Source organism: Astyanax mexicanus, chromosome 15, assembly GCF_023375975.1.
Source record: "Astyanax mexicanus isolate ESR-SI-001 chromosome 15, AstMex3_surface, whole genome shotgun sequence".
In the NCBI taxonomy this organism is placed as follows: domain Eukaryota; kingdom Metazoa; phylum Chordata; class Actinopteri; order Characiformes; family Acestrorhamphidae; genus Astyanax; species Astyanax mexicanus.
The window spans coordinates 30641196-30785374 of record NC_064422.1 but is presented as its reverse complement, the minus strand read 5'-3'; the positions used below and the strand labels follow the sequence as shown (position 1 = coordinate 30785374).

The window sequence follows — 144179 nt, the reverse complement described above, 5'->3', positions numbered from 1 at the left end:
ACACCCCTAGCAATGATACAGCAATACTCTCCATTTACAGATCAGTAAAGGATCAACATGATTTTAAAGCTATTATTTTAAAAATAAAAAACAGACAAGCATTATAAGAGAATTGGCATTTTTTTGCTTTTGGTCTTCCCCTACAGTCAGAAAAGTGGAATTTGTGCATTGACCAAGCCATAAAGAACATGCTTTTCACATGCATTTTACAAACTGAAGGATACACAACCCTTACACAAATATTATTCACGTCTCTGCATTATAAAGTTACACAGCATTTGCAAGCTTTTATGCTACATAGTATAGTTTCTAACGAGTATTTGCTAGAGTGGTCCTATCTACTTCACCAGAGTTACATAATGCAAAGAGTAGCAGGTTGGGACTGAACTAGCAATGATGAAAGCAATATTCTCCATTTACAGGTCACTGAAGGATCAACCTTATGTTATTTGGTTGCATTAGGTCATATTATACAAATATGATTGGGGTTTATGCATCAATAATATTGTGCAGTATTTGCGAGGGTGGTCCTATCTGCTTCACCAAAGTTACATAGCGCAGATTGTAGCAAATCAAGGCTGGACTAGAAAGAATATCAGGGATATTCTCCATTTACAGGTAAGTGGATGATCAACATGATTGTTATCATCATGTTAAGCTGTTACTGTAAAGTAGAAAATAATGCAATATAAGAATTATGCTAGAATTGGCAATTCTTTCTTATAAACTGCCCATGCAATTGCGAGATAATAATAACCAATAATAACAGCAACATTCTTCCTATTACACATCAGTGGAGCATGAACATGGTTCAAAGCTGTTATTGTAATGCAAAATATGCTACATAAATGTTCAATATTGTTAACCATTATTGCATAACAGTTACTATTAATTCTCCACGCTATATTTTCTAACACAGTAAAGGGCTTTGAGTGTTGCAATGTTATGTAAAGGTAAACACAAGTGTATTTCCTAATATGTTATGGGATGTTTACCCCTCTGTATGTTTTACAGCATGTGTGCTAAGCTACAGCCTATAAACGGACATTAAGAGCTTGTTACTGGCATCCAGATTACATATTCTTTAATTGGAACGCTGTAATTTTACAGTGACTGGGAATATGGCTGGGAATGTGACTGGGAAATAATTAAGCAATAAAACAAGAGTGGAAGTGTAATACCGTGAACAGCATCATGATGTGCTTTGGCCTCTGCAAGTGCTGCAGTCCATCATGTAGAGCTAATAGATTGGAGAATAGTCCATTATGAGTGAAAATGGAGAAGCATGAAATAATACTGCAATAACCAAAATGATAAGTTGATGCTAATGAAAGGATTTACATAGAAAATATATTACGTATTTTATTATCCTGTACCACTCATTTTATTTATTGGATTTTTTTTTAATGACTATGTATGAGCTGTAAAGGCCCAACGGCCTATGGCTATAAAATACTTTTCATATCAAGATTCAAGATTCTATTTTACAGGTTTAGAATATTGGTGATAAAGGTGTCAAAAATAGAAAGGTGGCAGGCAGTGTTCTTATGAGCAGTGCAGCAGGAGAGCCACTCTCTTCATAAGCATTTTTGTGGTATGGGTGAGCATTTTTCAATAAAACTCTGTTATTTAGGTTATAGACCAATAAAAGTTTTTAATTACTGCAACTTTATGTATAGTGGTGCCAGAATAGTTGTTAATTCTTTAGAGGTTTCTCTATTTCAGTAAAAATATATATATACAAATATAAATGTTCACATATATTTTTTCTTTGTTTACAAAAAGAAAATCCAATTAAAGAAATCAGGCAAAAACATTTAACATCTAAATACTTCAGTGAAAAAACTACCAGGTGACTCTAAAGAAAGAGTCTTCTGGTACCTCAACCAAACTTCTGCTTACACCAGTCTTTAAAGAACTCTTAATCACAAGCCTACTTTGCTGCTTATAGACACATTTAATTTTTCCTCCCTGCCAAACCCAGTTTGGTCCCGACCGATTGTGCCACCCCTACCATCCATAGCGGCAGAATCTGCCATCCTAATGTCACGAGACCTGTTTTTTCACAATGGCTGTCCCCTGCCTACTTTACCAAAGTTAAATAGTGTGATTAGCAGTGAGCTAGCCCAGAGTAGCAATGACAGTGATGCTATTCTCCTTACTGCAGATCGAGGGTGCATCAATGTGATTCTGTAGTGGTTGTTTCGAAGAAGAACTCTGGTGTGAAATTGTCGAATAGCCCACCTTCGCTCACTCCCACCATTCAACATACAGCGCTTTTAGCCAATGCTCCTAACATGCTTACAGTGCTAGTGATATGGGGATAGTGTTGCTCATGCAAAAAAATGGATATTTTTATACCATTAACAAGCTCAAAACAGCTCCACATTCTAAACTCCATTGGTAGAATTCAGAGGACCCTGGTATTTAAAACAAGAAACTGAGAACTTTGAAAGTGCACAGGTAGAAAAACAGGTAAAAACAGTACCATGAGGGTAGTTCTACAGGTGCCGCCATCTTGAAATTAAGTCACAATAAGTTGACTGACAAGCACAAACAAATAGATGGTAAATAGATGGTACAGCAGAACAGACTGCAAAATAAATTGTGGAAATGAATGAATACTATAGAGCTATTTAAAGCAACAGCTAGAATTTATGCATTTACAAGGAATATTGTTGTAAATGTCACAGTCCTCAGAATTCAACCAATGAAGTGAGGAGGTCTACATAAAAACCTCATTAACACACAGTGACAATACAGCCAATCTGCAGGCAGTCTGAACATAGCCTTAGATAACCCAGAAGCCTATTGGAAATCAAATGAATGACAAAAGGAGAATATGGAAGGTAATATCTTGAGTTGGGTCTGCTTTGCTGCCTTGGGGCCAGGACAGCTTGCCCTTATATTAATGGAACTATGATTTCTCAGAGTTTTACAAGAGATTTCTTCAGAATGCCAGAGTATCTGTCCATGAACTAAAGTTTAACTGTGAGTCATGCAGCAAAACAACAAGCTATATAGGTCTACACGCAAATGGCTAAACTGAAGAAATGTAACATTTCGGAGTGGCCAATTAAACATCCCAACCAATAGAATGGAGCCCACTAACATTGCCAAGCTTAAGCAGTTTTAATCATGTGCAAAATTTGAGTTACTTTAAGCATCTGGTTTAGGTTTTTGCAAAATGTGATCACTCTTGTTCTTATAAACATGTATATGTAAAAATATGTAACATACAAACAAAATGTTTTCATGCAGGCTAGTTCCTTCTGCTGGTGATCCTCCCAATACACCACACAAATGAAAAGTACCATTTTTTTGTGTGCAACATGTACTTTTTAAATACTTGAATGCGTTTCATTATAAATATCAATATAGATTCTCAATTAAGTATTTTTAACAAGTAAATACAGCATATACAGTCATATGCAAATGTGTCCCCCCCTTTAATCAAATTACACATTTTTGACACATTTCCTCAGAACTGTCATTTTTAATAACAGCAAATGTAGAATACTAATACCAATGGTATTGAGTGCAAAGTAGGCAGAATGATTAAAGTGTAAAACGTAGGGTTTGCTCAAACATCCAAGATACATATTCAGAACAGGTTGGTGTTTGAGTTTGGTTATGATGGACACTGTTCTCACAAAGCAATACAACATGCAATGCAAGCAATAAATGGCACTTAACAGTGCAGCATTGTACAGTGGAGACAGTGTCAGGAAAATACCTTATCACTTGCTGTTAGTACAAAACAAGTTTGTACATTTTGTGCATTATCATAAAGCCCAGTTCAGCTTACACACTAATAATATAACTTCTTAAAGCCTTTATCAGCCTTGAGCACATAGATTACTTTTATTTTTCGATCTTTAGACAGTTACTTAAAAAAAACATGTTTGCTGAGTATTAGTCAAGGTTTAAAGAGTCAGAGAATGTATAAGGCTCAGAAATTTGCTTCAGCTGACAGTTTCTAATTATAACTTTTGACATGCCTTAGGCCTGACTTGCTAATTGAAATTCTTAGGGTGTACAAACTTCGCTGCACAGGCCACATTTTATGTTATGAATGAGTGAGTAACTGTTAATTAGGAGTTAAAAATATCATGTTTTATTGGTGCAGTAATAAAAGGGAAACTTTATGGTTAAATATTGAGTCTAATATTTAAATCAAGCTACTGCCATTTATACATATTAAAATGTTTTTAATTTGAAATGCTTTTCTGAGAATCTCGTAGTATTTAACACACTTTTAAGCATACTGCTATGCCAAGACATACCTTAAAACGACCCCCCCCCCCCCCCCCCCCCATCAACTCTCAAACATAAGACTGTCTGCAGGAATTGTACATAAATACCATGTGTTAAAAATATCCAATTTGTTTTCAGGTGTCATTTTGAAGCTTCTTGCACATCTAACAATGTGTTTGTTTATCTGAATTCTTTAGGTGTTTGCAGATTCCTTATTTTTATCAAATCTCTACAGGATGAGGATCAACTGAAAGCAGAACCAACTGAGACAGAGGAGCTTTAGACCGCCTTTCACATACATATAAGTTATTGTCCAGTGCATCTATTTTATCACTAAGGCAAGTTTATGGAAAAGGTACATTGGAATAAATAAAAAATGACAATTGGAAAACTATTTGGCAGGTCCTATGCCCTAAACTTTGTTCAATATCTGCTCACAAAATGTATTTAAAATGTATTTTTTAAGATTCCAGATCATCCCATATTATTATGGTCTTTGTTGCAAATGTAAACTGGAAAATGGTACATATTTACAGTGATTTTGGCTACCTGACATGATGTAGACTTTTTGGAAGGGGAATTAAAATGTCACTTTCTTTTGCAACAAAAAAAATCCAACATGCCAACAGGTCCTTGCCAATACACAGCTCTACTAGACAAGACAATACACATCACTATACAGGAGTTATGACTCAACATATCACAATATACAGCACTACTGTAAGCAAGGTGATATACTGCAATTAATTAATCAAATTTTATGAACACTAACTATACAATAATTAATATATAATTAATTAATAATTAATAATATAATACATATTTTTTGAAAAAAAAAAACGTTTAGAAAAAAGTTGTATAGAACAACGTGTTCTATCTAATTAGAAGAGTGAGATCTAACTACAGAGCACAACATTGCAATCTAGCAACATAGCCACTGACAAACATTTAACATGTAAACAAATAATAAAAAGTCAATAGGTGTTTTTGAACATTTAAACAGTATTGTGAAACAAAACATTGCAATACAGTTTGATAGATTGATTGATTTTCTTAGGTCCTAATGACTAGTATGATTTAATTTGCCTTACATGACATAGCACATCCTGCAATGTGACTATTGCACCTGCACACACTGTAGTGACTACTTGATATAACACAGTGGATCAACACCAGCAGATAACATGGCTCTCCAAACCATCATTGACCATCAGTAAATTTTACATTTCATTTGTAAATTAAGGGACCAGAGTCTGTAGGAAGAGTGGAGAGACACACAGTCCAAGCCGCTTGAGGTCTAGTGTGAAGTTTCCACTATCAGTGATGGTTTGGAGAGACAAGTCATCTGCTGGTGTTGATCCACTGTGTTATATCAAGTCCAAAATCAATGCAACGTTTTCCCGGAAAATCTACATGCTTCCCTCTGCTGACAACTATTATAGGAATGCGGATTTTATTTTCCAGCAGGACTTGGCACACTGCCCACACTGCCAAAAGTACCAATTTGCCCTATAAAATATTCTAATTATCTGAGACACTTATTTTTGGGTTTTTATTGGCTGTAATCCATAAATCAACAGCAATAAAAGAAATAAACGCTTAAATAGATCACTCTGTGTGCAATACATCTATATAATATATGAGTTTCACATTGTCAACTGAATTATTTTCTGAGATGCACTAGTAGAGCAGAATGATGTAGTTCTGTATGTCCAAAGAGTACAATACTTTAAGCCAAAAATAACTAAATAAAGAAATAATAATAAAATATATATATATATATATATATATATATATATATATATATATATATATATATATATATATATATATACACACCGCACGCAGGAGACTCTAAAGTGCAGTTAAAAAAAAAAGACTTCCTGTAGTGGCTAAAGGCAAGAAACTCCTTCAGAAGTGGCTCACTTTAGTGTTCTGTAGTCTGTAAAGAGTCTACTGAGAGAGAGGGGTCACAGGTCGTTTTTGATATCTCTGCTTTTTCATGGGTGAAAAATAATGTGTGGAGTATTTTTCACAGTTGGTTTTCTGGTGTGAGAAACATCACAAATTTCTAATTCAGCAAGCGCCGTCAGTCTGAGTGTCATGGCTTCTGACAGATGAGACAAAACGATTTTTGAAGGCTGTCCACTCCTTCTGTGAGGGACAAAAACAAGAAACAGAGTTTTATGTTTGTAACAGAGCCAGATGCCACACAGAGCTACATCAGTGGCACTGGGCTGCTTCACTCGCAGACTTTCTCACCCCTTCTATCTCTTTGGTCCCCCCCTGAATCTCTCTCTCTCTCTGTCTCATGGTCAAGAGATGTCTCCCGTCACATGTGACAGAACCTGTGACATGCTACACCTTTCTAGGTACCGACCTGCACTACGAATGTGTGTGTGGGTATGTTGGCTCTATGGAGGCACAGCTGGCCTGGCTGACAGCGAGAGGGGGAGGCTTCAGCAGCAGAGTGAGCTACAGCAAGCAGAGGAGAGGAGACGTCTTGTGACGTGCCGAGAGGAGGAACAGCAGGGCTCAGTGGAGACATAAATACGTTCAAAAGACAGTTCACACAGAGAAATGGCAGATGGTAAGTGGTTTGAATGCACGTTCAACAACAGGCTGACTGTTTGTGGATCTGAGCAATGTGAGACGAAAACAAGAATATAGAATCAGACAGAGGCTTCAGGCCAAATGGATGGGGCTCCTGGGTGCACACGTGTTTGTGCGATGTGATGTGCGCACATGTTTGTTTTAGTACATTGTCAGGACAAGTTGTCCTGCAGTGTTAGAAAAGCAGAGAACAGGGCAAACCTACTTTATGATCACTCAAAATGCTTTTTACTAGTTCTGACTAGAAACAAAATATTTATAAGGATTTTAGGAATAAATAACTAAATAAATAACTAAATGTATGCTTAATTTTTTTAAAACAATTAACATACATATTTTATCTTTACACTGATGTATATTTAAATGTTAAAAAGATTAATCATAACATTTTTAAACACATTTTGTGAAATATTCTTGTATTTAGGCCAGTTTGTGTGTGAATATGGTTTTATTTTAGTAAGGTGGTAATTAGGTCAGTCTACTGGAGAAAAACCCTCATGGCCAGTTTATGGTGTCAGTGACATTTGATGACGAGTTGCAATTGGTTTTGAACCAGTCAAAAACCGAACCCTAGACATAAAAAGCCTTAAATAGTAGAAAGGCTTTTCCATATATTGAACCAAATACAGAATCTGTTGTTTATATATATTGCTGTGTACCCTATGTAAAACACTGTGGATAAACAGGCAAATACAAAGGCTCTACAATTTGCTGAAATTAATAAATATTTTACACTGACTTTCATTCAAAGTCGCAATTTTGGAGATACACGTTTTCATTACTTACTTTTCTACAGGAACTAGACAAGCTGTCTGTGGGTGTGCCCATTTGCACTGGCTCCAGTAAACAGCAACTGGAGGTAAACATTTATTAGAAGGCGTGTCCAAAAACGTTTTGATATAGTGTATATATACAGTCACAGGTCATGCAAAAACATTTTATCCCTCTATATCTTTGAAAAGTCCATAATAAATTATATTATTCATAGTTATATGTACACATTTCTGCTTATCCATTCGTCATGAATGGCAATGTAAAACAAGGGCAAAAAATGTCAAAATTAAGAAACAAAGCTTTTTCGTCACAGGGATGACGTATGTATGTATGTATGTAAATTTTTATGTATGTATATATGTATTGGGATTTATATATGACTCCATATTCTGACAAAGTATTAAAACAAAGTGTGTGACTGTTCATATATGCTCACCTCCCACCCTTCTGTCCTCCATCTGTCTCATTACCAAGTCAAATGAACCCACCATACAGAGGTGTTTTTGTCACCTTTGCCTTTCATTCCCTTCCACGTCTTCTCCTTTTGCCTGATTTTCTCATTACTAGCAGCATGTGGGGCCCGGGCAGGGTGGGCTGATATCCTGTGTAGGCCGTGATTATGTGCTGAGAGGGAGACAAGGGCACGAGGCTTAAAGCAACCTATCCACTTCACCTGCACACGATAGGACTTTATCAACACGTCAACGGAAGGGAGAAAAAAAAAAAAAAAAAAAAAGAACGCCCTGAGAGTGAGCAGCCTCTAGTGATTGAAATGGGTCATGACGACCTCAGTCAAGATTAGCTGTGACTCAACAGCAGATCCTAGTGGCGGCAAGGGGCCAAGGAGCAGCCTGCCGACTGAGTACAGTCACGAAACCTTGTCTACTCCTCTGCACACCTCTCTCTTTTTACTAATACTCACTTCTTTCTTCTCATCCCTCTCTCTGCCGTGGGCCACGTTAAAGGGCCCTGTCAACTGCATGTGAATTAAGTGCAGTGCCTGACACTGCAACACTGAGTAAGAGCATTCAGGGGAGAAAAACGAAGAAGTGTGGAAAGCACAGGTCTGGCAACCATATGAGCGGAATATGCATTGGAATGAGGTGATGAAAATAATTATTACTAAATGGCTCCTCATTACAGAGCACTCCTCCCAATCATCCAGGATAAGCTGCAGGGCTGAGCCACACAACCCCATCCACTGGCTTTAATGGCCAATTTACCCTTACTACAGCTGTCTGCAGAGACCCTCGATCCAGTCTGGGACTCTGCCTTATTAAAATACGTCAGTATACAGTCCCTGGTTGATGCAGTATACTCTGTATACTCTGCTCATTGACTTGACAAAAAAATAGAAGAAGTCTAACTGTCATAAATCCAGTTTCCAAAATCTAGTTTCCATACTCTGCCTAAGAAATCAACAGTATAGAAGCAGATTCATCACTATAAAAAAAAATCTCATTTATCTCACTGGCCACTGAAAGCCTTCAAGTCGCACCCCTGAGAACAGGAGGCCACTTCCTCTTCACTGCTAAGGGAGCAGCACTGAGGCAATTAAGAGGACAGTGTGGCCAAACAACGCAGCATCTCATTTCCTTACTCAGGGAACTGAGTTTATATACATATTAGTCATTTTCTGTGGCAGCTCCAGCTCATTTGGTGTCCTAGGGGAGTTCATACAAAGACCAAAGACGCCCCCTGCCACTTATAGCATATGTTTTTTATGCTTCTGACAATATTTCAGAGGAAAAGTTCAGCAGGACTGTAGGCGCTAAGCTATGTAAGGCTTGCGACTGCTCTCTCGTTACTTCTAATCCCATTACAAATGTATATCCATGTGACAAATCAGAAGAGTATCTCTCCAATGTGCAGCCTACTATCAAGTATCGATTAGGACATGATGTATGCAACCAAAAATTATGCACCTGTGTATAGGGCTGGACGTAATGGTAAAAATTTTGTACTGTAATATTTAAAGCTGTTTTCAAACTACACAATATTTATTGTGATGTATGTGATTGTAGTCAAAATGCATCAGCAGGGACAGAGCCATTAAATAAACACTATTCAAATGGTATCCCATAATAAGTACAGTGATGTTTATTTAAAATATACACCAATTTATCCACTTAAACTAGGCTAATTATGCTCTCTTATTAAAAGTATAGCTGGGTCAGTGTTCTTTATGCACTGATGATCTCCTCAAATTAAAAGGCTATCTACCCATTCATTTGAACTCCCTCTCCCATTACTAGCAATGGCCCCAGCACTAGGAGTGTAAAGACTAGCACATCCCTATTCTACTAGTGCACCTAAATTCAGACCCTGCCTATTTTCTTACTGCCACAGCACACTAAAACAGCATCACTGGGTAGCCAGCACGCTCGCAGGAAAGCAGTTAAAAACCAACTAACAGATGCCTTTGCTGACTAACATCACCTTGGGAGTGATATCAAGTGATGGCGGAGCCCCATTTACCCACCCCTGAGAGCAAGACCATTTGTGCTCTCTTATACTCCGGCTGCTGATGGCAGCAGCATGATCCGGGATCTGAACCAGTGATCCTCAAATCATACAGACAGAGCCTTTATCCTTTGGACCACTCAGAAACTCTTTTAGTTTTTTTTATATTTGATGTGTCCGGCTACACTAATGACTCATCATATGAGATAAGGTTTCCTGCTATCATAATCCTGAAACTCTCATGATTCACACATACATCACGATACAGGAGGAAATTACACCTTTCAAAATGTGAACCCCTAATAACCATGTAATTCAGAGGAAGCAGTGACATTTGCGTCAAAAATGTGCACTGATCAAAACAAATTGATTTTTAAACATTTTGTTTACTACAGAGGAGGATAAGGAGTTATCTGAAAATGGTACTCATTTCCCAATAGAGAAGACGGGAATATACTTAGCGCAGATTTAACTTTTGCGACCAATCAATGCAAAGTCTACACTATACCCTGCGAAAGTGACCTATGCAATGCCAAAACACTAGAGATAGGGTTTTTATCCCACTGTGTTTAATTCCTTGGCGGATGGAACTGAGAAGATTATATTGGGTTACTTAAAAATTATTTTAACAAAATATGCAACGGAAAAAAGAAAAAAAAAAAGATTTAGGAGAAGATGGTCCTCACTGCCATTGAACCGACTAAGAACAAGAAGGATAATCCAGTGAAATCCATGATTCATGCTTGTCCAACTGAACTTAACAAATATGGTGAGGGAGGAAATACCCTGCTACCGAAGCAGACAATTTGTTGCAGTCTGCATAGTCACAAAGTGTAGTTACATTTCTAATGAGGACTATGCCAGGCTACAGTGTAGGATGTAGAGCAGATTGTAGGCCACAGTATAGACTGGATGCAGAAGAATATATTGGCCTTTGGGCTTTAACTGTGTATCCACAGCATACACTGCAGCTGTCAATTAAAGATTAAAAGAAAGCACAGAGTTGACTCATCAAGGAAATTAGAAAAAAACAAACATCTACAGACCTGTAAACTTCAGTCAACAGTCATGGTTCCAACATTATATATATATAAAAAAACATAGTTGGACATAATGTTAATCATGGGAGAAACACAGCCTTGCATACATTTGCAACAATGTCGTGAGGACTGCTGACTGGAAAGTGGAAATTACTGAGATGCTTTGGTGGGACCACAGATGGAGAGTTCTTTTTTTAAAAGCTTGGCTGAGTGTGGCTGAATTAAATTAATACTACAAAGAGTGGGCCAGATTCCACCACAGTAATGTCAAAGACCAGAGTCCAGATATAATAAGTGTTACATTTATGAAGCAATTACTTTTTAACGTGGGTGCCATAGATGGGCACACTGTTTCACATTTGAGAGCTTCTAAGTACTTATCGGGCAATTTCATGGCAAATTCCACCTCAGTTTTCTTATATAATTTATATATAAGCCCACCCACACAGAACTCTATTACGTAACTAAATACAAACTTAGTACACATTGTATGACTCTTGAGATGGCATTTTAATTACATACGCACAAATTCTTTTGTATACAAAACCACAAAGCAAACTGCAGCTATTACATATTAGTTGTTGTAGTGCTAATGTGTGTGTTTGCATACTGAAGCAGAACAGGGACGCATTCTACGAATATTATGTAGTTAGATGTCACTGCACTGATCTTCACAGTGACAGAGTCTGTGTGGAGCGCTTAGACAGCCACTCCTCCCCTTAGTTGCTTTCCTTGCTGGAGATACAGCAGCAGCAGCAGCAGGAGCAGGAGGAGGAGGAGGGTAAAAGTAAAACAGCAGAAGGGAAGCCTAAAGATATGAACACTGATTTAGTACATATATGCATGTGTTGAAGAGGTGTACACCCCACAAGCATTTCTCCACCCTGGGTTTTTTTCTATACCGCCTATTGCAAAACAAATATTAGTCACTTTGATGCAATGTCAGATGCTGATGTTATGGAAATCCTCTACTACTGTGCCTTACAGGCTACTCTTTACCTTCCCCATAGAAAGGATTTCATCACACCCAGTCTCACAAGAACAGCTGTAGAAAGTGTACAGATAGCTCCATATCCCCATATCTGGTACAAAACGCTTAAAGCCACAGTCTGTAATAGGAACGTTTTCACTATCTAAACCACATCCACTACCCTGCCAACACCTCAAGGCAGCAGGTGCTATACTGACATCCAAACTGTAGAACTGAACAAATATATATGGTATGATGGAGTCCACTGTCCAGGAAGTAGCCATTCACCACCTAGGATGAGCTTACACACCAGCAGAGGAAGATAAATGACAAGCTCCAGTCATATGACATATTCTGTTTGCACAATACACCTGCACCTGCACTCCCTTTATTGCACTGCCACACTTTAGTCGTTTGTCCTGTGTGTTCTTCTCTATTGCAGTAATACAGTAGTACTGTATGGACTGCTTGGCTTGGTAGGAATATATATTATTTAGGGACACTGTGCTCATTTCTGCTCAATAACAGATGTTGTCAATATCACTTTCTTATGAGGCACACCTGAGCATAACTGCAATAGTAAATTAAACTGAAGCAAATAAATTTGAATTGCATTCCAAGTGGCAACCACCCAGTGAGATGTTTTCACCTATAATTCCAAACAATATGGAAAAGCTTTATTTAAAAAATAAATAAATAAATAAAAAAGATAATACTTTTAACCAGTTTTGAAATAATGCAAAATTAAGCTTAGGACTAGACTAGAAAGAATGTTAAGTGATAAGTGTTGTTTCTTTCTTTAAGCTATACATTAGAGTCACTTCATCTTTAATAAAAAATTACACGATTACATAAATGTCACGACCAACAGAGGCATCTGCTTAGGGCCTCAAGCAAGTGAGAGGCCCCCGAGAGCTGGCAAACTTTAAACCAGTGCAGTGGCAATGCAAAATGTGTAATGAAAGTAGAAGAGAACTGACCTGTGTAAAGGAGCCCTGCCTGAGTTCACTGACTTTCCATTGCAAGGGGCATGCATGAACACTGAAGAGGTCCCACCAATCTAGAAAAAAAAAATGAAATTGATGAGTAAAGCAGATAATAACAACTATATATAATTCATCCAGTCTGGTCTTAATTCTGTGGGAGACTTAAATACTGGTAAAATAACTTCCACTAGCATCACTTTTGTTCACTATGACAAGGTTTACATAGTTATCCTAGCTAGTAGGACAGCCGAGCACGTCGAGTTACATAATGAATGCCAAATTAAAAAAAATAAATACGAAGAAATTTGGACTAAGGTGTATAAGTGCAAATCATTGTGCTATATATGCAGTTTGCTAAGTGTATTTTATTGCATTTTCTATATCTGTAGTTGGGGTGGGCAATATGGCACAAGAGTAATATCACAATATTTCAGGGTATTTTCATGATAATGATATTCTCCGCAATATGACAAATCAGTGAAAATCAGTGAAAATCTACGAGAAAAGAAACATGGAGCATATGTAGTGCATGCATGTTAACTGCAATCAAACAGTTAAAAGTAATTACTTTGAAAGCAAATGCTTTTTAAGAATATCTTTTTTTTATTATTTTGTAAACTTTTTTGACTATATTATTGTGTACAATATGATATGGCACACCGCTATTCTGTAGTGTAGGCTAATACTAAAAAAACGTATATATTTGTTATCATATAAAATGCTCCATAATATAATGTTCCGTATCTATCTATCTATCTATCTATCTATCTATCTATCTATCTATCTATCTATCTATCAATAACGAACACTGGAAAATGCAAAAGAAAAATAATGCTTACTGTACACCAAAAATGACAATATTTTACAAAATATTAATATCACTTTGTAATAAAGAGCATTTCTGAAGAACTGTGTGGTTATGGCTGGTCTGCAGTTAAAAAATGAGTCAATTATTACCTTTTTTTCCTTTTTCATTCACTTACATTTGGGTAGTAAAATGCAATAATATTGGATCTGTTTTTTTATCTTCTAAAGTAGCTAGCTAGCCAATGGGAACCGCACATCCAAGCATTGTTTTGGAATACACCCTTTAAACAGGTTAGTCTCTGGTCTTGTTAAAACTTCAAACAGCTATATAGACCTTTTCTGCTGTATTAGGAATATTTCAGGAGTTTTGTGATTATGGAATAGATAACATAGTTTTTTTTTTAACATTTCTGTTTTCTGTAACAGGACACTACTTATTACTCCACCATGAATGTTTTTTACTATAGTCAGAACAGTCTCAAATATAACAATTGAAAGAATAGGTTTAAAATTAAAATGATACATTTGTAACAAGTTCATAATTGTAAAATACTGGTTTAATGGGAGTAACATTAATTAAAAGTGTGCTCTGCAGTGCTTGATAATAGTGTGCTTACCTTTGCTGTGTTGAGGTGGTCTTCAGATGAAATGGAGAAAGTGCTGAACCAATGAAACACCTGTTGGTTTTAAAATCTAGTTTAAAAAGAGTTCATAGTAAATAAAATTCATGCAAAACACTGTTGTTATGTAAACAAGACAGCCAGCTTGTAATACCCGGGTACGAGGCTGCAGTAGTCGGGTTGTTGTTAACAGGTGATAATTAATTAAAATAAACGTCCATTAGTCCTCCTTTCTTAGCTTCTCTCAGTTCGGTATCCACTCAGTTTGCTTTAGTTACTCTAGATTTACGGTTTTAGACGCTAATAAATATTATAAAAATGCGTTAGCTTTACTTACTCTAAAACGGCGTTTCTCATATTAAACACACGTGACTGACAGAGGCCGACTCAGGTGAAGCTAATCTGTGAAACAAATGAAAACTTCGTGATTGGCGGAAAGTGAGCTCGTGCTGTGACGAGAGCGACTGTTGGATCATGGGAGTTGGAGTTTAAAGGCTGGATGTATACATCGGCTAAATGCCATCCCTTTACTTTAAAATAAATAAATAAATAAATAAAAATACTGATGGTTTCACCCCCAAAAATACAAACAAAATACATTTTTTTAAATAACTTTTTAGCTGCATTTAGCTGATTTTTAAATACATTTTTTTATTGTTTATCATTACTGCAGCATCTGTTAACCTTGTTGATGAATTATATTAGCTACATTTTAATTATTTTCTTCTGTGCATAAAAATAAATTATGTGGTGTATTAAAACTGTAGTGTATTAAAGGTGTGGTGTATTATGGGACCTCATCAGCTATAACGGGAGTTGGAGTTTACAGGCTGGATGAATACATTGGGTGAATAAATAATAATAATAATAATAATAATAATAATAATAATAATAATAATAATAATAATAATAATAATAATAATAATAATAATGCTTTCACCACAAAATACATGAACATAAAATATTTTAGACTATTAAAATATTATGAACTGTATTTTGTTTTAATAAATATATATATATATATATATATATATATATATATATATATATATATATATATATATATATATATATATATATATATATATATATATATTGTTTATTGTCACCACAGTATCTGTTAACATTGTGGTTGCACTATTTTAGTTAAATATTAATTATTTGCCGTGCCTTTGTGCAAAAAAATTAAATTATGTGTTGTATTAAAAATGTGGTGTATTAGGGGACCCAACCAACTAAAATGTTATATAGAGCACTTTACAGTTCATGATCTTTAGACCTTTATAATAAGGTCTAATCCAAATCAAGGAAACCAACACTAAACCAGTTTTATTGTGGTATGTTTGACATCAGAAAAAGGACAGAACCTGATATAACAAAGCACTATAGATTCATTACTTAATACTATAAAAAACAATATCATAGACATACACCACCTGCTTTCTTGCTTTCCACACCTGATTAATCTCAGGATGGACCCTCACTAGTCATGCAGGTGCAGTGCAAGACATGACAAATCTCTGCTGTTAGTAAAAGTGAAAAACTGTTAGTTAGTGAAAACTGAAAGACTGTGCAGGGGAGGTAAGTACAAAACTGACACTGACTTGATGCTGCAGTAATATATTTTTCTGCTAACAAAAAAATGCAAGCTTTTCATGCTCGTCCAGTTTGCGGCAGGGAGCAATGACAGGAGCCATCTGTGTTTTTGTAACTGTGATTTATATATTCATATTTTATTTATTGATAGACCTCCACACAGGAGTAAAGTAAGTGGACTCGAGCCAGTGAATTCTGCAGCCTCAGAGAAGAAGTACGAACTCCCTCAGTCATCTTATGCTGTGCTCGTTTTAAAACAAACAGTTGATTCTGTTAAAATGAACCTAAAGGGGAACCAGCTGGTACTGACCTCATTGCTTTTTGTGTTTACAGTGTAAGTGAACTGTAAAAGGGTCCTCTTGGGCTTTGGCGCCTTTTTTGCTGAGGAGTTTGTTTTTACACACTAAGCGCTGGAAGATTGTGGCTGTGTTTGTTCAGTAAGCCTCAAGGTTTTTTAACCATTAAGTGAAATGTGAATCGACTAAGGGTCGTTTTTCCTTCTTTTTCCCCAATTCCCAAATCAACTGGACCACAGTACAAACCACAAATGAGCCGTACTGAGACCCACTCTGAGCTTGGTTTGTTTGTGGCTCTGAAATCATTTCATTTCATCACATATGAACATGAATGTTGTTAGACCTAATTAAATATTGCTCATTGAACATATCATTTTATGAAGTAAAAGTGTTTGTGTTTAACATACTGAAAAATGGGGCATAGAATTGGGGTAAAACAATGCACACAAGTTTAAACACTGTTTCAGACTTGCTATAGTTAGTGGTTAGTCACTGTTAGAGCAGCAGGGGTGGAGTTCCCATGTTTTCCTCCAAGGACTAATTTTTCTCTCACAGTTAAAAACATGGAGATTCATGTGTGTTTGTGTGTATGTTTGTATGTTTGTATGCCCAGATATGTATTGGTACTTTGTCCTCAGTGCCTGATGGAGTCCTCCAGGTGGACAGTCATTTCTGGTTGAGAGTATGCCGTGCGTGATTGGATGCTGCTTCACAGCCTGTGAGAGACTTTCCCTCAAACTTTCCCTCATAGTGCTTTTCAACCAAAATAACTATATGAAGGCTTTAAAGAACCTTGGTGCCTTTCAGCAAACTAACCAGAATTTACACACTTCACCACAAAATACATAATTAACAACAGGCATTGCACAACAGCTACTGGTTCGTGCTGAAGAGCCTTCCATTTTTCTTGATGAAAACTTCAAAATTAGGTGGGTGAACTCACTGAAAAGGAGAACATTCCATGTTGGTGGAAGAGTCCTGTCAGAGTACTCCCCCCACAGCTCCTGAGTTAGCTGGAGTTTACTCTCTTGAGAAATGGAACCAGCAGAACAAATGTGTTACCATTTCACATTCATCACCAAGGAGTACCCAGTCTGTGGTCTGAGCTACAGGGAATACTCAGATGTCTGGCAAATAATATTCTTGTTACTATAAAAAAGGAGAAAAACATCAATTATACTGACCTTGGTGTAGTGGAGTAAGATTTGTATGTGTGTATGTGTGAATATATGTCAAATAAAATAGCCAAAACCAAGTTCTGCTGTCAAATATCACACTCTCCTAAAAGTTTTTTAACAGGACAACTATAGGACATATTTGATTGGTAGCACCTATATTCTCATAAATATTCTTAAATATTCTCATATTTAAAACCTGCTACTACAAGAACCATTGCTTAATCAGATCAGCAATTTGTTAGTGGATAGATAGTATTTAAAGTCATATAATATATGTATTATAATAAAAGTTGCTTCTGCAACTAGTTGTGTTTTTATTTTAACAAACATAAGGTAGACATTCGTAATGTAAAAAAAAGACCCCTTGGTAAAACTTAGCCCCTCTATTCAGACACTCTAAGTCCTCTAAGTATGTCCCTGCATAAAGAAAACATGGGTTACACATGCAAACACAGTCTAAAGGTGAAAACACTCAACTCAAATATATTTTTATAGTACTTTTTACAACTGATGTCACAAAGCAGCTTTACACAAAACACTCTCAGTTTTAGAAAAACATCCTCCAGCAATGTAAAGTCGTCAGAGATCATCCCACATTCTCTACCACTTGTGGAAGGTAAGGCCAGACTATTTGCCCAGAAAAACCCCAGACAGAACTGTAAATCTGTTGATCGGCCAGATTTGACCACCATAGCTGACCAGCTCAGTGAGTGTTACCTCCTGCACTTTGTTCAAATTCACTTTTCCACAAACGGATTTATACTGAGACACGGCTCCTGTGAGAGGAAATAAAAACAGGGTGCAGTGTGTCATTCTAACCGAAGCAAACAAATCTACTTCAATCCTGCCAAACAGCAAATTTATTTCAGCACTTGATATGAAGGAAAAGCCTCCAGTCACCCAATAGCAGATTTGCACCAGGAGATGAACTGAGATAAACTGGAATAGACATGGCACACTGAGCCATCAAATTCTCTTGAGCCTGAAGGTGAACTCGGAGCTCCAAACTGAGAGCTAGGAATTCCCAAGAGTGCAGATAAAACTGACCAAATGTGAGGAATTGTACAGACAAGCTCTGAAAATACAATATTATTCGTAACAAGGAATCATTTTTTTTACTCCTTTTTAAATCAAATAAAATGTATTTATATAGCATATTTTTAACAAGAGAATCAGACAAAACCATGAACATACAGCACCCAAATCCCAGTAAGCAACAGAGAGAAGAATAAAGTAGCATATATGAGATAATATAAGATATACAGTTTAGGAAAAAGCACAAATTCGTTTGAGTTTCTTTGATTTTACCAAATTGAAAACCTCTGGAATATAATGAAGAGGATGATGGATGATCACAAGCCTTCAAATCAAGCTAAACTGCTTGAATATTCGCACCAGGAGTGGCATAAAGTTGTCCAAAAGCAGTGTGTAAGACTGGTGGAGGAGAACATACCAAGATGCTTGAAAACTGTGATTAAAAACAAGGGTTTTTCCACCAAATATTGATTTCTGAACTCTTAAAACTATAAAAATGAACTTGTTTTCTTTGCATTATTTGAGGTCTGAAAGCTCTGCATTTTTTTGTTATTTCAACCTTTTTTGGAGGGTGAGCAACTCGTCCGAGGCAGGTGGCATAAACTGGACGATGGGCAGCTGATCTGCGGTGGGGGATGGGGAAGGCTGCACTGAATGTAGATGTGATTGTTGCTTGTCTGTTAAAATGAACAGTTCTAACCAGGCTCTGAGGTCACAATCACTACCATGTTTTTTTGATACACACATATCACTGGGGATTGAGGAATGATTAATGCCCTTTTTAAATTAAAATGAATCACTCATTGCCAGTTATCAAAAACACTTAATTGCAGTTGTTGCTGCCAAGGGGGGCACAACCAAGTTATTAATTTAGAGGGAAATATTTGTTTAAAGTTTTGTAAAGCATTTCCAGTTGCTTTAAAATAACATACGGTCACTGCAGGCAGAGCATGAGACCTCTCAAATTATACACTCCACAATAGATTTATAATCTGCCTTGTGCAAAACATGGTGTTTCTGAAACGCTGATACACTCTTAGTCCACAGGCCTATGGCTCTTACATACCACCTTCCTGAAGAGAAAGTAGACGTTTATGGCGTTCCCTTTTCAATGAAATATCAGCTTCAACATCATTCTGACAGAGAGCAGAGAAGGCTGTCTCCATGGTGAACTGCAGACCAATTTGCAACTTTCAGCTTGTTTTTTTTTTAACCGAGTAACTTCCTTTGAATTCATCCAGCACTGGAGACGAAGCCTGTGTCAAGGCTACAAATATACTTATTTACTTTACTTGATTCAGTTATTTCAATAATTTCCATTTAATTGAGTTGTGTTAGATATAATCGCATCACATTATTAATATGAACATAACCAAGTTTTGTAAAACCAACATGACTACAGGGGGAGTCAAAAGTCGCAGAACATCCTTTTATTTCAAAAACAAAATATGGCAGCTTTCAAGATGGCGACCATGTTCCGGACATCGCCTAAAAGACAGGCACCCTCACACATTAATTGCTGGGGTATTCAGATATCTCTTTTTTTTATTTCACCTCAATTTCTGTAATAAATAGGGTGTCATGTGACTTTTGACTCAGAATGTATATTACCCTGGCCAAACCACACTGGGGCAGTCAACCATTAAATAAAGAAAAACTAGCAGTCTGGGGAAGAGACTACAAACTGATGGTGAGTTCTCATACATCCTCCTCATATGGGAAACATTTTTATAAGCCCAAAACTGACAGTAAACAATATTTAACAATATTTATTTGACTCTCAAAATATAACGTATAAAATCATAAAATTGGCTCTTTCCTAAACTTTTGGAAATCAATTCAAATCCTAAATACAAATGAAACCTTTAGTTTCATTATGGTTGTCTAGTTTTTACGTCTATTTTCAAAAATGCAGAATTTGAGTTGATTCCTGTTACTGATCTGAACATTTTAAGTGAGATAGAGAGAAAACAGGCAGCTTTTCCAAGTATCCTGTAGGAGATTTCAAATCTCTCATTTTTTTAGAGTGTAAATAAGTTACTTTACTGCAGAAAATAAGGGTTTTGTATCACCTACACTTGTATCCAGTATATAGGTGTCAAGGCATGTTAATAGGTTAACACAAATTCATTAAGTAACTTCAATGTAAAGAACTATTACTGCAGCCCCTGAGTTCTCCCCTGAGAAATCCCCAAATCCTAAATACTGAAGTGTAAGTAGCACGTGTTTGCCATTCTCTGAGACTGAGATGAGCTTCTGAAGTGCTTCTTATGCATGTTTGAGACAGGTGTGCAGGCATCAGTAGAGAATCCAATTCTTCTCAATTGTTCTGTAAAGAGGAGGAGCACCGTCTTGGAATACTGCACACATTTTTTAGTTTTTTCCTGATTGCAGAAGCCAGTCTCGTCTGCATAGACTTCTCTTTGGTAACTGCTGGCTTCATCTGTAGTGAATCTGGGTCATGCAGTTTGGGTCGGGATCTTGACTGTGGAGTGCTTGGAGCCTGACTGTGAAATGGGCAATCACAATGGTCTCTGAGCAGAGACCAAAAGTGATTCATCATCATCCTCTTTTGACTCGGAAATGAGGTTCGGCGCTGCCACTCCTGTGATTCTCCGGATGATACAGATCGTGGGCTTGAAGATGGCGCCTTTTTTCTCCAAGATCCCGGAAAATTCTTGCACAAGTTGGAGCATTTCTGTTTCACTTTTCTACAATAAGAAACTTCACATTCAGTAAACACCAGATCTGTTTCAAATGATGTACACTCAGCGTACAGATCGTGACTATTATAACCAAGTTCAGGGCAAACCGAATACACAGTGACGCACGCAACCACTGTATGAAATGATGAAAAGACATGCATAAAGGATAAAGCTTCCATAGCTACAACTAATTCAGTTGCTGTTCAATCACAAGAGACAGTGTGCTCGCTGGAGTCCTTGAAAAAAAATCTTGAAACAATAAATAATAGCAATGTTACTCATTAAAAATGGGAAAAGCCTGCTGTTGTAGAGTGAAGCAGTGAAGACGGTGAACATACAGGCTTTCAGACAGACCAGTGCATGCAGTTATCAAAGCCTGAGGACAGGGAGGAAGAAGAAGTGGGCTTCTGTGAACACTATTAAATAGCTTCATTATTGGAGCCAAGAGGGCCAGGCATTGGGAGTATCACTCAGTATTATTCAGACACAGCTTAAATGGCTGTTCTATTAAGGGTTGCCACCATTGCATTACATCTTCTAAAGCCACTAAAATCACTTGTGGCCTAAATCGAGGAAAAACAATGCTTTTAAGTAGTGTTAAATGAAGAGATTAGTGAATAAAAAACAAATATATTCAAATTTCTGTCACAAGATCATGTGGTCCATATCTGGCAACCTGTTTAAAGTTCACTATGTTGGTGATGCTCTAAATAAATGTCATATATATATATATATATATATATATATATATATATATATATATATATATATATATATACCTGAAGGCCAGAGTCCAGGAGGAGAGTTTGATCCACCCTCTACACCCACTTAAGCAGGAATAGCACAAACCTGTGAAGGAAATGCTCTCCTTTGGATATAAATTGACAAACTATCACAAATGAAAACAAGAACAAACAAAACAGACAGATGATTAAGCATAAGACCTTTTGAACTGTATGCTTCATTGCTTTTTCATTGCACAAAACTATACATAAACTGGGCCTTAATTTCAGGAAGCTTTCTTTTTTGTTTGAAACACAAGCATTCGTTTAGGTCATGGCTGTACGAGTGCGTTCAGAGTGTTAGGACGTGTCTGCATAAAATCTAAACCCACAATGTGGGCTGTGCTGTACAGTGGTAGGGGCCAAATGAGATAATTAGTCTTGATCTCTGTTCAAATTCGCCCACCATGAATTTGCAGTGTTATTGTAAACACTGTAGCCTTCGAAAGGCTTGACAGGCTTTTGTTTTTGATTAATTATGTTTGATAATGAGTCTCACTGTTAGACATGATTATTACATCAATGGTTTAATTAGTGTTTATTTTGGAGTCAGCTTTGTGAATTATGCAAAGTGGCAAACAAAAAAATAAGCCTGTTTGACACTGGTGTCAGCACATATAAAAATGTTGACGTATTAAAGGTCAGAGTATTAAACTTACATATGGGCTGTTTGAAATGCCAGTGCAACAAAGTAAAAGAAGCACATTCTTTTTCTGTCATGTTTCTGTTCTGTCTTACTTTCTTTTTTTCTTTCGTTCTTTCTCTCTACTCCCTCTAGCTAACAACAAGCATTAAAAAGTAGCACTGGAAGGAAGACAGGAGTAATTACCAGGTCAGGAGGTCACTCTGCATAGCAAGAAAGATAGGACAAGAAAATGAGGATAACAACACAGCATCCGCTGCCATCCGCCGCTGAGAAAAAGTGCAAACGAGAAAGGCGTGAACGATGTCCGCCACCAGAGTAAGCATGTTTTGGGTGAAGCAAGATTAATAAGCATGTTTAATACTGTAATTACATACCAATTAATACACAACAATAAAGACAACAATTAGACGGCAGTTAGGCGCGATTAGGGGTGTGCGGAGCATTAAGCTGTAATGAGACATGAGGGAGTGGAGCCCTCAAGGCTGAAGGGCTACCTGGAGACCAGAGGAAAGGGGCAGAAGAAGGGGGAGGGCAGTTAACACCAGCTGCTACAGCGCTAGAGCAACATGAGAAGCACAGATAATGTTCCACTATGGAAATTAGGAGAGAAAGGGGCAGGTCGGGTAACATACAGCGACACCTACACATACACAAACACATATACTCTCACTGGCTACAATTCCGTAGACTTTCAGCACAAATTGCTAAAAGTGCTAAAAGGAAAATGCATGAAAATGTGTTTTTGGCTGCCAAGCAGCATGTTTTCATCCAACTGACCTTTTCAGAGGGGCTGTAGTCTTTACTGGGCATCTCTCTCTCTCTCCCTCGCTCTCTCTTACCCTTTTTCCCTGTAGGAGCTGAAAAGTAGTATAAAAAAAAAAAACATCACCTACTGGTACTCTGGTCCAACAAACCACCTGTGTTTATTTTGCTTTAGCCCAAATCACACACGTACAACTGTATAATACACTGGCATGCCAAGAGTAATGTCAATTTAATCATAAGTTGTACATCAGAGGATGGAATGGGGATACCCACATCTGTATAATTTCTGAGGTATTATCTTGTGAGTGAGATTGAACACAGCTCGAGTTCGAATAAAACAGAAAGTAGATAGGACATCCTATTTTTGACATTGTATGGGCATTTAACTTTGCTTGATTCACAGGAATACTTAATAGATTACAGAAGGCATTACCACCCACAGTGGACAGTACAGTGAGTGGTATTGATTGTGATCGGCTGTGTCTGGCAAGAATTGTCCATGCGAACAGACAAGCAACCCTGGCAGAAATCAAATCCACAATCAATGCAGAAGACCACACATGCATATCCCATTTTTAAGTGCATGGTAAAAAGCAAAAATAATGGGACACAACACTAGTTCCTGTCTCATGATATTCCATTTACTGGCAAATGTTTTGAGAAGGACTCCAAATTTTCCATATAATTTGGCTACTGTCTCTCTCAAATTAATAAAATAAGACTTAGATATAGTGTAATACTATTAAAATCAAACTCAAAATCATGCTGCTTGTGTAGCATGGTATATTTCCAACACGGACTGAAGTAGCCGTTTTCAGTCGATAATGGGGTGGGTGGTGAAAATGGGAGTTGAAACATGATATTATTAGATAACAATGTTTTTCCCCCTATGGTGACATGGTGATGTATAGAGGCTGGCAAAAAGTCATTAGATTTTGATGGAAGGGTATGACAAAACAAGAATTTTGTCTTTTAAATGATATGATGAATGAATCTCTACAGTTTGGAGCTCACAGGTTTATCAAGTGAATTAAAATTATTATTTTATTATTTTCCCCTGTCATTTTAATTAATTAGATTTTTACAGATTAAAAGTCCCATGACAACTGCAACTTGCTCAAGAAAGTTAAGGAATTCTCAGCTGACCTGTGGGATGTGTGTGGAATTCTAGCCAGACATCGCTGTTTTATCAATCTGGCATCCACTATCAGGCCTTGCTATACTGCCAATTATTCAAGTCATCTTGCCGTGAGCTGCTGGCCAGTGTTCAACCTCATTCACATGAAAATACCTCACAACACCCACAAAGATGTGAGAGTTCTTAAGCTTTCCCTCGAGCTAACAATACATCATCACTGTAAATACTGCAACTGCTGGAAAATTAGTTTTGACCTTTTTTAATGTTAATGTTACATTTATACCTTTAAACGTTACTTAAAGGGTTTTAACCTTTTTACATTGTCTGATTTTAGCTGTGTGATAAAGTAAGGTTCAATTTGATTTCAAGGTATCTTGGTGATGTCATGAAAATGCACAGCATTTACATACAGTATAGTAGGGGTGGGCGATATGGCTCTAAAATAATAGCACGATATTTCAGGGTATTTTTGCGATAACGATATACTTGGCGATATAGGAAAACTAAAGTAATTCATTCATTTCAGGAATATAGTATAATAGTATAATCATAATGTGGCAAAATAAATAATATAGCATAAAATAATATAATGCAGCAAAAAATATTGCAGAATATTTAGTGCATGCATATAAACTGCAAACTAAAACAATTATACAATAAATAAACCTAAAGCTTCACAGTAAATAATAGACTACTTTTAAGACAGAACATCTCTATTATCACAATATGGATTTTTAATATCACGATATTTCTGTGTCACGATATATTGTATACGATATAATATTGCCAACCCATACAGTATAGCCACCCATTCAGTCTAAAGCACTTGAGCACCAGCTATTCATGTTTTAAAGAATGTTACAGTAAATGCAGTTTAGGATAATCACTTAAAATAATTATTATTTCAATCTCTTTTATTTTAATGGTTATAAAAGATTAGAAAATGGTCATGCAAAAATTAATGATTACTCCTAAAATGACCACATTTTAACTTCAGACAAAAATACTTCAGGCCTGTGGCAGCAAACACATACACTGACAGACAGACAGACAGACTCATACACACGCACACACACTTCAGAAAAGAGTTTTATTTAGGCCTGTCACATACACAGGCACTGGCATCAGACACATCTGTCTGCTGAGGCACTGCAGGAGACAGAAAGAGTGTGTTTGTGTGTGTGAGAGAGAGAGAGAAAGAGAGAGATAGAGTCGAGAGAGAGAGAGAGAGTAAAGAGAGAGAGAGAGAGAGAGAGAGAGGATGGCTGGAGGCGGAGTGAAATTAAAACCCATAGAGATGCTAAACAATGAAGTAACACCACCACCGCAGGAAGTGAGAGAGTGGCAAAGGAAAAACAAAAGACAAAAGAAAGAACAAGAGGAGCAAAGAGAATTCAGGAAAACAGAGAGAAGAAGAAGAAAGACAAAGCATCCACACAAGGGCACACTTGTGAAGAACAAAACAGAGCAAAAAAAAGAGAGAGAAAGGGAGAGAGAGAGAGAGAGAGACTGACAAAGATCCAGAAGTAAGGAGGGGCAAGACCGGCAGTAAGTATGCAGCATTTAAGATGCACATATTTACTCTGCATTAAACAGAGCACACGCTGGGCTTCCCTCACTTTCTGAAGACCACCAACAGGAGAAAGATCCACTGAGGAGGAAAAAAGAAAGTCGCCTGCAGGAGAACGAAACAGCCACCTGAGCTGAGAAGCACTTAGAGAAGCCTACCTGCTGCTCCGACCGATAACCAGCCATCAAGATGCTGCAGCAGATTCTCCAAGATATGTACATCGAGCCTGATCTGCTGGGAGAGCTGAACGAGGAGCAGAAGCAGATTCTGTTCTACAAGATCCGTGAGGAACAGGTGCGCCGCTGGAACGAGAGGGAGAGCAGAGATCCCATCCCAAACATTCGCAGGAGAAGTGAGTTCACAACCAGTCAGAGTCATTACACGTCTAAAAGTGCCAGAAGAGATCTGAGGAACAATGACATTAAAGAAAAAAAAAAACCTTTGGGTCAATAAAAGGCTGACACTTGTAGAAGGAGAAGTACAGAAGGGGGATCTAAAGCAGGGTTTCTTTTTTAGTGGAACCCTTGCTTTAAAACACAGCCTGCAACTCTGAAACGGCTTATTAATGAGCTGATTATTTAGATCAGGTGTGTCGAGAAAAGGGGAAGCACTAAAAAAGTACAGGGCAATACAGTTAAAGGACCAGGGCTAAAAAAGAACACTAGCCACTAGTTTGTATCAAAATGCTTCATACACAAGAAATGCACAATTACAAAATTGGCAGGAAAAAAATATAAAAAATGTGTTTATATTCACTAGAGTTATACACATTCCTTTTGAAACCCATAAGATACTGTGCTTATGAGAAGCATTAAAACAAGTAATATGGATATATAGAATTTAACTCTTTCTCCTTTTGGTAGAATCATCTTTACAGTCATCTACAGCCTTATCTTATGGATGTTGTCAGGCAGGATGAGTCTCTGTGCCACCTTGACAATGTCCACCAAACATCTGGGAGTGCAAACACACCAGACAGTTCTCAGAGAGCACAGTGCAAAAACATTTTTTAAACCAGTGCTTCAGAATGTTAAAATAAACGTTTGAAAGGCTGTGTGTCATGATCAGACCATTCATAAGAATAAGAATGTTGTTTCCAGAAACCAGTAACCCAAGCCAACTGATAAAAGAATTGCAATTGCTTTATACAATCTGCATACTTGTGCAGACTATAGGGGAGTTGGGGAACGTTTGGAGTAAACATGACAACAGACAATTGTTGTGTATATTTGAAACACCCTGTTTCATTAGGTTTTATGTTCATAATGCTTTAAGTTGGATTTAGTACAAAATCTTTTTCTGATATTTGGATATACTGATTTAGAATCAAATCAGAATACAGCAAAAAAAAAAGATGGAAATAGGTTACTTATTTAAAGTACTGTTTTCTGTAAGCTGTCATGTGTCAGAGATGAGCCAGACAAAAATTAGGTTGGAAAGCTTCTGTAGAGAGGTGGCATTGCTCCAAAAAACTGTTTTGGCACCTTTATGTGAAGGGTACACTGTCCATCCCAGCAGCGGGTTTAACAAAATAATGAAATAATGATCTATCATTTTGACATAGCTACAATTATGCAGTTCTGTGCAAAAGTCAAAATCCTCCACGTCCCTTGTTTTGAGAATAGCAGCTGTGGCTGTTTTTCCCAGAAAAGGTTCCAATGTCCTTTTAGGCTCACATGGTTGAGTCATATTTCCAGGTTGTAAGGATAGGCCACAACCCCTTTAAACTTTGCTAAACCACCAGTCGGTCCTGTCTTATTCCCCCACCGGTATAACTTAGGAACAACTCAGCTAGTTTTCTTTGCTTTGCATGTACCCTGACATGCCAAAAGTCATGGGACATTTGGCATCATGGTCTCATGGAAGCTAAAAAACACGGCACTGAACTGTGGTATACGCATGTGATTGTAGCATGTCTATTGACATGGAAAGTTTTAGCCAGATGCCACTAGCCATGAACACTACCACCTACTGCGCTGTCCACTGTATTACCTTTATACACGTGATACAGTAGATCAAGGAATCTATCAGGCCTATCAGACTAACTTCCATAATACATGTTGCCTTGCCATGAGCAAGTGTTTCTACTTGGCCAGCGTTTAACCTTCCTCACTAGATAACACCTCACAATTTACACAGGTGTGGGAGTTCACAAGCCGTTCCCTAAGTAAACACACTGTTACCTCATGACATTTCTCAAATGTCTCAAAATACCAAAGGGTAATCCTTAGGGTTTAATAAAAGTCACAGAGCTTTACCGGATGAATGAAAGGTGGTCTGGTCTTTGACTTCTGCACAGTAGTTTCAAATACTCATTAGACTGCTTGTGAAAAATGATTTTCACCACTGGGTTTATGATATTTTAAATGCCGGGCTTATTATTTTATTGATCTTCATGCCTATTAAACAGTAACTAGTATGGAACGTAAAATAATGACAGTTGACCCCTTTAAAGGCCAGAGCATATTACAATGTCTAGTATTATTAAAAATTAAATTATATTTGACTGTATTGCATTATTTAAGATAACAGACTTTGAGTAATAATGACAAGCAGGAGTAGCAGTTATGCCTCAGTTTACAGCACCAGTCCATTAATAACGTAATGTGTTTGCACCTTTTTTCTGAAAACAAACATCAGAATCATCAAACTGCATCAGCAGGTCACTCCATTTGCTCTGTGTGAAGTCTTCCTGATGAGAAAGCTCACAGTCGTGCATTGCTTGTGTTTTCTCTGGATGTTGTCACGTTCATACCGCTGCTTCCAGCAGAGCGTGAATAATCTTCTGTAACAGGGTGGTGTAATTTATTTGTTTTTGTTTTTTTCTTGGCTTTATCTTATCTGAGTTTCAGTCACGAAGGGAAGCCATGTTCTCAAGTGCCAGTTCTGTTCACTGTGTGTGTGCGTGTGTGTGCGTGTGTGCTGTGTGCGGCCAGGCGGTCGGCGAGGGATCCGTTGGCTCCTGGGCTCAGATGCTGAGGTGTGGGTGTGGGTGATGGGGGAGGCCCCCGGAGACAAGCCATATGAGGAGATTGTGGAGGAGCTGATGGAGGAGAGAGCCAGGAAGCAGGCCCAGAGAGAAGCTCAGGAGCTCCGGTGAGAAAGCCCAGAAAAACTGTAAGGCAGGGTCCTATGGTGCAACTATCAGCAGAGCATGGAGGGCAATCATACAGGGGGGCCCACAGCACTGGTGTTTCTCAACCACACAAGAACAAACTCACAGGAACACAAGAGATGTCTATTGCCAGTTTTTTAGGAGTATTTTCGATGCTAAAGAAATCTAGCATTGCGATATTTATATATTTATATAATATGAAAAACCTGATTCCTCTAGAAGTAAAAAAAAAAACTGTATTATAAAATAAAGTAGTATAAATGATAGTTGGTAGATATAATAAGAAGAGTGCAACATTTATTTTTCATCAAGCCAGTTGTGTTGCATGATATGTATTTAATTTACCTGGCATTGCATTTGTGCACATTGCAATGATGCTGCTGAACCATCCAGCTCTAGTTTGAACTGGTGGAAAACATTTACTAGATGGTTCTACTACATAACTATTTTGATACAGATTTGATAAGGAACAAACTTTCTTCTGGGTGGATATTGCTGTTGACACTGATGCAGTTGAGTAATTTGAGATATAATGTACAAATAATACAAAGAAAGATGAAGAAAAATACAATATATAGACAGTACACACCTCCTAATATTTCTATTTTGACAAAACAGATTCTTCCTAAATCAGCTGAAATTGGTTAACCTGGTGATTTCAGGTTTCCTTACAGTGTACTGAATTTTATGCAATTTTACTGCAGTGGATTTAGCATTACAACCCTAACCACAAGATTTAACCAACATATCATTAGTGCTATGTGGTATTCACTCACTGGCAAACACTCTTGAAAGCACTGGACCACTACTGTGTCTGGCATGTTTTGATTCAGTATGTTTCATTCATATGTACCACCATATAAAATTGAACACACCATTATGTTTTGAGTGTGCAGCAATAGCAAGTACACAAGCAAATTACATTGGATGTTTTTAATAATGCAAGGTGTATGTTTATTAAGAGTAGAACTCACCAGTGAAGGGAACAGAAGAAAAGGGAAGGTGTGAAGACTGATATGAGTCACCTAGTGAGAAGAAAGAAACAGTCAAAGAGAGAGAGAGAGAGAGAGAATGGAGAAAAGAGAGAAAATTGGATGATAAAGAGAGGTGGGAGTGAGAGATTGAGGTAGTGGGGAAAAACAGACATAGAGACACTGATTTAGAGAGGAGGAACATAAAGACACAATAAGAGAGAGGAAGTAAGATGAAGAGAAAGGTGACAAAAATGAGAGAGGGGTACAGACAAAGTTTGAAAGAGAAAAAGAGAGTGAAAGAGACTGAATGTAAAATACAGATAAAGTTTGATAGAGATATTGGTAGAGAGAGGGGGTGAGAGAGACATACATGAATGGAAAGTAAAGTTGAAGTTGAAAAGAGAGTAAGAGAGAATGGTGACAAGAGAGAGAATGAGATGAAAACCAGACAAGATGATGAACAGAGATGGGAATGAGCCTGTGAGAACAAAGAGAAAGAACTGTACTATAAAGAGAGAAAGAGAGAGTGAGACAAAGGCAGACAGAAAACAAGAGAAAAGAAGACAGAGAGTGAGAGAGACTGAATATAAGTTGATTAAGAGGAAGGAGGTGAAGGAGGTAAAGGAGGTAGTGAAGAAAGAAAAAAAGACCTAAAGTGATAAAAAACTTTAAGAAAAACAGGGTTTTTTGATGTGGTGGAACAAGCATAAAGAAAGTAAGAAAGATGTTCAAGAGAGAGATTGAGATAAACAGAGAGGCAAAAGATTAATATTACATCAGTTCGATAAGAGGTGGGCGTGAAAACACAAGAAAATAATAAGAAATAAGCAAAAGAGGTTGTTGATAAATAGAGAAGAGAGTAAAAATTAAGTAGAGAAAGAGTAGAGAGAGAAAGATATAGATGTTGAATGTGAGAAGAGGATTGTTGAGGAGGGAAAAGAGAGACTATAAGTGAGGAAGAGGGAGAGAGAGGGACATACTGAAAGTGAGATAATGAAGATAAGGAAGCTAGAGGAGTAGCGTGTGTATGTGTCACTCATCTCCTGCTGGATTTTCCGAGGCGTGTGAAGGAAGCAGAGATTGAAAAGAAGTTCCGAGATGCCATGGCGAAGGAGAAGGCTCGCTTTGTGGCAGAGAAATGGAGGGAGGAGACAGATGACAGAAAGGCAGCCAAGCAAGAGGAGGAAGAGGAGGATCGCATACGAGAGGAGCTGAAGGTGGGTCTGCGATAATGTCAAATCAAATATACTGTGCTCCTTTTAAAAAAGATTACACGTCAGTGACCAAAATAAAGTCAAGTGGAGCATGACTAGCCTCTCCAATCCTATTCGTTCGGTGCGACAGGGACACTGCCACCACCATCACGTTGTGTCAGAATCCTTAAATTCCTCCTTCGCTCAAGCCTTTAATTACAAACTCACAATGCTGATTGAGTTTAATTAGCCCTAATTACTGTGTTTCGTGTTCGTGGAGTTGAATTATTGAAGAGCTGGCAACCTTGAAGAATGTAGATAGCAATCTCGGAAAGACAAGGCCAGCTTTTGTAGAGCTGTTTCTCTGATGGCTGGGGTTAAAAGCCTGATGTCCAGGCTAATAAAGCAGTCCAGCACATTAATCATCATGATCCTGGCCTTAATGAAAATGAAAATTAGAAAATAAGATCTGCAATTATGTGATTTTTGATCCAGCTCTGGAATTAGCTAATCCACTCTGGCTGTCTACAGAGGGTGAAAATGAGAAAGATCATCGAATTAATTCTCGATCTTCATTTCTCTAGAAATGTGAGGAAGAAGAGCGGCAGAGAGGAGAGGAGGAAATCCGGCAAATGGAGGAGAGGCGAGCGAAGGAGCTGTACATCTCTCTGAAGCAGGAGGAGAAGAGGGGCGACCGGGATGACAAAGAGTGGCAGGAACAATGTGAGGGAACAGAGCAGAGCGGAACAAAGATCTGCCAGATGGGCCAGTATCAGTACCATTAAAGAGGCTGATTCACATTCCAATCTCTGTGTGCTTCACAGTGCAGCGCTCCAAAGCGGCCGACGAGGAGATGAAGTGCAAAGCTCGGCGTGCCAGAGATGAGTACAAACGCCAGTCCCTGAGAGCGATTGAGAAGGGCCTGGTGGCCGGCCTCAGCGGACTCTTCCAGAAGACCCATCTGAACGGCTCGAGTCAGAACCGGCGCCACAGCGGCGTCATCGAGCAGTCTGCCGCTCTGACTGAGGCCAGCCAATCGCCGGCCTCTACAGGAAGTGCAGCCGCTCCAGCCCATAACCGCCGCAGACAGAACCGCAGATACAGCAGCCCTGTTACACAGTCCATAACGGAGGGGTACAACTTTTTTACTAATACCCTGATCATTATCATTAACATTAGATAACCCCCTAACAAAATGTGATCTATAGGCCAGTTGTACCAAAGAAACATTCTGCACTTGCAATAGAAAAAAATGCAAGTATTTATACAAACAGATTTGGCTTAACTAATGAACCCCTGAAGAAACAAGTTTTCAATTTACAATGAGTAATCATGGTTCTAAACAGAACCACTGCTTTACTTAATTCAATACTTAATTATTGAACTAATTAGAATTATTGAAGAGCACAGTAAATTGCACACAATGCAAAAGTTCTGTGCAAAATTACAGCTTTTGGTCAATCACTATAAAAATAAATGTGCCCAAAATAATAAGAACCCAAGCATCACAGATCAAGGTTAAACACTGGTCAGCATATTAATGGCATGGTGATGTAAATTATTGGTTATTGCAGTTGGAGCTAGAGCTGATAGTCAGTGCCAGATGGATATGACATTCCTTTTTCAAAGTTGTGCAGGCATTTAACATTCCTTGAGCTACAGTATCACGCATGAACCTGGAATGTTATAAAAGGCATAACCGTCAACAGAGGTGTGTAACTTGCTGCTCTTGATTACATTTGTGTATGCAACCAGATACAAAGCAGCTCTGGAAGAATTGACCTCCACATTCAATTCAATAGACCCCCTATATACATCTTTGCAGGTCAGTGCTGTTCTTTAGCTTCCATGGGACATAGAAAATAATCATGGGACACAATAGTAGTTCCTTTCTAATGACTCAAAATGTCAAAGTATTTTAAAGACTAAAGCTAAGGCATTTTGGATTTTTATTGTTTTTATGAGTATAAGCATAATTAGACAAGCAATAAGGACTTAAAAACTTGAATTTTGGTTTGATAAAACTAAAAAAAAAAAAAAAAGTATAAACTAACTTTAAAGTATAAACTAAGCTGGGCTGCATGCATCATTTCTTTTTAAAACCTGGTTTCTCCTCACCTTTCCCTAATAACTGTCAGTCCAATTAGGCACAGATTACACACAAGGATTATACCTGTCCATTTTTAGCCTACTTTTACAAGAGTGCTTATTTTAGCATTTCAGCATTTTACCTGCTGTGAAATCAGGTCATGTAATTGTGTTGGTCAATCAGTTAAAGTGTCCTGATGTCTCTTTATAGATCGCTTTGGATTTTCTGGAACATCAGGTGTAATATAATGACTAATATCTTAAGCAACTTCTGTAATCCTTACCTGACACTGATGTTCAGATAAAGGGGCACGAAACCTGTGAAGACAATAAATTATCCATGTCATTCAGTCATTCATTTGTTTTATCCACCTAATATAATGCCACAAGGGACATCCACAATGCCTGTTGTTTAAATCATAATCTACCATGTTCTGCTCTCCAGTCCAGTGTGGATTCGTCCAGCCAGGCCAACCAGTCGTGAATCCATCCTCCGCTGGTTTAAGGAGGAGCAGAGGCCCAGAAGGGCTGGATACGAGCGGATTAGCAACACTATCGCTCCCTGGTTCCATGGTAAGAAATGCTATATTAGGATATTCTACAATAGGACTGGATGATATACCCTCTCAACAAACTTAGGAAGAACAACTTTGTAACATTATTGTTTTTAAAAGCTTTAAATTGTGATGCTTTCTATTTTTTTTTTGTTTTTCAGTCATATGTAATCTACTTTGGCCTTAACATCCCTTTAATTTTATGTAGTACTGTTAAAAATTTTCATAGAACACTGAGAAATGGAACAGTGCTTGGAGTCAAGAAGTACCAATCTGCGCAATGCCAGTATAAACAATGGTTTTGAATGTTACATATTTTAACCTACCTTTTTCCTTTCTTTCCTCTTCCTGTCTCCCTTATTTCTCCCCCTCTTTTGGGTGTGTAGAGACAGAACATCTGGGTTTGGTCTCATCATCACACATCTCCACTTCCTGCAGGTTGCAGCCCCACTACTGCAAAATATATATATAAATAGTGTAAACACTGCACTCAGACTGTGTGAGGTGAATTTGTTAGTGTGTGTTCCTCTCTGTGGTGTAGTCGAGCGTTTAAGTAGTCTGATGCTGATCTTAAGTGAAGTGCTTCAATAACAAAATTGAAGCTCCTTTTAAAGCTTAGTAGCATTTGAAGGAGCATTATTCAAGGTTCAAGAAACACAACCTGTAGCAGTTAAGAGGTGGAGAACACAACAAAACATCTATCTTTACTTCCCAGCCATGGACAAAAAGGCATGTCTCTGGAATCTCTTTTTTTGACAGAGAAAATAATCATCGGACCAATGCTACTCGTGTACTGTACAACCTTTGGATATAACAGTAGCTATCAAATTCTGTGTCTGAGGGACAAGCTGGCATTTTACGCCTATTGTAGTGCTAGCCTCTACAGTGTTTAGCCTAGATTCTTGATAGTGAAATCAGCAACATATAAACACTTCTCACTGTTGTGAGAATAGTGTTATGTTTTCACCATCATAGTCCTTTGTAATGAGCTCCTATGAGTTTGTCAGTCATTAGATGAATTAGATACCGCTGACCATTAAACTTCTTAGATTAGATAGTCTCCTCAAAGCTTTACTACATACTTATCTCTGTAAGTTAAAGGATTTATCTGCACTTAAATTTAATGAACTTTTTACAATAAGGATCACAAATAACAATACCGGTACTTATAAATATTGTTACATTGTTGAGTCATGTCTTAACTAATTATTAACTGACAAAAGTTTACATTAGTAGACATTAAACATTTAAAAACTGTAATGCTTAAGAATGTTGTAAATAATAGTGAATTGAGATATTAGTTTAAAATGTTATATCGCAAAATAATGTTTTAACTAGTCTCAATTAATAACATTCTGTCATAAGTACTGTTAAAAAAGGTACCCTTATTGTAAAGTGTTACCGAAATTTCTACTAAAAATCCTCCACAAGTAAGGTTAACTACGAGTAGGGGTGTCGTATCGAATCGTACGCAATAATATCGCCAACATTTTTGAAAATCGTGAACGATATTATACTCTGGAATAGCCTGGATAGATTGAGATATTTGAAGTGCATTATTAGTATCATGACATTCTGGATCATTGACTTCTGTTACAAATCTGATAAAAGTCTTGTATTTTTAATATCTCAGTTAGGGGTGTGCACTATGTATACAATAATAAAATTACATTTTCATTTTGTTGCAGTAGTGTATTCTTGATTTTTTTTTTTGCCATATCACCTAGAGTATTGTTATCGCAAAAATACCATGACATATGACATTTTTACTAATACCCTGATCATTATCATTAACATTAGATAACCCCCTAACAAAATGTAATATATCGTCTAGAGTATCGTTATCGCAAAAATACCATGACATATCGTGATATTATTTTGGGGCCATATCACGCACCCCTAACTACCAGCATCAAAAACCTATAAGGTATCTGTACCGCATATGTGCAGTTTTAAAAGCAGTATGTAGTATATGCTGCTAACCCATAGGTGGAAAAAAACTCCCGCAAAGCCTGAAAGGGTTAAGCTGTAGGGAGCTAAGCCGGGTAACAGGCGTTACAGTGGAGAGCAGGAGGACACCAGTGCTTCTGGTAAGAGAGAGGGAGCAGTATTGATTGAGCTGAAGGAGAGTGATAAAGAGTCAGAGGAAAGGGTGAGAGAAACAGACGGCGGTGTGCAGGCCCAGCGCAGAGGGAGAGAGACTCAATAATTCACAGCTTGGGCTGCGTTGATTGGGGTCACCGTGTTTCACTCCTGATTGGTGGGATGATAAGATCAACGAGTGCCTGAGTGATGCTGTTCTACTACGGCAAAACGAGAGTGACACAGGTGTCGCACCAAAACAGCTGTGCTCTCCAGCACGTACGACCCATTCTTGGATATCACTCTGTATCTCACTCCTGTCTGTCTTGCACTTTCTCCCATCTTCCCTGGGTGGCTCTTCTTCAATCTAAATGTGTCTTGTTCATCCCTGCTCTACTTCACACTTCCTCCATCACCAATCGTTCACTTAGAAAAAGAACTAAAAGGGCCGTTTGACTTACAAATTGAAAATATGTCGAGATTAACTGCAGCTGACCTCTCCATGCTTCTACCACTAATGTGTCTTTCATGGTAGGGATGATCGATAACAGTGATTTTCATTTCTTAATAGCATGGCTAATATTCTGATACAAGAACCGGCACAGAAATAGGTCATGTGCATGTGCATGTACAGTAATAACTCTACAGAGTTAGTATTAAATAAAGTGCCTCATAACTGCCCGAGCACCGATTGGAGTTGAAATAAGTACATATGATGTGATATTATAAAGCATTCATTCTGTCTGTGGCTGCATGTGTGTCTGTGTTTGTGTGTCTGAGAAAAAAAAAGTATTTTTTTTATTTGCTACGATTACTTTTTTCATTTTTTCAGCATCAAAGTTTACTGCTTAAAGAAAACACCTAGTATTGATATTTTCCTGGGAGGATCGATTCACAAAAAATAAATGCCAGGACTGAGAAATCGATACTTCAACACCTCAAAGCAACTCATAGCAACTGTTGCTAGGCATGCCCAATGTTACAGAACATAAAAATGAGAAATTGCAGTGCAAAACTTCTTTTCAAAAAGTTTTTTTTCATTTAGATTGTTTTTGGTTTTTCAAATTGTATGTGCCTGTGCCAGATCAAACTATTATTGTAGATCAAATTAAGATTTGTTGTTAGAGTTGCTAACCAAAGAAAAACGTGCTTGTCAAAAGTAGTACATTTACAGCAGAAGGAAAGACTTCTTAACTTTAAGTAAAAGTCAATATTAATTAAGGGTACATTAATTAATATTAATACACTGACCAAAAAAAGGTCACCACCTGAATTCAACTAAGCAAATAGGTAAGAGCGATCAATAGATAATCACTGCATGGATGTTTCAGCTGGCAAGAAGTGATTTACCACTAACTGATGCAGTGAGTAGCTGTATATGTAAACATCCTGTGGTCATAGAAAAGATGTTAAATTGTTTTAGAAGACTGAAATTAATGGCATTAATCAAGCAGACAAAACATTTAAAGAAACTGCTGAAAAAACTAAAACCATGTTAAGAACTGTCAAACGCATTATTAGAAAATAGTGGGGAACATCATCTTAGAGAAAGGAATGCAGTCTGAAAAAAATCTTAAAATGTTTCAAATCGTCACTAGAACTTGGGGATATGTTTAATAGTGAAAGCAGGAACATTTCCACATTTGCAGTGTGAAGAGAACTAAACAGCTATGTTGTCTGTACAGCAGCAAACATGGCTTCAATTTGCTAGAGATCATAAAGATTGGACTCCTGAACAATGGAAGAAGGTCATGTGGTCTGATGATTTCAGATTTCCATGATTCCTTGTATTATGATCTGAGGTTGCTGTAGTTTGTCAAGTCTGAGTTCTGCAACGTCATGTGCTCAAAGAATGAGGTCACAACAAGGTTATTCCATCATTAGATTTTTTGACAATGTCAGGATTCATGGGGCTGGAATAAGTGATTCAGGGAGCATGAGATCATAATTTTCACACATGGATTGTTCACCACAGAGTCCAGACCTTAACCTCATTGAGAATCTCTGTGATGTGACGGAGAAGACTTTGCACAAAGTTTCAAATCTCCCATCATCAATACAAGATCTTGGGTAACATTTTATGCAAAATTAGGCAAAATTATGCTAACTGAGTTAGCACTGAGTATCCTGTGGTCATTTTTATTTTTTAACCACAAGTGTGTGAATGAGCTTCTTTGGCCAAAGACAAAGACAGAGAAAAGAATGTGATATATGTCCAAATTTGGAAATACTGTCCTCTAATAATTTCATTATCATTTTTAATATATTGGTATAGTGCATTCTTTTTATAACACCTGGCTGCATTTTATCAATTGTATTTTCTATATTGCAAAAAATGCAGATGTAAAAATGTTAAAACCATATTCAACTTGCATAGTAAGTTGTAAATAGACTGTACAAAAACTAAATGCAAAAATAAGAAAATAAGAAAGAAAGAAAGAAAGAAAGAGTGAGCGTGACAGGGGGAGAAAATGAGAGAAAAAGAGTGTAAGAGATTGTGTGAGAGAGTGTGCGACACTGAGAGAGAGAGAGAGAGAGAGAGAGTGTTCTCCAAAGAGCCCCCCTCTGGCTACGCTCTGCCAGCCTTTCCCTTTCTATTCTCTGTCCCCCGGGGATTCTCTTTCTGAGTGAATCTCAGAGGTTCTGCAGTGCTGCCCTTTTATCTTACCAACCTGTTATCATGTGAGCATGAGCTGGTCTAACCCACCAATCCAGAGTAACCATGTGATAATATCCAGCCCCCCACCACCACCATCCCCCCGACCCTTCAGCCATGCTGTAAACCAAGTATCCATTAAAAGCGGAGGTCAAGGGCAGAGCTGGAATCTCATAATGGGAAGATTTACAGATTGTGCTACATGTGTAATAATTAAATTAAATCCATGTGATGAATTCTCACTGTCTGTCTCTCTCTTTCTCACTATCTATCTCTGTCTCTGATTCCCCTATAGGTATAATTTCACGGCAGGAATCAGAGGCTCTGCTGATGAACGCGTCAGAAGGCTCTTTCCTTGTAAGAGTGAGCGAGAGAATTTGGGGGTACACCCTGTCCTACCGCACAGCCTCCGGCTTCAAACATTTCCTCATCGACGCCTCAGGCGATTACTACAGCTTCCTGGGGGTGGACCAGAACCGCCATGCCACGCTAGCTGACCTCATCGACTTCCACAAGGTCAGTCGTGGTCAGCTCGCCCTCCGCCTCCAACTTTCTCTCTAAGTTTCAACTCAAAGGAACTCTGTCTTGGCACACACACACACACACACACACACACAACACACAGTTTGGAGAAAGTACACACACACAGCGGCAGGGAAACACACATGGGGTGATGATCACGAAGCTCTAGGGGAATGACTAACACAGACATGGTGAGCACAACTGTCCTTCCATCTGTGCTGCTGACAGAGAGAATTGATTTCGCTGCTAAACACAGAGCAAGGTTGCGTGTACCTGGGATGTGGCTGATTTGCTTGCCTGTGTGTTGTGTGTTTCTTCTCAGGAGGAAGTGATAACCACATCTGGAGGAGAGCTGCTGCAGGAATCGTGCAGGCTGAAGGGCTCCAGTCCAGATTATGGGGGGCTTTTTCAGTGAGGCCTCTCCTAATCTTCATTATCTCTCAAGACGTTGACCTTAGCCTTCTTTTAACAGTAGTTAAATTAATGATTTAGCAACAATACATTTCCACAATTTCCTTTAGAAATCCATTAGCATGTTTGAAAGCATATCTGAGAGCTTTGCTTCACAAGCTTAGCAGTAATGCCACACAGCTAATGTTCACTATATGTCCAAATGTTTGCATAGATTGTTAACACAGAGGTGCAAATACATGAACACAGCTTGTCTAATCCTAGTCTTTGTCTAGGGTAGAGGGGTATAAAACCTATAATATATATAAAGGCCCCCTGAAAATTAAGCTGTGGAGCAATGGATCTCTGAGTTGGGGAGAGGTGGGGTATGTGGTGATCATCATATATCCTTACCTTATTGACACTGCTGAATTTCTGACACTGCTAGTTGCTGAATGTGATCAAATCCTCAAATGTTTCCTGAGACAGTGGAATATCTTCAACAAAAGAAGGTAAACAGTATTTATTTATTACTTGATATTCATTATTTCAAAAGAAACAATGAATTATCAGGTTGCCCAATACGTTTGACCATATTGTTCGGTTAGCAAGTACTGTATGCTCATTTCCCCATGTCCCATAAAAGCTCAAGAAAACAGCAATGACCTGCAGGATATACAGCTCTGGAATAAAATTAGAGAGCCTTTCGGTTTCTGAATCAGTTTCTCTGATTTTGCTATTTATAGGTATATGTTTGAGTAAAATGAACATTGTTGTGTTATTCTATAAACTACGGACAACATTTCTCCCAAATTCCAAATAAAATTATAGTCATTTAGAACATTTATTTGCAGAAAATGAGAAATGTCTGAAATAACAAAAAAGATGCAGAGCTTTCAGATCTCAAATAATGCAAAGAAAACAAGTTAATATTCATAAAGTTTTAAGAATTCAGAAATCAGTATTTGATGGAATAATCACATTTTTCATGCATCTTGGCATGTTCTCCTCCACCAGTCTTGCACTCTGCTTTTGGATAACTTTATGCCTTTACGCCTGGTGCAAAAATCCAGCTTGATGGCATGTGATCATCCATCTTTCTCTTGAATATAGTCCAGAGGTTTTCAATTTGGTAAAATCAAAAAAACTTATCACTTTTAAGTGGTCTCTTATTTTTTTCCTGAGCTGTATATCTGTGAGGCCTTTTGCAATAAATGTGAATGTGATTTCTGCCAGAATCTCTTTTTTTTTACATGAATGGGCAGTTCTAGACAGATGCCTCTGGTCCTGATCTTTCCCACACACTGTGCTGTCCACTGTGAGTGATAATGCGTTATATGAAGTATTTCTGTTACATATGTAACACTGTAGACAGAGGAATGTTAAATGCCTGCACACGTTTAGAAAAAAAAAACAACCCTTCCTTCTGAAATCTAGTATCATTTTTTTGTTTTTTTGTTTGATGGGTTGATGGGGAAGGCCAAACTTGACCTTTCATAGACTAAATTACTCGTATAACTAGATATAACTAGACCTCTAGAAACCAAAACATCTGATACAGCATAAAATAAAACAATTGTGATATGTTTTCTGTTACTCCCCTGCCTATGTGGATTTTAACACTGTAAAATTAAATACTGCTTATTTTACGCGAGAACTAAAATGCGCTTTTGTCTGTGCTGTTCTCGTTTTTTTATAGATAACTATGCCATGCACTTTCTCTTATCTGCCCTGGGTGCCTCTTTCTTCAATCTAAATGCGTCTTGTTCTTTTGTTCTCTCCTTCACACTGTATCTGACACCAATGCTTCACTTCAAAAATAAATACATTTATAAATAACCCGTCACATGGCTTATTTACAGTTGTGTGTTTTGAGGATGTGGTGCTTTACCAAAGCCTAGTTTAGCTTGTGTTTTTTTTTGTTATCCTTAAGTAATACGCAGTGATGTCCTGAGTGTTCTTGAGATTTAAGTATTTAAGTGGGGGTTATCTTGAGATTGATTATAATAATAACTTTATAGCTCTCAGATTACCTGTAATAAAGCTCCTCCACTTTCATCCTGCCTCATCCTCGCTACTGACATTACAAAACCAAAGAGACAAAACCAAGGCCTGTCAAAATGAAAACATGTTGAACTTATTGACCTCTCTCTACTCATGAACATTAGTTTTTTTTTTTATCTCAAGTGCTAATGCTAATAGAGATTAGTATTTTCCTGGCACTGTTAAAAATGATCAGCTTTAAAGTTTTTTTAAGGCATGCACATGTTTGAGGCACATGAGAGGCAGAGGGAAGAAATTGGAAAATCATTTATCTTTTTAACCTCTGTGTATGTCTGTTTAAGTGAGCGGTTTGCATAGTATTACTAAATTAATCACCTGTTGGCTGGATTTGTTTTGTAGCTTTAGCGTAAAAGTAAAAAAAACAACTTTAGACACCAACGTTGTCTTGGCTGATCATCTACATTTACTGTAAATCCAAACTATTTAGGCCTATCACTGTAAAGGTGTCATAAAATGCATTTATTGAGTATTTAGTGTGTATTTATTTTGTTACATTTGCACATTGGAGTCTGAAGAAACACACTCTTGTTTAGCTATGCACTCTTTGCTTTATAGTCTTAATGACAATAAAGTTCACTTTGATAAGTTGTTCCTTAATGTAAGTTACCTATAGTAAATATGTGACCTAGGTTGGTGTAATTTATACATTATCTACAAGCCATTTTTACATCCATAAAAACCCTTTGCCTTGTTATTTGGCCTTAGAATAAAAATAATTTTCCTTTTACAGATAAATTGTCATGAAAAAAACAAGCTCTGCTTTTATTAGCTTTTTATATCTTAAATATGCATATTATATCACCGTTTCAAATCTGTAACAGAAACATTTTAATAACACAATTATTTGATAGTGTTTTGATACTTGTTGTGTGATTTGTGGTCATGAAGCTGAAGTGACAGTAGCTAGGTTAGCTTTTAGCTTTGTTCCAGTGCTTTAGCATCCCTAGGTGTTGTTTTTTCGAGTCTTACCAGTAAAAGCTGCTGATAATGTGTTGTCAGCTTCAATTTTCTAGATAGCGAGGGACTCCAGCTTGTTTTAAAGGAGATGAAGAGGTGGTAAAAGACTAGCGTCAGCAAGCGTTAGCATGTAGCAGCTTTTGCTTTGTTGTGTATTCTCTTTCTCTGAACACTAGCACAGGAAAAGCCAAGGTCACAAGATCTGGTTCACATAGCAACTCCAGGTTCAGAACTAGTAGAGTCTGCTGATGATGTGCTGCTGTTCTGCTAAACTCAACATTTGTTACTGTATCAGTTTGACTATGTCTATGTAGGGATATATTTGTTGATAATTTGGAAGTTGGTCATTATTAAAATACTATGCCTTTTACCCCTCAAAAAATACTTAAGATATCAATTTCTGTTGTCTGTTCATTATATTTATAACACTTCAGACTAAACAGAAATCATTATACCAGCTTACCAAAATTTTCACCTGCATTTTTTTTGTTTATGTATAGTAAAAATCCATGTAACACTGGTAAGAAGATTCTTAAAGTTAATTTTGTGCCCATAGTGTCAAACCTGCCATCAAAAAGAAGATATACACATATAAAAGCAAATAAATAAGCAATAGCAAATGAGAGATTCCAGAAGCAAAAGATTTAAAAAGATTATTAATTTATATATATATATATATATATATATATATATATATATATATATATATATATATTTTTTTTTTTTTTTTTTTTTTTCTGCAACATACACTTTCTTTTTGATTCTTATAAGATACATTTTATAAAATATTTTATATTTATATAAGTATTTTTTGTTTTAAACTTTTGGCATACAAATTAACTCCACATATTTTACTGTGTTTTTCTAATAACATTTAAGTATGAACAAGGTGAAACTACTAAAATAATACTTGGCCTTTCTATAAATATTGACTCCAAGATCCAAGATCTACCACTGGTTTTCAGACATGTTTAGATTGCTTCACAGCATTATGAGCTAAATAAATAGTTGAACTGTCTAATAACAGTAGCAAATTATTCATTTATTATTAATTATTACGAATAATATATGCTTAAAAAATTAATTGCTTAAAATAATAATTCAAATGAACTAAGCAGAACTGTAGATATAGCAAAAATTTACCCAAGTACTTAAAAGTGAAGGTTAATATTAGTCTATATTTGTAATAAGAAATTGTCCTTTATTCTAGCTCTGAATACCAATACCATGTTGGAAACAAATTATGTGTGTTATTATATTATCTATTTTAGTGTCCCTTTAAGCATAATATTTTAGGTAATTTGCTCACTTTACCATACTGGGATGGTATTGGTGCCTTGTGTGTTGTTTAAGCCTGGCAGGATTAGTGTAATGTGGTGTGTGCTAGTCTGTGGCTCGAATACTCTCACTTCACTGAATCCAATCCTGTAGCGCTACAAAAACCTCCCTCCTCCATTCAGCTTCCAGTTCCGTCTGCCTGGCCATTCACATCACAGTCCACCTGCTTCCTCCTGCCTGGGCGCACTCCGAACCCACCCACATACACACACACACAGAGGCGTAAATGGGGGCTCAGGTTTCTGTGAAGTGCATGGCTGACCTTGCTAAGCTGTGTATTGTTCAAGGGGAAGCAGCTATTTCGGCCAGTTACGCAGACAAAGCCTGGACAAACACGGCTCACTGGGGGGGTTGGAGAAAGCACAATGAAACAAGGGGGAAGGTGGAAGAGCGGTCTCAATTTACCTCCATATTTCCAGTGAAGATAGCAGGAATGTTTTCCGATGGCCATCAGTTATTGATAAGGCTGGTGTGTGCGCGAGTGGTTGGGGGGAGTGTGGGGGTGGTGGTGGTGGTGGAAGTGGAACGGAAAAGTAGATGCATATCAGCACACACTAAACACAATGAGGCAATCATTGACATTCAGCCTGTTTTCACAGAGCTATCATCCAGAGGGCAAAGCTTTCCTGCTACAAGGCAAAAAATACTGGCCAAGGTAACAAAACACTGCTCAAAATGGCCGTTACCCAGCACTCAGGCACTAAACGAAGCACATCCAATGACAAATTGCAACGCATTACCTTCTAAAAGCAATTCATCTCCAAAATAGCGCAAAGAACTTTGTCGTCTTGATATTACTAATCAACTTCCCATTCTGTTCCGACAAGGGAATTCTTTCATCCAAGGAAATTAATAGAGCTGAACTGTAACAGCAAGCACGGATGTTTGCAAAGACCCTGCTTTGCAATATTGCACTTAATTAGAAAATGGCTCGTCCTCAGAGTCCTGCTCTCAGTGCCAAGATGAAGTCGCATTCACAGAGCGCGCTGGGCCAAAGGACAGAGCGGATACTGAGACACTGCCACTGACCTGAGAGAAGAGTTTGGGCTAGAGGCCTGCAGGCATCAGTCTTCAGAGACACAACAGCTCCAGGTCAGACAGAACTCACTCCATGACCTAGACACCCATAACCTTGAAAGGGAAGACAAAGCGCTGCAGAAGCTTAATTACAGGCATTAATTACTCTCAATGCCTGTACTTAATAATTCACAATTTTGAACCAGATCAGAAATTAACAATACTTACAATACATACAATACATAACATGTCATCGAAGTCCAGTGAAAAAAAAAATTATATATATACTGCATAATTTAAACACATAAAAAGTCCCTTACACTGTCGATCTTGGTGAATGTACCAATAGAAATTCTTCTAAATTATCTAAAATAATCTGTTTTTAAATTGACTTCCACTAAAAGTCAAGAAGGTTTTCTCTCTTGCTTCTGTAAAGCTGAATAAATAAATGTTTTTTTATTGGACACCGACAATATATACTAATATGCTGGTACAGATTTTTTTTTATTTATTATTATTTTTTTTTACAGTACACACAATTGTTATGGGCAGACAAAATATATGGTATAAAAACTACAGCAAAATGTGATAATGTGCACTGTTCTGTGCTTAATAAAGGTACACACACAATTATTTTAGACAAGAAATATGTATGCTATGACAAACGCCATGCCTGTTGAGACCTCTGATTTACTGAACACTAAAAGGTTCTATTTTTGTGATGTTTAACAGGGATGACAATAATAAAGCCTGTAGTGTGTGAGTTTTAATTAAACACAATAGGAAACTAAATATGGCAAATTGGCTGACGGAAAAATTAAGGGGGGAAATAATTTTCACACAAAGAGTCATTAGGGGTGGAATAACACATGAAATGATTCATAATTCATGTATTTTTTGTAGCATTGTTGTCTTTGTCCTGTATTGTTTTGTATGAGGTTTTGAAGCCAATTATAGTGACAAATATGCAAAAATGGAGGAGATCAGGAGGGGGCAAATTGGTTTTCGTGACACAGTAAGCTCTATTTGCAGGCAATATTTGTAAAAATATGTTATATTTTTGACTAAAACCATTTCATTTCCCATGTTTAATTCCCACTGTGGGCATTATTAGGGGGTGGAACAGCTCTGGAAGTTTTAATAGCACCTCCAAATGGTTTACCCAGCCTAGAATTATTCAAACATTACACTTTTCTAAACCACCACTTCATAAACACCAAAGTACCCATCATGCCCCTCCATAGAGACACTTCTTACTGTACATCACACTGATATTAAAGCTCCTGTGGAGTAAAAGTAATAAGTGAGAGGCAAGTTAACTAGCATCATCATTATTATTATTTCCCCCCTAACAGGTTTAAACTGTTTAAAACTTGAATGTTGTGTTAATTATGTTATTTATGGGTGTTTTTACAATAATATAAGAATAAAGTTACATTAGGGGTGTGCGACATCATATTTTACATAATATACAGCAAATTATGCGTTTGAAAGATGGATGATCACAACCATTAAACCAAAATGAACTGCTTGAATTTTTGGATCAGGAGTGGCATCTAAAAGCAGCGAGTAAGACTGGTGGAGGAGAACATGCCAAGATGCATGAAAAATGTGATTAAAACCAGGGTTATTCCACCAAATATTGATGTTAGAACTCCTAAAACTTCATGAAAATGAATGTTTTCTTTGCATTATTTCAGCCATTTCTCTTTTTCTGCAAATAAGTGCTCTAAATTACTTTTTTTTTGGAATTTAGGAGAAATGTTGTCCATAGTTTATAGAATAAAACAACAATGTTCATTTTACTCATTTTACATATACCTATAAATAGCACAATCAGAGAAACTGATTTAGAAACTATAGTGGTCTCTTATTTTTTTCCAGAGCTGTATTGTGACACAGTACTATGGTGATTTAAGAACATATCATAATAACAGCAATCTGATTACTGATCTGATGTTGATTACTGTATATTGTGCATTCTCTTCAGTGTTTTTTCCTCATATTGCCAAGAATATAGTTATGGCAAAAGTAACCTGAAATATTGTGATATTATTTTAGGGGATTATTACTAACCCCCTTTCTCACAGGTTCTTATAATAATGGTATTCATAGAGTACATTACATAAAGCACTTTATAAAAGAAAATCAGAAAGCTAGACAGAGAAGATTAGATGCTCCTTCCTCATCTGCTCAAGGACTGATGTCTTCAACATTTTAGAGTGTTTGAATATTCTAACTCAAGTTAAACTGACATAACCTCAGGAAAAGCACTTGCTCCTGGAAGCCTCCAAGTTGACTTCAAGCGAACTACAGCTATCTCCTGCCACAATCAGCATCAGGAAACACGAGTCAGCTGTCAGAAAGAGTAAAACCTAGTTAGCGTAGGCCATCAAAGAAAGACGCTGCATTCTTAAAGAATAACATAAGTGCAAAGAACAGCCGAGAACACCGCAGGAACGCCCACCCGGTCATAGATCAATCTGTTGGAACAGCATGCTCTCGACAGATAAGCTAAATTGGAAGCACCTTGTCCTCAGAGTCCTGCTGCCAGCGCCAGCCTGAGGATGCATTTACAGAGTGCACTAGGCTTTTAACTGTAATGTACCACGCCATGTTTCCTGCAAAGAAAACCTCTGAACAGAATGAAATTCATCCATAAAACAATGGTGACAACGTCAAGGTTCTGCAAGATGGTTCTGCCACATCCTCGGCTTGGCAGTTTGTTATTACTGCCTCAAACTAACTCCACAGTGTAGCAGAAAATACTTCAGAAAACCGTCTGAACTTCAGAAGGAGGCAATCTGTCAAAATCTGATAACACTTAAACAAATCCACAACAGAATACCTCAAAAAGAAGAAATGAAGTTTTTGACAGGCCAAGGCAAAACTAGTGTAAAAAAAAAAAAAAAAAAAAAAAACCCACACAACTCAGATACTAAGTGAAGGACTTGCGGAAGAATGCAGGCTACTGTACATCAAGTGTTCAAACAGTTCTGTGTGGAGGAAGAAGCCTAAACAAAGTCAGAAAATTGGAGGAAATGCACGTGTCATTCATATGCACAGGTTTACACTCTTGTTTAAATGGAATTTTATTGATTTCTGGGTGAGCATAACTTGTACACTAACAAATCTTATACAGAGAATAACATGACACACTGCAGCACATTGTAGCATTAAAGAAAAACATATCAAACATGCCATAAAATAAAGCAGAGAATAAGTGGTTTTGTAGCTATCGTTTGTGTAAGCAAGCCCTTTACCTACAATACACATCCTGAACAGTTTTCAGTAATGTGGACTGTATAATTAACAACTTTTTTGACATCAAATATTTCGATTTATATAGATTTCTATGAGATTTAGATATGTAAAAACTCACCCCAGACAAATCACTTACTCTGCCTTCATACCTGAATATGAGCATGATAATGACATTAAAAATTAATGAGGCAATAAAAATATTAAATAAAGGCTTCCAATACAATATAAATAAGCCTACTTTTATATGCAGAATCGCTCATATACATAAGCCTTAGGCCCAAACATACCCACACAGAAATCATCATCATCATCTTCGGGGCATCACTGACTAAATAGTCTTTCGTGGAAAGGAAGAGGCGTATTTAATAAAAGGGCCCACTCACTTTCTGCTTCAGCATGTTTGTAAATGTCTGCAAAAACAGTATTAGCAAACCCATTTGCATAAAAAAAACGTGCATATTAACTGGCTGAATGATGTTGGAATCAGCTCTTTTACACTGTGCACGCTCCATGATGGACCTCCTTAAAGAAAATGATGTTAAGTACCTGGTTGAAAATCCTCCACAGTCAATTACAGCCTGAAATCTGCGACAGGTAGACATCAAACACTGACTTCTCTTCTCTGACGATGCTCTTGCAGATCTGGAGCGTAACCATTTTTCGATCTCTGCTCGTTTCAGCAGCTTTTTAGCCCTCAGCCTTGTCTTCGGTAAGTGCACTGCATACTTAATCGGGTTCAGGTTAGGTGATGAGACTTTACCAGCGAAGAACATTTCACTTTCTGTCTCGGAAAACCCCAAAGCTGCTTCAGCAGGAAGTTTCAGGTCATTGTTCTGCTCCAAGGTGAATACTACTGCTATAAAAAAATTAGAAGTTGGATCTGAAAAGAACTCTTCAGAATTCTGCAGCTGTCAACGTCAGGAAAGACAGCCATACACGTCTTATAGAGAGCTGTGAAGTTCTGAATCATGAGCCATTTCTTTCTCTTTCTTCCTGGACACTTTAATTTCTGCATCTCTCCTAGGCAAAGTAAATCCTAAACTGTGTCCACAACTGTCCCCTATTCACTGAATTGTACAATCCGATTGTAATATTAATTATATTTCTAAAAAAGGTCATTTTAAAGCAAACTCTGGGTAACTAATGGACAGGAAGATTACTTCACATGTGCCGTAAAACCACTCTGAACATAAGGGACATTTCTCTGGTGTATTCGACGTGTCCTGTAGTTCATATAAAAATAAAAGAGCCCGCTATGTAGTGGATAAGAAATGCAGCCTCTCTCATCTACCGTCTAGGCTTTGGAAAGCAGTTACAGCGCAAAAACAAACATTGGAATACCTGTGAGTCATTACACTATTTAGTTTAAAGATTATTAAGTAGCTTCTCTAATAAAGACCATCATACAGACTGTTTATGAGCAAACTCTTTTCTGCCCTACAGTAATGAGCTCACACACACATATTGATGTATCCAAAACTACCTTGTCAATTTGTGTGTGGGGTCTCTTGCATTTAATGTACATGTGATTTCTACCAGAGTTGGTTGAGAATCTGGTTGCATGGACAATTCTAGCCAGATGCTGCTGGTCACAATCATAACGAACCACTGCACAGTTCAGTGTGGATAGTAATGCCTTTCATGGACATGTCCCCTGTATACATGACACTGTGTTTCAGGGGGTTTTCAAACCTGTAGTTCGTTTCTCTGGTCCGAATCAGTTGATGAGTTTGTTTACTTGGAGCGTTTTCTCCCTCTGTTTGGTCTGGTTTCACACTGGCATAAACATAAACGCACCAAAAAAAACACGCGAGCAGGCTGTGTTCTCTGATTGGTCAGAGCTGTCTGGCGTGGGAGTTAATATTAATAAATGAAGGAAGTAAATATAGCGAGAAGATTCAGTGTTCCAGCGCGTATATCTGTGCTTTAACACTGAACGCTGAAACACTGAGCTTTTAAACACAGTGTTTGGTCGTGCAGCGCAGATGTACACATAGTAAACTGAGTCACGCAGCTGTGAGCAGTAAACGCAGCACAGACTGTGCGTGCGTAGACACAGTGTTTGTTCATAGCTGGGGTAATCAGGATTATCTGGCTAATATACCAGATTAAACTGTGTCTAATCAGCAGTTTAGCTCAAATAAATGGACTATACGTAATAGCTGGGTCAGATCGAGACCGGATTACATTCTCACCACAAGCGAACCGCTCCTCTTGGTGGTCTCGATCAGATTCTTTTGATCCGCACCTGAGCGTTTCTGTTTTCACACCTGCTCAATCGAACCGGTTCATTTTAACCGGACCAAATAGTTGCGATGTAAAAACGCCCTTAGACACAGTGATCTAGTCTTAAACGTTGTCTAAAATAAAGTACAGGCTTTTTTTGAGCAGGTTAGCGCAGTGGTGTTTAGTTTTGGTCCTGGAGATCTATTACCCTGCAGAGATACCCAATATACCTGAAGGCCTTAATTACCCAGATCTGGTCTGTATATTAGGGCTGAAGCTAATCTCCACAGCGTGGCAGATCACCAGGACCAGGATTAAGAATCCCTGGGCAAAAGTAACTTACTGGCCGGCCAAAACAAATATCCTCATTGGTAATTACAGGCTACACACTTTGGGCTGCCCTGCTATAGGCTTTAATGAATACATGCCTACAACTTCAATATTGTTCCTAATCAACAGCTTTCCCCACCTTATGATTTAGAACAATACATGCTGTGGTCTTTCAAGGTCTGCTGGTTTGTTTTCTGTTGCTGAGATAACCAGAGCATTCTGACTTTTTAACAATGTGCCAAGCACTCAACTTTAATATTCTAGGGGTGATTTTGGTCAATTTATGCATTTTCAGCCTCCAGATGCACATGCCACATCTAGAATTAATGCCAGGCTGTTTTAGCTTTCTTGTTAATTAACTAATGACACAATAGAAAAAAAGTACAGCAACAACTGTGCATTAAAAAGATCATTACAGAGAGAGCAGGCTTAAAAAGCAGTGCAATTCCATATACAATCTATCATACAGCTTAACATATAGGAGCAATCTAATTACAGATAAGTAGTCCATATGCTCTCTGCATACTTTATTATCCTCTTTTCATACTTTCATAGTTCGTAAATGCTCAGGACCACCAGAGAGCAGGTATTAATTTTGTGGTGGATCATTTTCAGCACGGCAGTGGCAATGGCATGGGAGAAATGTCTGTAATTTATAGAATAAAACAACAATGTTCATTTTACTCGAACATAAACCTATAAACAGCAAAATCAGAGAAACTTTTTCAGGAACTGAAGTGGTCTCTTAATTTTTTCCAGAGCTGTATATTCATGATATTAGGGCTGGGCGATACGGAAAAAAAATCTTATCATGAAATAGTTTTCCATATCAGCCGATATCGATATGTATCACAATATAAATAAAATCACTTTCTGTTACACTTAAAGGTTTCTTTTTAGTCATAAGTGACAGAATAAGGGAGTTATGGCCAAGCTCACTAGCAGGCTCAGAACCTTGTGGACAAACACTAGGATGTCCACATCTTCCCAGGTGGGTGCTCAGACAGCTTCTAAATATGTTTTTTTAAAAAGTCATTATACATCCACACAGGTTTAACCCCTCATTCATGCTAAAATTAACATTAATTTACACGAAAAGTGGATTAACACGGCTAACGTGCGTTACCCTTTAGTTAATTAGAATGTAAAAAGCAGTGAAGTCACCTTAGCTAATGATGACAGATTGCAGATTCCTTTTTACACCTTAAACATCGCTAACTCTAAACCGGAGACGTATCAGACAAGTTTACCTAACCTAGCAGCAAACAGAGCAGTGTTACCTGCCTTCAGAAATCTGAACAAGCTCACCTCTCTAAATATCTTGGGGACGAGACGCATGCCACATTTTTAAGAGGTGAGTTTTCCAGGGTAGCGCAGCAGAACTTATGCCTGATCGCGTGCTGCGCCTGTTCGCAGCGCTACTTAAACAGGAAATAGAAAATAAAGTTTATCAAATCCTATCGTCTGGCTTATCATAGTTATCGAGGAAAAAATATATCGCGATAAATATCGATATTGTTTTACCGCCCAGCACTACATGATATGCAAACACGTCACCCTTGATTGGCTAACAGCACTGTGATGCTCTGCAGGGGGCAGTTGCAAGCCAAGGTGGGCGAGGCCATGAATCCTAATGTACGGGTTGAGGTCAGTCTAAGGGCTTTTCCCTGGTTCACTCGTTTATCTGTCTATTTTCTTTTGTTGGCTAATCAGGCAATGGGGGTAGAACAAAAGTTTCACTAAATTCTTTTTTTTTTAGCAAAATGACTTCTCTCTCTCAAAAAAAAAAAAAAAAAGCAGCACTTCTGTATCTGATCCACTCATATTAGCAGAACACACAATAATACATCACCACCACGACAACATCACTTGTTCTGTGCTGAGAATGACCTCCACCCAAATAATACCTGCAATATGGTAGTTATTTCTACCAGTGCAAATGGAAGATAATAAAAGTATGCAGAAAAACAAAAGGACTACAGTCTGTAATTATTGAATTACAACTTGTTTCTATATAGATAGTGGGGCTGATAAAAGAGACAATGAAAATGGAGAACTAAGTATGGGGTCAAAATATTCTGACTGGAGTATTTACAAAATCTTTTAAGGAGAGATTTTCTGAAAGTGCGTAAACATGCTTCCAGACATGTTTGTAAAGACAATGCCCTGAAAGACCAGAGATAATCCAGTGACTGCTGCAGCTACTCCTACAGATCTGAGTCAACAGCTAGCAGCTGCAATTTTTAAACCTCTATTTGTCCTAGTGATTAGCGATGGTTATTGATGTAAAAACTCCCTCATTCCTCTGACAAATGCAAACGTATCTACAAGGCCACATTAGCAGCTGAAAAGAACTCGCCTTTCCTTTTATCTCGCCCTCTGTGGATCTTCAAAAGATTACTTCTTTTGGTTTTGTCAGAAAACAAAATACAGATTTTATTAAAACCAACATTATGCTCTGTTCACGTGGCTTCCTGCTGGTACAGTAGGTAGGAATACGAACACCAAGAAGTCTGTACACCCCTCCACAAACTAGAGCTCATCCAGAATCTCCTCAGTCTTACGAATAGCATGCCTAAAGGCCAATTTATACCTCTGCGTCAAACCTACGCCATAGCCTACGCATACCCGATGAGTAGCCACGGACCTTACATCATAGCCTACACCATAGCTTGATGTGAATCTCCCCATAATTGTAACAGTAGCTGTGATTGGTTCGCTGGGCTGCCCACACGTTCCTGCCTTCGTATTTTAAACTGTAGGGCTATGTGCGCTTCCCGAGGCTACACCATAGACAGCGTGTTGATTCGATGCAGAAGTATAAATTGGCCTTAATTGATAGAGACACAGGGGGAGGCGGGGTTTGCTCATGAGGAGGTAGCAGTTTTAAAGACATACAAAGTGCCAGCTTCACATCTCATATGACTTTACAAATCCACACACTGGAGCCTCAGCAGGGAGAACAGCCAGCATGAGGTCTGAGTCGCTGACTCTCATCAAACAGCTCAACATGGAGCATAGCAGGACCCGGTGGGTCTGTAGCTTTAGTCTATCAGCACCGGGTAGAGTGTCTGTTCCACACATGCTCATTCATTTTTAGAAGCTCCCTTCAGGCTAGACTTTAGCTTCTTCTTCTCCTTTTGTCCCATGGCACGGTACACCTTCTTTCTCTCTTCCTTCAGCCTCCTTTGCTTCTCCTCCTCCTGCTTCTCCTTCTGCTTCAGGAAATCCTTGTGCTTTTCACGCTGCTCCACATGGGCCTTCTTGTTCTTGTAGTTATAAACTGTGCTCAGAGCAGTGAGCAACTCTGCCACCTGGTGGACAGAGAAAGAGTTACATAAGGCTATTATGCATAGACCTGTCAAGATACTATATATATGTTTGTATGATATGCTGCCCCAGAACTAGTTCAGATAAATGATATTACTGTCATTTTAAAGGACACTTTCTGACACTGAAATACAAATAATATGACATTATAATGATGCAAGTACTCTTTCTTTGAAAACATAAAAAAATGTTAATAATTAATATTATTAAGATGGTTATATTTTTTGCATTTCGTGCCAGTTAAATGCTTGTGAAATATTTTTTTGCCTTGAGTCTGGAATAAGACATCTTCATCTGTCGCAGTCTGCTCTGTGTGTATGGAGATACTGTTATAAATACATATAATTTAATAATAATTCAGTAATTATCTAAAATGCTGTAAATATCGTAACTATCTAACATCTCTATAAAAGCTAAAAGACTAAAAAGAGCCAAAGTACTCAAAACATTTACAGTATTAAAATGATTCAATAATAATAGTGATATGATTTTTCAATATACAATTTTACAGCATCTATTACTGACTGATGTTCATAACAGTGCACATTACATGAATTAGCAAATGAATGTAATGTAATGTAATTAGTTTTTAATAAGAATGTAGGCACAGATATCTATTGTGGGGTTTTTGGCAGCATTTCTCTGGCTATTATATTTTTTTCATTTTAATATCATAATTAAAATGAACATGCATTCAATACCAAACCAGGAGAGTATAAAAAGTTAAGACACATAAAATCACTTAATGACTTTTGGTTAGAAGTTTGGAAACCAATACTGGCCCATTAAATGCCTACAGAATACCTGTTCACTTCCAAAATGGAATAAAATTCATCACTCACATAGAACTTACGACTAAAACTCTTTCTATGCTGTGATTAAAAAAAAAGAGACTCATTTAATTTTAAATGTAGGTGAAAGGTTAAACATGCTGGAAATATGTTGGTGTCCTATTTAAATAGTACACAAATATGACAGACCACAATAAATAAAAAATAAATACAACATCCAGCAGCTGAAAATACTACACGCACTACCCTGTTCCGTTTAAGAACAGGGATTGTTTGAGAGATTTCATGGGGATTGATTCAGGAATTGGCCAGCAAGCTGTCTGCGCTATTTGCCAGGGACAAGGATTAAAGAAATGTGATATTTAGAAAGCCGGTGCTCTGGAGGCATCCTCGGTGGATTAACTTTAGTCTAATGATAGGTATTAGAACACGTTCGAAATGACAGGAAAATAGTATTAAATTCAGTTAGTGGTGCATAAAGCCTGCGTTCAGGGCAGGATACATGGTCAGTGTCTGTTCCTCACCTTTTTCTCGTGGGGTTCCCGGATTATAGCAGGTCTCTGGAGGTCTCGAGGGGTTTTGCCCTTGGCCTCATGGAATTTCGGTTTGTTCTTGAAGGGCAGGGCTTTCTGCAGTTCTTTGGGGATGTGCAGGGGATTGAAGTGTCTCTTTTGCCTCTCCACAGGCTGTAAGGAACAAGGACAGAGCATATTTGATCCTGCCTTTCCTAATAGTGATGAATCAAATGACCCAATGATATGACTTGGCTATAAGGAAAAGATTGCATCTTAATATTTAAAAAAAAAATAGCATCATATTTTAACATACATAAAAAGGGCATTATTAGAGGCAGCTTGTTAAAAAAACACTAATTAATACTACAGTTAATTAAATCCAACAGTGATTTTAATTCAGAGTGTGCACTGCACTTCTACCAATTAAACAGGACTAATAACACTTTCTGTAATGAAATGTGCAGTTGCTGGCCAGTGTGTTTTTAAGCACTAATAAAATCCACAATATATGTATAATTCACCACAAATTAAATAACGATATGATAAAATAGTCATATTGCTCAGCTCCACTCTTATATTATTTTAGAAAAGGGCTTAATACTTACTTTGTAGAGAGAGTCGACGTTGGGATGGTTTCTTATTCCCAAGTCGTGTTTGAGTTGTCCCACTGTCCTCATTCCAGTCCATGTGTCCTTCTGACCAACCGGCAACAGCAGAGACGTCACTGGATTATACAGCTGAGGAACAGTCACAGGGTACCAGGAACGCAGGAATACAATATCTGCACAGGTAAATTAGAAACACAATTTTAGTAAAAAGCCAAATCTAATTAGATGCATTAGCTGTCCAGTCATCCACAAACAAGTCACTGTGTCAGCAACAGTTACACAAGAGTAGCGCTAAATGCAGAAAGTTAAATGGGTAAACAAAACATTTTCTTCCAAAAGTGCTGATTTCCAATTACTGGAGATATGGAACACTGTTTTGCAAACCGTTTTCCTTTCATTTTTGTAAACCAGAAATTTGAGGCCGCCTAATAACCAATTTACTTGCAAGACCAAAGCTCTTAAACACAAACATAAGGAGAATACAAAATTACTGGCTGATTTAGAAGTACCCGACATACAAAACATCACTTACATAAACGTCCACACGTGGTATGTAATATTGTTGTCACAAGTGGATGGTTACTAACAGTATTAAACGTGTTTAAATAACTAAAATTAACTGAAAAGTGCGTATAAATTATGTGATTATAAAAAAAATAAAAAACTGCTTCTGGAAATAAATGGAAACCATGCCACTCTTATTTACATAGTGACAATCTGAAAGTCGTCTGGTAGTGATTTCATACAAATTATTCAAACTGACTGCCTGCAAAACAAATATCACGACTCTCAGCAAATAATGAATGTCTCTAAACTCTTCTTCCTCAGTCAAGCGGGTAAAAAGTGCTACTGTGGAGGAGTTGTGCTAATGTGTTTGGTTGGTGAGGTAGATGGTGTTTTTTTTTTTTTAAATCTCATCCTGGACAGATTTGGATTGAGAAATAACTAAGAGAAAGATCCCGCCCACCTACAGAAAACTGCACTGTAATTATTACTATCAATTATTACCAAACTTCCACATTAGGCTAGTTTATTATTAGTTAAATGTTTACTCGGTTAGCACACGTGTTACATATAATACCAGGTAGCCTGAGATATCAACAGTAACTAAGGAAGGACTGAATTTTACAATTAATTTAATTGTAATTTAAACATCTGACCCATTCTATGAAACTGTGGCTATTTGTATAGTTCTTGTTAAATAATAGATTTTTTTTTGTTTAAATGACATTACAAAGTGGAAGGACTTTTTTCTTCTTTTTTACATTGTTTGCTGTTATTTCATGCTATACAGGGTCCATCAAGCTTCACCAAATCTTGAAATCAAGCAAATTAGATAGAGAATAGACTGCTATGAGTGCTAGATCATGAACTTATAAAGACCATATAAAGAACTTCTGTCATTTTTGGGTAAACTCAATCACAAATCACCACATCATGTTTTATTGGGAATTTGGTTGCTACCTCTGCACAAAAAGGATATTATTAATAGGGATTTTATAGATCTGGTGAAAAAAGGTTCAATGTAGAAATGGTACACCATTCATAGAATGACTTGTCTAGGTCGTCAAGGTAAGATGTGGTTGAATAGTTTCAATGTGTATTAGAGAACATTTGGCATATTTTAACACCATCATAAGAACACAGAGAAGGATATGATGATGGTGATGATGATGATGATGATAGATGGTGTGATGGTGATATGAGTTACAGACCCAAAGCAAACACATAGTGCTGTAGTAAGACTGTGCTGATACAGTTTTCTGTTCGCTCTGTTCCTCAAAGAGAGGCATCACAAGTGGTAATAATTTCCCACCATTTTGTGCTGAATGGCTCTTTTGGGAGCCATTACTTCCACAAGCTATCCTAGTGACTTTGGAAGACAAATACCAGTCCCCACGGCACACCCTGAGGCTTTCATGACACAGTTATATGCAGATCCACAAAAAAAAAGGCCCTGCAGTGAAAAATATCTCTAAGGTGACACAAACCACACGAATACCTAGCCTAACACACACAGCCATTCATTATCAAGCAGATAGAACTCACCACTCATGAGGACCCTGTCCTCGAACGTGGCACGGTAAGCCCCCGGCGGAGTGCGCAGAGCTTTTTTTATCTGGCCTTTGATCCCGCTGACCGTCCGGAGGGAGGCACCCTCAAATTTGGCAACCTCTAGCACTGTGTTAAACATTCCCTAAGGGAAGAGTAGAAGACAAAGATGGTTTGAACACATCAAAAACAAACCTTTTTTTATCACGGTATTATTTAAGATGCTTCTTTTGTTTCATAAGGTCTCATTTTATTTGTATTAAAGCATCTGCAAGACAGCAGACTGGTCTTAAAGCCAGGTGAAGTAAAGGCAGCAGAGACAGATTTCTTGGCTGTTACATCATTGAAGCCTGTCTTGTAAGATCCTTTGAATGTAGCAGAAGAATAAATTCTTCAAGCTTCTGGATTTGAATTCTTATCTGGGAATCACCTACAACCCCTCACACACATGTTGAAAAAAAGCTGCAAGTGGGTAGTAGAACTTGTTGTACACATAGTTACTAAAAAGAGATTACCCTGAGAGGAACCCTTTTATCTCTAAATGACAAATTTACAGGAGAAAGAAAAATAGTCATTTTGGAACATTTTGAACATTTTCAAGCAATGCAGAAGTACAAATATATATAAAAGGACTGCATACTGTTCTGTAAAAGCGCCTTAAAATGATGAGTTCCTTTGATTTTACCAAATTGAAAACCTCTGGAACATAATTCAGAGGAAGATGGATGATCACGAGCCATCAAATCAAGCTAAACTGCTTGAATTTTTGCACCAGGAGTGGCATAAAATTATCCAAAAGCAGTGTGTAAGACTGGTGGAGGAGAACATGTCAAGACGCATGAATACTGCATTTAAAACCAGGGTTATTCCACCAAATATTGATTTCTGAACTCCTTAAACTTTATGAATATGAATTTGTTTTCTTTTCATTATTTGAAGTCTAAAAAAGCTCTGCATCTTTTTTGTTATTTAAGCCGTTTCTCATTTTCTGCAAATAAATGCTCTAAATGACAATATTTTTATTTAGAATTTGGGAGAAATGTTGTCTGTAATCTATAGAATAAAACAACAATGTTCATTTTACTCAAACATAAACCTATAAATACCAAAATCAGAAAAACTGATTCAGAAACTGAAGTGGTCTCAGCTCTTTTTCCAGAGCTATATGTGTATTAGGGCTGTCAAATTAACGCTGATTTATTGCCCTACTTGGTGCCCTTTGACACAGTGTTACAGTTCTGGTCACTACAATGCGATGGGGTAAAGTACAGGCAGAGCGATTAAAATCAGCTCAGTTAGCATTATTTGTTATGTTGTTAATCCACAATTTTAGAGTTTATAATTAAGTCCCCAAGGCCAGATAATATTAAATATACACAATAAAAATATATACAATAAAAATGAAATAAACAGGCAGAATGTTTCTCTAAATTCCTTTAAATCTATTCTACATTTCTTATTATCTGAGTAAACCCAATAACAGCCAGCCAAAGTGAAGAAATTCCGCATTCAGAAGCACCTCCATCTGCAGGCTTGTTATTGGTATGTCTGGGGATCACTGAGCTAGAACAGAACTTGTGTTTAAAGCTGTAGCTCTGCTTCTTCAAAATCATACTTCACGCAAACTAATCTACAGATCAGTTCTCTCTCAGAATCCTTCTACACTTTTTACTCAGATAAAGAGAAGCTCTCTAACAGAAGCTTGCCTGCTGCTGCACCACGCAACACAAAAACACACTCATTTGAGGATATGCGAGTGCATACATAACATTAGCTCGTCGTATTCTTTGTGCATTTCACTACTGACAGTGTGGAGATGCAGAGGCATGTATTAGAAATAAGGTTTTCAAAATTGATACAATGTTTAAAATTTGATTGTTTGATATGCATTGGAATCTGTTTTATCCTTACACAAACACATACTCTCAAAATGTTCTTCACTCTCTAAAGTACTGTGTAAAGGGCTGTGGTATACATAGCTATGCCAAAAGTCATCGGATAGCTGTATGTCCTGATAATGTTATCTCAGGGGACAGCTTGGGAAAATTCACACCTGTAGAAGGTGGTTGTGAGGTGTCATCTTGTGAGTAAGGCTAAACACTGGGCAACGTGCTCCTGGCAAGGCGATGTGAATTATCAAAGTTTGAGTGAGGTCTGATATTCGGTGCCAGATGGATTGGTCATTCCTCAATCCACAGGGACACCTGTGTACTGGGAATATATCATATAGGCCATTACCACCCACAGTGGGTGGTAATATTAGTGACTGGAGGCATCTGTCTATAACTGTCTGTGTGAACATACAGGCGACTCATATATACAACGCAGGAGGCCCAACACACGTATAGTGCACGTTAGTACAGTGTGCATCAAGTTCAATGGAACATGATACTACCTTCTCTGCCTTAACCTTTGACATGTCCGTGAAAAAGCATCAGGATTAGTGCAATCAAATTCAAAAGACTAAGACTAAAAACTAATTAGCAAACACTGTAGTGCAGGGGTCACCAACATGGTGCCCGCGGGCACCAGGTAGCCCGCAAGGACCTTATGAGTAGCCCGCAGGCCTGGTCTAAAAATAGCATTTTTGTTGCTATTCTTTTTTTTTTAAATCACAGTTGCATTGATGTAATTTTAGATTATATTACATTAATATTAGCTTAGAGATAGCCTATAGTTTATATATTATTATACAATATAATGTAATATAATATGTAATATTATATTAAAATATAATATAAAAAGTAAACACTTGCAGAGATTTATAATAATAGTGTTGCCTATTGATATCTGTGTCTTCACATAGATGAAGGTCATTAATTATTAATAATAACATATAATTAAAGGTAAATTGAGAAAATTTGTAATTTCACGAGTGTGTATCAAACTGGTAGCCCTTCGCATTAATTGGTACCCAAGAAGTAGCTCTCAGGTTCAAAAAGGTTGGTGACCCCTGCTGTAGTGTATTCAAGACACTACAAAAAAATAAAGTATTCATCATTCTAATAGACAAAGAAACATAAAATAAGAACACAATTTCCAATGATTCCCTACGTATAAGTCATTTAATGTTTCCTCAAACCTCTGTACTATTAAAAATACAAAAAAAAATTAAACAGGAATAGTATTTATTTATATCCCTTGGTCATAGCCTTTTCTCACCTTTTTCTTATAATATTTACAATTAGACAGGCCAAGGCTAGCATCTTTCTACCTAAAGTTCATAAGGCAGCTGGATTTATATGTATATCAGCCACACAGGATAAAAAGGCCAGGATGAAGTTCTGGTCTCTCAATAGGCTTTAACAATTCTATTCAATATCGGACAAAAGTGCAGCCTGTGTTGTCCCCCCAATGAAAACATTCTTAATTACATCCTCAGAGAGCCTGTGGTCACACACAGATGGCATTCCACTGTGTCTGAAACCCAATTCCCTGCTGTAGGATCTGCCTTTACAGTGCTAAGCAGCGCTTTCCAAAAGATGCAATGCAGCTTGAGATGACAACTCCTTCAAGACTGGAAAGCTGCTGACATTTCAGGAACAGATTTTCACTCGACTTCGCTCCACTTTGAGCGGCGCAGCCACAGATATAGAAAAGCAGCTGACTCTGCAGCAGCACCACCTACCTGGACAAAGCAGGTGTTCTTATAAATCTTATAAGGGTATCCGATTAGCTTCAGTTTCTTTACGACGGTCACGGATTTGTCCAAGTCCAGGACGACTCCGGTGGCTGCGATGCGAAAATTTGCCTGCGGGAAGCGAAGAGAAATGGATTCAGAGGAGCAGAGATGAGGGTGGGAGAGGAAACCACAGCAGCTATCAAAACCAGAATCCTGGCTTGAACTTCTGCTGCTACTTTTGTACTTTATCAATCTCAGTACTAAAGCTCCTACCTGAGTCCCTGCAACAGTCTGAACCGCCAGGAAGCCTGTCCCCTGAGGTGTGATAGGCCCTAAGAGAGAGAGCATAGCAAGAAAGAGAGGGGGGGAAAAAAAGAGGTGAGAAATGCTGATGAGAAAAAAATTAATTGGGCCGAAATCTGGGAACAGTTTACTGCTGCTAGGTTTTTATCAGCTTCATGCCTGTTTGGCAAGCGATAAAGTCAAAAAGTATTGGCAGCTTGTTTCCATCAAATCGTAGCGAGAAGTAAGAAATCAGATTTAGAAGCAGAACCAAGTGAAGACGTACAGAGAACTATGTTATTTCTTGAAGGAAAAAAAAAACGATTGCATAACGTTTGTTTCAACAACAAAAAAAGTATTTAAAAAGGAAAAAAGGTTTAATATCACAACACCTACTAAACAATTTAGCACATATTATAATAAACATCCTGCTTTAAGAAAATTAAGAATAATTTAGGACTAATTTAGGATTTCTATGTTTTCCTTGACGGCTCTTTAAATAACAACACACCAGTCTTAACTCCTTAGTTGAAGACACTAAAATATGCTGGAATACAGGCCTCCATGAACAGGTGGGGAGACCACTGCTATAGATAGCACTGAGAATAAAAGAACAGTCCTGTGACCTTTACTGTGAGCTGTGAAGGTGCTCAAGCCAATATCTCACTAAAACAATGGTACAGACATCAAATAAAAGCCTCTGAACACAATGTGACAGTCCAGAACAGGAGTGTCCAGTACCATCAACAAAGGGCCAGCGTGGCTAAAGGAGTTTGCTTAAAACAAGCTGAAGAAAGCTTTATATCATCTTTTTCATCATTTGTTCAGTCTTTTAAAAATTATTGAGGTGTGATACCACATTTCTGGAACAAAAACCTGCAAACACACTGTCTTTTTGTTAGTACTGGACACACTTAGTGTGAGAGAGAGAGAAAGAGAAAGAGAGAGGTAGCCAGTCTTCTGGTAAACAAACAAATGCTATGGCTAAGTTACTATCCTAGCCCCATAGAGCTTTTAGCTGGAAAACAGACAAATTGCAGATAGTAAAGTGATAGGTTCCAAGCATAATAAGTGATGCTGAACAATGTACTGCCTTTAATGTACTGACTGTGTGCAAAAGGTGCTAAAATAACCTTTAACCTGGAAGAATGTTCCAAATATTGTCACATCCTATAAATACATTTGCTTCCACCCCAAAGTGGGTAACATTTTTGGACTAAAGTAGACAATATAATATTTTGTAGAAACAAAATCTTCCATTAAGCCCTTATACGTATGTAATTTCAGATCAGTAACAGGAATTAACCCAAATTCTGCATGTTTAAAAAAAAATATTGAAAATAGATGTAAAAACTAGACAAACATAAAACTAAAGGTTTGGAGGACATAAACTGATTAATTTGTATTTAGCAAAATACTGATTTTAAAATGAAGTTCTGGAAAGAGCCAATGTTATGGTTTTATTTATTATATTTTGACATTATCATACTTACTTAAATATTTGTTAAACATTTTCTATTACAATTATGCTTTTCATAATTGTAATTATGTTCCTTATCAAACATGAAAGCTGTTTATGAAATGTTTGAAATTAAATCCTCAGGATTTAGTGGTGTAATGGCAGGTAAAGAAGAACCCCCACATGAAAAGATATTATGTATGTCTGCATTTTAATGCTTACCCCAGATAGAAGCACCACAGTGCATGTGTTCAGGAGTGTATTTAAGTAGGCGGTGGCGGCCATTATGGTCCTCAATATGGTAGAGCGGAATGGTCTGGAAACGTCTCCAGCCCAAAGACAGGATGAGCGGATCCCGGGTTTTTAGAATACGGTTAAACCAGCGATGTTTCTTCAATCGCATCTGTTGTCAAGGGATACAGAAGGAGAGGAAAACAGTCAGAAACAGGCAGCATGAAATAATTACCCAAGAAGGCTATATTTTGTTTCAGCAGCAGAGCTCATTCTCCATCAAGTGCTTCACTGAAGGACCATTCAGCTGATGCTCTCCAACTTAAAAGTGCCATAAATATACTGAATCAGGGAACGTAAGAGCAGTGAGGGTAAGAATAGCAGAGATGTCTGTCTGGTTCTGAAGCTTACCTGCAGATAGCCAATATTGCCTTCACTGGCTCCCAAAGCACCGAGAATGATGGGATAGTGAGGGTCAAAGTTTGTGACAAATTCACACGGCAGGCCAGGAATCTCCAGACGCACATACATGCCAGGCCTGAACCCCTCGTACTGAATCCGAGCCTCATCATCCATGTCCTCAAACTCAGCCCTGTTCAGCTGCAGACATAGAGAAAGACAGCTTGGTTTTAAAATCTATTAACAGCATAATTTACCACACCACACAAATTTAGTAACTACTGTTTAACCAACATATTTCATACCATTAATAAAAATAAAACATACCGTACTTTTTAAAACTTAAAGCTAATGACAAATTTAAAACATCTGAATCTGCTGAATCTATGCCACCTGTCATAAGAAAAAAAGATAGAAAAAACACTATTATGGCCTATTTTTATTTATTTATTTTTCGGTAAGAAGGTACAGAACACTGCACTGGTCTATGGTATATGAGTGTGGGACCTCCTGCATTAAATGCAAGTTCGCATATCATTACCATCCACCAGGCTTTCCATTGTGGCTGGTAATGTCTTTTTCTCATTATGAGACGGTTCAAATAATGTACTAAAATGTTACTAAATTCATTTCTAAACATTCATGCTTAAGTCAGATATTTTCCTTTGTTGGTTTCAATAAATAATGCTTTTTAAACTGTTTTATCTTGTATCCACAATCAGTTTCTGTTTAGACATGGATTTAGTAACAATACCTTCTGATGACAACCTCACAAAGAGAAAAATAAGCAAGCCCTCCCATAGACAGACTTTAACTAATTTTTTTTTTATCTGACTCTGCTTGCTACAATACGATGTTTGAAGAATTTTATCAATAAATACAAATTCCACTTTGAGCTTCCCCAAGTTGACAACTCAACATGTGAATTTGCTGACAGGCTAAGACACAAAACTGGCATATAAAGAGTGTGTAGACTGATTAAACACAAGTATGTTATGCAGCATTACTGCTACTGCACAATGCAACTCTGCTGTAGCTGAACAAGAGGTTTTGAAGCTGTTATTGAAGCAAAAACTTCTACATAATTTTAACCATGTGACCTCTGACCTCAGCCTGTTTCTGCATCTCCTCCTTGAGATCATCAAAGTATGTAGCATCAGCATCATCATATTCTGCATCAAATCTCTCCTTCAGTCTCTTCTTCCTCTCCAGACGCTTGTTCTTTTTAGCTTCGTCATCATCAAATTTCACTACGACGGCCTCTTCTTCCTCCTTTTCTTCATCTTCATCATCATCATCCTCCTGTATATTGGAAAAAATACAAACATATGCAATTAAATATGCAACACCAGCAAATATGCAGACTAACATAAGAAACAAAAAACACAAAACCAGTTTGCTTGAGAAGGATTTAAGTGTTTGTCTAGTTAATCCTCACCTCAGCTTCATCTCCCATCGCTTTGTGGACCTCTCCAGTTTCCAAGTCTTCAAAGTCTCCATAAACCTCATCTGTAACGCAAATTGTAGAAATAAACAAATAGCCGAACAGTAGAAGCCTAACAAATAGTTAGGCTTATTTAAAACCAGGCAATTAAAATGTTCTTACCATCCTCTTTAAGTAGAGTAGCAGCATCTTTGTCTCCCTCCCATTTCCCGGTGACAAAGCAGTCCCTTATAGAGGTCAGCATCTGAAAACACAATGCTATTATTGCATATATACACACACACACATACACGTGCAGAACTTCACAAACAACCGAATGACTCTAGATCTATTCATTTTCGTGTATTAAAAAAAAATGATATGTGCAGCTTAATGCATGTTAAGCTATATAATATAATAATATAATATATAAGGTAAGCCATGTTAATCACCTCCTCGTCTTCCCAGTCGTGCCCGGCGTCTGGATGGAAGCGTGAGCAGTCTACAGCATCTGCTCTGACTTTCTTATTCTTCTCAGGTCGGGTAACTCGGAACAGACCACCCAGCTCCTCATCATCCTTGTTCTGTGCATCCTCTTCCTCCTCCACCACTGAGAAATAGACAAATAACAGATACAATAGCTTTTAGTCCAAATGGTCTAAACACACCAAAAGAGCTTCATTCATTCATTTTTTTAAGAAAATCTACTTTAAAATTCTAATAAATAGGCTTGCACGATAACCACTTTTTGGGGAACAATAGATTGTTCCAGAAAAAAAAATCACAATCAAAATCTTTGGCATTTTAAGATCATTTTATGCCTCTGATAGAGTGATAATATAAAAAAATAATAACAATGCAATTTAATGAACATCCAAGCATGTAACTATAAATAATAATCACATTTTGGGAATAAATCACTTTGATTGATGTACATAAAATTAATGTTTGATGTAGACTGTCACACACATACAAAAAAAAACTTTAAAACAGTATATGTATGCTAGTTCTTTAAATTGTCTTTTTTAAATCTGCAAACTGATTATAGCTCAATACTGTCAGTAGCTTCCAATAAAAAGTAGTTCCACAACTAATTAGTTACTCCTATGTAAAAACAAAAACTGCTTTGTCTTGCTTAACACAATATGCTACAAAAGGCATTTGGTTTAATTATTAGGCACATATGTCTTTCAGTGCTACACAGGATATACTGCCAGTGCTCCTGGACTCATTGAATGTTTTGAGTCTTTGAGCATCACACACCCTGCTCCAGGCGACCCAGCTTGGGCTGATCAGACCCAAGCTTGGGTCCAGATGGCTAACAGCTACCTTGAAGCTCTCTACGGCATCAGCAGCACTGCATATGCTTCAGTTAGATTTTTAGTTTATATTACACTCGCTTCATGCTCTCTCTTCTGTGAGAGAAATTGATGGATGACATGTTGATTTGTATTTCCCTTCATGTATCATTGTTTTAATGTTCCAAGGAAGACTATGTTTGCAGGCTTAAATTCAGGATCCACCAGGACAGACTAGCAGGGAGTGATTGTTTCAGTTGTGGAATAGCCAGGTAAGAAGTTAATATTTGTTTAAACAATTATGGGGGTAAGTCCAGCTGTCAGTAACTAGAACTACCTGCGATGCTGGTGAAGACGAAACTGAAACTTTATGTGCACTAGTAGTGGATATAGGTCACACTGAAAATATTGGGCCAATTTCACCTGCTTTGCGAATGTAGATGAGATGAAAGTTATGGGACTTTTTGAGCCCCATACAATGGGCTCAGACAATAGGACTCATCTTTTGTACCAATAGAGTCAAAGTTCTATTATTTAGTTCAGCTATTTCTACTGTTGCCAAGTTTTTAGCACAGAGTGATAACTTTTTTACTGTGGAAAAATTCATGCTGTTACCACAAATATCATCACAGCTAGAACTCTAGAATTCTTAAACAGAATCAGAACAACCGTTATGTAATGAAATATATGTAAAATTTCTACAAGTTAAAGTAACAAATAATTCCATACAATTGAACAGCACGAGGGGGTGTGCCATAACAATATTATCGTACATAATGATATCACCAACATTTTTTAAATTTCGTGAACAATATTATACCCTGAAATATCGTGCCATACCACCCAGCCCTAATCATCACATCAGGGTACTACTACTTTTTTGCTTTAAAAAAAAAAAAAAACATTTACACTGTTCTCATTTCCCATTATATATCTACTAGAGACAGATTATATCTGTCTGGTATCATTCATTTTACTTTAATCCTGGATATATGGCGATATTTAGAGTGCATTATTAGTATCATGACATTCTGGATCATTGAAATTCTTGTATTTTTTAATATCTTGGTTAGGGGTGTGCCATTTCATGTCATATGCAATAATACAATTTTATTTTTATTTTGTTACAGTAGTGTATTCTTAAAATTTAGTTTTTAATCCAATGTTTTGTCATATTACTAAAAGCATTGTTATCACAAAAATAACATGAAATATCAATATATTATTTTAAAGCCATATTGCCCACCCCTAAGCAGCACTTTACCAAACAGTATAGAAACATCATAATGAGTGCCAGAAAGTCTAGAGCTCCATGTGTTCCTGCAATTAGCGCACTCACCTGTGCCATACACCAGCTTGCGGAGGTTAGGGGCACTTCGCTGACGCTTCAGAAAGGCTTCTGTTGCCTTTTGGGCCAAATTTGACTTCCACTGTAGTGCTCCTGAGAGGTAGTCATAAACAGAGGCAGAGAAAAAGCATAAGAATCCATATTAAAAACTGCACTGGAGTACAAAAGAGGAGAGAAGAGAGAAATATATACATCACAGTCAATAGCATGAGGCTAGAGGAAACGTATCCAACAGAAGAACAGAACTCGATATGGATCAATTACCACATTAATACGTTCTCATGTCTGAGCCCCTTCGCGAGTGTCTGACAATGAATCAATCTTTGTCCAGGGAAATTAACTATGACTCAGGAAGGATGACTCACCTACAGTATCAGCTCCCAGCTCTGCTTCCTCTTCCTCAAGCTCATCCTCAGCATCCATTTTCTCCTCCTTTTCCTCTTTTTCTTTTTTCTTTGGCTTTAAAGCAGGTGTTTTAATATTTACTTGCTGTTTCTTTTCTGATTCATCTTCTTCCTCATCATCATTATCATCATCATCATCATCATCATCGCCGTCGTCGTCCTCCTCCTCCTCGTCATCCTCATCATCATCATCATCATCCTCATCATCATCATCATCGTCCTCCTCCTCCGAGCAGTGTCCAGAGTCTGGAGGTGCAGAGGATTTCTTCTTTTCCTTCTTCTCCTCCTCTTCCTTCATCTCCTCCTCATCCTCATCCTCTGAATCTTCTTCCTTATCTTCCTCCTCATCCTCACTCTTCTCCAACTCATCCTCACTGTCTGCAAAAGCAGGCATCTCCATCCCTCCCTTGACCTCCTTTCCATTCTCCTCCAGCTTCTGTCTTTTTGTAGGTGGAGCTGCAGTCATTTTTGATTTCTTCTCCTCCTCACCTACCTGCTGTTTACTTCCTTCATCTCCATCTTCCTCCTCCTCATCATCATCATCATCATCATCATCATCATCATCATCATCTTCTCCTGCACTCTCCATCTCTTCTTCATCCTCTTGATCAGATTCCTCTTCATCACTTCCTTCACTATTGTCGTCCTCCTCTTCCTCAGTGAAGACAGCTTTCCTCCTCTCTCTCTGAGTCTCTGGATCCCACACTCGACTCTCCACAGGGCCCTGCTTTACACTGAATAAGGAAGAAAAGAGTTTATATCAATCTGGTGTTTATACAAATTAATAAAGCATCAATAAAATACTTCATTCATCTCGATTAGGATTAAAGATTAGGACTTACTCAAAAAAGGAGGAGAATGACAATTATGTAATAATGATATATGTAAATGAATTGCAATATTAGAGCGAAAGTATAAGATCCTAAGGAAAACTGTACTGAAAGGTGACTCAAGTACCCTGCCGAGTCGCCCCTAGCTTGGATCCAATACGGTTACAGGACACAGGTTCTGTCTGGCATCCTGCAGCACATTTGCACACCCCAGCTGGTTCCATTAATATTCCATTGACAATAAATTTGGCAATCTGCCAGGCCAAGAAAGTGTTGCAATCTGGCAGAGACATATCTGGGAAACTTTTGCTGTGTGTGGGCGAGCATAATCCTGCTGGAATTGACAAGTGGGGGCCCTGCTATGAGAGATAACACTACTCAGAGAGTGACAGACTTTCATATGTGATGGTTCCCCAGATCACCACACCAGCAGTTGGGGCAGTGTCTCACTCCACAGCAAAGGCAAGATTGAAGAGTTTACCATGTGCCTCCATACTCAAACCAGAACATGGTTGTCTCCCAAACAGAAGCTGGATTAATTGTTAAAGGTGATACTGTTTCAGGTTTCTTGTTCATGACACAATTGCTAAGGAAGGCAAAAGTGACTGGCAGATGGCATAATATAACTACATACTAAGTTTGACAGCAATCTGGGGTGTGTTATATTTTTTGGCCAGTGAGTGCATCAATATATTATTGCATATTGTAAACTATGTTTTGCGACTGTAATCAACTGAATTGATTGTGCAAAACACAATCATCCAAAATAATCCAAATAATCCAATATTTGGTCTCGCTTACAATGTTACACTAAAAAGCAATATACTGAATCCTAACCCCTGTATTATCACATATGTTGCATTGCTAGGTACTTGCCAATACACTGTCCTAATCATTATGCATATGTATATCTAATACTGCATTCCAAAAGCTTGCAGTAGTCAGCCACTAGTATCTGCCAAGGATTCCCAGAGTCGTTGAACATAACATCTTCATGAGGCTACACTGTTGATGTTTACAATCTTATTAGCCTATTTTCCAAGTTTCATCCAGCTGTAAAATGAAGTTCAATTGAATAACTGAAATGACACCAAAGAATATGCATGAGTTTCCATCACCTCTGTACAAGAGCATAAAAGACTTCATCACAACTGAGAAAAACGGTGAGAGTTTAGAGAAAAATCATTAATACTGAGCAGATCCTCATTCTCGTTTTATTGCATGGCTATATTTTATAGGGAAAGTGCTCAGAGACACAATGCACTGACAAACATAACGACTCAGGAAACGACCATTAATTGACTGCAGATTTTTTTTGTCTTTTTATGATCTAATATCACCATCGTTTTCGCCTTTCGCCAGTACTTGGCAGAAACTTTGTGGCTCATATAAATGCACATTGCTTTTATTTATTACTTTGTCCTACCAACTACTGAGGCTACTACCAAAATCATAACAGGAACTAATATATGTTTGGCATGTGCTGCCAAAGCTGAACACTGCACCAATTTTCAGGGTCTGTGTGTGTGTGTGTGTGTTGGGGGAGGGTCTACTGCACTGAATTAATTTTTCTTTTTTTGTTACCCACAGCCAAAATGTACCTACTTTTTTGTCTGGTATCGTTATGTGATTTACTGTACAGTTCAAATGTTTCCAAACTGAGTCTGAATCTGTGTTTCTGTGATGGCTTCTGAGAGATATTGTAATGGTAGTGGTAATGTTTACTATAAAGTACTCAGTACACGCAAGATACTATGGGTCGAGAAATGTTGAACGGAATATCAGAAGCAGTATGTCACATCCATCTAAAACCCACTATAAGGCCTTGCTAAAACTCAATTACCTGAGATCACCTTTGCCATGAGCACACTGACCAGTGTTCTGCCCTACTCACAAAATAACACCTCTTATATAACATATATAGGAGTGTGCATTCCCAAACTGTCCCCTGAGGTAGTGCTCTATGATAAATTTGCATACTTCTGTCTAGGCCTGGATGATATAAACATGAAAAGAAATGTACAGTTGGGTCACTGTTCTTTAAATACTGAAAATATCCTTGATATGATAATTGTAGATACGATACGACAATTTATCACAATTCGATCAAATATTGATATATTGTCCAGCTCTAGAGCTTTCCCATTACTTTTGGCATGTCAGTGTATATTAAGGGCTTCCAACTTGTACAGTAATTTGCAATCTAACAATTTTGGGAATCTCACCTGTTGTCCTGAACGTCATCTGGGGTCAGAGCGGCCGATCCTGTGAACAGCGAGACTTTGCTAGCAGCCATCTTTGCATCTAATGTGGTGTGTGTGCCCATAAGTGACTGCACCAGTTCAGCAGTGGGTCGCACCTCCTCCTGTCACACAAAATCAGATGAATCTCTTCAGGATAAGAATTTATTATACAGTGTCCAAATACATCCATCCTATTAGTTTTATACTACGAGCAAAACCATAACCAAAGGGAAAAACAGTGGACTAACCTCCTGCTGCTTTACGTGGCTTCCAGGCATGTCAATGTACACTGCATCCTTATCATACACCAGTCCTCCAACCCCAGCCATGGGAGCGTACAGCAGTCTCTCCTTCTCATTTAGAGCTCTCTTCTTTAGTGTTTCAGGAAGTGGACAGGGGTCAGGAATAAAGCTGATGTCCTCTACAGAAAAGTCCCCTACACCTGTAGCATGTAAATTCCACATATTACAGGTAAACATGATTTTGAGAAGAAAGCAATACAGCAAACAGACCAATTCTTATGCTGTGATTATTAGGCTATACATTAGTTTTACATACCTGGAATGTGAACCTGGCCCTTGTTCTTAAGGAATGTCCCACGCAGGTAGCCATAGAGAGACACAGTTCGGTCACATTTAGGATCTAACCGAATAGCCTCAGGATCAGTCAGGTCTTCCATTCTGAGAGACAGAAGTGATTATTATTAACATGAACTCAAATTTAATGATTAACCCATAAGAGCCCAGATAAATTTCTGAACATTGATGACTAGTGCAAAATATTATCATATAAATTCAGTGAGCAGCTTGTGGATTTTCTTATTGTGAGAACATGACTCTTAATATTTTACGGTTACAATCTTGATGTAACTTTAACAATTTCATAACTTGTATTTTTAACAATTTGTTCTGACAATCATACCCAGTTACACTGAAACATGTAATTAAAACATTTGAATTGGTAAACAGTTTGGAACAGATCAGCAAACCATAAAGTACACTTTTCAAAAAAGGGGCTATTTTATCTCAAGCACCAACATTCTATAAATAAGGTTAGACGAACAAACACAGTTTCACAACACTAGAATGTGATGATGAATCTTCAGATCATAGTGGCAGCATCTTAGTCCACATGCAGTTATTTTAGGAGAAACAGTTATTACAAGTTATTACAAGTAAAGGATGTACTATGTAAACATGATTTGCTTATAATGTTGCTCTATTTAAAAGTTGGCTGAACAATAAAACATTGAGAAACTTTTGAGAATATGTTGTTGTGGATATTGGACAGCAGCACATCACCTTTAGAGTCTACAAATTATGTGAAAACCGGTGACATTTCCTGTGTCAGCAACCACAAAGAGATGTGCAAACAAGGATCCATGCTAGGCTCAAAGCTACTACAACCCCTGGCAAAAAGTATGGAATCACCAGTCTTGGATGAGCACTCCTTCAGACATTTCATTCTGTAAAACAAACTCTGATCAAAAACATGATACAATAATAAGGTCATTCCAAAGTGCAACTTGTTGGCTTTCAGGAACACTCAAAGAAATGAAGAAAAAACATTGTGGAAGTCAGTGAATGTTACTTTTATTGACCAACCACAGGGAAAAAAATATGGAATCACTCAATTCTGAGGAAAAAAGTATGGAATCATGAAAAACAGATAAACAAAAGATGATTCAAAATACATCACTAGTATTTAGTTGCACCACCTTTGGCTTTTATAACGGCTTTCAGTCTCTGAGGCATGGACTTGATGAGTGACAAACAGTATTCTGCATCAATTTGGTGCCAACTCTCTTTGATAGCAGTTGCCAGATCAGCTTTGCAGGTCGGAGCCTTCTTGTGGACCATTTTTTTTCAATTTCCACCACAGGTTTTCAATTGGGTTGAGATCTGGACTATTTGCAGGCCATGACATCGACTGAATGTGTCTTTCTCCAAGGAATGCCTTCACTGTTTTTGCCCTATGGCACGATGCATTGTCATCTTGGAAAATTATTTAATTATCTCCAAACATCTGTTCAATTGAAGGGATGAGAAAACTGTCCAAAATGTCAATGTAAACTTGTGCATTGATAGAATAATTAACCACAGTCATCTCCCCAGTGCCTTTGCCTGACATGCAGCCCCATATCATCAAGGACTGTGGAAATTTGGTTGTTTTCTTCAGGCAGGCCTCTTCATAAATCTCACTGGAACGGCACCAAACAAAAGTTCCAGCATCATCACCTTGTCCAATGCAGATTCTTCACTCATCACTGAAGATAACTTTCATCCAATCATCCAGTCCATGATTGCCTCTCCTTAGCCCACTGCAGTCTTGTTCTTTTATGTTTAGGTGTCAATGATGGTTTTCTTTTAGCTTTCCTGTATTGAAATCCCATTTCCTTTAGGCGATTTCTTACAGTTCGGTCACATACACTGGCTCCAGCTTCTTCCCATTTATGCTTCATCTGTTTAGTTGTACTTTTTCGGTTTTCAAGACAAATGGACTTAAGTTGCTTGTCTTGACGCTTTGATGTCTTTCTCGGTCTACCAGTACGCTTGGCTTTAACAACCATTCCATGCTGTTTGTATTTGGTCCATATCTTGGATACAGCTGACTGTGAACAGCCCACATCTTTAGCAACCATGCGTGAAGAGTTACCTTCTTCAAGAAGTTTCACAATCCCCTCTTTTGTTTCAAGAGACATTTCTCTTGTTGGAGCCATGGTTCTTGCCACTCTAATTCGTCCAGCAGCCCTCCAAGGTGTCATGACTGCAGGTGTTTTTAACTGCAGACTAACGAGCAGATCTAATCTGAGGCAGGTGTCCATTTAGGGAAAGGAAATTGACTGGGTGTGTCCTTATTTTCTACTTTCAATTTGAGTGATTCCATATTTTTTTCCTCAGAATTGAGTGATTCCATATTTTTTTCCCTGTGGTTGGTCAATAAAAGTAACATTCACTGACTTCCACAATGTTTTTTCTTCATTTCTTTGAGTGTTCCTGAAAGACAACAAGTTGCACTTTGGAATGACCTTATTATTGTATCATGTTTTTGATCAGAGTTTGTTTTACAGAATGAAATGTCTGAAGGAGTGCTCATCCAAGACTGGTGATTCCATACTTTTTGCCAGGGGTTGTAATAGCCATCGCTAGCCTTAAACTGCTTTTTCTTTCCAATGGCTGCTCTCTCAAAAACAAATTGGACTATTTTTTTTGTTTTACCTTTTTTGCCCCAATCAAAGTCACATACTAACTCTTTAAACATCAAAGAGCAAATAAAAATACTTAATAAATGCATTATTTGACACCTGTACAAAATGTACAAAATATTTTTTGTACATTTTGGTTATGATTACCAAGATTAAAGGTTTAAATCTGTTTAAAACTAGAATCAAACACTTTGTAAAAATGAATAGGGTGAGCATGAATATGTCCATAACAATGTTCTGCACATGCTCACCGATCAGCCACCACATAAGGGTGGGAGCTTTGCCACAGAAGGGGTCTAAACTTCATGACTGAAATAAATCGTCCAAGGTTCTTCACTTCTCGCATCTGGTACTCCCCATACACCATTCCCGACAGGTAGAACAGCTTGGCCCCCTTTTAGACAAAACAAATATGTTACAAGTTAATTATACAACAGAATATGCAGACTGACTGGCTGCAAGCAATTAATGTTTTTATTGTGCTTCAGCTTCACCTGGTAGACTTCAGTCCAGAAGCGATGTTTGAGACGTTTCTTAGTTTTATTGAGGGACTTGGTGTTTTTGAAGGTGTCCAAATGTGTAAGCACACCCATGATGCGAGGGAATCCATGGACCTGACAGATGTTGAGGAACTCGAACGTCTCCATTTCAAAGCCAAAGCTAGCATCTATCAGCATCAGAACCTGGTGAAGAGAAAGTAGGTTTCACGTGTTGCAAAGAATCTAAAAAAACATTAATATACATTATTATATTCTGGCTGTAACATGTGTGTATAGTTCTGTGGGGCATACTCACCAGATCAGCAACCTTTGCCAGATCTATCATTGTATTGATGTCATTGTTACATTCAATAAAGGTCAGACGTCGTTTCTTTCCTAAAGGAAAATAAAAGGGAGATTTTCAACTTACAATAATTCTATACATATATATATATATATATATATATATATATATATATATATGTATATATATATATACATATATATATACATATATATATACATATATATATATATATATATATATATATATATATATATATATATATATATATATGCATAAAAGAAAAAAAACACACATTTTCAATTAATAAATGAAGAGTTACAGTGACCTACCAGACACTATAGTGACAGGTCCACAGATGTCTGCAAGCTTCTGGCGTGTGTAATTTTTGATCAGGCAGCGGATAAGAGTGCTCTTGCCTACTTTTGGAGGCCCCATTACCACCACCACAACAGGCGGAGGCTCAAGAGGAGTGCGGTCCACCAGAGGAATATGATGTTTCTTTGTTTTTATATCTTGAGTTCTAAACAAATTTTTACAAAAGAAAACAAAAAGAGACTTAGCAACAACAGCAGTTTATCAGGTTTCAAGTTTCTTTATTGTGTTCTGTTAATCCAATAGAGATGAATTACTTTATTCGGAGTAACTGCAACATTACTGTACTTAACAGTGAAATGGCTAAATGATTTTTCTCTAAATAATCACTTTTAAGGAGAAGGAGAAACAGTCAGGTTCTGTTCTATGGAGATGCTCAGACAGACAATATGATTCATATGTGGTTTTGGATCTGTATCATTTACTTACAGCATGTGCTGCAAATTCCTAAGAAATCAACTTTTTTACACTCCCACCCTTCCAACTACAGATTTGAAGCTAGTAAGTGATATACAAACGCTTTATGAAACAATGTATTCTGAAATTAATGTCCAAAAATCATTTAGGCAGTTCCCAAGACAGTTTATTATGCAGCTAATGTGATCCAGCACGACCACAAGATGAAAATCACATAAACACATGGCAAGCAGATGGGTCAAACTCTCCTCTCCAAAAAGTAAATAAAAAAGTAGTTCTTATGGACAGACAAGATGAAGATGAATTCTCATCAGTGTGAAAGTAAGAAGAAAGAAGAATAAAAAAGGAAATGCTCACAGACCAAAGCATACAACCTCATCTGTGAAACAGGGTGCCATGGGCACGTGTGGCTGCCAGTGGGATTGGTTCATTTATCATTATTGATTATGTGACTGCCAGCAGCAGCGGCAGGAGGAATTTTTAAGAGTACAGGAGCATGTTAACTTCTCAAACCTCATCAATGCTTCAAAACACAGTATAGAGGGCTTCACCCTGCAGGAGGGAAATGAACCTAAACGTTTTACTAATGTGGCTGTATCATTTTTCACATAAAGCTTTCTGGGCTGAACTGGATTGAACCTCAATGATCAGGGTTTTAAATGTAACTGAATACAAGAATGTATATTAGTAAAAGCAGAATTCAGAACAGTTACTGTTATAAATGGTGAAGCATTTTAATGAAGAATTAAAATTTAAAACATGTTTGTGATTTTCTTTGTGTGTGTGTATTCCCATAAAATGTGCAGTGTATGAGATAGTGGTAGGGCACAGAGGGTACATGGGATATACTATATAGTGAGCTCTGACCTGTGAAAGTTCCGGGCCATGCGCACTGCCGAGCGCACTGTGAAGGCCTTTGGGTTCTTCTTGCGCTCATCCTGCTCCTGCTCAACTCCATGCTCTTTCTGCTGCTTTTTCCTCTTCTTCTCAGCTTTGGGGCCGCTATGCTTGTGCTGGTGCCGCTTCTGCTCCTTCCCCTCCATCCTCACACCCTGAAGGTCTTTCAAAACAAAGAATATTAGTTTCTCCTTCAAGACGTTGTGGCTGGTCTGAGAAATTCTGCTGTGTACATACCTCCAGAACAAAAAAAAACAAAGTCTTTGGAAAGATCTAAGTTTTTGGAGGAGGAACATGCCGGAAGCACCTCCTGCTTCCAGTCTAACATCCTATAAATCCCCTGCACTTCACTTCATATATCATAACAAATCTTCATCGCCAAATCTCCGCCCTTTAACTCTGTTATCTCTCCTTCCAGCCCAAAGTTATATGAGATTTCTCCCTTCTCACCTTTCTCTTTGCAAATAGCCATAAACTGATTGCATGTTTCGAACTAGATGATCAAACTGAGATGTAATCCAAGGAACAATTCAATACTTACATAGTTAAAACAGAACCATCTAACATTCTATACTATCATATCACAGTAATTGAGATGTGGAAACTTTATCATGGCAACTTGATTGTCTTCAGTTGATGCATTATCCAAATATAATATAATATAATATAATATAATATATAATATAATATGATATAATATAATATAATTTAAAATAATATAATATATATTTTTTCTCCAGTTATCAAATTGTCTATAATATTTTTTAGAATATAGAGTTCCAAATTGTCTCCTTCTTGTTTCAGTATATTTAGTTCTGTACATCAGCCTATATTACTATTGGTAAGGCATTACACAGGCCTCATTATACTACGCCATGCATGCAGGTTTGTATTTTTTGATTATGTAAAAATATGCTTTAAAAAACCACACACATCATGAAAATTGTCAAAAACTCTCTAAATACTAGAACAACAAGATGTTTAGTGTAAAAAATGTTTAGTGCATAATTAGTGCTAGGTATTTTAATGCAGTTTATGAAATATTGAATATCAACGCTATTCAGTTTTTTTTATCACAAGCTCGTTGTTTGCAGTTTAATGTCAGAAAACAAACATAGTGAGATTAGTTAACACTGAAAACTTCCTTAAATTAATAAAGGTATTTTTATTGACAGATTTCTGCACGTTTTCTCCTATCAACTTCCGACTATATTTGCTAGTTAAGCCATATAGTTACTTGTGTTGGCAGAAAAGTGCAATTTAATGGGTCTTATAAAAGACAGCTAGCTACCGATTTTACCACAAAGATAAAATACAGTTTTATACAGGACAGAATGACAAGAATATTTGACTTTCTTAGCTTGTTCATCCATTAAGTTACTTGTGTTGGCAGAAAAGTGTAATTTGATGGGTCTTAGATAGCTACTGTTTTTTTTTTAAACACAAAGCTAAAACACAGTACAATACAGCACAGCATGAAATGAATAACTAACTATATTAACTAGTTAATCCATGTAGGCACTTGTGTAGTAAGAAATTTGTAATTTTACGGGTCTTAAAGAAAGCTAGCGACTGATGTTTACCAAACAGCTAAAATGCAGTATTAAACAGCAAAGCATGACAGGAATATCTGACTATATTAGCTAGATAATCAATAAACTTACATGGGTTGGCAGAAAAGTGTAACTTAATGGGCCTTAGCTAGCTACTGATTTTTTTTTTACCACAAAGCCAAAAGACTAAAATACAACTACAAAACAACTACCTAGATTCTTTGCTACATGATTTTAGGGTATTTACTCCTTCACCCTGGAGGTGCAGCTCCCCTTATACTGCTGCTCAGACCAGAGAAGAGCAGATGAGCCTCATTCAGTCTGAAGACCCCCAGCTAAACACCCCCAAACTTGAACACACACACACACCCTTACCTCACACAGCCTGAGACTGTATAAACCAGCCGGTATTCAGCTCTCAGTGTTTAGTCCTTTGTTCCCCGTGTGTTTGTGTTTCAGTTTACAAAGCCACACACACTATACACCACAGCCACATTTACAGTCTTAGTTCCAGCCTCAGCTACAGCAGCACCAAATCCAGCACTGTTTACACGTGTGCTCCTCTTCCGCCTGGTACACGCTGCGCTAATGTCCGGTCGTGCTGAAAACGCTTCCCTGAAACAAAGGTTCCGGGGCCGAACAGCTGTTCTATTAAAAGAGTGCATAAATACATCATTTTAAAACATCCAATATATCTATAATTTCCTAGATGGCTATTAAAAATCAACAATGGTTTAATAAGATAATTATATATATATATTTTACTCATTAGGACTCCCTCTATGACTAGTGATGCCCCAACATCAGGAGGGTAAAGACTAGCACATGCCTCCTCTGATACATGTGAAGTCTGCCGCCACCGCCTCTTTTCGAACTGCTGCTGAAGCAGCATTGCGGAGGAAAGCGCAGGGACACGGTTCTGATACATCAGCTTACAGATGCCTTGTGCTGATCAACATCACCCTTTGGAGTGATGCGGGGACAGAGAGCGCCATCTACCAACCCAGAGAGAACAAGACTAATTGTGCTCTCTTAGGGCTCCGGTAGCCGATGGCAAGCTCCATGAACAGGATTCGAACCAGCGATCTCCTGATCATAGTGGCATAGTAGCCTGATGGACAACTCGGAGACCCTAATAGGATAGTTTATCATGTATATTTGAGCAACAGAACCAACCTGGAACAATTTAATTAAACATTCTGAAAATATTAACTGAAAAAGACATTTTAACAGCCACAAATTGTAGAGTATTTCTAGCTAGCTAGCTTTATAAAATGAATTATTTTGCTGAGGAAAATGCAGATGGAAAAAATCTTACTGGCCTGGGATGCTTCATCCAGAGTTGAGCTCTGGAATAAACACAGATAATAATAAACAACATGAATATTTTAATTACAACAGTGTTTTATTAAATGTTAGAAAGTATTGGGGTGCCAAAACAACCAGACCACCATATACATACCCTATACACAGGTTCCCTGTGTGCGCGTTTGGGGCACTCGTTCTGAATTCCGGGAGATTATATGTGACTCGCGGGCATCAGGGAGCCACTACCGAAATGCGGGAGACTCCCGCAGCTTCAGGGAGACTTGGTTTGTCTGTCTATATATATATATAGATGCATCTACCCCCCCTTAAACTGTGACTGTTAAAGAACTGTATGCACCCGTTTGACTTTACCAGCATTAAGCTTTTATACTTCAATGTTTGTCCTTATGTTTAAACGGGTTCTGTTTACAATGGTACTACTGTCATTCCAACTTTAATCCCCCTATCACTGCACTATTGTTTTGTGTCTCTTGCCTCACATGTCTATGTCTGGGACCTTGTTGTATTGTACATCTCTCATTCTTTTCTATTTATGTTTTATCTTGCTTTACTTGTTGTAACTTTGGGAAAGAGAGTTACGTAATTCCAATCCTCTGTATGTCCTGTACATATGCAGTATTGACAATAAAACTCCTTGAATTGATCTGTGGATGCACTGGGACACATCATCTGTGATGTTTCCTGAGATCTTTGGATGTTTCGGGTCTCACAACATCATAAACACTCCTTCAGGTGACCCAGCCGGGGCTAATCAGACGCAGCTTGTGTCCCAGCAGTGTTGGGACCATGTTTCGGACCTTTTGATCCAAATCCACCTCAAGGCTTTCTCTGAAGCATCTGTGGAAGACTTGATGTCTCTATTTTTTGCGATTTCTGGGATGCCAAGGAGGGTGTAGGTCTTGCATTCTCTATTGGCTCACCAAGGTCATATTAGGAGGACATCTACAGATAAGTAGACATCCACAGCAGACAGACATACAGTACATATAAACTGTAACATACATAAAGACTATATTAGACTACATAACAATACGACTAAACAACTTTACAGCATTTATAGCCTATAGCAGGGGTTGGCAATTAAGTTTGGCCATGGGCCAGATATTTTCCAATAAAATAACCTCACAGGCCAGATGTTTCATGCTTGCAGGCCTATTGCCGACCCCTGGCCTATAGTCTTTATTAATAAGAAGTGAATATTTTATTACAGTAAAATTTGCCCTAATTTGTGGAAATCTGTTCAGTTAAGGAAGCCACCATCTAGGAAGGCTAATAAATTTCATTAAACGTTACATTGACTTATATTGATTTACAGTACTAGTATGTACTAGTGTGCTAAAAACCTCTTCTCATTCCATGCGTTTTCTTTTTTTGTATGATTTTTATACATTGTAAATTTAATAGACATTAAAGCTATAGAATAACACACCATGTTTTATACTTTAGGTTATGGCCACATTTAGCTTTAATGACAGACTTACACACTCTTAGTATTTCTCAGTGTCTTCAAGACACTGTAATGTTTTTTTTTGTCTGTTTTATTTAAACCCTGCCCACTAGATAGTAGTGTCATATTTCATCATTAGATCCCACTGTGATTTGTATAGTTTTTGCCAATACGCATCCCAACATAAAAAGGTTTTAGATTTCATCCATATTTAATTATTACTGTACTCCAGGAAAGATTGAATGAATAGAATGGCCTTCTGTTATTAATGTTGCTAAAATATCAGCATATTGTTAATTTTGTATTTGAATATGAACGTTATATTTATCTGCATTGTCAGACCATGTAGGTTTTTTATATACTTGCAAATACCAGTTATCAGCAAAGACAATGTGATACAAGTTAAAATGTAGAAAATAAGACAAGGAGTAAAGGTAATTTCATTTGATGAACATCTTTATTCATGCAATAAATTATTTTACAAAATAAGTCAATATTTACATTTTACCATCCTGCATCCCAACAATGTGGTGAAATAAATTATAAAATAAATATGCAACAAGGACCAATGGTCATAAATACTGATGGATTCTTGCAGCATTAGGTCATTTGGAGACCTGCTATTTGAAAGAGATCCACATTAAATATAAAGAGCAAATAGTTTCCTCTGTCTGAGGTTTGATATTGTTGTGTGACCTGCATTACCACAATATCATAAATAAAAGATTCTGAACATATGATCATTTCAATCATTTCAAGTCATTTGATTTGAGTCGTCATTAAGTAGGCAAACAAAGCAGCTTAGAGTCCTTGCATTAAAAATCAGTCAAATCTTATGACTAAAAAAATAATAAATAAAAATGTGATTCCATCCAGTATTAAAACTACTGAAGCTCCATCTGCCCGTTGATCTTCCACCAACCTGGCTGCATCTCTCCAAGAACTTCCTCCACACACTGAGAGGAGAGGTTGGGCAGTGGGGCCAGAGACTGCATCCGAGTGGGCTCCTCCCAGAGGCTGCCACCCTGAGGGTATGGCACGGATGGAGAGGCGCTGTCCAGCCCCATATCCCAAAAAGCAGAATCAGGAGATCCAGGGGAGGTGGAGTTGGACTTCAAACCTCCAGCATATCCACTGCAGACACTGCCATGAGGATATGGAGGTGGTGGGTAGAGGAAGACCTGACTTGACTCATCTGTGCCATTGTTTCCAATGGCCTGAAGTGCTGGTGCTGGGCTCCACAGAGAATCTGAAGTAGACTGTGCTCTTCCTCCTCTTACTGAGGACCAGCTGACTGGCGTGACCTCCAGATCAGAAGTAAGAGGAGAAGGACTCAAGCTGGTGCCCATCAGCCTGTCCTGGCGTGGCCTGGTGACTGGAGTGCTGCAGTAGGTGCCACTCAGTGGAAAGCTGAAGATCTGTGAAGACATGTCAGAGAAGAATCCCTCCTGATCGCCATCTTCTTTCATCTGAGGCTGGGTGAAGCTAAAGTTAACTGGTGCTTCTGTCATGGACCTTGGTTGACCATTCTCCATCATTCCAACCATGTGAGGTGGCAGGAAGGGGCTTGACAGAGGAGACACTACCGCTTCTGGTTGAGGAGAGGTCCGGGTGGCCCTGTTCTTCAAGGTTCTTGCTCTCTTGTTCTGGAACCAAACCTGTTTGATAATAAATAAGCTCAAATTAGGTTGTGAAGTAAAGTTATTAACAATCAAATCTTTAAAAACATGCAATATAGATTTGCTTTATATTTGTTAGGACATTTACCTGAATGCGTGACTCTGGAAGGCCGGTGGCTTGAGAAAGGCTCTCTCTGACACTGATGCCAGGGTAGGGGTCCACACTAAAAGCCATTCTGAGGAGTTCCAAGTGTTCTTTGGTGAAGCTGGTTCTCTTTCTCCTGCCTGCAATCTTACTGGCCTGGGATGTTCCATCCTGAGCTTGAGCTGTGGAATAAACACATAGATGATTATTTGAATTAGAACAGTGTTTTAATAAATGTTAAGAAGTATTGGGACGCCAAAACCACCAGAACATCAAATACATACACTATACATATAGATACCTTCAGACCTTTTGGGTAGGGGGCATCAGGGACCAGGGAAAAGGGGACCAAGGACAGGAGGAAGGTCACATCAAGAGGGCATCTACAGATAAGGAGGTGTCCTTTACTGTGAGCCACATCCATAAACGACAGACAAACATATAAATTGTAACATACATACATTTCTAATATATAGTTTACATATATAAACACTGACAAGAGTTATAAAGGGTGACAAACATATATTTTAGTAATTTAAATGTTGTTCAAGTTTACAAAACGGACAGATATTAGCTTAGAATGTGACAAGTATGCTACTTAGTAACAAATATAACAAACCACACTGAAACTTATCTTAAAATTATTCAATTATCTTAGACTTACCAATGCTGCTATCAGTCCACATATCTTTAAGCTGTTCTTGAGCTGACTTGAGGAAGTTTTCTAAACAGGTAAGCTCCAGCTGAGAGGGAAGATGTACTCAGTACTTGTTGCTTCTTCAGATTCTGCCTCAGGACTGAGAGCAAGCAGTATTTATCCCAGAATTTCTTCTGGCACAGGTGGGAGGAGCTGTGAAGTTCTAAAAGGTAGATCTCACTGATCTGAACTAATGCCCATCAGTAACCATTTTCACCCGCCACACCCCAGTTCACACACCACTTCACACCTTTATGCTCATACACAACCTCAACAAACTCTTTTGTTATTTACCACAAACACACACTCAATTCTCAGGATATCATCTAAGAACTCAGCATGTTTAGATAATTAACAAAACTACTTTTCATAGTAAGGTATGACATCATGTTATGACAACTGGATGTCCTAACACTTATGAAAATATACACTTGAAAAAAAAGTCGTTGACTAAGACTAAAGCAGAACAGTCCAGTCATATTATTATCCTAAACACTGACATCTGACTACAAAATCTAGAAATGTCTCATTTATTTGACCAAACTTTATCATTCAGAAGTGATTATAAATGTATAGTTATAAAGTTGTTTTATAAAGTGAGTTCTCATTACTTTATCACATATCATTGTTTGTTAATAATATTAAACAATAAAGGAAAACATTCAAAATTATTAAGACCAAATGAGATGTATGAGATATAATTCCTTCAAATATTTTGATTGCCCAATCTAATTGACCTCTACCTTGTATTTTGAACAAAATATGAAAACATGTTGCAGATTCATTAACTCTTATTAAAACTCATTAATAGTTTTTTAATGCTATAAAATGTTAACATTTCTGTTATTCAGTAAAAGTCAGTTTAGAAAGCGAATGTACAAAAGTATTTTTTTCTAAAATTACATACAATTACTTGCACTGTATTGCTATATAGAATTATTTGCATATCATTTTCTGTATAGGTTTATTACATTATTATGCAATTGTTATATAAATGTTACATATTTTTCATTAGCATATTTATTTTTTTAAATCATGTTAAAAAAATTTAATTTCTCTTTTCATAAAAATGTTTATATATTTTGTTGAATAATAAATAAATAAAGACATAATCAACTATTATTTATTATTTGTAAATATTTTAATTGAATTTTATCAGAAACTTTCTTTTAATTATTTTTAAATGGTCTGGTAATAGATAATAATAATAATAATAATAATAATAATAATAATAATAATAATAATAATAATAATAATAATAGACCAAACTATAATCCCAACTGTACCCTCTTCTCTATGCACTTATCATGTTTTTTTAAAAAGTTTGTATATTACCATACAAACATTTAAAATTAAATTAAAGGCATTTTAATGTCTTCTAGGGGACCTTCTCATAGCAGTGGACTTTGAGATATTTGCTGAAGTCATGTCAGCCACATAAAATTTGCACACATTTATTTTTATATGTTAAAAAAGTTTAATTATAATATAGTATATATTATATAATATAATACTATATGTTGATCTTTATAAAATACATGTTTAGACATGCCCCCCTAAGCTTTTTTACAACATTATTTAATCATGCCTCTCCTGTTGAGTTAGGATGTTATGGTGTTTATGGGAAAAGCATTTCATCTACTGTTTTGTTAGAATAATTAACATAACAATAGTCATGATTAACCTAGCCTCTTTACTGTGGGTGATTGATAGGCTGTTTTAATCAGTGGCAGAGCTGTTAATAGCCATACTTGATTAAAACATTAAATATGTGATAAGTCAGATAACTCCAGCTTTACATCAAACTGCTCTCTTATGATTGACCTCACCTGAGGTTTTCACACCTTTTTAACCTTTCTGTGGTTTGTTGAATGTATAAAAATTAACATATGAACTTAAATATTGTTCATATCTTCATATTACAATTGTATATATTGATTTTTATATCTACTGTACCTATCATCATTTCAGATGTTCTCTGAAATGTAAGCCATTAAAACAACATAAATTAATATGTTTATTTACTCATGCATATTGCAAAACATATTTAGAAAATAATATTTCAATTCACATTTAACAAGTATTACGTTATGTTGATCCAAATCACAGAATATTTTATATATTTACAAATACAGAATTCACAACTCTGTATACTTTCTAGGAAAGCTGATACAGTGTTGTTTAAAGGTGGCTATATACAATGAGATAAAAATACTCGCCACTACTTACTGTATATTATATCAGTATATTAAAATTAAGACTGTATATTAATGTATCAATACACCAAATATTAATTAAATATTTCAAATACAAGAGTGAAGACTTAATGTTTGCATCTATGCTTTGCACCCAATTACTCAAATATTTACTATTTTTGAATTTACCTTTTTTTTTTTTTTTTTTTTTTTTTTTAAGGATTTTAAGGATTAATATGTTCTTTTGGTCCAGTGATCCTGTGAGTCTAGGCCTGCTAGAACCGCTGCACTGATAGCGAAGACAAAACAATATAGTTTATAATGATGGCAAGACAATAGCATCCTTGATTAGGGGGGTGTTTAACAGCATGTCCTGTGCTAACTGTGCTAATGTTCATGCAGTGATCTAACTTGGGGAAAATATTCCTGTTTTTGGCCCTGATCTTTGGTTGCAATTTATCTAATATACTCTGAGAATTAAAAGCATGGTAACTATTTCATGGCGTTCAGTTAATCTATGGACATAATCCAAATTAGGCCTTTCTGTGGAATTTATTACAACTAGTGTACTGCATTAACAAGTGCATATTACAGATACATTACATATTACAGACAAGTGCATAATTCCACATAGGTGTTCTACAGCATGATACAATCAACATTTTGCCATGCAATGCAGGCCAAGTGGACCCCAATTAATAATCAAGATGGTAAGTCGCAAATACATGAGTTGCTTTGTCACTGTTTAACTAATCTATGGGACATGAGTAAATTTGGATTTGAAATTGTGGTCAAGACTGCACATCCAGCTTGACAAAAAGTGTGATATCTACAGATAACCAGAAGAGCAGCTGTTCCTCTGGTGAGCAATAAAGATCAGCACCCTCATGTGACAATTATTTATTGTCATCCACCTATTATTTCTAAACAGCTATTTGCTAGCTTGTATATTTTATCTAGCTTTTTTAAATTTAGCTACTACTACCATTTTGTTAAGACTTGTTGTAAGGAAAAGGTCTACAACTAATATATTGCAATGATTTCATATTTTTTAACGAAGAAATTACTAAATTTTTGGGATTCTTTTGTTGTTTAAACAGCCTTTTTACCTGTAAATTTTTATAACCCTCTTTTTAGAGTGTGCCTTTGAAAAATCTCTAGCGACCTAGCCCTAACACTTCACCCTCAGCCTCTATCTCAACAAGAATTGTGACACCATACTGTTGGGCGTAAACCAATTTGTGAATGAGGGTTAAAAAGTAAGAGTAGGGCTAAGCTGTAGATTGTAGGGGCAAAGAGTAAAATGGGATTGGGCCTATGTTAGTAGAAAAGTGGGAGGGTTACATGCATAAACCCCTCACTACATATACTGACACCTGTTTAAGATTTCAGTGGTTTAAACTCCAGACAGATATCTACAAAGATCAGTGGTCAAAGGTCACTGAAGATTAATAGAAAATGATTTTTATATATGATGACATCCTTTATTGATTTCATATAGATTATCTTAATCCTTTACCAGCTTGGTGTAGTTGAATATTTCCAATGTTATTATATCTCTCTTAAAGCCTTGCTATGTTGTCCTGTCCAATCCTCAGTATAAAATGCCTTCGAAAATACTCTAAACATCTAGACTCCATTTTGCCTATTACCTACCCTTATCTACCTTATCTGTCCTACTTTACAGTGTTTACAAACATATGGGCTAGCATTCTCTAAAAATATTATAATTCACTTTTCTCCATTGTTGTAGTAATGGTCAGCTATGATACACTGAAAATAAATAAGTCATTATAGCTGATCATATCTTCTGCTGAAACATTCTTATAGTAGTGGGTTCTTACAAAATGACAAAGTGTTATAATTCTCAAAAATAATTTATTTCAAGACATTTTGGTCTATTCATCAAGACAGTGTAAGGAACAGTTTCTGTGTTCAAATTCTGTAGAATGCAGAAAATCGACAAAAACAGAGATACTTGCTTTTTATTTAAAAGTGATGATATGGTCTAGCCTACTGTAGCTATCTTGCTCTCAAATAAATGCTTGTCAAGTGGAAATTTATTAAGTATGGAAAGATTTAACTCATCAATCAACTCTCTTATTAAACTGTTTAATTTATAAAGAAGAGTTGAGAGTATCAGAGTTGACATTTTGCTTCAATTTGGGCCCTAACTCCATGAGCTAACTTCAAACTAGATTTCACATGCAATCTAAAAACTAGAATTTATGGATTTTTGACACATTTTCTTTGACTAAAAGTTGAATGGGAGATTCACTGAATATTGTAATGAAATATCTGACAAACAATTAGTATACTCCTGGTGTATATCCTCCACATTTTGTACAAAATAAGGTATGAGGTTATAATTTCGACATACATTACTGCCTTCACATGTTTCCTGCCAGACGTAGAGACATATTTTATTTGAACTGTTTGCAGATTTTATGCAGTTTCATATCAGACATAACAAGTTGTGTTCACTATTCACTATGTAGAATTTTCTATAGAGAAGGACCAAACAACAATCTGTAATTTGAGCTGCTCTGAAGACATCTTACAAATGCCGACCTTACACCAAATGATTTTTAAGACAGACAAATTTTCAGAGTCGGGATAAAATCATGAGAGTCTTGCTAGTGTTAAGATGCGGTCGCGATCATTCAGTATAAAATTGTAAGGACTGAAAGTTTAAGTTAGTCTTTTTCTCATCATGGCATTCAGATAAAACTAATGGTGTTTAGTGTTATCGTAGGTCTTGAGACTTGGCTCATGCAAATAGTGACATGAACAATGTCAACAACCAATAGGAGAGCTACGGAAAGCGCAAGACAAGCACGGGAACGTTTGTGGATCTGGACATGGATGAGACTCCATTCAAATCGGATTTGGCAATCTTGACTGTTTACCTTCACAAATTTAATTGACCTGTATCTGTGTGTAATGTGCGTGAATCTGTACCTGGAACACCTCACATGCGCACATCGATACGTGTATAAACGTCACCTTCTTCAACAACAACAAAAACCATCATATTTGAGTGACGACTTCTAGCTTTAAAAAGGGAAATGGATGCGTTAGCACCTCATATGTGCAGCCTGTTTTGCTCGAGTGGAGAGCAAACAGCTCTGAAGGACATACCCAGGTTAAGGAGGCGAAAAAAGGCCAGGCAGTTTGCTTTTGCTGTTTTTGCAGCACGTAGTGCATGCGTAAAAGCAAAAATAATTCCAATTTGACCATTCATATTCATGTCGCATGTCCATGAATTGGATAGGTATCTGATTTAGGACCACATATGAAAGTGACTCATTTGGCACATTCACACAGCCATGAAAAAATCAGATCTGAGCCACATTGACCAAAAAATCAGATTTGAGTCACTTTAGCCTGGTAATGTTGACGTAGCCTTTAACATGTCATGTCATTCTTACATAAAATATTATAACAAATTACAATTATTAATATAAATTAATATTAATTAATTATAAATAACCTCAAAAAGAATCTAGCTATTTGCAGTCTTGAAAATAGTGACCCTGCAAGATCACCAGTCTTTGTAAAATCTTATACTGTGACTAGTCTCTGACTGAAAAGTCTGTGACTTGTCATTAGATGTGAGATGACAAGTCCTCTAGTGTATGGTTAGCATAAATAAGAGAAAACACAAGAGTTTTATGTTGTTGAGGGCTGTGTAAAATGGCGTGTTGTGGTCTAGAATCAAACATGGCGTCTGTTAAGTCTATCCGGAGCTTTTCAACAGTAACTGCTGCTGCTGTGGGCTGGGGCTTATAAACAGTGTTATAAACAGCGCTAAAGCTGCAGCACGGGTGTACTGGGGGCTGCTTAGAGCCCCAGTTACAGTCAGGGGTGAATTAAACTACAAACGAGGCTTGTTTGTGGGGGGACAGCGTGTTTAAAGTGGGAGTTTGAGGAGGAGAAGGAGAGGGTGATGAGAGTTTCAGGTAGCTATGGGATCCATATTCATCCGCTCTGAGTTCCTGCTTCTCTCACACACGCAGCAGAGGAGCCCAAAGTTACCCGGATGGAACTGTCATGGCCGCCGTCACTGACCTGCCAGTGTGAGGAGAAAAGAAAGGTAAATTCCTCTAAAACAAGCTTTTATGGAGGATTTGGGGTTCGCTATTGGTTTCGGAGATTCTCATACTTGTGTAGAATACTTGTTTAACAGCTCCAGTGTTTTGTCGGCTTGTGTGCGGTCCTGTTTGTTTGATGTGTTGCGTGGGTGGGGGCGAGTTGCTGCTGTATTTTGTGGATTTGGCTGACTAATAGGGTTGGTGTACTTACTTTGTGACCTCGGAAAATGTCCCGAGTCTGTCCCGGGAGGAACAGCGGCCGTGTACGTCTAAACGCGGGTCTAGGCAAGTTGTTTGCACTGTAGTAATGACACTTGCTCCGCTTTTCTGTGTATTGTGTGCGTGTGTGTCCGCGTTGCTCAAAGTTACTGCTCAATAGTCAAGTCCATTGAAACAGCCTAGTTAACCTAAGGTTAGCTAGCTAGCTGGAGGTGTTGTTGTTTTATTGAACACACATAAGCTAAACTAGCTACGACCCTTATCTTCTAACGCTACACGCTATTAGCTAGACTCGTGAACTCGTTGATTTGCGCTGCTTTAAGACAAGATAAAGGGAGGGATGGTGTGGATGGTGAAAATGATGGGGCGCACCATGCCTTAAAACTCTGGATGAAGACTCTTCAGAGTTTTTTGTCAGGTTAACTAGCTAACAAACACAGGATAATGTTGATTACACTGACTTAACTTTTTAACTTTATCATCCAGAAAGCATATTCAGCACATACAGCTCTGAAAAGGGTTCCTTTGATTTTACCAAACTGAAAACTTCTGGAATATAAGCAAGAGGAAGATGGATGATCACAAGCCATAAAACCAAGCTGAACTGTTTGAATTTTTGCACCAGGAGTGGTGTACAATTATCCAAAAGCAGTGTGTAAGACTGGTGAACATGCCAAGATGCATGAAAACAGGTGATTAAAAACCAGGGATACTCCACTGATTCAGAAACTAAAGTGGTCTCTTACTTTTTTCCAGAGCTGTATAATCCAGAAGCCTAGAGAAAACATGTATTTAATGATGTGCAACATCTCAGATGTACCATTGATAATACTTGTGGAACTGTGTCAAGTTTAATCAATCGACTGAATCTGCATTTCTCTCTGTCTCTCTGTATAACCGAGTCTGTGTGTTCTCTTATAGAAAATTCATCTGTCACTTTAGTTAGGGCATGCCATCTCATCTTTTCTGATAATGATGGATGTTCAAATACATTTAGGCTAAACTTGGGCAGTGTCAGATCTAGATAAATGTGAGTTTAAGAGTTCTGCATGTTGTGGGACTTGTCAGATGTCAGTTGTTATGATCCAGCAAATGAAGAGTAAAGCCTATTAAACAATACTTTACACATAATCCCTCCAGAACTCTCAGCTAGCCTTTGCACTGTGTGATTACGAATCACTTAAAGTACATGGGCTAGCTAAGTGTTCCGGAAGAATTAAGTGTATGTGTTGTTTATGAGGCTTTGGCTGTACCATCTGCGTTAATGTTGTTCAGGTGGATTATATCCCATGTATATAAACATCTAAGACTAAATTGCCTAAAAGGCATAGATACTCTGTATGCATACATATAGTACTGTAACATAGGACATTAGAATAGTAAAGGTAAAAGATGCCTGTTACAAGAGCTTTCTGATTTCTAAATAATATTTATCCATATATATATGTTTTTACCTGATTATCTCTGCAGTCTAGGCATAAATAGTCTTGTCACAGACACAATCAAAAATCTTGGTGATTTGAGTAACTGCCAAATGTATGCAAAGTATTATTATTTTGTAAAATGATTTTTGTGTGGTAAAACCAATATAAATGAAGCACAAGTTTTAGTTTTGTGCTTCAGCTAACACAAAGCAATTATGGAAAACAATATTACATACTGTCTAAGCAAAATATAATTATCATTTTTGACTTTATATTTATTATGTTTGGACTAGATATGTTGGTAATAATATGTAATTACATTTTTGGTTTATTATGGTTGTATTAGTATATTTAATTATGGGTAAAAAGTGTGTTAGCATGCATTTTCTAAATAACATTACTGTATTTAAACTTAAAAATACAACAAAAATAAATCTGAATCTGAACCGTAATGCAGTTTATAAATGCATATAATTTTTTTTAAGCTTGTCATTTGTTTAAACATGTCTCCTACTCATCTATACTTGTCACTTCTAAAACTATTGATATTATTATTGTTGTTGTTGTTGTTGTTGTTATTATTATTATTATTATTATTATTATTATTATTATTAATATTAATAATAATAATAAATCCACTTGTTTTTTTTTTATATTTCCATTTTTGGAATGTTTGATATTATGTGAATCTGGCAATTGTCCTTTACATTGTACAGAAGTTTTGTGGACTAATATATTTCCTCACAATAGCTTAGAATACAACCTTCTTACTCTCTTACTACTGTAAAGTAGTTTTGGAGATACAGGGTGTTGTCTGACAGCAACAAAAAGAAAACAGCAAACTTTTGTATTTTGTGTCTGCAGTCTGCACTTTTTTGTAAGATCTATTACAGGAAGTTGAGGCAGGCTGTGGTCACCTATCAAACAATAGAAAAAGAAAAAGAACCGGAAAAGAAATAAAAAATTAGTCATGATTGAGCAGGGGTTTCATTAATGTTATGATGATGGTTGTTGCATGACAAGCATGTTTCCATCCATGAGTAAATTATAGACTTAATATTTTTCCATAAATAATTAAACATAGTTCATAGTTCAAATTGCCATACTGTGATAACTCATATGTTATTTTGAATGAGAGAGTATTTTATTAAACAAAGCAAGCTGCTTGAGGTGCCTCCAAGTGCAGACAGCACACACACACAGTTGGGAAAGCTACTAACAGAATAAAAAACAATGTATATTGTTTTTCATATAAAATATTACATTTGTTGCAAAAGTACAACAGTTATTAGTTCTTAATGTCAATTTTAATTGATTTTCGAGTAATTGCCCTGCCATACACTGCTGTATAATGTATATAATTGTCTAGCGTGAGGGCTGTTGTTAGACTGCTGTTATAAAGCATGTTGTCTTGTAATTAGATCAGAAATGATTTAATTAGGCATTACATTAATTAAACATTTTTAGGAAACCTTCAGTATTTATGCCTGAAGGTTGTGGCCTAAAATTAAGATTAAATTTTGAGAAAGATGTAATAAAACACAGTGTGCCTTAGGGCTGAAATAATTATTCAAATAATAGTTAAAAATAGTACCTTTTCAAGGAATGTACAGTGAATATTTAGCAATTTCAATGATGCCGCTTCCTTCCACTGAGCCTGTACACTTTGGTTAATGGGATTTCTTTACCATGCATAATTTATTACCCAAAAAAGTTATTGTAGTTCCACTTTCTGCAAAAAGCCTTTGATGGAACAGATTAATTACAAAAGACACAATGCTTCACTTGATAAGACATAATTAATGACACTGCATTTTTACCTGAAATATGTTATCTTGTTATAGATCGCATAGGAAAAATAAAACTTAATTGATTATTTTACTTTTTATTTTTCAGTTACTTGATAGAACATGGAGGCCACTTCAGATGACCCACCAGAAAGCTATGACCGCAGCAGGGATGTTGATGAAGATGTCACCATTGTCCACACATGGCCTCCTTCAACAGAACTTGCAAATCAGACATCAGAGACAGCATATAATGAAGACAGTGACCAAGATGAGACAGAGTCTGAGGAGACAGGTGCTGATGATTCTCAGACAGAAGGCAAAGCCGCTGAGAAATCACCATGTAAGATGCAACAGGGTGCAATTTTCTCTGGGAAAATCCTGAGTTTTTGCTGCTCTGAATGTAAAGGTGATACCACTTATAGCCCCAATGACTTGCTGAAACATTTTCAAGTAGCTCACAGGGGAACGCTCCCAACATATCCCTGTGATCTGTGCACCTTTGTCACCAACGAGTTCTCTTCTCTCCAGCGGCATCGCATTGGACATCGTGACACTTTGGTCACTTGTGAGATTTGCAACGATGGAGTACAATACTCTCTACTTTTACTCACCAGGCATTTTATTATGTGCCATAGCTGTAATGGACTGTTTCGCTGCAAAAAGTGTGACTTTTCCACCAGAGATGCAGGCACCTTTGTTCAACACATCCATCATCATAACGAAAGTGGCACCAAATGCGAAAGGTGTCCACCCCTGAGTCCGACACAAGGGAAGGCTCAGTCTGGGACTTTCCCTTTCACTTGTCAGTTTTGTGGCTATGGTGCTGCACGGAAGGAGTATCTAAATAAGCATCTGTCTATGGCCCACAGAGATGAAATGGATAAAACAAACAGGAGGAAGTCAGTGGAGGACAACGCTGGAGTTAACTCCTCTGGACTGAAGCTGCTGCTCAAAAAAAATGCTGCTGCTGCTGGAGGATCCAGGGAATCCCAGTGGATGTCGAAGCTGAATGCTCTATCTGGTGTAGGTCTGCTTGACCACAATGGGAGATTGTTAAATCCAGAGAAGACACTAGAGGAAACCCAGCAGTTTCTTGAGAGAGCTGTCGGCGTGAAAAAAGAGAGTAATATGTGGACTAAAAGTCCACTTAAGAGTGAACCACAATGTTCTTACCCTGTTACACCAACTACTGCACAGCCAAAGATACAAGAGAACGAACTCAGTTCAGGATCTGGGCTTGTAAATCCAAGCAACAATAATGGACTGACTGTTCTTATGGTCAAAAACAAAATCTCCATCCCTCCTAACTGTACCACAAAAGTCATGGGCTTTAAGATGGTTGATGGTAAGAAGCATTTGGTTTTAAAAGTCATACCAACCTCTACCAAAAATGAGGTGTTGCTTGCTGATGCCCCTGAGGATGATAAAAAGACACTTAACTCTGGGAAAAAGACAGATTTCACTGCTTCAATAAAACTAGAGGCAAATGACATTGAAAGGGACACTGGGGACCAGTCACTTTTATTGCATGAACATGAAGCAAACAGTATAGCTGCAGATCAGGTTGGTGATGAAGTTCTTGAAACGTCTATCCAGTTGCCAACCCCTCGATCAGACTCACATTTTCGAGACTCAGTTTCCACTATGACCAAAGAGGCTTTATGTTCCACAAACCAGAACAGTAGTCCAGATAGGACGTCACAGCATTACAATCATGAGCTTCCTGTTTCCAATCTATCTGTTGATGAGTCTCAATCAACAAATTCCCAGAAACAAACTGCCACACTCCCAGATGGAACTGTAGAAGAGGTCATGAACACAGATTTGCTCAGGGTGAAAGAAGCTTCATCAGAATCTCTGATCAAACAAAACTATGACGTAGATTCAGAATCTACAGATGAGCCCACATCCCCAGAGGTCATTTCTAATGTGAAATCATGTGTGTTTCCTGTATCAGCAAATGATAACCAACCATCTGCCTTAATCCTTAATTGCATTGCAGATGATGCCACTCCCACTTCTGTCTCAGGCGAGTCTCCTGGCCAGATGGGTCATTTAGTGGGTCATAAAAATTGTAAAGCTGAATCCCCTGAAGCTTCTTCTTCATGTGAAAGAATGACTGAGCAGAGTTCACCTCAAACTCCTGTAAAAAAGAGCCCAATTTCGGTTTCAGCAGAGAAACAGTCCAATCCAACAATTGTTGTTGATGAAGAGGATACTTCATTATTAAACAGTGCTGCAGCCACAGCCCCTTCTGAATATTTAACAAATGAAAAGAGCTTTCACAATTATTCACTCATTGACATTAATCTGCATACTGATTCCTCCTCTGGTAAGGAACTAGGCTCAGATAATACAGCTGTGCAGTGCAAGTCCTCTGTTGTAACTCCAAATGGAACCAGTTCAGGTGAGTCCCCAGTTCCTACAGACAGTAATGTGGATGCTGAAACTTTTCAAAATTCCCCAAGTCAGGAGGTCTTCAGTTTTCACAATTACTCTAAAGACTCTTTTGGCAGTTCCCCTGGTTCACTGGAAGCTGATAACCAATCCGCAGAGGACTTTGAGGAAGAGTGTGAAGAAGATTTTGATGATCTCAAGCTGTCTTCGGACTGGAGCTTAACACTACCTGACTCTCCACCACTTGAACAGTCTGAAGAAGAAAATGTTGGAAGTGGTGGAGAAGGTAGTGCAGGTGGTGATGTAATTTTTGCAAGTGAGAAGAAAGACCTAGAAAGAGTGTCAGATAGCGATATAGAAGTTGATGAGTGCATAGCTACTGTCGATGAGGAGCTGTCCCTTCCATTGTCACGAGAGGCAGGAGAAGAATCTGCATCTCTGACAGAGGCTGAAAAGCTAGCAATGAAGGGTGTTTCTCCTGCGATCGAGAAGGGACCTGCAACTTTGAGTAATGCAGCTGTTCTGGGCAAAATACTTGAAAAGCATTCAGATGCTATAATCAGCCAGCAGCTCGAGAAAGAAAGGATGGTATCTTCAGCTGCTACGTCAGATGCTATCAGGCCTACCAAAACAACACTTAGGATCCTGCAGACTCCTGAGGGAAAACAGCAGATGTTCCTCCAGACCACAGAGACTCCATATGCTGTGCCAGTCCAGCTGCAAAGCAGTCCTGGGTTCAAGCTTATTACGAAGTCCTGTGCTTCCAAAGTCAATGTGTCCTATATGAAGCCAGGAATTGAAAGGCCTAGCAAAGGTACAGCGTTATCTTTTACTTTAAACGGAGGCAGAATTGGAATGTCGGCTCAAGGTTCAAGCACAGAGGGCGAAGGTTATGCATCTCTCCTGCAAGCAGTAAGCAGCAGTGGAGGCCGCTACTTCGTCAATGCCTCCTCCCTGAAAGGGCCTCTTCTCTTATCAAGTGCTGTGAAGCAGCCACTGTCAGGAGAGCAAACAACAAATTCGCAACAACCAACATGTTATTTAGTTCAAAGACCGCTTCCTGTTGCACCAGTAAGCAGTGAGTCCACCAGTTCGACCAAAACTGTGCTGACCACTTGCCCAGTACTGGCTATGCCTGTGAACTCTGAAAAAGCAGCTGCTGTGCAAACTGGACGGCAGGCATACTTGTTAAGATACTTCTCTCCAGCTAAGTCAGGGATACTGCTTAATAGCTCAGATGGGAACGGCAGCCATGCGAATGAAGAACGCAAAAACAGAGTTTTCCTCAAGGTTATAAGAAGTCCTAATGGCACAAGGTTCCTCCCCACTGCCTCTCCATGCACATCAGCCAAAAAACCTATTTATGTGGCTGCAAGTTCTCTCCAATCACCATGCTTTCTTATGTCCTCAAATAAAGCCTTTACCAGTTTGTCAGCAGGGCTGAAAACCTCCACTACTCCTAATCTCATTCCACCAAAGCTCAAAAACATTTTACCCCAATCAGGCACTGACATTAAATACCAGGACGAGGATGGTGTTGTGATCCAGAAGTCTTCGATGATCCCCATGCACGTTCGCCAACGTAGCCAACGGAAAAGAAGGCGAAGGGCTGTGTTTGAGGAACAGTTTGGGATCTCTTCTAAAACACGGAGAATCTCAAGCAAGTCACCTCCTGAGAAAGAGGTTTCCCCACTGTGGGAGCCTGCAGCAAAAGATGTTGAGAGAACACTTAGGCTCTCCCCCTTCAGCCCACTTCAGCAAATCAAATGCCCTCGTCAGAACCAGCCGGTGGTGGTGCTGAACCACCCTGATGCTGATATTCCTGAAGTGGCAAACATCATGAAATCAGTCAACAGGTACAACAGTGAAGTTGTGAAGGTCTCATTGTCCCAGAGTACAGTCAAGGCCCTCTCTGAGTGGAGTCTTAATGGTTCCGAAGGCACACTCTCAAAGCCAAGTGCAAGAGGTCGGCCATTAGAACCCAGTGTCCGAGAACGTTTCATCTTAAAACTAAAACTGAAAAAGAAAAGCAGACGCAAATACGAGGTGGTGAGGTTGGCCTCCTCCACAGAGCAGATGCCCAAGTTCAGTTGTTGGTTTTGTGGCCGAGTATTCAGCAATCAAGAAGATTGGATCGGCCATGGACAGCGGCATCTCATGGAAGCTACAAGAGACTGGAATAAGCTGTTTTAACTTTGTCACGAGGCCCTTTGTATGGGTCAGAATCCGTCCCCTAATGTAGAAACGAGACTGATAACTGATTCTGATTTCTATTTCTTTTTAAAAAAAATAGTACAGTTAGATACACTTAAGCTGTCAAAATTATTTTTTACATAGATATCCCTCCAGAAGTTTTTAAATGGGTATAGTGTAATAGACAGAGTTTGGTACCTGAAACCAATTTGTATGTAAATAGTTTTAACCCGTGTATATTTAAATCTAAACCCTCGCGTATGTACAGAATGGAACTGTGAAAACTGGACACACTGTACGTTTATGGTGCATGCAAAAAAAGATCATCACTGGTATAAAAAGCAGGTGCTGTCTGTGATGGACCTCTTTCAATGCAGTCAGTTAACAAATTACTCAGGTAATTTCATAATATTCAAAAGAACAGTCCAGTTTGTTAAGAGATCTTTTATATATTAGCTCAGCAATTGTGTTAAAAGAGGCGTTCTTTACAGTTTCAGTTGTTTAGGTTGGCTGCATTTATTATCCATTGCTAGAGGTCTCTGAGGTTGTTTTCACATTAAGATTGTTTTGATCCCATCTTAATTATAATAACAGACGACATAGATGACATGCAGGCATACATTTAGGTCTTTGTTGTTGTTGAATCCTATGCGGTCCACAGACTCACCACAGGCCTTTTCAGGGTTTCTATTATAATATGTTAGTGAAAATCGAGTGCAGAAATACAGTTCAAACATTTCCTAAATCTGTAAAGTCTCCCCTTTCAATTGCATTTTACACTGAGATTGACTATAATTGATTTGCATCTAGGAGTTATTAGACTATACAAAAAAGATTAGATTTTTAATTTATTTATTTTCTAATATTTATTTCTGTTTTATCCCATTTTACTTGGAAAGGTAATTACCCCAATACGACACTCTGATCAACTATCTGGGGTCTGCATTTAAAGTAATTCCACAGTTATATATTTAAGTGCATTGTTAGTAATTTCCTGAGTGTCTGTTGGTCAGTGTCACACAAAACATAGACAAGCTCACAGAAATCACATGTAAAAGGCAGACAACAATGTCTAAAATCCATCAGTTAGACACGATAAGAGGCACAAGACAAGTTTCTCAATCGCATTGCATTATCCTGAAGATATTAATAGAAATATTGAGATGCATCTGTGAGTTTGTGGACCCCAGAGGGTTAGAAAGCTACTGAAGTTACAGATTCATCTTTTATCCTTGAAACAATTTTTTAGGTTTCTATGGAAGCTATTATTTCGATGTTGTTTAATTCTGACACTGTATTTTCATTCACCTTTTCTGTTAATTGTGTCGTCTTGGTGCTATTGCATGTCTTTATTTTTTAATGCATCAAAATTGATCAGTGTAATTTAGTAGCAATAATGTTTTTTTTTTCTTCCATGGTTTTCTCTGTTTAAATGAAGTTTGAACCTGCAAAACATGGCCCACTTCAGTCACGAAAAGATTTTTTTAAAAAGTGTTGCGATGTTCAGATGCAAGCCCCAAAACTTAAATGGCCAACCAAACACTAACTCCATTAAGTTCTCATTTTCCATGATCCTCGAGTGCCTCGACTTGCCTGAAAAATTTTAGGAAGATGGTTGTTCTTTTTCATTTCCTTATGCTTGAAGGGTTCCTAGTGGTGATTACTTCATTACAAAAATGTATAGAAAAACAGGCTGTGCCCCAATTGCATACTAAACACTAATAAAAATATATATATACTAATTTGACTAGTGCAGGTTGGTATACAAATTATTAAATGTACTAACAGGAAGTGATGCTGACATCACTGCAAGTTCAGTTGCCCCCATTGCTGCTGAACTTGCATCATTATCCTCAATTTTTTATATATATATATGGTACATAGTTCATACTGAAAAAAATAGTTAGGTTTAGAAATTTGTATGCAATTGGGATGCACTCACAGACTTAAGTGTTCAAAAATGTAACATTTTTTTTATCTTTATTTGGTAAAGGGTTAGACTGTCTGCAGTGCAGTGTAATGTCATGTAAAAATAAGACACAATTTTATTCTAGTCTGCAGTTTAGTTAACTTGGATGGTCTAAATGTATTGATAACATAGTACCACCACTAGAGTGAACCTATACTTTAACCTGTTCTTTCTTCAGCCTGTCTTTGTGGTTAATAACTTATGCAAATCTTCCTGCCAGCCATTCAGAGTAAAATGGTCAACTTATGAATGACAGGTTCTACTTTACCTCACTTGCTGCCAGCATTCACAATATCATGTGCATTAAAAGCCAGCAAATTGAGCAGATTTACAAATGCACACATTTCCTTTGTTGTTAATGAGGGTAATATATTAATTTCATAAGAAAGGTTTTAGTTTTGTGTTATTTTTTCTACCCCTAATTTTCAAGTTAATTTATGTCATTCACTGTGGTTTGTGTATTGCTTGTGCTTTTTCACTGTAACTACTCAAGATAAACATTGACACCAGAGGTTGGAATATTTGAGTTAGGTGTCTTTTTGTTAGTGTAGCTCATCAGACATCACTTCTTCAAATCTTTCTACTCTTTTCTCTTAAGACAATCACTATTACAACTCAAAGCAGTTGAACTGAATGAAGTCAGTTTACCACAGTTTTGTATCCAGTTCATTCCTCCATTGTTTGTTGTTGTTATAGATGTTAATGCATCATTAGAAACCTGCATCTCTGTATAATGTTCTCCACTCACTGACCACTGACCTCTGACCTGTACTCTGCTCAAGTGGCCCTGCCTAACACTACCACTACACTATGCCATCAGCAAGCAAAAAGCATGATCACCCTCACTCTGTCACATGCCAACACAACAGCAACCAAATGATTTTCTCCTGAGGCAAAAAAAGAAAGAGATAAAGAAAGAAAAAGTTAATTGTTTGGAGTTGAAAGCTTATGTCATACAGGTTGTTGGGATTTATTGGGATGTGAGAAATTTTATTTTTTTATGATAAGTGCCTAAAATGTGATGCACCAGGTTGACACTATATTGTACTGTACTTGCCTCCTTGCAGTTCATCCTTGAATAAATGTAAATACTTTGAAAGAAGCAATGTTTTATGTGTCTGTATAAAGTATTGCTGCATAATATTGGGGGAAATATGACATGGCAGAATGTATTACAATATTACAACACTAGATTCATGATCCAACATGTCATGATCATTATTAATGCCCTGTGCGTATCAAAATATGTTACTGTTGATACTGTTGATACTGGTATTAATGTTATAGGAAATGAGAAAGATGTTAATTTTCCTTTTTTATAAGCAGTAAACTGTCTTACAGTTCTGTGATGCATTTACTTGCTATGCACTGCAGTTGGGCTGTTTGCACTGTAGAGGGCAATATAATGTAAAGAACCTGTACAGACTTAAAGTGCCACACTTCTGTGTTTTTCTGGGATTTCCAACCGATTCATGCCTATGGAGGGGACTGTAATAAAGATGAAGGTATATTAAACCTCTGGGTTGAGAATAATATGTTTTTATGTTAATGTTATGTCAGGACTACATTCAGGTCAGAACACTTACTGAAACAAACTGTAAAATTGCAGAATGAACTGCAATATAGTTTGAGTTTTTGCAAGGACTACAAAGGTGGATTTAATTGTGTGTTTATTTCTTTGAGGCTCAGTACTGCATAAAAAAACAAAAGACAAGCGGCCGAGCTCCACACTTTCAGTTTTGATAGAGTGAATGCGATTCTTTTACCACCGTAGGGCAGCAAGTGTATTAACAGTACAGTTTATAATCTGATTACTGCAGAACATCAGAGTTTGTCAGTTATCCGATTAATATGTTTGAATGAACTTGGGTAATCAGATAATAGGAAAACTCAAAGATTACATATAGAGTCAGCCAATTATCAGATGTTTTGCTTTGAAACCAGACAATAAACTCACAGAATAAGATTTTACATAAACAGCATGTAAAACCTAAACTAAACTTCCTGCTGTATTAACCACTGCTCACTTATTTCTGGTACCATGGTCGGTTTTCACTAATGTTCAGACTGAAAAATCTGAGAGTACTTTAGTTAAATGTAAATATGGACTAGGAAAAAATATTTTTATCAAATTTTCTAATCAGATTTTTGATTTCATAAATCGGAGCATGCTATTAACATAAGTACTTAAATAATCCGATAACTGCAGTAATCTTATTATGGAGTTTTTGAGTGGATTTTAGAGTGCATGTTAGGAAAGCATTAATATGTAGGGGAAGTGGGCCTTCAATACTGTAATAAAGAAATGTATTTTTTTTGTAAAATATACAGTACAAATACAATACAAAAATCACTAGAGACTTTAGTCATGAGTAATATCTATACGTATTGTGAATAGTTAGACTAAGTATTAATCTCTCAAACAGAAATGTTTTATGTGTCACATGGACTGCATGCCATGTGGGCACTACTACCACTAGAACGAACAGCGCTAATTTATTTATATCAGCTGAGACTGTGTTGTTGAACACATCTACAGATGACATGCTGTGACTGCTTATGTACACTGTTTATTAAGCTGCAACGTACAGTCACCACATTTTGCATTGGCATTAACAGTTAACAGTTAACATCTATATTCTAAGCCTAATCACTTTCTAATTCACCAGTTTACAAACTGTCAAAAATTAATATGATTACCAAGTCACCTCTAATTTATAACTGATTGATTCGTGAGCTGATCGATTTTCTGCACTGTCATTCATTGCCAGACCACAGAGAGCCAATGTGTGCCTCCGCGATAGAGAGGAAGACACTTCTGCAGGCTTTTGCAGGATTTAAATAGGTCAGGCTTGTAGCAGAGCTGTCTGTGGACTGCTTCTGACTTCATGCCACAGAAGTGGTTCAGGCCATGGAGTGGCCTGGAGGGAGGGGGGTGGTGGTGGTGGGTTATTCTATGAGAAATGAAGCGTTAACGCACCGAGTTGAGAAAAGGGAAGAAGATCAAGGCAGCAGAAAGAGACAGAGAAAATTCTGATTAGAGCTTCCATATATATCTCTGCTCTGCTATTCCAGTTAATTGCAGTGATAAAGAAATCATTGATGATATTCAGTTCATAGTGCACATGAAATATTAAGGGTCAGGCCATGATGGAGAGATGTGCATGTTGGGTTTTTTGTTCAAAGCTGTCTTTCAAAGCTGATCACTGTTGCAGCCAATGGATTTTGTGACTTTATGGTAAAAGGAAAATGATGCAATATGCAAGTATTACTGATGTTTTGGTTGTACTGGAATATTGTCTAATGGTTCTTGGAAAGATGTATTTGTTTACACTGCTATATCATGTGACAAATGTATCTCAGAAGTGGTTTGCAGAGTTTGGATTTGAAGTATGAAGGAACAGGTGTTAAGATCTAATTTTAACTGTTAATCTTCAAAGTTGTTCTGATTAGTAGAACTTAGCAATTTGCTATAAAATACATAGTGCATGTATATAATTAAAAGAAATACATATTTTTGTTATACCTTAATCCTAATCCCAATATTTGTTTCTGAGTGCTTCTGGATCCTGGGAACTGCTTTGAATTTAGGACCTCTTTAGTAAAAAAATACAAAAAAGGTCACAGACATAGGGATGACTGTTTTGTTATTGAGGCAGGCCTTGTAAGTCGAGGTTCAATGGTCTTTGAACACCACAAACTGTGACTGGGGGCCACAGTACACTGCATTTACATTTAATTCAATGTATTAAGCTGTTAATTTATTGCTAATCATTTTTATACTGCCTTGAAATGGATAATGGCAAAGTGCACAACTTGCAGTAAAAGCATTTCCAAGAATTTCTTGATTTACTTTTTACTCTCAGCCTATTTCTGTCTCATTTCCCTTTTAAAATAATTTCTGCCAAACATGTGGTGTCTACCGCCTAATACTCTCTATACAGCAGAAACAACATAAAACAGTACATAGATAAATGTACTTTTTAAAGCTTCTTTTTTAGAATGAGTCAGTTGTGTGAAGTGTCTGTTTTCATAAGGGTAGAGTTATAAACACTTCACTAAGCTACAAAAAACAGTGCCTTAGCTTGTAACTCCCTATCTAAAACATTCATTTTATATTGAGGCAGGCCATATAGGTGAGAGCATAATGGTTACGTAAAACTTCTACGTGGCTTCATAAGGCCATGGTTATGATCCTGGTGTAACCAAAAATGATACAGAGAGTAGTGTATTTTAGTAGGAACTCATTTGCTCTCTGCTAGTTTAGGCTCGGTGCACTAATTAGTGGGATAAATTAAATGCTGATCATTTATTGGAGATGCAAGAGCATATGCACTATCTAATTGTTAATATATCTATTTGCTTTGTGTAGTGGAGTGTTGCTAGTTGTTTTTAGCCCTTAGTTTGCTAAATAGCAAGCATAGTTCATTGCACTTGAGTTTTTAAATCAAATTAAAATGAAAATAAAATGCACTATTGAATAAACAGCTTGCCCAGCTCAAGCTGGTTAAGCAGCACAGATCTTGACCAACATCTGGATAGTTTTGTAGGAGTTTAATAGTATATCTGGTGTACATTATTGACAACCAGCATGACCAGAATATTCAAAAATCACAAAAGAGGCCAGGCTTTTAAAACAGCTAGCTTACCAGCATAGAAAATTTTATCACCTTAATCACCAGCTTAACCATCAAAGACCAGCTGCATTTTATTTATTTAAGGCATTTTGGGTGACGCTTTTTTCCAGAGCAACTTACAAGGTTGTTCCTATTACAGAGGTGGGCCAATATAGTGTTAGGAGTCTCCCATATGATGTGGTAGCTCATAAGCAGGCATGGTGTTATGAAGTGTATCACACCAACCATTTTAAGTGGGATGAGTTATGCATTTAAATCCTGTATACCCCTGACCATTCCTGTTTAAAAATAAATGTATAATAATGCAGAGTATGTTTTAATAAAGGAACCCAGTTTGGACATACTAATTAGCATTAGATTACTATATTTAAACACACTTACTTGATAAATCTGCATGGCATGTTCCTAAATATATTAGAGGTGGATATTAGTTATATAATTCTAATTGTGAAATATGATACAGTAGGTCTACATGGAGCCATAAGAACAGGATACTGCCTCTGTGGTTTTTATATGTAATGAGACAGGCCTTGTAAGTCGAGGTCTAATGGTCTTTAAACACTATAAACTGCGACTGGGTGCCACACAGCACTGCACTCATCTTTAACTCCATGTGTTAAGCTGTTCATTTATTGCTAATTGTTTTTATATTGAGACGTGCCTTGCAGGTAGTAGCATAATGGCTTTTAATGGAGACTGAGTTACAAGCTAGGGTTTTTACAGGTTTTCATTTATTTATTTGAAGTGAGACTGAACTAGTGGTGCTGCTAAAGGATGGCGGACACTTCTTTTTTCAGGTTGTGGCTGCAGATGCAGTCTCTGACAATGAGAAAATCAGATCAGGGTCGATATCAATAGAATGTGTTATTTTTAAAATGCAGCACAGTTACTTGAATTTCATACAAACACTGTGTAATGTTACATTTTTTACAAGATTTACGCTGAAAGAAGACATTACAAATACAGAAAAATGTTAAGTTCACTTTAAAGTAATTTTATTTTTCATTTTATACAGTTTTCTTTTATAGGGGGGGTTGCCATGTATGCAGTGCTGTGTGGTTATGTTAGTGCTAGTTAAATGAGAAGTGGTTAAATAAAATTAAGCTAATTACGTGGTTAAGTAAAACAGTTTTTAAAAATGTATATAGTTTTCTTAACCTTTTAAAGATGCTTTTTAATAATTTAGGTATTTCAATATTTCAATTATTTACTTCGCTACATTTATAAAAATATCAAGCTATTTCGAACTGCCAAGAATTCCCTGTCCACCTTGTCGTCTATAAGGGGATAGGTGTCCCATTAAGAAAGTAAAATATGACATGAGTGACACCACACCATTCTTAACGTTTTATTTTATTTAAGGGACTGAAGATACTTGCTCCATGTTCAGCAAATAAAAATGTTATTTCTCATAATACTTTTTTATATTTTCTTCTCCACATTTAGCTGAGGTAAAGCTTAATCTGTAACCTTTTGTGGTAAAATATCACAGTAATCAAAATAATTCTCAAATCTAAATGATGAGGATGAATGTTCAAACCACCAAACAAGAAACACTATTTATTCTCAGTCATCCAGCCCACAGTTCACACAGTGTCCCCATCACTTTATCACAATAAGCTGGTGACCTGTGGCCTGTCAGACTAAACACTGCTCAGTCACAGAGCAAATGAGAGAGTGCCGGCAGATGGCAGTGAGGAGCGGCAGCAGCAGCAGAGCCTGCAGTTTTGATGTGATGAGAAGTGAAAACCCTCATCTCTATGGAACATTTTAACGACAGCACCCAACACTAGCTCAGTGAACTCAGCCCTCATTTCCCCCACAAAGGCATGTGAATTAGTGCTGTAGCTTGAGTGGATTTCTCTGTCTCTGTTATCAGCGCCACACTTCAGAAGGAGCTCTCTGTGTTTCTCTGCTTTCATCCATTTCCTTCCCCTTCATTTGCAGCAACTATACCTATTTTATGCTTATCTAAAAGCTACTTAGATGTCTTCAATTAAACAAAAGGGGATTTTAAAACAATATGTTACCTTCTGTAAGTGTCAAAGGAAGGATATGCTATTAAACATTGATTTAAGGATTTATGACTTTTACTAAAGTGGAGCATTTTTTGTAATTAATACAATAAAGAATATCACAGTTGTTAGAAGAAATATTTGCATTTCCAAATTGTAATTTTTACAGAAGGAAACAAAAAACAATTGTACTTTCAATGGAAGTACAACAATATGATATGAACTTCATTCTGATATATGCACATTTACACCATATGTTCAAATGTTTGTTGGTACCCTTTCTAATAAAAGCATTCAGCTATTTTTTTCTTGCATCAAATGCACATGCACAGCTTGTCTAGTCCTTGTAGCAAGGTAGTGGCAATTAGAAGAGGTCCCTCTGGAGCCCTATGCCAAATGTCACATGTGGGCTAGAGGGGTATAATGCCCCCTATCATTGAGCTGTGGAGCATTTGAAGTGTGTTCTTTGGAATGATGGTGCTCTATCTAATATTTTTGGGATGGGTTGGGGAGTTTAAGGTGATCATCCAACATCCTGACCTCACTAATAATGTTGTTGCTGAATGCAATTAAATCCTAAAATCTAGTTGAACAAATAGGGCATATCACTTTTGTGTTGCACTATCGTCACTCTTGCACTTTATTTTGTCTATTGCTTGTTGTCCCATGTTGCACCACGGTTCCGGAGAAACGTAATTTCACTACACTGTGTATCTGTACTCAGATGTAATGACAATAAAAGCCTCTTGACTTGACTTGACTTGATATCTCTTTTAAGCGTTTACTTATTTTATTGTTAATAATTATGGCTTACAGCCAATGATCTCCAAAATCAGTGTCTCAAAAATAATATTATAAGACCAATTTGTACTTTTGGCAGTGTGGGCAGTGTGCCAAGTCCTGCTGGAAAATGAAATCCGCATCTCTATAAAAGTTGTCAACAGAGGGAATTATGAAGTGCTGTAAGATTTTCTGGGAAAACACTGCACTGACTTTAGACTTGATATAACGCAGTGGACCAACACCAGCAGATGACATGTCTCTCCAAACCATCACTAATTGTGGAAACTTCACACTAGACCTCAAGTAGCTTTGAATTCTCAAGCAAAAATCAAAATTTACTGATGGTAAATAATGGTTTGGAGAGAAATGTCATCTGCTGGTGTTGGTCTCACATAGTGAGGTAATTCCTCACTACCACAGCCACTAGAGTATGAAGCTTTTAGTTCATGTTTACGTGTATAATTCCACCTTAAAACGGCGCACACGGTGCACTGAACCTGTAGTAGATGTGAAGTGCTTTAAGAGTTTTATATAGTGCTGTTTATATTGTGCAGAAATTACAAACAGTCCACAAAAACACTACACCTGTACTCTTAAATTAATGTTCTGTTCCACCTTAAAAGTTGACATTCAGCTTGAAGCCTGTGTGTCGCCACAGCAACATTTAAGGAGGAATGATAAATTAGTAGCATTTAACGTTAAGGTGGAATGCTAAATTCTAACAATCTAAAATAGTTATGTTAGTGATTTACTGAAGGAAATAAAGTGTGTTTAAGAAACTAGATAGCAGCTACTTACACGTAGTGCCATGAGTTGAGCAGGTGCTGCTTTAATGAAGACCCAAGCCTCGTTGTCTCGGATTCTCTGGTGTTTATGTTACTCTCAGTGTACAGGGCTGTAGGTGGAAGATGTTGGCTGTGTTCCTAAAAGCTGAACATCTTTGTAACCGCGCGCCCTTATAGAAGTTTCGTCCAATAGCACTGCGTGTTGTTTGCCTCACCTTCAGGAGCAGTGCAGGGTGCAGGGAGTGATTTGGGATGGGTTTTATATATATTTTTTTGTAGTTGTAATCCCTTTTTGGGGGTTCAGTACAAATTTCAACTTAAATCTAGATCCCATATGATTAAAGTGTTACCTTAATTTTTGAGCAGTGCATAATATAGTAAATGTACAAATAAATAGCAATTAAGTTGGCAAATGTCATCTATACATAAATGTGACAAATATTTATTGGATATAAGAGAATTCCTTGTATTTTAATATCTAACACGTACAATGTGTCTCAATACGGAGCCCCAAAAGTAAGAAAACACCAAAAAAAAAAAAAAAATATATATATATATATATATATATATATATATATATATATATATATATATATATATATATGTGTATATATATATATACATATATATACAGTGAGTCCAAGAAGTATTTGATCCCTTGCTGATTTTCTTTGTTTGCCCACTAATAAAGACACTATCCTTCTGCACTTTTAATGGTAGATATATTCTAACATGGAGAGACAGAATATCAAGACAAAAATCCAGAATATAATTTTAAAGAATATATTTTAATTAATTTGTATTTCAATGAGGAAAATAAGTATTTGATCCCTCTTGCCAAACACACTCAATACTTAGTGGCAAAGCCTTTGTTTGCAAGCACAGCGGTGAGACGTTTGTTGTAGTTAACCACAAGTTTAGCACACACACCAGGGGGAATTTTGGCCCACTCTTCTTTGCAGATCCTCTCTAAATCATGAAGGTTGGTGGGCTGTCGCTTGGCAACTCTGACCTTCAGCTCCCTCCATAGATTTTCGATCGGATTGAGGTCTGGCGACTGGCTGGGCCACTCCATGACCTTAATGTGATTTTTCTTGAGCCAATCCTTTGTTGCCTTTGCTGTATGTTTAGGGTCGTTATCATGTTGGAAGACCCAACCACGGCCCATTTTCAGATCCCTGGCAGAGGGGAGGAGGTTGTCCCTCAGGATTGTGCGGTACATGGCTCCATCCATCTTCCCAGTGATGCGGTGAAGTAGCCCTGTACCCTTGGCAGAGAAACACCCCCAAAACATTATGCGTCCACCTCCATGCTTGATTGTGGGCACAGTTTTCTTGGGGTCATAGGCAGCATTTTTCTTCCTCCACACATAGCGGGTGGAGTTGAGGCCAAAAAGTTCAATTTTGGTCTCGTCTGACCACAAAACCTCCCAATAACTTGGTTCATCTTTCAAATGATCATTGGCATACTTGAGGCGCGCCTCCACATGTGCTCTCTTCAGCAGGGGTACCTTTCGGGCACTGCAGGATGTGAATCCATTGTTGCGCAAAGTGTTGCCAATTGTTTCCTTGCCAACTGTGGTCCCAGCTGCCTTCAGGTCATTTGCTAACTCCTGCCGAGTGGTTGCAGGACGATTTCTGACCGTTCTCAGCATCATTGCCACCCCACGAGGCGAAATCTTCTTTGGAGCACCGGGCCGAGGTCTGTTGATTGTCATGTTATACTCTTTAAACTTTCTGATAATTGCACCAATAGTTGTTACTTTCACATCCAACACCTTACTAATCTTTTTGTAGCCCATTCCAGCTTTGTGAAGGTCAACAATTCTGACTCTGAGGTCCTGTGACAGCTCTTTGGTTTTACCCATGTTGGAGACTTGAAATCTGTGTGATCTGTCTGATTCTGTGGACTTCAGGTCAGGTAACAAGTTGATTGGGAGTGTCTAACTGGTCTGTAAAAGCCAGAACTGCTAATGAATACTAAGGGATCAAATACTTATTTCACTCCATGAAATACAAATCAATTAATATATATTCCTTAGATTTATTTTCTGGATTTTCTTTTTAATATTCTGTCTCTCCATGTAAGAATACATCTACCATTAAAAGTATAGAATGATCATGTCTTTATTAGTGGGCCAACGAAGAAAATCAGCAAGGGATCAAATACTTCTTGGACTCACTGTATGTATATATATATATATATATATATATATATATATATATATATATATATATATATATATATATATATATATTGGTGTTTTCTTACTTTTGGGGCTCCGTATTGAGACACATTGTACGTGATAGATATTAAAATACAAGGAATTCTCTTATATCCAATAAATATTTGTCACATATTTATGTATAGATGACATTTGCCAACTTAATTGCTATTTATTTGTACATTTACTATATCACATATATATTATTTGCCAGATAGTGATCCAATTATAGACACAAGCTGTGGCTTGTGGGAGACCTGTTTAACCACGTTTCCTAGTGTCTAAAATTGGCTCACCACCTGCCAAACCATTTTTATTTGATTTGGGTGTTTCCTTGCTTTTGATATACCCTGTACTTGAAATCTATATATCAGATTTATTAATGGGTTTTAGATTTACCTGCAGCTTGATAACAAAAAAAAAAAAAACATCAAAATAAGAAGCAGCATTCTTTATAGCGATAGTCAGTACCCTTTGGGGGTTTGGGGATCAAGAGACCTCCTCCTCTTGTATCAGCATTACTGTCAGTGCCATTATTGCTTATGTAAAACATGAATGGTGACAGATCTTCTTTAAGAGGCTGTGCATGTGAGTATGTAAGTACATTAGGAAAAACTCCATTGTAAACCTACCAGACCACACTTTTTTTTGGAATGAATACACTAGGCTTTGCAGGGAAGGTCACGCAAACACACATAAATACCATTTATTAGAATTTTTTTTATTATTTATTTAAAAACTACTGCTTTGAGTTAAAAAAGAAAACATCTTAAGGACTTCTGCTTTAATTCCAAAAAAATAACTCAAACACCAAAACAGCTCTTTGAGATTATAGGACTTTTCCCAGGTTCAAACTCTCTCAGACATTTCCGAGAGGCCAGTTCAGGAAAAGGCAGGTCATCCTTCATCCTCTCTGATTCCTACTGTGCCAGGGCGGATGGCAGTCCTTGACAACAGAATGCATGAGAGGGGATCAGCTGCAGTGTGGAGGGGACTGATGAATAAACAATCGCCGGGGCCCTGCAGCCCTGTAAGCTGTCAGCACGAGCCGAGACACAAACAGCCATGATGAGCACACGCCCACCACCCGGCCGAGGCTGTGTCTCAGCTCTGCTTCTCACTGAACTCCAGGCTGACGTAGGCTGAACAGACTGACCTTCAGATCACGCCAGTGAAAAGTTCCGGTGAGCAATTGATCTGCTTAGAAAAGAAGCTTTTAAAGAAAGACCTTGAACCCTGAGGCTGAATTCTCCTGATAAAAATAAACCTCAAATAGTGATGTGACTGCTGTCCATTAATGCAGTTACACACTGACTGGAGGTACACTGAGTTGACTTAATTAAAATGTGTACATTGTTTCTAAATAATTAAAAACAGAATATATAAATATTGTCTTTAAGGTTACTTAGTATTTTAACAGTAAATGTGTTGTTATAGTAAATCAATCAATATTATTGTAATATGCTTCTTCCTGGCAGGGTCACAGTGGTTCCAGTGCCTACACAATTTTGGGTTCAAGGTATCTTCCATACTGAACAACATGACAAGTAAAAAATATAAAATATTACCAAATATGTCTACACATTGGAAACAAAAAGGGTCATTTTGATATTGTTTGACATTGTTATTTACACTATTAATGTAAAAAAATATATATTTCAAATTAACTGCCATGTCCGGACCATGAGGAGCTACAGCAATTTTACAATGAAATGTACCACTCCATGCCATTTAATTGTAAATATGGTATTAGATTTTTACAATATGACCATCTTAAAAAAAATCACAGTTTTATGGTATCACACTTTTTAGTATTTCACAATTCTTTATCTACCTGATGTTGTTGTTCTTCTTATTATTAATTACTAAACATTTACCCCTAAAAAACAGATTCCATTTGTTTTAACAAAAGCTTTGCTACAGTTAAAGCCTGAAACATTTTATTATTTAATGTGTATGTAAAATGTCTCACTTTTAAAAAGAAGATAAATCAGAAAGCTACATGCGAGATTATTTATTTCCAGCAAATTATTAACCTGTATTCCACTACAACTCTAATTGTGAATATGGCTCCCATGTCCCATATATATATATATAGGAAAATATAACTGAAAAAGATAAACATATCCTTAATTTTTTGGATGAAAAAAGGCATTCAATTTGAACATTGAAAAACATAAATGAAATCCATTTCAGTGAAGGAATGGCTTAAATGTCTTGTTATTTATGTGACGTGCATGCTTCAATCAGGAAAATTCATGACCTCCCTTTTCCCTATCTGCAGTTTGCAGAGTAAACCTGAGAGAGAAATGCGAGAGCTGCACATGGTGATAAAATACATTTATTGGAAACAGTGGCAAATGTATAAAAGAAACAAAATGGCTGGCTTTGGGTTAGGTCACAGCACAGGTCACATGTACTGTACAAAGATCAATGCAGCGCTTTTCATGTCCTATCAAAAAGAGATGGGTGTACATATGGCACGACACATGGAACGAAATGCATGTTGACATGTTTCATGTCCCTTCACACATGAAAGTAAAAGACGAGGGTGACGCGACATCCATCTGCACACCTATAGGCTGGGCCGGGGTCAGTCGGTGTGGGCAGTGTAGAAAACGACTCGACTCGCAGCAGTTCATCTCGCTTTTCCTCTATAGTGACAGTCCATGTGGTGCACAGGGGCCGACGGTTACGTTAATTGCATGCACTTGCAGTTTTTCGTGTGGCTTTACTGGTGAAAAAATGCAACTTGATCCCTGAGCTTACAGAGAAACACAACACGACCCAAAATGAAGAAACAAGGAATAGACTGATTCAAATGTTCAGCATGACTCCAACACTGACGCTTGTTTTGATTATCATCCTTATCAATTACACGGCACAACCCATTCAAAACAAATGTCAAGACAGATGCTATCTAGCAGGATTAACGTGGCTTTTTCTTGTGTGACAGATTGCAATTCTACACCAGAACAGAGCTCGGAAACGTGTAGCTGCTGGCGTATTCTCTATGATCATGTGGCTAATCTTTTTTTTTCTTTTTACTGCACATTTCACAGTTAGGGTAAGCTGTAATTTATACTCATGAGAGAGGTGTGAGCTTGCGTTGGTTAAAAGAACTCTACAGAAGAAAATGTGAGTAAGAAGTAAGATAGATATAAAGGGAAAGTGGTGGCTGTGGACAAAGGCATAATGCCAAGAGTGACCAGTGACAGGGAGAATGAAAAAACAGAAGTTTTGTGAACAGTAGGCGGTTCAATATCAGTATAATGTGCCTTTTGTGTCTTCAGTATAATTGTTTAAATAATTTAATACATTTTTATCAATGTAGAGGAATGTTAACTTTTACTGTAAAGTATCTGTACATTTTATACTGTTTCCTTTGATGTGGAGGCTCTTTTGTGTTTAATACCAAAATTGTATTTGCAGTTTTGAATATTTTTAAAAATTTAAACAATTTAAAATCATTTTAATTATTTAAATACCTATTTTCACTAAAAAAGTATCAAGCTAGTCCAAGAATTTCCTATTTCCCCTATCATCTTTGAATAACCACTAATTTAACATCAGTGACATCACAACTTTCACATTGCTTTATTTTCAAGGTACTGCAGAAATGTGCATGTCATGTTCATCAAGTAATCATATTAACTTAATATTTCTTATACTGCCTCCATATTTAGTTGGGGTAAAGCTTAAGCTGTCCACCCAGTTGTGGTAAAATTTCATGGTAATGAAAAAGGTTTTATTTAATTTAATTTAAGCAAATGCAATGTATAGCCTTGCTTACAAAGTCACTGTATTTCACAACATACTGAATCCTGAATTCCTGTATTGTGTTACCTAAAGCAAAGTTCTTTCCAATACACAGTGCTAATATGAAAACATTAAAAATATGATGAATAATCAAAGTAATTAATTTTTTTTTTAAGATTTTGAAGACCAAAAGGCGCAGCACTGTGATAATTACCCAGCCACTATTTCCAAATACTTCAGCTTCAACTCCTGATGCTCAGTGACTTTGTTTACAGTGTCAGACCAGGCCTGCTTACCCCCACGTATCCACGTTACACTAAAACTGCTCCAGTGATTCAGTGCAACATAAAAAACTGGGGATCAATGCAGAACTGACAGACTCAATAAGGCCATTGATTTAGATGTGCACTTTGCAGGAAAACACTATGTGCAGATCATGTGCAGTTCAAAACGCATGCTGGTTGGGCACCTCACTTCACGCTCTGTCACCATGGTAACAGACAGAAGACAATTTGTTTAGCTGTTTTTGTGGAAGAAAAAAAATTCACGTCAGAGTATCTTAATGATGATGGACTATGGAGAATAGAGAGGTGTCAGATGTTCACTGGTGCAGTGGAAAACTTCTAGCAAATCTGAATCACGACCTGACCCATAAAATTCAAGACTAGATTTGACTGACATCAACTTGCACATCTTTTAAATGTGACGATTCACAGTTTGTACACATCAGTTTGTAGTGCTGGTGTGATCACTTTTGGCAATAAAACTCAAATTGATAGAAATCTCTTCTTTCGCGTTAACAAGTCTTCTACACATATGTACACACACACATAAACAAGAGCGCATGTTACCACATGCACACACACTGTTAAACATACAGATGCTTCAAAGGGTTCTTTAAAAGAACCATTTTTGGTTCAATCAAAAAATTATAGGGGCTTTCACACATACCTTGTTTGGTCCGAATTTTCAGTTTGACCAAAGGACCAAAGATTAATCCAAACAATTGTGCAGATCTACTGAACCATGGTCTGCCTGTGTACAGGCGCTGCCCACAGGACACTGTTGGCTGAATATTTCTGGTTGGTAGACTATTCTCAGTCTAGCAGTGACACTGAGGTGTTTAAAAACTGCAGCAGCACTACTGTGTCTCATCCACTCATACCAGCAAAACACACTAACATGATACTATCATGTCACTTAATGTCACTGCAGTGCTGCGAATGATCCACCACCAAAATAATACCTGCTCTGCTCTTTCCTGTGGGTCTTGAAAACAAGGTAAAAGGAGAATAATAACGTATACAGAGAAACAGATACAGGACTACAAATTAATTCTATTTTCTCAGTGCAGCTGATAAAATTGCTACAAAGTGTAAAAACAAGGTAGTGGTTATTCTGAATGGACTGTGTAACGTGTGTTATGCTACTATTATAAAATAGCCCGTTTTTGTGAAGAGAGGATGTTTGAGTGTGCAGAACCTTTTAAAGGTACTTCATTTAAAGGTTCTCCACTATTATTAAGGTTATTCATACTCACACATCTCTTTTACACAGCAGTTGTTCTATGACATCACATGAAGAGCCCTTTGAAGCCTCTTGACTTTTAAAAGTGCATCTAGGGGGTGCACACAAACACATGCACTCGCACACACATTCACTCACACTGAAGTAATTGCACATTATGTAAAGGTACCCAAGAACACTTAACATGTACAAAAATCAATTGACTTAAAAAAAAAACATTTTATCAGTGCGCTTCCTACCTCAGAACCATTTTTAATGGCAGAGAATCGTGCTAAACCAAAGGATGTACACAGGTGAGTTGAGTGTGGGAAGCGAAATCTTTCAAAGCCATATAAATTTATATTTAGTGGTAAAAGTGAAGGTTTTGAGGTTTTTCGGGAGAGTGCAGATGAGAGCCACAGCGGAAGGACTACACAGTAGTTTAGTTCAGAGGTCAAGGGGCCTTCTTTAGGAGGGTAACAGCCCTGGGACTACACAGTAGTTTAGCTTGAGGAGGATGGAACAGGTCACTTCCCATCAGTTACTGGGCTACACAGTGGTTTCGTTTTTCCATGGCCCAGTCCTAATGTTACCTGTGGAGTCAGAGCTATAGGCGTAATCCTCATGTAGGCTGCCGTTGCGGCTTAGCGTCCCCCTGCGACTGAGGGTGCCCTTTCTGCTGAGAGTGGCCTGAGAGCAGGGCAGGGCACCCCGCGGAGGGGGGATATCCAAGTGCAGCATGACATCGTCCTCTTTATCGGCCGTTTTGGCGCTACTGAACATCAAGGAACTCGAGTCAGGGTCCTCCGTCTGGCAAGTGCTGGCAAAGGGGTCTGCTTTTGTGCAGCAGAAGCTGGAGAATGGGTCGGCCTTGGCGCAGCAAGCATGCCTGTGGCAGGTGTGTCCATCGTGGCCTTCCAGTTCCAGGTGCACGCTGTGGCAGGAGATGCTGTCATGCAGACTGTGTGAGGCCAGGCCCTCCAGGTGTGGGCTGGGGCTTGGGCAACGCAACTGGTTGTCTGGGTGTGGGCTGTGGCAGGACAGCTGGCTGTCCAGGTGTGATGCATGGCAGGTGAGGGGGTTGTCCAGATGGACACTGTGGGGGCTGTCTAGGTGCGAGCTGTGCACGCTGCCGTCCATGCTGGTGGAAGCCATGTGGTAGGCGTAGTCCCTGAGGCAGGGGCGTGGCCGGTTGAAGGAGCGTGATTTAGTCCTGTCCTTCAAGCAGCTCTGCAAGGGCAGAGTGGGCCGAGGCAGTTCGTCTGGAAGCGACTGAGGCCGAGAGGAGCCCCCCAGCATGGGGGATGATGAGTGCAGAGCAGCACAGCAGGTGCTAGCATGGTTCTGAACGGAGGGTAAGGGACTGAGTTTACAGTGAGGAGAAGTGTGGAGGTGGGGGGACAGTAAAGGTTTAGCCGGGCAAGGCGGCTCCGCCGGACAGTGGATTTGAGTCTGGCTGTGGGAGGGAGTGGTGTGGCTTTGGATTTGAGTGACAGCGTTACTGGCCGCAGCCTCTCCGTTCACCTCCACTTTAGGTTTAGACGGGCAGCAGGCCCACCAGCGGTGCCATACATCGTCCCGTTTGGCACAGTGCTGAATCAGCAAGAACAGCCCCAGTGTGACTGAAAATGCACCATACAAGCAGCTGAAGATCATGTCCAGGAAATGGCCCTGTGACACAGCCAGTGCCCCGAAAGCCCATGTGGCCAGGAAGAGGAAGAGGGTGAAGGCGGTGGCCCGTAACTGGGCCTTAAAGGAATGCTCGTTGGCCAACATGGAAGCTGTGATGGCTGTGCAGCCCAAGTGATCCCCATGTTCTCCATGCTCTCCTCCAGCATGGCAGTGTCCTATCTCCGCAGTGGCCAGTCTCTGCTGCTCCTCTGTCATTGCTTTCAGCTCGTACTTGCGCTCCGGGTGACGCTTCAGCTGAACAAACGTGCACAGGAAATAGATACACATCACGAGGACCAGGAAAGCAATGGGACCATAGAAGCCTCCCAGACTGGGCTCCCAAGCCATCCAGCAACTACAACGAGAGACAGAAAGAGAGAAAGAAAGAGAGCTTAAACTTGCACTCTGTATGAAAATATGCTGCTTTACTATATTTGAACTTCATCCTCTTTTCTATGCTCACGATTCAAAGTTCAAATAAACAACAGTACCAGAACCACTTTTACCATACCACAGTAAAATACAGTTTAAGAGCTGCACATGTGAGTGACATAAATCCCAGACATTACTGGTTAAAATAGTCTCGTAGTCCTAGCATTTAAATGGGTCAGAGTAAGAGAGTAAGAGAGAGAGAGAGAGAGAGAGAGAGAGAGAGAGAGAGAGAGAGAAAGAGCAAGAGACTCAACAGCTCAGTCAACAACATCATTAGTGCTCTCCTTTATTAAATAACAGGCCGCACTGTAATTTGTTTTGTTAATTAAGATATGTCTCACAGAATCAATGATGCTTACGAGAAGTCATTTACTGCCTCACTACGAACTCTACACAAGCACAGTAAGACTGATAAACACAGCACAAAGGAACGCAATTGTTGATCTGAGAGAACACAAGTAAGTCAAGTATGGTTTGTAGCCTGTGTGTTATCTGCATGCTCTAGTGCTCACTGAATCGGTGCCCAGGTCAAGATTATCATTTTGAACACAGTGCTCAGGGTTAAAGAGAGAGCGAGGGAGGCAGAAAATCAATGTGAGCATGATTAAGGCTAAGGTTGCCATCTCTCTGACGGTGCTGGTGAACCATGTACTTACTAAGGGGCATCATCTCTGCTCCCGTAGTTGTCCAGGCTAACTGCAGCAGTGACCCCAACAATAATGAGGGGAACCCCACCACTGACCAGATAAAATCTGAGGGAAAAAAGGCAAATAGAAATTGTGAGGCCGTAGTAACAGTGAATGCAATCATGTACAGAATATGAGGAGGGTATGCATGCCTGGAATCCTTGGTAAGCAAGTGAAGAAAAATAACTCTTTGGTTTTGGCTAAATTAGTGAAATAAATGAATAATTTTAGACAAAAATAAGGCACCAGTAGCACTCATGAGTGGATGGGGCAGTGAGGGAGAGAGCATGCAAGGAGAGCCAACAAACATCAGGTTTATGTTCATTATTTTCGCTATTTTCATAAATTAAACCTTAAATTAAACTAAATAAAGCATTCAGCACTATCTTCACTTTCATTTTCACTTAGTATGAGTTTACTACCTCTTCACAAACTGAAATATACTGTACAAGCTGTACAGGGCTAGGACAGTAACATTACCAGAGCTAATTTAGCCTTAGAACCTGTTTGTTTATCAAAAGAATGACTGACTTTCTCTGTGTATATTTCACTCTCATGGGACTTGAGTAAAACTGCTCAAATTAATGGCTGGAATGCCACTGTTGAAATTAATTAATGATTAGAAGAGCACCACTGAGGTAAATGTAGTGTTCTTTGTTGGTTTGTCTGCAGTTTCTCTACTGTGATGTTAAATATGTCAGGTGTTCTATAAATATTTTTAAATTGTAGTTTTGCTAGTTCGCAACATGCCTCCAGCTTGTGATTATTCGGGAGGAGATTGAAACGAGAGGGGAGTGAACTCAAGAAATCTTTGGGCTGGAGTTCAGGCAGCATCTGCTTGTCACAGAATGTCAGTCTAGTAAGTCAGAAAGATTTAGGAAGGAGAGATAACAGAGTTATCTAAAGTGTGGAATTGGTGGAGGGTTATGGGCTCCATTTGTTGTCATTTCATAACAACACTTTGTAATTGTTTTTCTTTAAAAGGCAACACAAAATTAATTTATGCCATTTTATTTATTCATTCGAAGAAAAAAAAGGCCAAAAAACAATTCTTTCTCTGCATCTGTAAAAGAGAGGCTAGGAGACAGCAGCAAAATGGCCTTCCTCTTATCCTCACTAAAACATGTCACCGAAAACTGGCCTGCTATAATGAGTGACAGCACACGGAAGTCTGCTTCACTCTGACACCTGCTGCCGTTGCCTCAGTAACTGCATGTCACTCCAGCTTTGTCTTCCTCTGCTGGCGTCTTCTTTTGTTTCTGGAAATTTCCCTCGATATTCTGTTTAATGTCACCTTTCCCCATTATGATTCACACCTATTATTCACTCATAAGGGCATCCGCTTTTAGCACAGGCTAAAAGTTATAATCAGCCTCTGGAAATGATATTTTACAGCTGGCATGTGTAATGTGAGATTATAGCCTTTTTATTAAACTTGAGAGATAACCTTAGAACTACTGCAGCAGCACATAATCATATGCCTTGTTCAAGTGCGCTATTAAATTAAAAGAGAGAAAGAGAGGAATTGGTATTTTGCAAGTGCAATCATCTCAAATCTGTTCATTATACAGTATATATACACACTCACTGAGCACTTTATTAAGAATACAACACTAATACTGGATAGGGCTTTCCTACGCTCTCAATCACCCTCAGTTTTTCATGGCATTGATTTCACAAGATGATGGAAACATTCCTTAAAGATTCTGGTCTATGTTCACATAACTGCATCACTCAGTTCCTGCAGATTTTCAGGAGAATCTCGTTTTACTTCATCCAAAAGACGGTTATTTGAAATTGGATATGGTAGGCCACCGAATAACTCTCATTGTTATGAAATTAGGTGAGGATGAATCTGTGACCTGGTGCATTATTATAAAAATTTTACGGTTTGGTCAGTATTGCAGTTTATAACTTACAGATCAGTATAGGTATAGTACAAATGGTGAAAAAAGAAAAACATCAAAAAAGCAAACCTATGTTGCTTTTCATTCATTTTTAAACAGACCATTGTACAAGTCATCGTTTGTTTTATCTAGTTCACCTAGAATACCTGGAAAATACTTATTTTTTACTAGTTTCATATCCAAAGGAGATAACAGAGGGTGCAAACAACACTAAAAGTAACATAGCTTTACTCCAAAAACACTGCACTTCCCACAAAACCATGCAATTCCAATGTAAATCCACTTTCAGCTTAAGGTTTACGGGTGATGCCCATGCTTGTATTTACCCTAAGATCCTACTGTGTATTCTTTATGTAAATTTGTGAACAGACTCTGCCATCTGTGGGGCCTGCGCCCACTGCAGCCCAAGCTTTCTGTTCTTGGCTGGCAGAAGAGGAACCCAACATGGTCTTATGCTGTAATCGCTTATTATCCTCAAGATTTTCATGCATATGGAGACTCTTTTCGGTAGCTTTATTGATAGCTCTAATCAGTCCTGTCATTCTCTGTTCTCATCTTTTCTTAACAAGATTTTTTTTATCTGCAGACCTGCCTTTAATTGGCTGTTTTTCTAATTGCAGAGGTCGGCAATTAGATATTTTCCAAGACATTACGTGGCAGGCCACAAAAAAAAATCTGTTTTTGGAAAATAAAGCAGGTAAACCAAGGAAGAACACCGCTCCTAGCGCAGGGATCGAACCCGTGTCGTCAGGTTCGCGGTTCATTATACTACTGCTGCTCTAAATTGAGAAACAGGTGGGAAAAAACTGCTTAAATGTAAGATAGGGAGCCCGAGAACCAGCAGAAAAACGAGAACAGGTGCAAACTAAAGTTTGCCAGAAAAGCATTTTACTTTTTTTTTTTTTTTCATAATCGTTCATTATAGTTCAAACAACCTCAAGGGCCAGATGTTTCACGCTTGCGGGCCACATCTGGCCCGCAGGCTGCCTATTGCCAACCTATGCTCTAAAGACTGTGGTGTTGAACACTCCAGGAGATCAGCAGTTCTAGTAATACTCAAATACAGTAAAAGGTTTCTAAGCTGCTAAACAATCCTGCTGTGTTCAAGATTGCTGTGATTACAGTCTGATTTTATTCAGAAAAACCACTTTAAAATTCTTTTTACTTTGCAAAATAGACCACTAATGTTAAATAGCAGCATCAACTTAGCTGCATCAACTTTTTGGGCTCAGAGGCATCTGGGATGAAGAATCACACAGTGGAAACATGTATTATGGGCAAATGAATCAATATTCCAAATATTTTTTGGAGGAAATGGACACTGTGTGCTCCAGATCAAATACTAAAAGAACTATCCAGACTGTTTTTTCAGCAAATCTAAATGGCAGTGTCTGTCATTATAAGGGGTTGTAACTGTTTCTGTCTGCAGAACTGCCTTTTATTGGTTGTTATCTTTAATGTAACATTCTAAATAAACTCTAGAGATGGCTGTCACAGAATCACAGAGATCACATTTCTGCTGCAATCGAAATGCATTTTATGTCAGAGGAATTTAGGTCTATAGGTAGATTCAAGTCCACTATGGACCTTCAAATCAGTGGAAATTTCATACTTAGACCCATAAGATACATACTGTATTTAAGTATATCTGGTTTATGTGAACAATACATGATGATGTTGGCATGATGTTATCCACTGCACTGCTGCTTATTATGCTTATTGCTGCATGAATAAATAGTTGTACAGGAATGCTTTGTGAGTGTATGTTGTTACGCCTGTCCCTCTGGGGAGACTTTGGCTGAATTGCTCATTGCTCATTAAAGTACAATGACTTTGTTTCATTCTATATTGCTCTACAGAACACCCGTCTTGCAAGTTCAAATAAGTGGAGCGGCAATAATTTGACAATAAAAACAAATAAAATGTTCCACTTAAACAAAACATTGGGGGATAACTAAATAACTAAAATAAAAACAACAATAAAGCTCAATAACACAATTGTATTGTTCTTTTGCAGGCAGTGGATAGTTAGTATGTGATTTCTGTAATGTCATAAATTGTTCTTCTGCTGCACTGTCCCAAAAAGAGGTAATTCATGTATTTGAGACACTTTTTCCTGCTAATTTATACATAGGCTTTTTTAATGTAAATCCTTCTTTGTTTTCTGAAAAAAATAAGCCTATCCGGACAAAATTAGTTTCTCAGAGGGTCATGGGGTAATTTTCTCTTTTATGGGGGGTCCTCTGTGATATTATTCCCATTTGGAAACGAGAATGTATGTGTTTTTCTCAGACGTCCTCTGAGAAAATTACAGGCTGAATTATGTACTGTTTTTCCCTGAACTCCGTGGTTGTAAGGTGATTTTAGTCCCGTCCGGATCCGCATGTCTAGGTTTTGTCACCTTGTGTTTAATAAAATAGCTATTTGTCCCCTGCCACACACACTGTAATTACACTTTGGGTGCACATTTCCACAGAGATTCATGGAAACACAACAGCGGATGGAATAACTGGAGCTACTGATTGTGATGTCAAAAAAAGCCAAAAAACTCACTGGTCCTCCTGTTTTTTTTCAATTGCAGTCCGGATGTAAGAGTTTTATCAGTGAGTAGAAGTGTGAAATATTTTTCACAGACGTCCCTCTGAGAAACTAATCCCATCCGGATAGGGCTTAACATAGAGAAATTTCTTTTTAATACTTTGTATACACCTTTTTTTTTTATTGATTTTTTTTTTACAGTGTGGTTTACCTGAATATGGTGGCTTTGGGGCGGTGATGTGCAGGCGGATCTCTGCCCTGAGGTGGAGGCGGAGCCTTGGAGACCTCTCTACATAGATTCCTGGCAGTGAACACCAGCCAAAGCATGGTGGACAGAGAGGAGTAGTGCAAGATGATGCCAACCTGGGAGAAGAACACACAAAGACAGTGAGCACAAACCCAGCCAGGCTGGGCAAGGAGGTGAGCGTGTAATCACAGAGCAGCTCAGTGGTGAGCGGATGGCCTCTTCAGACCGCGAGAGCGCGTGCGGAGTGCTGCTTGCTGAAGGGGAAGAGAGCACCCAGGTGCACTGTGTGGAGTGGATGAGGTAATCCTTCTCAGACAGCTGGGCCATGCAGGTGTCCTCCTTGCCTCTGTGAACACAGCACTCGAGCCAGCAAGCTCACTAACCTTGCTCACGCACAAGCACGCTGGTGGCTGTCAGCACACAATACACACCAACACACTCGCAAAACGTGGCCTTTGCATGTGGAGCCCACCAATCACAAGTTTGGAAACACATCCCAGATCAGCAATTATTGTAGTAGTGTCCATACTTAGAAACTAAACAGACAGGGTAGGCAGAACCCAATGTATTTAATGTTTTGTCTGGTCAACATCACTTCACTTGTTAATCTACACCCATTCCTGGATGTATAACAAAATTGGGGCAGAAGAAATGTATGGCTTGGTATAATGATGATATCAAACAGGGTAATCCTGATCTGGTATAAAGGCTGAGACATTGAGAAGCTCTTGAGGATCTCTAGTCTGTCAGAAATTCGAGACAGATTTTAAAACAATGTTTCTCAAAGGATAATTGGAAGGGATTTGATCCAGGTTCCAGTTTTAAAAGCATGTTAACAGTAAAACATCTTAACACTGAGAGAGAGAGAGTGCGAAGTGTTAAGCTTGCTCAACCATCTAAGATTCATCTTAGTGCTAAGAATCTTTTGGGAAAACCCACCCCATATGGTCACAACAACAGGTCAAAAAGCCAGAGTCTGGCATGGTACAGGGTTTGTTCGGTGCAGTTTACAGAGCTTTTTGAGCTGCCTTTGAGATGAACAGGAACGTTCATGCCTTTTTCAACAAGACAATGCAAAATCACATCCTGCAAACAATACAAAAGCATGACTGCGGATGAATAGAGAATGTGTGGAGAATTATAAAATTAAAAATGTGATTCAACCCAATATTGTTGCATCTCAAGATATGTTTGCAGGAAAAATGGGACAAAACACCTGAAACACCTCATTGCTTTTTATCTGAAGGTGTAAATGGTTTACTGTCCCATTTTTTCTTGGAATGTCTGGCAGGTCTGAAAAGCAGGAATTGATGTAGACTAACAACTTGATGAAGTAGACCAGAAAAAAAATACATCAATTAAATCATCAATGAAATAAATGCTGATGTAAGATGAAATGAGTTTTCCAAACATTCCCTATATATTCCCTATATGTACCTTTCTTACCTTTTTATATTATATTGTCAGATTATTTGGATGACTTAAGACTAAATTAATAAATATTAGTAATTTAACGTAATAATGTCAAATATTTTTTACGTTGTTTTTAAAGATCACTGAAGCCTGGTTTACAATCAGTCTTTAGGCAAAAAAGAAAAAGAAAAAAATACATCCAGTGTACTCAGCTGTCATTAGTAGTACATACACATATACAATTAGTGCACGAATAACATAAACATGCAATCAAATTATTCTGATCCACTGATCTGCATTACCAGCAGCGCGTACCAAAGAACACAGTGTGCACTGCGAAAACAATCCCCCCAACCCCAACGCATTATCCTCTCCCTGCTCAGCAGCTCAGGCAGAGGGGGGGCTGTGTGGTTTGGTAATTGAAAAGTCAAAGAGGCCATATGTTAGTCACTCTGAGCCTGGAACTGGGGACACAGGGCATGGATAATGCAGTTGGGGGGAGCTGCAAAGCTGGGGTGATTAGAGCGGGAGGGGCCTCACCACTTGGCAGACGACAGGGTACTTGATCTGGTTGATGCCTCCTGCGAACACCCCAAACGTCACGGCCGTGTGGAAGAGGAAATTTAGGAGTATGTGCCATCCTTTCCTGCTGATTCGGATCACACTTCACCCAGAAACAGACAGAAGACAGAAGCAAACCCCATCAGTCCTTAAATCCTAGCAGACCTTATGTGGTTCTGTAATCAAAATGTATTCCGTAGCAACTGTCCTTTATAGCAACTGATACAAGGTTGGACATACTTTAGATGATGGGTTGAATCCATTTAACTCAGTTAAAAATTGTATGGCACAACATACATTATGTTTCTGAAGGTATCAGCTCGTCTGCATTGTGTTTGGTGATGTCTGTAGTGACTGACTCTGCAGAAAGTTGGTGACCTCTGCACACTGTGCACCTAAGCATCTGCTGACCCTGCTCTGTCGTTTAATGTTACATTAATGTTTAATGTTATCATGGAATCATCCCATGACTTTATGCATGTCAGTGTAATACAGCATAGTGGTATAATATTACAAACTGGCAACCCAGCATTATTTACAGATTGTACAGTATTTACTGAACAACACATTTATGGGCATAGCATGTATAGGTAGATTCTAATACTTTATAACTATACACAGCTCTGGACAAAAATTAAGAGACCACTTCAGTTTCTGAACCAATTTCTCTGATTTTGCTATTTATATATATATATATATGTTTGAGTAAAATGAACATTGTTCTTCACTGTAAAAATATTGTAATTTAGAGCATTTATTTGCAGAAGATTAGAAATGGCTAAAATAACAAAAAAGATGCAGAGCTTTCAGACCTCAAATAATGCAAAAAAAAAAAGTTTATATTCGTAAAGATTGAAAAGTTCCGAAATCAATATTTGGTGGAATAACCCTGTTTTTGAATCCAAATTTTCATGCATCTTGGCATGTTCTCCTTCTCCAGTCTTACACACTGCTTTTGGATAACTTTATGCTACTGCTGGTGCAAAAAATCAAGCAGTTCAGCTTGGTTTGATGGCTTGTGATCATCCATCTTCCTCTTGAATATATTCCAGAGGTTTTTAATTTTGGTAAAATTAAAGAAACTCATCATTTTTAACTGGTTTCTTATTTTTTTTCCAGAGCTGTATATTAAACGCACATACAGATTAACACCATTGATTATCTTGTAAAATGAACCTATCAATGAGTGGAATACAGGTCAAAAGTTCCTATCAAAAGCACTACAGGGCCATGTGCACCCAAAACTCATTGATGTGATCCACCCTCCTCACAACTTCCTGAACTTAAAGGATCAGCTGCAAATACGTTGATGCTAGATTCCACAGGACAACTTCAGAGGTCTCGTGGAGCTCATGCCCCAACAGGCACAGCTAATTTTAGGTGGTTTTAGTTATGGCTTATAAGTCCAACTCACACACTTATAAAGCCATAGTTAAGCTTTTTATAGTTTACAGTTTCTCCATATTCCAGATTTGTGTTCCTCCACCATTTACCTCTGGATCACAGGGCCACATTCATCACAGTTACTGAATACTGAGTCATAAGATTAGTAACTGAAGAATAAGCCTAGGGTTCAAGAGCTTAGAAAAAAATGTTAAGGAAACTGCAGCATTCTAAGCACACTATCATGACTAAAGAGTTTTTAGTCCTGGAGTAAAAGTGTCTCTTAGAAAGAACTGTTGAGCACCAGTAAAACAAACTTGGCATTGCCCCGTTTAGGGTGGTATGAGACCCCCTTCTCCTCGCAGCAAATGTTACTCACTGGGCTCAGCTGTGACAGCCAGGGCCATGAAACTATAAACATTAGTAATGTGACTCAGGGAGAATTCTGCACCATGACAGTCTGACCCAAAAACTCGCCCCACTAAGGCTGTCCTCAGTGACCGACTGCGCTGGAAATGCTGCAACACATGCTGTCGTTCTGGAGAAAAATCTCTAGCAATTGGGTAATTAAAATGTAAAATACAGAAAATGTATCTCTTATATTGGAGTTTTCCATTCTAATAAATACATAGCTTACATAATGGTTTAATAGTAGTTAAATATTTTACTTAACTGAAAACTAACATAACATAACATAAAAAGTGCATAAAAAGTGGTTGCTGTAGTACCCCATGGGGTTGGTTGAATTTTGGGTATTACTTGTATAGTCATTAAATAAGAATGATGCACACACTTTTGCACCCAAAACATTCTTATGGGGGAAAAATATATCTGAATAAAATTGTACTGGAAATCAATACTCACTCTGGATCATTTTCTGAACATAGCCAAAGTCTACTTGATTAGTTAGCCAGCAAAAATCCAGCAGAAGTATAAAAAACTGTTAAAAAAGGTCATAATAATTCTCAAAAGAGGGAGGTAGTCGAGGGTTCACAAAAAAGGGAAATAAAATAAAAAGACAACATTGGGAAGTAAAATAAAAATGGAAAAAGAAACATAAACAAGATAACAATATAGGGGTACATTGCTTTTCAGTCACCATTGCACAGTATTTAAGCAAATTTAGATTATGTGTTATGCATGCTTTCATGTTGCCAGCTCTTTTTTATCTTTCCACCTATCTTTTGTTTTATTTCTGTGGAGCTTCAACCACCAAAAGCTGACGCATCCAGAAAATATCCTTGGAAAACCTACCAGACCACTCTGTTTATAGAATAAATAAATCAGGCTTTGGAGGGTTGGTAGCAGAAGCACACTGATGCCATTTATTAGAATATTTTAGCCACTTTTCCATTTAGGAATACTATTGCTTTCATTTTAAAGAAAAAAATAATAAGAATTAGAAAATTATGTTTATCTATGTAACCAATATTTGGATAAGCACAGACAGGCATGTGATACATGGCAAACAGCAACATTAAAAACACATACCTGTGGTGTATAATGTATGTCATAATTGATATCAGCAGGCAGAGCAGCATAACCGCCGTGCACGCGTACACAACCGGGTGCAGGTAATCCCCTGGATACGGAGGGAAGGAAAGCACCCTCTTTAAATCCTGCAAAACATACGGAAAAAGAGCCATACTGAATTAAAAACATACACATCCACCGAAATCCACAGAAGAAATGACAACAAGAGAGTCAGAGAGACCTAGAGAGTGAGAGAGATAGAGTGGGATAAATAGATTGAAAGAGTAAGCTCTGTCCCTGTGAGGCAAAAAGACTACACCCACACATACTCACAGACACACACATCATTTTCTACTAGTGTATCTATTTTATCACCCAGACTGAAGATTCCCATTCATTGTATAACTGAGAGGTTCAATCCCCACTGGCATGCAGCATCTCTCTCTCCCTCTCTTCCTCTCTCTCTCTTTCATTCCTCCCCCTCTCTCCAAATACACCAAAGATACTCTCTAAGCATGACAAAAACGCTGTGAAATCCTGACCCTCTCCTGCAATATCACAGTGAGCTACATCCCCAGCCCACTGACCACTCGTCTCCTCTTACTCTTGCACTGGGATTACTGTACGCACGGTGAGTCATCTAGGCGATGGAGAGTGTACTGGAAAGCAAGGTTACAGGATAGGAATTGTTTATGAATGAAAAAGAAAAGAATGCTCTTAAAAATAGTTTCAAAGGGTTTTTTGTGTGATGCAACAGAAGAACCACCTTTGGTCCTATTAAGTAGCATTTTGGAGTTTTAATATTTAAAGAACCTTTACGTCAAGTTAAGGTTCTTTAGTACATTAAAAGTTCTTTACACTCTCACATCTTTTTTTTTTTTTTACAAACAAGCTTCTTCATGAGTTGAAAAGTAGTTCCATGACACTATTTAAAAAAACCTTAAGAGCACCTTCATTTTTAAGAGTGTAACTGCTTAATTATCAATAGGGATAGTTGATTCAGTGCGTATCAGCCAGTACTGAACTGATCTGTTAGTTTTTAAAGATAGTACATTACACTACGCAATATCTACTGTATATAATGTGACATTCTGAGAAGGTTCTGACAGCAGTGCCACAGTTTTACACCAGGATATTCACTCCAGCAGTTTTAGGCCAGTAGCATTGAATGTATGCACAGTAATTATGCTGTTGAGACAAAACTGTTTAGAGAAGGATCTATGTCACGTGCAAACACTTTGCTTTTTTTGTGCAACAGCCTTTCACAAATCATTATGTACTCACTAACAGTCCACTACAGAGTGACACTCCACGGGAAGTCACACTCTCTGCTTTAAAGGATGCTTTCAATTAAGGGGGATGAGATCAATTCAGGATTCAATCTTGGGACTGAGAATGTGCCTAAAAATGCCCTGACACCTAATAGTGTAAATATAAGCAGAAAAAAATATTTTACTGAAAATAATGTGGGAACTATGTAAAAAATCCATCCACTCCTCCATTCTGCTTTCCAAGCTGCACTTCCATGCGGTGTCAAGTTTCACAAAGTTTCACAAAGTTTCACAGAGTTTCACAGAGTTTCATAAAGTTTTATAGAGTATGCTCTTATTGTGACTGAGTTCTGAATCATTCCCTATTACAGAAATAGTGCACTATTAACCACTGGCTAACACACCATATAGTGCACTCTTTCTGTAATAGTGAACAATTCTGAACGCAGCCTCACTACTGAGGGTTTTACAGGTCACTCCCCCTTCATCATAATTACACTGGGACAGCCCTTGATGTGGCAGACACTCCGCATAAAGGTGCAAACAAAGATACAGAATGAGTAAGAAAGGGTGTTTAAGTTGACTTAAGCTGTTTGGTTTAAAATCCCTTATGTTGGCTGGGTTTTGTATTGCTTTGTAAGAAAGACATGTGATGCTGTAGATTCTATACCATATAGGACTCTGTGTTGTGTTTATTTGCTGAATATTACAGAGTGCATTTTGGTGCTTGTTCCGGGAATCTTAGTGTAGATGGCTTTTTGTTTTCTTTATTTTCAGCTAGCTGAATTATGGCTGTATTGAGAAGGGATGCATGGTTATTTTTTGACCCTTTCTTTGGTGATGTCCAGCTTGTTTCTTCCAGTGTTCTATTTGAACACATACATTTTTTTTTAGCTTTTTATTATTATTTTTATTTATTACTGATAATGTTACCTGATCATCAAATGTATTGGAATGGCACTCATTAATGATACCACAAGACAAAAGGCATCCCTAGACAAAAGGATTGGGATTTTAACAGTCTCATTATTTACAGTTTGTATGTCACCGTACATATTACGGTACCATTTAATGTATATCTTAATATTGTATTTAAAATAACATATCATGTTTAGTTTAATCATGTTTGAAGTATTTTATAGTAATAGTAATTTTATAGTAATTTACTATAAGGATACATGGAGCCCACAGTAAAAGAGCTTGTACTGTGTGTGTGCTAAATGTAATTTTCAGCAGTTTGCTTTTGATTTATAGTGAAAATGCATACTGTCAGGTAATATCAGTGATGGTGCTCAGTGAAGTGTTTAAGCAGCCACAATTAAGGAGTGGAATAAATGACTGAGTGTATTAGCTGACTACATTTTGGTGGCATAGCAAAAAAAGGGGCAGAAAGTCATGTAACAGCTGCGCGCTCACATTTAGCATGCCCATGTCTGGAAGAACGATGCAGACGTCTAAACTGCTTTGGTATCTTCTGCAACTGTGCCTCCCTGCTGCAGGCTGTAGTACTGTCTGTATCTGGCACCTATAACACAATAAGGCTGCAGTAAATACAAAAGACTAGGATAATATAGTAATAATAATAATTGTCAGTGATAATGCAATTTTCTCTATTATTATAAATGTTTTAAGCTATCAGGGTCGAAATGCAACACAATACACAATCTAAAATGCTCCAGTTCTGAACTTACATTTGCAGGATTACACACCCCAATCAGTGGCAATTCTACTGTCGTAATACATAATAAATACGTCATAAATTAGAACCATTTAAAAACTATTTAAACAGTAAACAGGGGGCAAGGAACTGCAACTGTAAAACAAGACACATATTCGGACTAAGGCTCGTTACATCAGTATTAAGCAGCTACAAATACACACAGACAAACTCATTATCATCATTAATAAGGTCTCTGACTGAAGTGTGACGCTAGGCTACATGGGTGGGTAGGGCAGGGTGTTTGGTTCATAATAAAGCAGTCTGATTGGCTAAAAGCTCTCCGCTTACGCACAGATCTCAGATCAGTTCTTTAAAACATGGAACTGAACAAGCATACTGAGAGGTAAAAATGCATACTCTGTACATATTGGCAGGTCTGTTGTTGACAGCCATCTAGGTTTGTCTTTGTCTTTTTCAACAGACATTACAAATCTGATAAATATCAGTGTCTCCTGACATACTTTAAATCTGTCAAACTGTGCTTTTATAAATTAAGCATCTAAAATGGTCAGTTGGTGAATGAATTTTACTTTACAGAAGTGGTCATTAAATGTAACAAAATCACCTTTTTTTAATATTCCAGGATCATACCTAAATATAAATCACCACTTGTGTGAATCCTGGTGCTATTTTATGTGTTGTAGTGCTACACAATGGTACCAGAACTGAGGTAGACCTGCATTAAAAGCTTCCTAAAAAATCAGGTCAAGGTACTGCATTCCTCCAGTGTTAGAGGATTCCTCATAAGATTTTATCCTGAGCAGAAAGACGAGAGGCCTGGCTGAGTGCTGGGAAAGGACCTGCTCAGAGTCCTCCCCCGGCTGCTCAGCCTGCTTCAGCTCGGGCCTGCTCCAGCCAATCAGCACACACATAGAAAAAAAGGTCAGTGCACAAAGAGTGAAGGCTGAGCCGAAGCTGGGCAGGGCTCCGCCAATGGACACACACAGAGAAAGAAGGTCATCACTCACTCGCTAAGGACAGTTAGCATTCTGTGCAGTAACCCCGTTTCTGCTCCAGGAGCTTATTGCTCAAGTCAAGGGCGCATCTTAGTTAGAGGAAGGTGAGTAATATCATAAATATCTAAATATCTATAATAAAATCTCACAAAAACATAATCTATGTATATGGTCAGACAACAACGCTGCAGTGATGAATATGTGTTATTTATGTAGGGATACTAAGCTAATGCGTAGACAAATATAGAGCATTTCCCAAATCTGAAGATTTAAACCAATAAAACATGAAAATTATATGAGACAATTAATTTTTCATTGTTGGTATGACATCATCTTTTCCATGGCAGACTAGGCTGAATAAAAGAAGACGGTTAAGAGATCTTTCTATAATTAAAATAGAAGAAAAACTGCACTGCACACTCTTCTGATCAGGGAAGAAGATATATATTTTATATACTTTAGAGCATAAAACCCAGGCTCTCTAAGATCCAAGGGGTGACTCTGAACTTCAAAATGTGTTCTCCAAGCTGAAAAACAATTGTATCACAGCTCTGGAAAAAAATTAAAAGACTACTTCAGTTTGTAAATCAGTTTCTATGATTTTGCTATTTATAGGTATATGTTTGAGTAAAATGAACATTGTTGTTTTATTCTATAAACTATGGACAACATTTCTTCCAAATTTCAAATATAAATATTGTCATTCAGAGCATTTATATGCAGAAAATAAGAAATGGCCAAAAATAACAAAAAAAAAAGCTTTCAGACCTCAAATAATGCAAAGAAAACAAGTTTATATTAATAAAGTTGAGAGTTCAGAGAGAGTTCAGAAATGAACATTTGTATGAATAACCATGTTTTTTAATCACAGATTTTATGCATTGTGGCATGTTCTCCTCCACCAGTCTTACACGCTGCTTTTGAATAACTTTATGCCACTCCTTCAAGCAGTTCAGCTTGGTTTGATGGCTTGTGATCATCCATCTTCCTCTTGATTATATTCCAGAGGATTTCAATGAGGTCAATTAGGAAGCTCATCATTTTTATGTGGTCTCTTTTTTTCCAGAGAAGTTTTTTTTTTAAAGAAGAAATACAAATCATAACAGTGTCACAAATCCAGGGACAATATCTCAATAATGGAACCATTCCAGACCCTGTTTGGAAGGCAAACTCATATATCTCTCAGACCACCTCCTAAAGTAATTTGAGTGATCAGATTTGTATCTGTTTTAAATGTGTCCTGGGTCCGTTTATTCTTGGATTCTTTTTTTTCGTATTTTTGCCTTACCCAGATATATATATAACTTAAAAGAGAGACTTAGGGATTTAGGCTTGACTCATGCCTCTGACATATACAAACATCCAGCCCACTAGTGAAACAGTTTCTATTCTGAATGTGGGTGAATATCTCCAATACAGCAGGGAAGCTGGTTCAGCGATCAAAAGGTCTTTATACAAGAAAACTGCTATTGACAAATAATGATCGTTATATAGTATTTTATACTTATATGTTAGTGCTGGGGTTGATATTAGGATCCCGGTCAGTTTATTCTTGTTTTAATCAACACCTTCACCTGTTTGTTTTTAACATGCAGGCTTGGCCCTGTGTTACTATGCTCTGCTTTAACAGGTCGAGTGAGTTTCATAAGACAGAACTGTTTGCTTGATATTCCTAAATAGGGTTATATTCCACTGTTTTGTAATATGAATACTGACCTATTTATTACACCTAGACCTTTCAGATGCAGGGCAGCAAAGGCAATGTTATGCCAACAAATCTGTTTGATTATTTAGTCACAATACTGTTTTGTTCAAAATAATAGCAAAGATAAGACTAGTGTTACAAAAGCTCTATTGCACATTTGTTGCTGGAAAAAGAATACTTAACATTTACTGGATACTGGAAATTTAAATAATGTGAAAAGTTAAATAAGGACTAATACATGTCTAAAGTAACTTAAGCTGAGCTAACTTAGCCTTTGTTTTTTTTTTTTACTAAATGACTGACTGTTTAAACTGTAAATTACAAATTAGTTAACTACATCTAACTGACGTACCATTGCTGTGACAAATGTAGGACTTAAATTCCACTGTTTATTTAAATGTAGGATAAGAACGGCACTGCTGAGGCTAATTTATGACAAAAATTGCACTACTTCTTGCTAGCTAGATGTATGACTAGAATAGCACATCAAACAAATTTCTGAATAAAAACTACTTAGGTGTACTGAGTTGTTTTAGCATGTCTTCTGGGACATAAATATTTATAAATAAAAACAAAAATACATTAAGGCTGACAAATATTTAGAGGTGGCAACTTTAATGAAAACCTGGAAAAAAATTTTCAATCTTTGGTATGTAACTATTTGCAAATGTTCCATTCAATAACTCATAAATGAAAAATAAAATACATGTATTTTATTGTTTAATTTTTTGCCATGGTATCAGAATTGGTATTGAGAATTGTTGAATTTCAGTTGAATTTCTACATTTCTGGTGTTATAACATACCCAGTTAGACTGACAGTGTTGCTCTTCAGTATGTAATAAAATGGAGTTAACTCTCACATCCCAGGCACAGACATAATTTTTACCCCCTCCTTCAGTGTGCCTCAGTGAGCATGTTCAACTCGGAGACAAAACTTGGTCGATCATTGTGCTCCAGTGAGCAAGCTTCTCTCTCTGAGAGAACATGACTGCCTGTATTTGTTTCAGGCAATACAGATGCACACTGGCACACACACACACACACACACACTTAACACACTTAAAACTCTCTTTTTCTCCCTCTCCTTTTCTCTGACCTTACAACCAGATGCACAACTTTTAAAGACCTGTGAGGTTAACACCATAAAACAACCAACCCCAGATCTGAACCACGAAACACTGCAGTATTCCCATCTTGCAACAAAAAATGCTAATGAATCCCTGAATCCAGCCCATATGGCGTACAATTGTTGATTACAGTGCACACTCACATTTGCATTGCATCTCTAAATTACGACACGCACAGAAAGGGATTTGTGCTATCCTGTAACGTGGCTTGTACCATGTACATATCCTTTCAGGGATAAAATATGCTGATCCTGATATCCTCTGTGGTCTGAAGATCATTCATTATTCCTGGAACTAATAATCTAAAGCACAGAACAATATAATTAGGAATTTGATTAAAAATAAATATATTCAGTTTTTAGTTCTGTGGTCAGTGAATATTACACTGCATTCTACAGTAACTGAATAAGAGGACAGTACCTGAAAACACACTGTGAGTAAAATACTTGGGCAAGATCAAGTCTTGTTAGTTCATCATGACAGTTTTGATTCATTTTCAAATAGTTGCTCAGCCCTGATTCTAAGCATAACCAACCTAAACAAACTTATGACGTCACACAGACTGCTATATTTAGGCTATATTTTTTTCTCACCTACAGGCCAATATAATCCAGCATTTCCTGCTACCACTGGCCCAATAGCAAAACCTACTGATTCCACTCACGCATGTCTCTTTTATTTACTGCTGTTAGAAAATATAACTGAATATTCCAACACCTACAAATGTTATATATTTTTTCTTGTTTATTTTTATATCAACAACTGCTCTTCTATTAAGTCTCTTGTTTTCCACCTCATCCCTGTCCTTGGTGCTTAAGCGTGTGCTGCCTCGCTGGCCTTCTCCATGGTGCTGACAGGCCTCTCTATCAATTGCTGTAATCTCAGGTCTCTTCTAATCATGAGTTAGACCTGACTGACAAACATGCGTGAGCGGTCGGACGGAATATCGATCGATCTGGGATCCGCACAAGCAAGAACTACGTCATAGAGCAAGTAAAAGGACATGATTAAGTGCCTGTGATTAACGACGCTGCTCACGTCAAGACAGACGGTCCCGCAAGTAAAGGCCTTGAAGAGGAAGAGAACCTTAGGGAGAACACTGGGGGTGCGGTAGGTTTTTACCAGCGTGGAATCTTTCAATACTCACACTATTGCTATTACAATGACTCATATTGTGCCTTTCAGACAATACGTGGAGAATAATAAGACCGGTAAGGTTTGGGGTCTTTCTTTTTTTTGTTTTTTTGTTGAGTTCCACATGAATTCCCATACTCCCACGCCCCCAGCGCTGGTCCCATGAGCTCGAGAAGGAGGAGCCCGCCCGGTCACAAGCGCCACAGCCCCCCTGTGACCGGGAGCTGCCAGCAACTATTGATATTCAGCACACGACTCTTCTAGCTTCCACACTCACCGGCACGGTTTGCCCTCCAAGCAAAACGCTTCTGTGCATCACGTCTACCCGCCTTCGACAAAGACTACATGAAAAGCACAAAAACGCTTCCACTGACCTGCTTATTACATACCTGAACTGAACGACTTCAACTCTATCAATCCTGTACTGCAGTGAATATGAGTGAAGAGTGTATGAACCAGATCCAGTCCGAAAATATAGCTAAAGTAGACGTGCAACAGTTCATACAAAAAGTAGCCTCCAGTAGATGCAACAACTAAATAAGGACACACACACACACACACACACACACAAACAATTTCACTGTTTTTTTCACTGTGTTTCACTGCAGAGTTAAAGTTATTCAAAACACATAGAAAAACTTTCTATCTGGGCTTGTAATCAAACTCTTACAAAGCTAACAAAAAGTAAGACAAATACCACTAGTTAGTTAATTCACCACTACAGGCTTCATTCCCACACTGTCAATGTCAATTAAGCACTGCAGGTGTTAATCACTAGCTGAGGTTCTGGTTGCAGATTAAGTCAAGTCTTAAATTAAAATTCCATGTCAATGATAAACCACCATTTAAAATCCTTTTGGTCCAGGATGAACCTAACCAGTTCCCTACAGGTGTTAAATCAGCACTAAGAGTTAAATCTGTAGTGTACACATTAAATGTACTATTAACAAATTAACACTATTACTGTTACCAATGTGGGGTTAATTCAGCACTGGGTTCATATAACACTGCAGGTATTAATTCAGCAATAAGAGTTAATTCAGAACTATGATATTTCAGCACTGAAAGTGTTACTTTAGCACTAAAATTTAAACCAGGACTGTAGCTATTCAACCCTGCTTGTGCTAATGGTCATGCTCTATGATAATCCAACACTAAGAGATAAATTAATCACGGTCTGTGTTATTTTAACATTAAGACTTAAACCAGGACTATAGGTGTTAATTCAGCACTAGGATTAGTCTACACAAATAGTTAAACAGCACTGTAGGGGTAACATCAAAACACTCCCGGTGTTAATTCAGCACTCAAGGCAAATCAGCACTCTAGGTGTTACCTCAGCACTCTAGGTGTTAACACCAGCAACTGCTGGTGTTAATTCAGCATTCAGTTCAATTAATACTGCCTTAAAATTCAGCACTATGTGTTATTTTAGTGATGTGAATTTAACAGTGCAGGTGTTATTTGGCAATGTACTTAATAATTCAGAACTAAAGGTGTACATTTAGTGCTAAATGTGTAAATTCAGCACTAAGGCTTAAACCAGCAAAGCAGGTACTGCTGGTGTTAATTTAGCAGTGAGTTAATGCAGTACTGTAGGTACTGATGGTGTTAACTCAGCATTGAGTTAATTCAGCACTGTTATGTACTGCTAGTGTTAACTCAGCATTGAGTTAATTCAGCACTGTTATGTACTGCTAGTGTTAACTCAGCATTGAGTTAATTCAGCACTGTTATGCACTGCTAGTGTTAATTCAGCATTGAGTTAATTCAGCACTGTAGGTACTGCTGGAGTTAATTTATCATTGAGTTAATTCAGCACTGTAGGTAGTGCTGATATTAACTCAGAATTGACTTACTTTAGCAATGTTATATACTGCTAGTGTTAATTCAGCACTGTAGGTACTGCCGGTGTTAACTTAGCATTGAGTTAGTTCAGAACTATAGATATTGCTGGTGTTAATTCAGCACTGTAGGTAGAGCTAGAGTTAATTTAGCAATGAGTTAATTCAGTACTATAGGTACTGCTGGAGTTAATTCTGCATTGAGTTAATTCAGCACTGTTATGTACTGCTAGTGTTAATTCAGCATTGAGTTAATTCAGCACTGTAGGTACTGCTGGAGTTAATTTATCATTGAGTTAATTCAGCACTGTAGGTAGTGCTGATATTAACTCAGAATTGACTTACTTTAGCAATGTTATATACTGCTAGTGTTAATTCAGCACTGTAGGTACTGCCGGTGTTAACTTAGCATTGAGTTAGTTCAGAACTATAGATATTGCTGGTGTTAATTCAGCACTGTAGGTAGAGCTAGAGTTAATTTAGCAATGAGTTATTTCAGTACTATAGGTACTGCTGGAGTTAATTCTGCATTGAGTTAATTCAGCACTGTTAGTATTAATTCAGCTTTGAGTTAATGCAACACTGTCAGTCTTAATTCAGCTACTGCAGTGTAGAGGTGGGCAATATTATATCGTACACAATATATCGTGACACAGAAATATTGTGATATTAAAAATCCATATTGTGATAATAGAGATGTTCTGTTTTAAAACTAGTCTATTATTTACTGTGAAGCTTTAGCTGTATTTATTGTATAATTGTTTTAGTTTGCAGTTTATATGCATGCACTAAATATTCTGCAATATTTTTTGCTGCATTATATTATTTTATGCTATATTATTTATTTTGCCACATTATGATTATGCTGTTATACTCTTATACTATATTCCTGAAATTAATTAATTACTTTTCTGTTTTCCTATATCGCCAAGTATATCGTTATCGCAAAAATACCCTGAAATATCATGGAATTATTTTAGAGCCATATCGCCCACCCCTACTGCAGTGGTTAACCCAGCTCTTATAAGAGTTAATTCAGCACTGAAAGCATCAGCAGTGGGTTAACTCAGCAGTGCAGGAGTTAGTCCAGCACTGCAGGGTACTCTCTAGTCACAGATCACATTAATCCACGTCCAGGAATCCGGCCTCAGGACTGATTATAAGTATGATCCACTGCTGCATGAGTTAACTCTACACAGCTCACACCTGTAAGCGTTAATAACTCAGCACTGGAGACTCTGCCATTACTGTCCCCCAGCCCGCTCACTCACCATCAGTTCTGCGAAGTCTCGCTCCAGCCTCTCAGTTCAGCGGTGGGTGCGCGCTCTCGCAGTCCGTCAGCAGGAGGCCGCGCGGCACGTGGTGAGAGTACGGTCCGGGGCGCGAGCGGCGGCGAGAGGAGGCAGCGCGCGCTGCACCCGCCGCCGCGTCCATCTGCGCGCGCGCGCGCGAGACCGGCGGGTTGTTCAGAGAGAGAGAGAGAGAACGAGAGAGAGAGTCCGTTCAGGTGAAGAAAGCTCTCGCTGGGCGTGACGTGAGTGTTTGATTTTGGGGGAACAAATTGAATAAAAAAAGCAAGGGAGAAAAGGAAAAAATAGAAAATGACAGAAAAATAGAGAAAAACACAGCTAATATAGGGTAAAAAACGTAAAAAAAAATGCCTTTAGAAAAACGGTACTGCAACAAATGGTAAGACAGCCAGTCAGTCGAGTTGGCTATAGCATCCTCTCTTCGTCTTCACTATCGCAGCTAGAGCTGGGTTAGTCATAGTGGCGAGCATGTGTGTGTATGTGTGTGTGTAGCCTATGAGTGTGAGTAATGCAAGCCAACACCCCTAAGCTCGGTCCACATAAACCAACCTACAACCAGCCACTGACTGAATTTGAGCTAATTAGCTTGCTAAACCTGTAAAACGTCCACAATAAGTGACCATAAAGCAGCTTAGAGACCACCCAAACCAGAACTGACTGCCCCTTCTCTGTCTGTCTCTCTCAACACTCCTACCTATCTACATGAACCAAAGAGCAACTGGTGTGGAAAGGCTTCTTTTGCTCTACGGTCCATCATCTATCAGCTATCTATCTACCTGAAAGACTGTGGATGGGTAAAAAAAATCCAATTCCCATTGGAAGACAAACATCCAAAGCTCATAAAAACCTCAGCCCTGTGTAAAAAAAAAAGCAAAAATCGGCCAATTAAAAGCACCAGCTGATAAAATAATAACCGTGCTCTGAATTCCTGCCGGATCCTGCCGTCCCCCCTCAACAAGGCGATTGATAAGTTTCCACTTGAGCGTGGGCGATACCAACTGACCCACTGGAAAGGGGTGGAGCCAGGGCGCTGTGGTGAAGGGTCCCTGCTGCAGAGCTGGAGATGGTTCCTCCCTCCAGCGCTGGAGGGCATATCATCGCTGCAGCACTGATTTAAAGAGACAAGCTACCAGATTTTAGCCTTCACATGCGGCTCAGTCGGGGGAATCTCATCAGAACACAGGGGCTTCTCCCCATTACTACTACTGCTGTGGAAAAAGCTACGACGGAAATGGTACTTCCTTCACAAGCCCTGTACCGAGATTCCCTGTTCAGTGGGCGTGTGTGGGTGTAGAGAGAGAGGCAGACTGAGAGAAAGAGAGAGAGACATCCCTAACACAGTGTTTTAAACGTTCATTAACACATAAAAAAATAAAAACAGCAGCCCACGTCCTGCAGCAGTAAATAGTTCATAGCCTACTAGCTATACCAGTCACAGGAATGCACACTGAATAGCTATTCATGTTTCCCAGCCCTTGACACACAGCCTACTCGCTCACATAGTAGGTGATATCCTTTAATTATCCAATATAGAGATTAAATATTTAACTAAAAACCATTAGCCCAAGCCGCTTCTTCATCTTCTTCAATAAGCCATGCTGCTCCCCACAGAACAAAAGAGAGACTGAATCATCATAGCTGGAAAATAGCATGCATTGCTCACACCTCAGTATCCTCAGTAGCTCACTTTATATATTCAAAAGAACACAGACACCCCTTCTGATTTGTTACTGCAGTGCTTTAAGGTGCACACATTATAGCTAGTACACTCTGTATAGCTAGTACACTCTGTATAGCTAGTACTCTCTCTTGGGGTTGAAACTGCATCATCAAGTAGCTCTGGGATGAGTAAAATTAATTTGATTTAATGGAATGCTGAATGAAAGTGGACATAAGTATTAGGAAACACATATTGAATCCAAATGTCCAAATTCAGTCCTGTTTTAACAGCTGTATATATTCAAGTACCTATAGACATACAGTCTGACTTTACAAACATTACTTTAAGAATGTGTGGCTCTTAGAAGTTCACTGGTTGCAAACATGGTACTGTACAAAGATTTCACCACTGCAGCAAGTCAGTTGGTGAAATTTCTTTGCTCTTTTTTGCTCTTTGATATTTTTGGCCAGGAGCAGCTACATGCAAGACTTCATCTACAAGCACAATGTCAGGTGTCAGAGGGAGTGGTAGAAGGCACACAATCACTAGACGATGGATTAATGAAGACATGTTCTGTGGAGTGATGATTCTTGATTTCTTATCTAATGGCAGTTGTGGGGAAAATTAATTTTCTTTCTTTATATAATTAAATATCTTCTGTCTTTATATAAGTGCATATTTATGTGTGAGAATGCTAAACAAAGCCATATGTTGGCCAATCTCATAGGTTTAGTCTGCATGGTGTCTCCATAGGGTCTAACAAGAATGTCCTGTAACCAGAACTTTGAGACCATCTCAAGTTTTTAAATACAGTGCTTTGCATGGATGTGGGTGGCCAGCTGACCTCTGACCTCAAATGTATAGGTTTAAACTTCAAATGACTTTCTCTGATGAAAAATATTTATTATTGATCCTCGGAGGTCATGGATAGTGTGATGGTGTGGATGTGTGAAAATGTGTTTAAAGCTGTGTTTGGCTGTGAACATCTTACAAGTATGCTTCCACAGATGTGGAAACAGTTTGGGTAAGGCTTTGGGCTTTTCTGTTTAAGCAGTACCAGTGCACAAAGCAAGGTACGTGAAGGCATGGTTGGGTGAATTTGGTGTCGAAGAAACATTTTGGGATGACCTGGAATGGAAATCCACCTCCAACATCGGTGTCTGACCTCACAGATGCTCATCCAAGAGAAAAGGCAAATCTTTCCACAGACACTCCAGAATCTTGTAGAAAACCTTCACAGAAAAGTCAAAAAGGTCAACTACATATTATGATTGCAATGGATTATGAATGTGAGCTTTCATAAAAGCTCCTGTAGGTGTAATATGTAGTTGACCTTATGCCTTTTGCCCACAGAGTAAAATTATTATCTTGGTCCACTTCACAGCAAAATGATTGCTTTTGTTATAAAGGCTCTTTTCTATAAGTGTCAAGCTAAAAAGTGACGAAAAATAAATTAAAGTTCACATCAGATTGACTATAGTCAATGCAATGCATATAGTCTTGCAATTAGTTCAGCTGAAAACAGTAAATGACAGCCCACCATTATTAACTCAACCATTCAGTTGTGTGCATTCCCTTTGTATAATCTTCACAGAACAGGACTTCTAATAAAAAAGGATGCTCTAGAGAAGCTTCTTGTGAGCTTAGGGTCACAGCATTGCTTAGAAGGTAATAAAGTCCCCCAGCACTGAGCTGTAGAGCAGAGGAACTGGATTCTCTTGAGAGATGAAGCTCCATCCAGTACCTTGGGTTGAAGCGATGAAGTGGAGTGATGTTTGTGATACAGGGCTAATTATTCAACATCACTTCAACATCATGCTCTTGTAGCTAAAAGCAATAAAATCCTTACAGTAGTGTTCTGACGTCAAGTGTACAACCTTCCTTTAGAGCTGTATAAATAACCTTCATTTAAAAGTGGCGACAAGTTTTTGTGCACAAGATACCTACAATACTAAGATTTATTGTTCTTTTTTTGGTTCCTCTTGCTTTGATTGTCAAATGGATTATGTTACTTTTATTTTAATCAATTTATTTAAACACTGTATAGCTACAAAATATTGTATTTTAACTTTGTTTATTTTTTTGTGACCCCGCATTAGCTCCTAATGACTTACCTGTCTTATCAGCTGTAAAACAGCTGCAGATTTAATTCAACACATTTGCTTTTTTTCAGAAGCCCTTCTATTGTTTTTTTCCCCCTCCTTTCCGTCAGATTCATTATATTCAGTTACAGTACAATGGTGTTCAATATGGTTATATTAGCATGCTAATTGAAATTTTAAAATGCGATTGCCCCAGAGAATGCTGAAAGGTCCCTGATCCGGCCGCCATCGTGTTAAAGGCATAACTAGTCAAGCGTAATTAAACCCTGCTACTTGGTTTCCATGCCAACTGGCCTGTCTACCCCTCCCTTGACTGCTTCAATTTGAGCTTAGATGAGAAGATTCCTCCCAGGAAAATTAAATGAAAGTGGATTTCATTACATTAGATAAAGGATAAATAAACTGACCACTGAGTTTCTGGGGGCACAATAGAAAAAAATGCTTACTTGTGGATAAAAAGGCTTATTTTTGGACGTGTGCCAAGCAATAGTGATACAGTAGCACAGGCGGATGTTTAAGTGGAAGTCTAAAAAGCAAGCAATATCCAGCAGCAATAATACACGCTTCTAGGAATCTGAACAAACACTTGAACTGACATCCAGTAACTACTGGCACTGACACTGCTTGTGTCAGTAACTGATCTATGGACAAATACACAGGCTGTCCAAGATTATCCAGACATCCTGCCTAATTAGAGAATTAATCTACTGTACAAAAGGGATTTTACAGTAAAA

The 144179-nt window shown here is 37.8% G+C and overlaps 5 protein-coding genes across 6 annotated transcripts; 2 read left to right on the top strand and 3 right to left on the bottom strand.

Annotated features, from left to right (window-relative positions):
- Positions 1-25962: 25962 nt before the first annotated feature.
- Positions 25963-41530, top strand: sh2d4bb (SH2 domain containing 4Bb). The gene is made up of 8 exons (XM_007259178.4): positions 25963-26593; positions 29178-29337; positions 31391-31547; positions 32108-32246; positions 32348-32657; positions 34057-34184; positions 39199-39419; positions 39748-41530. The coding sequence occupies exons 1-8, from the start codon at positions 26431-26433 to the stop codon at positions 39838-39840; spliced, it is 1371 nt and encodes a 456-aa protein (XP_007259240.3). The 5' UTR covers positions 25963-26430; the 3' UTR covers positions 39841-41530.
- Positions 41531-48265: 6735 nt separating this feature from the next.
- On the bottom strand, positions 48266-79661 carry bms1 (BMS1 ribosome biogenesis factor). The gene is made up of 23 exons (XM_049464357.1): positions 79452-79661; positions 77494-77686; positions 76167-76357; positions 75847-75926; positions 75546-75734; positions 75303-75445; positions 72405-72526; positions 72095-72288; positions 71829-71968; positions 68735-69507; positions 68361-68462; positions 66176-66333; positions 65907-65988; positions 65739-65809; positions 65408-65602; positions 64313-64501; positions 63893-64073; positions 62203-62261; positions 61936-62058; positions 58305-58452; positions 56253-56428; positions 55657-55818; positions 48266-54325 (listed from the first exon to the last, which is right to left on the bottom strand). Exons 2-23 carry the CDS (start codon positions 77667-77669, stop codon positions 54098-54100), a joined length of 3882 nt encoding a protein of 1293 aa, XP_049320314.1. The 5' UTR covers positions 77670-77686; positions 79452-79661; the 3' UTR covers positions 48266-54097.
- A 2688-nt stretch (positions 79662-82349) lies between these two features.
- On the bottom strand, positions 82350-84302 carry mxtx2 (mix-type homeobox gene 2). The gene is made up of 3 exons (XM_022669409.2): positions 84281-84302; positions 83620-83798; positions 82350-83510 (listed from the first exon to the last, which is right to left on the bottom strand). The coding sequence occupies exons 1-3, from the start codon at positions 84300-84302 to the stop codon at positions 82737-82739; spliced, it is 975 nt and encodes a 324-aa protein (XP_022525130.2). The 3' UTR covers positions 82350-82736.
- Positions 84303-90313: 6011 nt separating this feature from the next.
- On the top strand, positions 90314-101696 carry si:ch211-214e3.5 (zinc finger protein 518A). The gene is made up of 2 exons (XM_007259143.4): positions 90314-90604; positions 94142-101696. Exon 2 carries the CDS (start codon positions 94156-94158, stop codon positions 98623-98625), a length of 4470 nt encoding a protein of 1489 aa, XP_007259205.2. The 5' UTR covers positions 90314-90604; positions 94142-94155; the 3' UTR covers positions 98626-101696.
- Positions 101697-113361: 11665 nt separating this feature from the next.
- adgra1a (adhesion G protein-coupled receptor A1a) lies at positions 113362-140646 on the bottom strand. 2 transcript variants are annotated; one of them, XM_022668929.2, is made up of 7 exons: positions 139645-140646; positions 131302-131410; positions 128633-128760; positions 125738-125861; positions 123749-123900; positions 119063-119158; positions 113362-118329 (listed from the first exon to the last, which is right to left on the bottom strand). In XM_022668929.2, exons 2-7 carry the CDS (start codon positions 131314-131316, stop codon positions 116853-116855), a joined length of 1992 nt encoding a protein of 663 aa, XP_022524650.2. In that variant the 5' UTR covers positions 131317-131410; positions 139645-140646; the 3' UTR covers positions 113362-116852. The 2 variants fall into 2 exon arrangements, with proteins under 2 accessions (XP_022524650.2, XP_022524651.2); XM_022668930.2 differs by lacking the exon at positions 131302-131410.
- Between the last annotated feature and the right edge of the window lie 3533 nt (positions 140647-144179).

Coding starts and splice junctions, on each gene's coding strand:
- sh2d4bb (XM_007259178.4), top strand. CDS start 26,431: ATGCTGCAGCAGATTCTCCAAGATATGTACATCGAGCCTGATCTGCTG. Junction 31,548..32,107: donor GCATACGAGAGGAGCTGAAG/GTGGGTCTGCGA, acceptor TCATTTCTCTAG/AAATGTGAGGAAGAAGAGCG. Junction 34,185..39,198: donor TATCGCTCCCTGGTTCCATG/GTAAGAAATGCT, acceptor ATTCCCCTATAG/GTATAATTTCACGGCAGGAA.
- bms1 (XM_049464357.1), bottom strand. CDS start 77,669: ATGGAGGGGAAGGAGCAGAAGCGGCACCAGCACAAGCATAGCGGCCCC. Junction 75,927..76,166: donor ACCTGTCACTATAGTGTCTG/GTAGGTCACTGT, acceptor ATTTTCCTTTAG/GAAAGAAACGACGTCTGACC. Junction 75,446..75,545: donor TCTGGACTGAAGTCTACCAG/GTGAAGCTGAAG, acceptor TTTGTCTAAAAG/GGGGCCAAGCTGTTCTACCT.
- mxtx2 (XM_022669409.2), bottom strand. CDS start 84,302: ATGTGGACTGATAGCAGCATTG. Junction 83,799..84,280: donor GTGGACTGATAGCAGCATTG/GTAAGTCTAAGA, acceptor TTTATTCCACAG/CTCAAGCTCAGGATGGAACA. Junction 83,511..83,619: donor TTCCAGAGTCACGCATTCAG/GTAAATGTCCTA, acceptor ATTATCAAACAG/GTTTGGTTCCAGAACAAGAG.
- si:ch211-214e3.5 (XM_007259143.4), top strand. CDS start 94,156: ATGGAGGCCACTTCAGATGACCCACCAGAAAGCTATGACCGCAGCAGG.
- adgra1a (XM_022668929.2), bottom strand. Junction 123,901..125,737: donor ACCCTGTCGTCTGCCAAGTG/GTGAGGCCCCTC, acceptor TTCTTCTCCCAG/GTTGGCATCATCTTGCACTA. Junction 119,159..123,748: donor CCCAAAGCCACCATATTCAG/GTAAACCACACT, acceptor TTTTTCCCTCAG/ATTTTATCTGGTCAGTGGTG.